This window comes from Megascapheus bottae, chromosome 17, assembly GCF_031878675.1.
Source record: "Megascapheus bottae isolate mThoBot1 chromosome 17, mThoBot2.hap1, whole genome shotgun sequence".
NCBI classification, from domain to species: domain Eukaryota; kingdom Metazoa; phylum Chordata; class Mammalia; order Rodentia; family Geomyidae; genus Megascapheus; species Megascapheus bottae.
This window is the reverse complement of record NC_143525.1, coordinates 37728599-37872170: the sequence shown is the minus strand read 5'-3', so window position 1 is coordinate 37872170 and position 143572 is coordinate 37728599. Positions and strand designations below refer to the sequence as shown.

At 42.2% G+C, this 143572-nt stretch overlaps 3 protein-coding genes and 1 pseudogene across 15 annotated transcripts; 1 reads left to right on the top strand and 3 right to left on the bottom strand.

Moving 5' to 3' along the window:
• Positions 1-10795: 10795 nt before the first annotated feature.
• Positions 10796-11196, bottom strand: LOC150051873 (protein cornichon homolog 4 pseudogene; annotated as a pseudogene).
• A 24774-nt stretch (positions 11197-35970) lies between these two features.
• On the bottom strand, positions 35971-57320 carry Utp18 (UTP18 small subunit processome component). 2 transcript variants are annotated; one of them, XM_090351054.1, is made up of 14 exons: positions 56844-57320; positions 54505-54617; positions 51732-51830; positions 50428-50495; positions 48789-48886; positions 47031-47156; positions 46703-46877; positions 44987-45087; positions 44696-44786; positions 43753-43876; positions 41370-41544; positions 38318-38460; positions 36870-36919; positions 35971-36145 (listed from the first exon to the last, which is right to left on the bottom strand). In XM_090351054.1, exons 1-13 carry the CDS (start codon positions 57189-57191, stop codon positions 36895-36897), a joined length of 1686 nt encoding a protein of 561 aa, XP_090207180.1. In that variant the 5' UTR covers positions 57192-57320; the 3' UTR covers positions 35971-36145; positions 36870-36894. The 2 variants fall into 2 exon arrangements, with proteins under 2 accessions (XP_090207180.1, XP_090207179.1); XM_090351053.1 differs by having other exon boundaries at positions 36851-36919; positions 56844-57319.
• A 302-nt stretch (positions 57321-57622) lies between these two features.
• Positions 57623-113243, top strand: Mbtd1 (mbt domain containing 1). Of its 9 annotated transcripts, XM_090351050.1 has the most exons (19): positions 57748-58014; positions 58753-58821; positions 63454-63552; positions 74134-74336; positions 79779-79918; positions 81308-81422; positions 82460-82542; positions 92565-92682; positions 94376-94510; positions 94870-94958; positions 95118-95352; positions 95963-96018; positions 96333-96437; positions 97882-98029; positions 99232-99314; positions 99565-99799; positions 100255-100332; positions 104905-105081; positions 110071-113243. In XM_090351050.1, exons 4-19 carry the CDS (start codon positions 74183-74185, stop codon positions 110187-110189), a joined length of 2070 nt encoding a protein of 689 aa, XP_090207176.1. In that variant the 5' UTR covers positions 57748-58014; positions 58753-58821; positions 63454-63552; positions 74134-74182; the 3' UTR covers positions 110190-113243. The 9 variants fall into 9 exon arrangements, with proteins under 9 accessions (XP_090207178.1, XP_090207170.1, XP_090207173.1 ...); XM_090351052.1 differs by lacking the exons at positions 57748-58014; positions 58753-58821 and adding an exon at positions 57623-57710 and having other exon boundaries at positions 74138-74336; XM_090351044.1 differs by lacking the exon at positions 58753-58821 and having other exon boundaries at positions 57744-58050; positions 74138-74336; positions 82463-82542.
• Positions 113244-114401: 1158 nt separating this feature from the next.
• Positions 114402-134217, bottom strand: LOC150051870 (nucleoside diphosphate kinase B). 4 transcript variants are annotated; one of them, XM_090351042.1, is made up of 7 exons: positions 132411-132540; positions 128362-128463; positions 125028-125140; positions 119485-119614; positions 118480-118581; positions 115726-115838; positions 114402-114644 (listed from the first exon to the last, which is right to left on the bottom strand). In XM_090351042.1, the coding sequence occupies exons 1-7, from the start codon at positions 132534-132536 to the stop codon at positions 114527-114529; spliced, it is 804 nt and encodes a 267-aa protein (XP_090207168.1). In that variant the 5' UTR covers positions 132537-132540; the 3' UTR covers positions 114402-114526. The 4 variants fall into 4 exon arrangements, with proteins under 4 accessions (XP_090207168.1, XP_090207165.1, XP_090207167.1 ...); XM_090351039.1 differs by lacking the exons at positions 125028-125140; positions 128362-128463; positions 132411-132540 and adding an exon at positions 119872-119974; XM_090351041.1 differs by lacking the exons at positions 114402-114644; positions 115726-115838; positions 118480-118581; positions 119485-119614 and adding exons at positions 123786-124159; positions 133473-133716.
• Positions 134218-143572: the final 9355 nt, after the last annotated feature.

The following is a 143572-nucleotide window of genomic DNA, read 5'->3' as shown; positions in this document are numbered from 1 at the left end:
GGCTTCCTGGTCTGAGGCTTGTCTGGCCTGCTTGAAGCCCTGGGTTTTATTCCTCAGAACCACATAAACAGAAAAAAAGCTAGAAGTGGTGCTGTGGCTCAAGTGGTAGAGTGCTAGCCTTGAGCAAAAGAAGCTCAAGGACAGTGCCCAGGCCCTGAGTTCAAGCCCTGGGACTGTAAAAAAGAAGAAGGAGGAGGAGGAAGAGGAGGAGGAGGAGGAGGAGGAGGAGGAGGAGGAGGAGGAGGAGGAGGAGGAGGGAGAGAAAGAAAAGAAAAGGAAAGAAAGAAAGAAAGAAAGAAAGGAAGGAAGGAAGGAAGAAAGAAAGAAAGAAAGAGACACAAGTGAAGGGTGACAGCTGCCTGTTCTGGACTTGCCTTGTAGCCTCTGCACCTGGAAGGGCCAGTGCCAATTTCTTTCCATGAAGCAGAAGGAATCTACACAAGCCTAGGATAAATTATCCCTCAGGTTACAAATACCCTATTGTCTAGGCTCACTGGCATTCATTCGGTGGCTAGAAACCTTTGTGTCATGTTGTCTTCATGTCTTTCCACCAGAAGACAAATAGACCATGCAGCCTTGTTCTGGAGAAAGCTGTAAATTGCTGAATAGCTTTTGTTCTCCTTTAGTCCCACTTCTGGGGGGTTGGTCAGCAGGAGATAACAGCTTTGCAATCCCATTCCAAAACCCCTTCCTCTGGTGATACACTGAGGAGCCAGCTCAGTAGTTTGGAAACAAGAGCCAGGAGACAAGATGCTCAGTGCTCTTTCAGAGAGGCTGTGTGCTTGTCCATTATTGTGCTTCAATTGCCATCTTGTGGCAGAGACAGAGCAAGGCATCTGATGCAGTTTGCATCCCCAGATTTCCAAATCCCTTGAACAGCCTTCGAAAACCATGTGAATTGATGTTCACAATCAAAGTTGCTTCCTCAAAGTCTTCTTCCTTTGCCTCCCCACCTCCAAAAAAATTACAGTCTCTACTTTTGCTTAGCATCCTGCAAATAACATGTTTAGGGAATTCTATGCAACTCCCTTTTTTAAAATTTCATTCTATAAAAATGACATATACCTATCACTTAAAAATGAAAACACTTCTGTGTCTCTGATCATACAAAATAATATTGATCAAAATGAATTCCAGGAAATGGAAACAATGTCTTTCTTTTTGTCATATTTGTTTAACTGCCTTCGGGGGCAATGGGGGGAGACCCAGAAATGGAGAAGGAATGGATAAACAAATTCAGCAATGGTACTCAGTAAACATTATGTTGAAAATGAACTGCACAACTTGTGGGTGAGCACAAGAGGGGAAAACTGGGAGAGGGAAAAGGAAGGGGTATGTTGTTCCAAATAGAAATATACTCGCTAACAGACTTATGAAATGGTGACCTCTCTCTAAATCACCTTTATAATAATTTCAAAAACGAAAACACCACCAGAGTCAGGAATCATCCCAAATCCAGCCACTGTGAACTAGCCAGTGTTAGTACTTATGTCATCATAGTCCTTAAGGCAAGTCACCCCATGGTGAGGCAGAGAAATGGCATCGTCTGTAGGGTTCAGAGTTTGGGCTCTGGCACCATGGCTACCAGAGTTCCCAAATGGCTCTGTCAGTTCCTAATGTGTGACCTTGGACAAGATGAGTCCATGAGGAAAAACAAGAATAATAGTGATGGCCCTCTGTTAGCATCACTGGGAATAATTCCAGTAAAGATTAAAAGATTGAACAGTAAAGACTGAATCATGCTTGGAACCTGGGAAACGTTCATAACAGGTTGATGAGCAGGCAGAGAGTGACGTGAAATTTTAAGAGAAGGATATTTAATTATGGATGTTAGTTGTTTTTTTAAGTATTCATGAAAAGAATAAGGAGAAGGAATCTATACTTGGGAAGACTGGAAATTGAGTAGCTGAATCTTCCTGGATCCCCAGGTGTGACTGTTGTTTAAGCTGTCTGTTCTCCTCCCCCCCCACCCCAGCACACCACCAGGGAAGCTGCCTGGGTTGTGGCAATTCCTACTCAAGCCATTCCCACTCAGAAAGAACAAGGAATGCTGATAGCCAACCAAGAAGAAGCTGACTTAGGGGATGGGGGGAGGGGGGAGAAATCCATGGGTGCTCAATCGCTCAATCATGTGTGTGTGCTGAGGAGGAGGTGAATGGGTGTTTTGACTAGGAAGCCTGCCCTAGACAACCATACCCAGGAGATGTCACACTGGTCATTCATTCTGGCAGAATTCCTGCTTACTAACAGCAGACATAGTCTGTAGTAAGTCATTCCCTTCCCCCATCCTCACGTCTACCTCCTCTTCTGGGTTAGATATCACTTTGCAATAGGATAGATTGAGACTTGGAAGGATATAGAAATTTAACCTATAGAGCATTTAAGCTGAGCTGAGATTTAAATCCAGAATGCAGGCTATCTAGCCCAAAATCCTTGCAAGTTACCGAAAATAGAAATAAATAATTTAATTATTTGCCTTTTTCTTTAAAAACAAACAACCCCCCCCCCAAAAAAAACACTCTCCACATCTGGCCTCAACTCACATTCAAATCTAGCAAAGTAGTTCCAGAGGCAATTTGCAGTTTGCTTCATCACCATTACATACTTTCATAACCATCATATACAGTTAAAATCCTGGCCATTAAGGGAAAGCTTGAAGCCCTGAGTTCAAGCACTGGAACGACAACAACAACAAAAAAAGATAACACAAACAGCAAAAGAAAAATGTGAAATGGGAATTGAATTATCATTGTTTGATTGAATGAAGTATTCATTGTTTTCTAAGTTAGAGATGAGAAGAGTACTTTCTGATTGCATTTTTATTTTAATTGGGACATTTCTTCTAGAGAGAAGATTTAAGCAATCATTTAGTTTACATTTAACACTTCATTATCCAAACATCAGCCTAGACACTACCAGAGGATCTTCGCAAGAAATAAAAAATAAAATAGAAAACATTCTTGAGTTAACAGCTTTGGATTGTTCTTCTTTTTTCCTACAGATAACTGTGCTAAAATTCATAACAGAAGACATACCAAGAAAAGGCTATTCAAAATTAAGCAATATCCCTATGAGTGAAGTAAAACAATTTTTTTCTTCTAGCCAAAGAATTTCACACTAAAAACTGAACCAGGTGGAGACCCCTAAAACTAAGTGTGTGTGTGTGTGTGTGTGTGTGTGTGTGTGTGTAATGTGTAAATCATATATATATATACTTTAGAGATCATTTTGATGATAATTTTTTGACTTTCTTTTAAGACTGTAAGATGTGAAAAAGTGAAAATTGATCTTCTCATATTAAATTTGATTAATATTGTAAATGTTTTAAAATATGACTTGCTAATACACTACACAGAATAAATGCTACATTACCTTTTTTTAAAAAAGCTCAGCCTAGATCTAGAATTCTCATAAAATTATGTGGGCCAGCTGTTCAATCAGTTGATTGGTTGGTTGATTCATTTCATAAAGGAAAGTCAAACCTCTTCAAAGAGTAACATGTTCCAAAATAATCATCACAGAAAGTCCAGAAAATGCAAGATTTGAGAAAAATTCCTTCCCTCTAGCCTCTTCTCTACAAATTATTGCCAACACAATGACCAAAGCATTAAAATTTTCAGCCATGGGACTTGAACTCAGGGCCTGGTAGGAGTATTTATTTGTAATAGTAGCTAGATTTCAACCAATCACAAGCAGTAAGCTTCAGCCAATCACCAGCAACCAAACAGGGCTAGAGAAACATTTTTTTTCTGCCAAGAGCCATTTTGATATTTATAACATCATTCCCTGGCCATACAAAATTATCAATACAGGCTGATGGTGGTAGCAGCCAACGAAAAGAATACATGCATATCATATCTGTCACGTCACATCACATACAACATGACTTCACAGGCCTCATAAGCTGGATATTGCCCTTCCCTCACATGCCCAAGTAAAGTACATGCCAATCAGATGATTTCTCTACCTTGTTCCGCATTTGGCTTATAAAAAGTTAGTGTTCCCATTGCTAGCCACAGCTGTTTGAAACTCTCATGCCTCTGAGTACTACAATTCATGAATTGTTCCTTGTCCAAAAAATAAAGCTCCACTGAGTTTAAATTGCCCCACTGTTTTTTGTTTTCTAACTAAAGGGACTGCTCCAAGCCAGAGCCAAGCCTTGTTGCTCTCTCAACTGACACTCAACTCTGACACCCTATTTACTACAGGAGAAAGCCAATGGCTCCTTCGTAGCACATAAGGGCTGGCACCATCAGTCACTGGCCACAAGTCTACATCCTCTGACTAAGCTAAGCCCTGGGAGTTAGAAGGAATGATGGGAATAAAAACCAGGGTTCTGGCCCTCCCTTCACTGGATAACTTCTGTTTTTCCAACTCAGATTGCCTAGAACCATATGACCCAAAGGAGTCATAGAGACACAGTGTGGTGTGCACAGAGTGTGAAGATGGAAAATATTGATTCTTGGAATCCAGCTGCATTACAGCCCAATTACATGCATGATCTCAAAAATGGCAATTGCATACATTTGGAGTAAATTAAGCAATTTTTATATCTTAGAGGGAAATTGGAATCATGCTGTAACAAACAGGATATAACAAAAGCAGTGGACTCTCTCCCAAAAATATAAACACCTAATGTTAAAACAATTTGAAAGGGTCTCCAATACTCAATGAAATCTACACATTTCCAAATAGATTTTCTTAGCTACCAAGTTAAGAAAACCCAGAGATGAACCCAATCAAGCTTTTTAGTTTACAATGAAAAAGCCCAAAGGGAAAGGTCCTTACTGTCTCCAACTGAAGTTATATGATCTTGGGTCAAGTTTGCAAACACTTGAGCCTCCATCTCCTCACCTGTGAAATGAAAATCATAGCACCTGTCTCATAGGGTAGATGTAGGGTGAAGGAGACATGAAGTCTCATAAAATAAGCGGAGTGAAGAAGCTGAGGACGTGAGTTGGGGAATGTAATAGCTGCGGCTTGAACTGGAACGCAACTATGTAACAAGTTTTTTTATAAAAGCCATTGTTGGTGGAAATAAAATGTTAAAGCAATATTGGTGAGTTCAACTTAGGAAAGAGGAGCCCCAGAAGCCCCTAGAGGACCAGCAGCACCTTACAGAGGGGAAGGAAGAAGAGGAGAGAGGGAGAAGAGGGGAAGGAGAAGGTGGAGAGAGAAAGGGAAGGAGAAAGATGGGGAGGCTAGAGGTGGAGAAGAGGAGAAGAGGGAGAGGAGAGAAAAGGGACTGGAGAGGAGGAGAGGGAAGGGGAGGGGTGAGTAAGCCCCTGGAGAGGGTTACAGAGGTCCCATCTTAAGGTTACTCATAAGAGCCAGGAATAAATATGAGCATCAGGGACCAGATAATCAAGATAAACAATGGTTCCCACGTCCTTAGCTGGAACCTCAAGCTCAAGACTCAAGAACTACCACGTGGTTAGCCAAGAGAGACCAAGGACCAGTGCTCACCATACTTGATAAATACACCCTCTTCCTTCAATGTTACAGGTCTGATCTCTAGATATGGGGCCTAAAGCCCCAGTCAGTATAAATCTAATTTTCTCTACTCTCTTATACAGACCAGGAAAATACTTTAGAGGAAGAATGATAAATAATAAATTCAAAGATTTAAGATTGAACAAATTTTCTTTAGATCGCGCGTGCGTGTGTGTGTGTGTGTGTGTGTGTGTGTGTGTGTGTATGTTGGTTTGTTTTTGTTTTGGGTTTTTTTTTCTAGTCCTAGGGCTTAAACTCAGAGCCTGAGCACTGTCATTGGGCTTTTTTCCCAAGGCTAAAGCTCTACCGCTTGACCCACAGCACCACTTCCAGCTTTTTTGCATGTATGTGATACTGAGGAATTGAACCTGGGTCTTCCTGCATGCTAGGCAAGCAATCTTAGCATTAGACCAAACTCCCAGCCCAACTTCTTCTCTTTCTTTTTTCTTTCTTTCTTTCTTTTTTTGTCAGTCATGGGGCTTAAACTCTGGGCATGGGCGCTGTCCCTGAGCCTTTGAGCTCAAGGCTACCACCCTACCCCTTGAGCCACAGTGCCACTCCAGTGCTTTATGTTTTAGTGGGTTTTTTCTTCAGATAAATTCTTGTGGTTTGTCCATGGGGTTGTTTTTTGTTGTTTTGTTTTTGCCTATGACTAGCCTAGGACTTTAACTCTCTTACCTCCATCTCCTTTGTAGCTGGGATTACAGACAAGAACTACCATGCTCAATCCTGAATTTTCTTTTTGTTTTCTTTTTTTTGTGGACAGGGGTGTTCATGGGCTTGAACTCTGGGCCTGGGCACAGTCCCTGAGCTCTACTGCTCAAGGCTACCACCATACGTCTGGAGTCACTTCCCATTTTCTAGTGATTAATTCAAGATAAGAGTCTCAAGTTCTTTAGTGCCTGGGCTGGCTTTGAACCACAATCCTCAGATTTCAGCCTCCTGAGTAGCTAGGATTACAGGCGTGAGCCATAGCACCTGGCTTGAATTTTCATTTTCTATGTAAGAGTTTTTGCTTTGGGTTTCTTTTTCCTTTGCCTTCTATGTAAGAGTTTTTACTTCCTACAGGAAGACTTAAGTGGTCATCTCTTAGCCAAGCAGTATAATCACTGCTAATTCAGAGCCATGGCACACAGAGACACAGGTGGAGAGTAGGCTAGAGAAACGGATCCGTTGATGCATAAGTGAACTGGTAGACAAATCCTGTTGAAAAGAGAGAGAACTTTAAGGCCAGTGCAGGAATCAACGCTTCCAGGTAAAAAGAGTGTGGCTGGATCTCACTGAAGTACGCAATGAAGAATATTCACACTACCCAAAGAAACAGCCGCCACAACAAACCCAGTCACCAAACACAAAAGGGAAAACAGAGCAATTATATAGCACAGTAATTAGAGATAGAAGAGAAAACAAAATGGAAAGAGAGACCTATGAAAAAAATCTCAACACCTTCATCTACTACTGGGTTCAAGGTAAAGTTCAAAGCAATCAGCCAGACTCCTAAAAGGAGACCATAGCCACAACAAATCCTGCTGAGGTCACTGGGTCCTTGCCCTGACTCATGGAGGTAGAGTGACCCAGAATCCCCTTCCCTTTCCTTGGAGCAGAGGCCCAGTATGACTTGGGTCCCAAGGACTCATCTCTGCACCTTAACAAGAATACTTCTGGAAACTAGTAAAACAGTTCTACTCCTGCCCAGTAGGGAGGGCATTACCCAGAGGGAAAGAAGCAGCAAGGTCAGGTCTGACTATTCTGCCTTCATTCTAAGAAGAAAGGTCACATCATTGGGCAAGGTCACATCACTGCCTCATGATCGGGAAAATTTGTCCCTAGATTAAAGATGGTCTCTGCAGGGCAGGTCCAGGAAGTTAAATTCAAGGTCTCTGTTTTGTCTGGAGATTACATTGGTCATCTACATGTGAGGCAGAGGATGTGGATGGAAAAGGGATGCTGGGTAGGGTTGTCAGGGAAACAGTACTGGAGGCAGGGAGTATGCACAGATCTCTGAGTCTGCATATGGCAACTGTGTGCTCTTAAATGTGTTACCTCACCTCTCTGAACGCCCACTTCCACATCAACAAAAAGGGACAATAGCACCTAACTTTGGGTTTCAGAGTTGAAAAGGAACTAGCAGAGAGACTTTCTTAAAATCAGGAAAAGTTGTCATCATGATGGCCAGTCCCTGCCTGGCTCCCCACTCTGTACCCCTGAATCTGGCTCTCCTCCCAGCGGAGGCCTCCAAACCAACATGCAAGCTCTGCCTCTCCCTCACTCCCAAAATGAAGGCATTTGCAGACTGAAATTGAGGACCTTGCATCAGTCTCCTTGTTGCTGTCCCCACCCTGATTGGGCTACCCAAGCATCAAAGATGGCCTTTGTCTAGTGTGTTCCTCTAATTTCGTGTGTGTGTGTGTGCGCGCGCACACACATGCATACATGCATGCATGCACACACACCAATAGTTGAACTCAGGACCTTGCCTCTGCCTCTGCTTAGCATTTTTGGCTCAAGTTTGGTGCTCTACCACAGCTCCACCGCTGGCTTTGATAGTTGATTGGAGATAAGAGTCTCACGTACTAGACTGGGAATGTGGCTTAATGATAGAGTGAGCTTGCCTACCATGGATGAACCTCTGGGTTTCATTCCTCAGTACCATATAAACAGAAAAGTCTGGAAGTGGTGCTGTGGGTCAAGTGGTAGGGTGCTGGCCTTGAGCAAACGAAGCTCAGGGATAACTCAGGCCCTGAGTTATCAATTCTGGGGAAAAAAAAAAAAAGAGTCCCACAGACTATTCTGCCCAGGCTGGCTTCAAACTACAATCCACAGATCTCAGCCTCCTAAGTAGCTAGGAGTTCAGGCAAGAGCCACCGGCACCAGACTGTACCTTTAATTCCTTGTTCTCACAAACACTCGATGATCTTACCAAGAGTTTGATGAGAACCTACTGACTCCAGTCCTTTCTGAAACAGAAATTCTTCCTGTCTCTTACTGTTTGTCTTCCAGAGACTAGAGTCTTGAACCAAGCCATGTTTGATGACAGATGTTCTGCTAATTCAGAGATAGACTCCTAAGCAAACAGAATTCTAAGTAACCCCTATGTCAGAGACCCTGTTGCCGAGCTCTGCCCATTTTGACACCTACCGCTTCTTTCCAGCCCTGCCATGACAAGCAATCCCGCCTGCCAGGGATAATCTTCCTACAGGCTCTTTCTCCACTACAACTGTGGATTTGTGGAATACACATAGACTGTACAACCAAACTGCCCTGAACTGCTCCTGTGTGACCTCAGGCAGCCTTCTGCACCCTCCCTGGACCTCATCTACAAAAGGAGGGTAACAACAGCTTCCCGTGGAGAAGATTCCAGGGATGATGTGCAACGTGAACCTAACACGGTTCCAAACACATGGCAGTGTTCCCAAAAGGTCCACTCCCTTTAGCTTCCTCCCAACCCAGATGGCTTGTAACTGGATCCAGAGATATGACAGTGGCCATTACAACAAATTTGTCATTTGGTTCTATCTAGCCAGGTGGCACATGGCAGACATTAATTTTTCACATGAAAAATGGCTCGGCTAATTGAAAAACATCAAAAAGATTGAGGCTTACACAAATGTTCAGCTCTGTTTATTTTTTTTTCTAATTTACTTTTTCAGCAGTCAGTAAGAACTTAATGAGCTCTCATTTATGGCTTCCTGCCTATTTATAGATACCAGCGCCTGGGGTATACTATATATATATATATATATATATATATATATATATAGTATTCACTTTAGGATCCATGGCTAGTAGGAAATAGTTATGATAATCAAGTGAATCCCAGCATTGCTCCTCAAAAACTTAGTTTCCAGGGCTGGGAATGTGGCTTAGTGGTAGAGTACTTGCCTAGTGTGCATGAAGCCCAGGGTTTGATTTCTCAGAACCCATATAAACAGAAAAGGCTGAAAGTGGTGCTGTGGCTCAAGTGATAGAACACTAGCCTTGAGCTCAGAGGTTCAGGGACAATACACAAGCACTGAGTTCAAGCCCCAGGACCAGAAAAAAAAAAAGAAAAAAAAACTTGGGCTGGGAGTTTGGCCTAATATTAGAGTGCTTGCCTAGCATGCATGAAGATCCAGGTTCAATTCTTTGGTACCACATACATAGAAAAAGCCAGAAGTGGTGCTGTGGCTCAAATGGTAGAGCTCTAGCCTTGAGAAAGCCCAAGGTCAGTGCTCAGGCCCTGAGTTCAAGCCCCAGGACTGGCAAAAACAAACAAACAACAACAACAACAAAAAACCTTAGCTTCCATGGTACTCATTTGGATACTGCCTCCACTTATGCTAGGTATTAGTTGAATTCAATTTTCCTTTCCCAGGGACAGAGTTTTCTTATTTTTAATGTTTTTAAATTTTATTTTCCTTTCTATATGCAGGGATTATATTGTACCTGTGGCAAATGGCTTGTTTCACAAATACTGCAGATTATGTGTGGGTATGGATCATTTTATAAACATTCTTGTGTTAACACTTTCTAACAGCCCATAAAATCTCAAACTACAGTAACACATAGGCAAAAAGGGTAAGTTTTTTTTTCTTTTTTTTTTTTTTTTTGGCCCCTTTCTCTTTCTGGCCCCGCCCCCTCCGGCCTGCTCGCTCCGGCCCGGCTAGGCCCCCTTTCTAGCTCAGGCCCCGCTCGCTCCGGCCCCGCTCGCTCCGGTCCTGCTCGCTCCGGCCACCACTCGGTTGGGCTCTGTTCACTTCAGCTCAGCTCGCTTCTTTCGCTCTCTGTCGCCGTCGCAGTCTCGTCTCTGCCACTTCCGGCTTGGTTGTGTATGTGGGATACCAAGGAATCGAACCCGGGTCTTTGTGCATGCTAGTCAAGCACTTTAACCGCTAGGCCAAACTCCCGGGCCCAGTTTTTTTTTCTTTTGTGCACATTAACAGTATTGTTCTGTGGTCTGACTTTTTGGTAGATTTGAAGACAGCCTATCTCATCTACTAAGTGTCCTGTTCGGATGTGTTCTTTATTTCTTTGGCATGCAAGGTTAGCACACATGCCTGCTATACAGACATTACCATTTTTCAATGTACAGATGATATGCTGGAGTTCAGATTAAAGTTGAGAACCAGGAATTTATAAAAACTCAATTTGTGTTTTTCAAATACTTTATATGGTAAAAATACAGAAAAAAAATAATTTTTGTTGCTCTTCAAAGACAAAAATATAGACTGTTGTGGTTATGGTTCTAAAGATGATTTAAGTAGACTAGCTCCTCAACTGTGCACTGTAGTATAGGTTGACTTCAACTATAATTTCTCCAGCCTCAGTCATTGATCAAAGCCAGAATCATATTGTAAAGATACATGAAGAAACAGAGCAAGTAGAAACCAAGCTTAATCACTGCCTTTTCATATGTGACTTTAGCTGCCCTCGGTTGTGTATTTCTGTTGGGTCGAACACTCCCATGTTACCAGTTGGCACCATAATGAACCGATAGATAGATGTTCCAAATGGCAACAGGTAAATTGAGAAGGAAGATGAACCAGTGCAATGAAATAAGCATTAACACAGTGACCAATCAGTTCTGGAGTTTAATTTGGAGCAACATGATCTAGCATTAATGTAATCACATTCTAAATCAGACAATGTAATTATGAAGTAGACGGAAAGGAAGATGAGCGTGCAACAATCAAGGAGTGAGAAGACGAACATGATCGCCTCCATCGGTACAGAGTTTTCTAGCTTGAAAGCTTTCTTATTGCTTCATTTGTATGAGATGAAAACAAGTAGCATTGACTGAGAAAATGCCATGTTCCAGGCACTAAGATGCTCACTTTATGTGGATGATTTCATTTTGTCCCTATCAAAATACCATAAGGAAAGTATCCCCACACAAAGGAGCTGAGATGCAGTGGAAGACTGAAAGTTTGGATTCCAGCCAGGCACTAGTTGTTCACATCTGTAACCTTACTTAGCTACTTGGGAGGCTGAAAATGAAGGGAATCTCAGTTTGAGGCCAGCCCAGGCATGAAACTGCATGAGACCTCTTTTTCAGTTCATAGCTACGTACACTAGCATGCACCTGTCATCCCAAGCTACATGACAGGCAACAGAAAAGCCAAAGCAGAAAAGTCCCTAAGACTTCATTCATCTCTACACAGGGAAAACTGGTCACAGTTACATAAGCTTGTAATCTGAGTAGTGACAAGATGTTTTAAAAAGTAAGCAACCACGTTACAGCAGGAAGCAAGACCTTATCTCAAAAATAAGCAGCACAAAACAGGGCTAGAGGAATGAATCAAGTAGTAGAGTGTCTGCCTAGCAAATGTGAGGCCTTGATTTCAACCCCTAGTGCAAGAAGGAGAAGGAGAAGGAGGAAGAAGAAGAAGAAGGAGGAGGAGGAGGAGGAGGAGGAGGAGGAGGAGGAGCAAGAAGAGAAGAGGAGGAAGCAGAAGAGGAAGAAGCAGAAGAAGAACAAGAAGAGAGGAGGAGGAAGCAGAAGAGGAAGAAGCAGAGGAATAAGAGAAAGATTCTTGAATACTTGTTTGTTAAACACATCATTTGAAATACTATGTAAAAATCAATGTTAAATTCTTTAATTAAAAAAAGAAGAGGAGGAGGAGGAGGAGGAAGATTTGGAGACCTCTCTTTGCATCTGGAGTCCGTATGCTTACCTCTGTGTCCAAACAGCTCTTTTCAGCAAACAGAGCACCAAATGGTGATGTCTTGCCTATAAGAAGGTGAAGAGGTGAGCACAAGGCCAAGTCCTCATGACTTTAAACAAGCCCTTTTTCTCCTCTGCTTCTAAATGTAAAGGTCTGGGGTAAGGTCAGAGATAGAATACAGATACCCTTCCAATGTATGTGAATTAATGCACCTTCTATCTGGCAAATATCATGTAACCCTTTTACTAATTACAATAAAAAAAGAGTATTTCTGTAAAGAGAAAAAAAAAGAATACAGATACCCTTCTTCCACCCCAGTTCAGCCAACAGATACACAACCAGGAGAATTAGTATATGATACTTATTCCCCCAAAAGGTACAACCTTCTGATGAAGTTGGAATGGCAAAGGCAGACTGGAATGAGGCCAAAGTGGAGACCTCCTACTCCCTCTGGAAATCTAAACCATGACTCACAGGTTTGTGAGGATGCTGTACCTGGCTTACATTGGCTCACAATTTCAAAGCTTTCAATTCATCATCAGTTAACTCCTTACCTTTGTACTGTGGCATCACAGAATATCATGCCAGAAGCATGAAATGGAGGAAGCTGTCACCTCACGGTGGCCAGGAAGCAGACAGAGAAACAGAGACAGATCACAGAGACAGAGACAGGGCAGAGGGGGGAGCCAGGATACCAATATCTCCCTTCAAAGGCACATCTCCATTAACCTAAATTCCTCCAGTGGGCGACATCTCCAAAAGTTCCACCATATCCCAACAAAGCAACAAACTAGCAACCAAGTCTTTAACAGTTAAGTCTCTTGTATCACACACTGTGCCCATCAATAAAACAGAACTAAACAAGTCCTCTGATGGATAAAAACAAGAGGAAGAGGGGGAGACCAGAATTTTCATTGCAGCACTTCCCAGAGCAAAAAGCATGAGAGCAAAAGCTCCCACTCTGTGGAACAAGGTGGGTCCTGGAGGGAAGGAGAGACACAGTTCACTAAAATTATTTGTGATATAGAAAGCTGAACTTCAGTGTCAAAAAGCAACATAAATGAATTAGAATAGCTGCCACCACTTTGGCTAGTGAATAGTTTTAAGAAACATGATTGTTCCGGGTACAGATTTGGAGAACCAGAGAGGGAGGTTGATGTTTCTATTTTGATAAACTGAGGCTAATCCTCATAGGATATGGTTTCAATCTTATTCATTTCTGTTTCCCCAGAACCCAGCACAGATGGAGCTTGGCTCAAGGTCAGGCTCAATCAGTATCTGTTGAAACAAATGAAAGAATGAACAGAAGGGCTGTGGCCTGGCATCACCTAGAGACGATAGCTTTCCAGGGCTGCTCTGAGACTTGATTCATAAACCTAACAGTGCTGGAGGGATGTTGGCTCATGTTACATCCATTCATTTTGACTCCCAATCACATAATTAACAGCCAAGGTGGCAGCAGTCTCTATAATAGCCTTTTGGGGGAGATCATAGAAACAGAAATAATTGACTCAAGATCAGTGTGTTACAACTCAATCACATACATAATCATAGACTTCAGGCTCTAAGACTCCATTTGCAAAGTAGCCTGGAACCCGAGGCTTCTGACTTGTATCCTGGACTCCTTTCCTACACCAAAAGACAGGGCAATTCACAGCTTGGGACGCTGTTGGGATTCTAATCGTGCCCAGGGTGAAAGCTTTTAATATGAACTAGGTTTGTCAGTTGCTTCTAAGCTTCCTGTCATCTGATGGGCACTGAATAGCTACCATATCCTTCCTTTCAGTCTCTCTCCATCTCATGATAACAACTCAACCACTGTGGTCATGAAACTAGTAAATAGCAGACCAAGGATGTGGTAGTAAAATATCTTCTGGGCCAAGGTTCAAGCAAAGCTTTTCCAAGGATGCGATGTTCATATTGACCTCTAATGATGGGTAAGCAAGACTGAGCTTCCAGAGCGAATGAGATAGAAGCAGAGAAAGAAAGCAGTGCTTCTTGAGTCCTTGTGTGAGAAAGCCCGTGGTTTCCATCGAACCACTGCCCCTCAAAATACCACTTCATGGGAGAAGTCTTCAGAACAACATTCTGACGTTTTATCAGTGGAGGGGTCAATCCAGGGAAGAGAGGGGGAGGTAAAGAGTTAGGGGGGAGCAGGGAGAAAGGACAGGGAAGAAGTGAGGGGAAAGAAAAGGCTCTCCTGTTTCAACATTCCAAAGTCCTTTTCAGTAGAGCATTCGTGCCCAAGGGGCACTCCATAGAAACAAATTTAGGAAATGCTGTATCCTCCTCTGGACAATTTATATAGCTGGTTAACAGCGCAAACACCTTAAGAAGTCCTGCAATAAAGAACATGAGTTCCCCAACTTATTTGACTACTTTCTCAATCAATATCTGCTTAGCATTCGACAGAACATCAGTCAGGGAAAGACTTCCATAAATTAAGTTTAGCAAGCACATGTGCAGCAGCAGCCTCGACATCAGCCCTAAGGATAGAAAACTCTTTAATAACATACTCTATTGCTACATGTTTTCTATGTGCTCCCATGGTCAAGCCCCAGGCTTAAGGCACCCACCTGCCAGACAAGTAGCAGGTAGAATGAAGCCTCTGTTCACCATGTGATCCCTGGGGGCCGGCGGGGGGCGGGAGGTGGGGGGAAGGTGGAGGAGGCCTGACTGGGGCTGGCTTAACAGAGATTTACTTCCCTGCCATCCTTTGGAATAGATATCCTGCATGATTGAGTCGGGCTTTGTTCAATTCTCAAAGCAATTTGCTAGGAGTGAGAAAGGAGCGCTTAGAAAAGCAAGTTGGTCAGTCCTGGATGATTACTTCTTATTCCAAAACAATTACTATAAAGGTAAAATGGGTTATGTTGCTGTAAAAAAATATGACTCTCCCCAAATAGTAGCACGTGAACTCCCTACCATAGCCACGCAGCCAAGGCCAAGAGCAGGCCAAGCATAAGACCCATGGGAAAAGACACTTCTCCCTTCTTAAAACAAAAGAGGAAAGGCTAGGTAAGGGGAGCATAGAAGATTACTGTGGTATCCAGGAGACAACCCAAAGCCCATGGCTGAGGAGGTGTCAACACTGGCACCGAACCTCCCTCTAACTCTCACCTGGAAGCCAGGGCCACTGAAAAAGAAGACAAGGCAGAATTGGTCAACCTTGCCATCCAGGGCCTTCCCATTGGACAGTCTATTGTAAGAGATTGTCCTGTGTAATCTCTTACACCCCAGCCACTTCTTGTCAGTGGCAATCTCTCCACAAGGTTGAGAGGACTCAGTCTGTTGCCACACATTGCTAAATGTCCACAGGGAATGTAAAGGAGAGGTGATAAACACCCCTGCCTGAAAACTACTATACAGAACCAATATGGACATGAGAGAAAGGTCTCACCAGATCACTGAATCCAATGCATCTCCAAGAAGAAAACCAGAGAGGCCCTCCCACACGGCAAAGGAAAAATATCTTCCCAGGCTGTGGCTGTTGACCCGTTCTGGGAACTGGGCAAGAGTGGCCTTCATCCCTGAACACGGCTACCTGTGACTCACTTCAGAGCCACATACCCAGCCTGCTCTGCCAAAAAGCCAACATGAGGAGTAGAAGCCAACAGATATCAGAGAGCTTCCCCAGCAAGCTAAGCTTTCCCTGCTCTCCTGCCTGGCCTCTGGTATTTCCATGCTGTTTGTAGGAAGGCAAGTAAAAGCATAAGGACGTCTTGTGAGGCTTGAAGAGTGTGGGCAGCCTTCCTCACAACTAAAGATGTTCCTCTAGGCACTCACACAGTGAGAGCAAAAGAGGATATGCTTAGGGAAGGAACACAAAGGCACAATGCCTATTTGCCTTTAACCATATAAAATAATACTTATCTATCCAAATTTTTAAAAATCAGGATGTTCCCTGTTCCCCAGGTGGATTCAGGGATACTTGAGTAGAAGCAACACATCTCAGGAAAGAGCCTTCTGTTAGTGCCCACCCACTGGGGATGACAGAGCAGGAAGCCAAGGAATGCACTGGCCTGGATGGAGTAGGATGGTGTGATAAACTACTAATGTTGGCTCTGATCTAGGTCTCTTCACTTCAGCCACCCAAGTGCACTCTGCCCTAATTGAAGACAATTACCACACAAGGTTGTTATATAAGATTCAAAATGAAATGCATGCGCAAGCCATTTGCAAATCCAGAGCATCAGTGTTCATTGTTTCTGTTCACTCTAGGAGTATCATGAAAATCAGAAAGCAAATCAATTTAAATTTGCTTAAAAGGAGATGGCCAGCAACCAACAGCAGAGAAGACTGGGAATGAATAGCCACTTTGAATATAATGGCTAGGAGTAGCTAAGTAGTAAGAAAACACATGAAGCAGTGTTTCTGTTTAAAGTGATTGTTAAAATTCTTGGATACAGAGACCCCCCCCCCCAAAAAAAAGAAAGCATTTCCCTTTAAAATGTTCCTTTCTGGTTCTTTTTCTTATTTCTGTAGCCCTTTATTCTATTTTTCCCATCCACTTCATTTCCATGGTTGTTGAGGCCTCTGAAGCATCCTTAATTGTCATCACCAATCTCATCCAGAGCCACTGGGAAGCATTTAACTGTTCACAGCCTCATCCCAGTCACTGTTCCGAGAAAATTACCATTGATGGAGGAGGGAGTGAGAGAAGGAGAGATGAAGAGACAGAGAAAGGAAATGAACCGAGGAGGAAGCTGGACTGACCTCTCTGAGGCCTAAATCTGACTCTGCAATTAGGAAGGGAAGCGACCTTGACGGGGACCTAGCATGTGTCAGAGTACCCTTATGCTGGCACCTCACAGAGCTGCTGTGTCTAGTCCTTCCAGCATTGCTAAGAGCAGGCCAGCCTTTTGCAAAGCATGGTCCCTAAGATACAAATCCATTCAGCTCATTCATCCAGTGTTGATAGTGCTTTCACTATATGTCAGACCCTGGCCTAATAATAGAAGCAAATATTTATATAAGACCTATAATTTGCTAGCTACTATTTGATTTCTGTTGATTTAATGATGACAACATAGAAAGAAGATGTTCTCATTATCATCTATTGTTGCAGCTGAGAAGCGATAAGCTACTGTCCAAGTCATACACTTAGTGACAGAAACTCTCAGAATAGCCCCTGCTACCCCTGACTCTTTTTTTTTTTCGTCTGTAGTGGGGCTTGAACCCTGGGCCTAGTCACTGTTCGTGAGCTCTTCAGCTCAAGGCTAGCTCTCTACTCCTTGAGCCACAGTGCCGCTTCCAGTTTTCTGATGGTTAATTGGAGATAAGAATCTTACAGCCTTTAGTGCAAAGACTGGCTTTGAAATGCAATCCTCAGATCTCAGCCTCCTGTGTAGCTAAGATTACAGGCGTAAGCCACCAGGGCCCAGCTCTACCCCCTGACTCTTGATACCTACACTCATGAGGGCAAGTTGGCTCAGTAGCCACTTCTAACCAGTAGAATATGCAGGAAGTGATAGACTGTGACCTTGTGATTAAGCTACATAAGACTGTGGCTTTTATATTGTTGGCTTTAACAGAGCAGACTTCTGTGTTAGAAGGACTCATGTAGCAAGAAATGAAGAGCAGTCTCCATCCAGCCAACAGCCCACAGGGTACTGCATCCCCTAACTTCCACATGAGCTCAGAAGCATACCCTTCCCCACAGAGACTTTAAATGAGATGCAACCCTAACAGACACCTTCACTGAAGCTTTGTGAGAGACACTGAAATGAGGGTGCAGCTCAGATCTCCTGGACTCCAGGTACACAGCAAGTGGGAGACAGTGGATGTACATGGTTTCAATCACCCCGTGTGGTCATTTGTTACACACAAAACTGTGTTACATAAAAACTGTTCCTGTAGATCCTGGGCTATCCCGGCAAACCCTGGCCATAAAGAACATATCCAACGGAATGTCTAACAGAGCCCTGGTATTTCCTAGTAATAAGAATATAGCATCTTGCCGGGAGTTTGGCATAGTGGTAGAGTGCTTGCCTAGCATGCACAAAGACCCGGGTTCGATTCCTCGGTACCACATACATAGAAAAAAGCTGGAAGTGGTGCTGAGGCTCAAGTGGTAGAGCTCTAGCCTTGAGAAAGTTCAAGGACAGTGCTCAGACCCTGAGCCCAAGCCCAGGACTGGCAAAAAAAAAAAGAATATAGCATCTTGCTTATCCTTTAATTGCTTGTAAATTTGATGAAGTTTATAAATATGTGTGTGAACACATGAAGAATGAAGAGATAGGCATTAGCCTTATCTTACAGATGAGGAAACTGAGACTCAGGTTAAATATTGACAGAAGTTATACATAAAGGTGATAAGCCTGAATCTGTGGGTTGCCCCACTAATCAACCATAAGTGGGAAGGACAGACAAAGTGACGTGGTGAGCACAATGGAGATGAGAGGGCAAAAAGAAGTAAACAGGAATGAGGATCATCTGACAGCTCACCATACATTACTGAGACCCCTGCCAGTCACAATGCAGCCAGCTCCACACCAGAAGCCTTCAATGCCCAGCATATGTCACCTGCACTCTGAGAAAGAAATAAGGTTCACCTTCTATAGCCACAACTACAAAATAAAATGCCTGGGGCAAGAAAAGACAGGGAGAAAGGTACAGCCTCCCTTTCCTATATACCTTGCTTTGTTTGGAATAGACAGTTCTGAGATCATACTGCCTACAAATAGCCTAGAGACTGGTACAGGCCAGGTAGCTATGTGCAATTATTCTATGCTTGAAGGAACTCAGTATTCCCACAGAGAATCAACTTGTCCTTCTGAGGGGGCAATGGCAGGAAAGAAAGAAAGAAAGAAAGAAAGAAAGAAAGAAAGAAAGAAAGAAAGAAAGAAAGAAAGAAAGAAAGGCACTGCCGAACAGCTGCTTTGCCCCAACTAGACTGTGAGCCAACACTACACTGTAGCCTAAAAACCTCTTGAAATGGTAACTCTCCTCTCTCTCCCGTTTTCCAGATGACAGTGCTGAGGTTCAAAAAGCATCTGCTTGAAGTAAACAGTGCCAGAGCCAAGTCTTAAACTTGTGTAGGTCTGACTCCGAATCCTGGAATTCACTTACCAGTTGTTTGACGTAGGCAGAAATTTGGTGGAAGCCTTTCCCTATCTCCACCCTTCCCATACAGGTGGTGGAGAAGGGGTGCATAGGACTCTTCCAGATAATTGGCAATATGAGCAGAAGGTCCTAGCTCTTCAGCACATGGAATATTCAGCCCTCCCCATGTTTCCAGAAAAACTTTCCATGTTCTCAGGGTGCTTAGAACAATTCTAAAAGGAAACACTTTACCTAAGCTGGAGATAAATGTAAAAAAGCACTCTCAGGGTTAGGATAAATGTGAGATTCTAGGTTCCTTTTAATCAATGTTCTTAAAAAGGAACTGATAGGAGCTCCACTTCCTAGAATAACAGTGTTTTGTCACCCAGGATGTATCTTAGAAGCTTCATAGCTCAGCCAGAACTAGTGTCCATTCGTGGCCAAGGTTCAGCCTTGCACAAAGCCACAGTTTGATACATCACCGGCATACCAACCTGGGTGGAAGCCACAAACAGCCCTTTGTGGAGACAGGCTATGGAAGCAGATATCTTAGTTAATATTCTGTGGAGCCTCTCAGTACCTTTCATGTGAGCACATGGCTTTTGTAAAACTCTGTCCTCCCTTGATGGATGAGTATCTGTGAATCATTCCATCCATCCACAAAGGAAGATTGCAGAGGACATTTGCATGCAAGGAAATCACTTCCAGTCTTTACCAGGCACCAGGCATACTAATGCTCACTGCACAACACTCCACTTGTAACGTGGGCCCATCCTCACCCTGGCTCTTCCCAGTGTACCTATGGTGAGACACAGTTCACAAGGTGGACTTCAGACATTAAGGCCCTTGTACACAAATATACCATCCATCTATAGCCAAGCCAGGCTCTTACAAGGTCACCCAGGCTTCAAAATACACACCCCTTCTCTGCACCAGGTGGAGAGACAGAGAAAAGGAAAGGAACAAATGCAGACGGGTCCCCTACAGCATGCTTGGGATCCCTCACACAGCCAATCCTTACAGTGATCTGCTAGGCAGCTCTTATCCCATCACTTCTCACATAAGAAGCAACAGCTCAGAGAGATGGAAGAAACAGGGACAAGATCTGAACCGAAGCATGTCTGGTGCCAAAGCCTGGGGTCTTTCCACTATGTCATCTGCATTATATCATGTCTCTCCCCACTCCTTCCTGTCCCACCCCAGTCTAACCCACTCCAAACACTCAAAGATGGTTGTAAAAACACAGGCATGAGGGCTGGGAATGTGGCTTAGTGGTAGAGTGCTTGTGGAACGATTCCACAGTCCCATATAAACAAACGACAACAAAAAAGCCAGAAGTGGCACTATGACTCAAGTGGTAGAGAACTAGCCTTGAGCAAAAGCTCAGGGACAGTGCCCAGGCCCTGAGTTCCAGCCCCAGGACTGGCAAAAAAAAAAAAAAAGCACAGGCAGGAACTGGACTGGTTACCTGGGCTCCAGCTAAGAAAAATGCTGTGTAAAGCAGAATACATGCCCTAGATGAAAGACGGGCTTTGCTAAAGAGAAAACAGGTTTGTTGCCTCTAGCTAGATATCATGCTTGCTTCGTTTTATTGACCCCTATCCGAAAGTGGGTTCAATTCAATTGCCCCTGAGGGTACCTTACCCTTCTACCTATAGGTAGAAGGAGAGAAATTTTCCAGAAAGTAGTGTCCTGAAGTAAGTGCCTTTGACCCAAAGCCAAAATCACAAAAGAACCAAGTGGCCCAAAATAGCTCCTTTTCCTTCTGTTTCTCTTTGCTTGTTCTAAAAGATCCCCAAAAGTTACAATTTCTAGTCTGCTCATTTTTACCTACATAAGAATCAATTTGCTGCACTTTTTTTTTTTAGTCATTTTACACTACACGATCCCCAGTTTTCATTCACCACATCCATTTTAGGGAAGTACTAGAAAAATAACAGAACGTATTTTTTGTATGTATGCTAGTACTGGGGTGTGAACTCAAGGCCTGGCACCGTCCTGTAGCTTTTATGTTCAAAACTTGTATTCTACAGTTCTACTTTCAGCTTTTGGGTAGTGAATTGGAGATAAAGAGGCTTACAGACTTTCCTGTTCAGGCTGGATTGGAAACACAATCCTCAGATCTTAGCCTCCTTTGCAACTAATTATCCCATGCAGTGACTGGCTACTAGAGCACATTTTTAAGATGAACTTCTTTTGGTTTTAAATTGATTCTATTTCTAAGTGTCTACTTTTGGGGGGGGGGTCAGTCATGGGGCTTGTCCCGTAGCTAGGATTGCAGGCGTGAGTCGCCACGCCCAGCCCAAGTGTCTTACTGTTTTAAATTGATTATTGTAGCTTACTACTCATGTTTATTATTATTTTTTTGTTTATATGATATTGAGGAATTGAACCCAGAGCCTCATGCATGCTAGGCAAGCACTCTGCCACTAAGCCACATTCCCAGCCCCAAGAAGGATTTCAAAAATGAGTCTCTGTACTATTACAAGAAACAAGAACTCTCAGCTTGGAGTTTTGCCTTACTCTGTGTTCTCTTGGACCCCTGCCCAGCAGTGAGTCCTTACTCCTTATCCCTTCACAGTAGTGTAGTTACTCATTCCCTAAAATATATTCACTTAGTTATTCATTTAACAAGTTATAGATTGTTTGGTTGCTTAGGAAACACAGTTGTGGAGGAGCAAAAGATAGACACTGTCCTTTTCCTTGTGGAATTGAGGGCCTAGTGGAAGAGAAGAAAATTAATCTATTAATCACAGGCAAAAATGTATAATTAAACAACCATAATAATTGCTCTGAAGAAATAGTACATGATGCTTTGAGAGCAAATAACAGAAGGTCCTGACCTGATTGAAAAAAACAATGTTTGGATTAAGATCTAAAGAATAGGGTGGAAGTGGGGGCTCAGAGATATGATTGAATTTGCATTTCAAAAAGGTCCCCGGAAATAGTGTGAACAAGTTGAGAGTGATGGATGCAAGAGAAAGTGCCCACTTCATGGAATGCCAAGAAAGGCAGGAGGTGAGACAGCACAGAATAGGAAAGGAAATAACTGCCTTCATGTCCACCTTGTGGCTAACAAGGGAGAAAAGAAGGGAGCCAGAAGCCAGGCACTGGTGGCTCACACCTATAAGCCTAGTTACTCAGGAGGCTAAGATCTGAGGATCATGGTTCAAAGCCAGCCCAGGCAGGAAAGTCCCTGAGACTCTTATCTCCAGTGAACCACCAGAATAAACAAAATTAAAAAAAATGTGAGTAGAGCTGTGACTGAAAGTGGTAGAGCACTAGCCTTGAGCAAAAAAAAATGCTCCAGGACAACATTTAGGCCCTGAGTTCAAGCCCCATGACCAACCAAAAAGAAAAAAAGAAAGAAATCAAAAGAAAAACAAAAATAGAATAATAATAATAATAATAATAATAATAATCTAAATGGCCTGAAACAAGCAGTAAGCAGAAATGAGAGGGTTTTGTTTTGTTTTGTTCTGCTTTCTGCGACATCATTCATCATGAAAGGATTTCCTCCAGAAAGAAGATTTACCTCAGAGTTGGAGTTGGCTCAGATGGTAAAGTGTCAGCCAATGAGAAAGTGTTGGACATCATGTTTGAATCCCAGCCTCAGACAATAAAAGAAAGACTTACAGATTCTATAGAAAACACCAAATTTGAATCCTCACCTGGTTGTTGGCTTAGTAAGTGAAGTGGAAAAGGTTAATCTGGGTTTGCTTTCTTTCTTCTGTCAAACAAAAGTCACACCTTCCCCACAGATACACTGTAAGAGGTATAGGGGGTGATTAGGGACCTGCAACCTCATCCAGAGAAGCAACTGATGCACTCAGCTCTCAAAATCTCAGCCCAGGAGAAATTCTCTCATTTCCTTGACTGCATGCATGCATTCATTCATTCATTCACTACTTAATGAGAATTAACTTTTTTGTAGGCATGGTTTTGAATGAAGGATTTATAGAATTTGCCCTATAGCTGGGGCCAGTGACTCACACCTGTAATCTAGCTACTTGGGAGATTGAGATCTGAGCAACACAGATGAAAGTCAATCCAGGCAGGAAAGATCCTGAGACCTTATCTTCACTTCTCCATCAAAAAGCCGAAAGTAGAGCTGTGGCTCAAGTGGTAAAATGGCAGTCTTGAACAAAAAACCCTGAGGAAATGACCAGGTCCTCAATTGAAGCCCTACTCTCCACACCCTTTAAAATGCTCATGGACGGGCCTGGACTTTGGCCTAGTGGTAGAGTGCTTGCTTAGCAATTCCTTGGTACCACATACATAGAAAAAAAGCTGGAAGTGGTGCTGTGGCTCAAGTGGTAGAGCGCTAGCCTTGAGAAAGTCCAAGGACAGTGCTCAGGCCCTGAGTTCAAGCCCCCAGGACTGGCAAAAAAAAAAAAAAGAAGAGGAAGAAGAAGCTCATGGACATTAGAATAATGGATAATGGCTAGGTGAAATAGACAAAAGATCTCTGCTAATACATGTACCTTAAAGTAAGGCAGGAGACTATAAAATGACAATGACATTGAAGGGGAAGACTCAGTAGTCCGGGAGGTTCACAGCAAATATGAACCATGAAGTGGGATGGGACAAATACACTGTCCGTTATCTTCCTGAGATCATGAGCAAGAGACGCTATTGAGAATGGAGACCTTTCTTGTGTCAAACAGAGCAATACTGGCAAAGGGAAAGAATCTTCCTCTTCCGCTCTTCTTCAAGTAGTTTACTGTCAGGTTAGAGAAATTTTCCTCACCACAGAATGAAACATTCTTAGATCAGAAAGAGAGACAGCTCAGTCATGCCTGTTCGTTTGTTTTTTTAGAAGCACGTTTCAGTGAAACCAGCGACCTGGTAACTGGGCTGATATCTTTCTTTTCTTTCTTCCTTCCCCTCTCCCATTTTACCTAAAATGAACAAATACTGATAAATTAGATATTTACAAACCCTGTGCTATTGTATTTGTGTGACAGTTGACATTTTCTACTATTTTTGGAATAAACATACATAAAATAGCCAATCGAGAAAGAAATTAACAGCTATTCAGGTTATAGTCCTGGCATTTATTTTGAAAATATTAAGTATCTTCAAGGAAAATCATTTAAGCGACTGAGAAATCCCTACTAAAATATTTAACGATGTTTGTCCATCCTAAAGTCCTTACAAGGCCATTTCTGACTAGTGACAAGACAGTGTTTGATGTTTCTGAATCCGTGAGTGCTTATATATGTCTAACAAAGTTAGCTACCAATATAGTGTGCATTTATGTCTGAAATCAACTCATCTTTTCCTGCCATTCAGGATAACAGAATCCATTTGAATGGTATTTTACAATCCTCTCCTGTAAAAAATAAAATCTGGAAATAAATATTTGACGTTTTGCTGGCCACAGTGTCTCTGTGGCAACTGTTCAATTCTGTCATGGTGAAACAGAACCAACCATAGATAACTTTTAAGTAAATGAACAAGTCTGTTTCAATAACACTGTATTGAAAGACATAAAAAAACTAAATTTCATATACTCTTTGCATGTTGTAAAATACGTTTTGTTTAAACCATTAAAATGTAAAAGGTAATCTTTGATTGCAAACCAGAAACAGCCAGCAGGCAAATTTAGTGACTGGGCATTGTCTTTGAGCACTTTTGCTCAAGGCTAGCATTCTGCCACCTAAGCCACAGCACTATTTCCAGCTTTTTCTGTGTATGTGGGACCCAGGAATTAAACCCAGGGCTTCATGCATGCTAGACAAGTACTAGGTCACACTCCCAGACCCAGGAAAGATTCTTACACTTCTTGGATCTCCATTTTTTTCCACTCAAAAACAAAAACAGCCACAGGGCTGTGTTAAAGATTAAATAAGCATATATATATCATTTATATATTTATATATTATATGCTTAATACTTATGTATATATACATACATGTTATGTGTGTACACACACACACACATATGTATATGTATATATATATGTATATCAGAAGTTTTGACAAATTCAGAATGGCTGAGTTCAGGAAGGATTTGAGTGAGTGTTCCTTAAATTCCAGTCACTTTCTAATTGCCTTAGTGCTTATATTTTTTCTTTAGCTTATCTCGCCTTGTAACAACTTGTTAAGTATTAAGCATGAGAATGATGCTGCTCAAACAAGAGGAAAACCAGCCCCTTCCTTTAACATAAGCCCTCCCCTAGCCTGACTCTTTTCCTCCCAGTGCAGATACCTATGATAGGCCCTGGAGGGCTGGATCTCAGCTACTATTAACATCAAGGAGAAACTAATAAAGACCACAATTGATTCATCAAGCTGCATGCCATTTCCCTGTGAAGGCATCCCACTAGAGACATGGATCTCAGAAGGGATTTACAGCAGCAGCAAATGTCAGTGGCAATTATATGCATCCCATCTCTCTTAGCAAAGTTGCCGTCCGCTTTTTCCCCTCCACTAAGGTTTATTCATCACAAGCTTCACTGATCATCTCCATGTTAGCTATGGGTTTCATTTTGTGTTCCTCCAGCATGTAGTACCAAACCTGACACATTGTCTGGATGGATGGATGGATGGATGGATGGATGGACAAGTAAATGAATAAAAATTAACAAGCTTCAGGAGCTTCAGGTAGAGTGCTCACCTAGCATGAACGAAGCCCTGGTTTGACTCCTCGGAACCACATACACAGAAAAAGCCGTAGGGGTGCTATTGCTCAAATGGTAGAGCACTAACCTTGAGAAAGCCCAAAGATAGTGCCCAGGCCCTGAGTTCAAGCCTCAGGACTGGTAAAAAAAAAAAAATTAACAAGCAAAGCCGGGCACAGTGGTTCAAGCCTGTAATCCTAGCTACTCAGGAGGCTGAGATCTGAGGATCACAGTTCAAAACCAGCCCGGGCATGAAAGTCCGTGAGACTCTAATCTCCACTTAACCACCAGAAAACCAGAAGTGGCGCTGTGGTTCAGGAGAGGTTGGGTGATAGCCTTGATCTGAAAAGCTCAGGGACAACGCCCAGGCCCAGAATTCCAAGTCCCACAACTGACAAGAAATAAATAAAAAGCTTCCCTGTGGAGTGGGGAAACTAATTTTCTTTATTATTTTAGGATTTTCTTCCTCCAGAATCTTCACTCCAACTCAGGATGATGCTGAGGGACCTCAGAATTTCCCAGCTCCGAAGTTTCCTCGGGGCTGGCTGAGGCCTTCATCAGCGCTCAGTATCTTCTTTGGCAGCTATTCTGCTCCCTAGTCATTCCTTCTCTGGTGTCAATCCCCAGAAATACTCCCTCACAGGTTTCCTGCTCATGAATCCCCATCTCAGAGTCTGCATCCTGAGAACTCTCAGGATAAAAGTTGTCAGCAACACAGATGTTGGACATCCCTAACACACCTGAGTTTGAATCCTGGCATTTCTATTGCCTTGCATTGTGACCTGGAAAGTACCGCCCAATTTTTTCAGAGGCTTCAGCTGCAGGCTTACTGAATTCACCAGGTGGCAGGAGTTAAATGAAATGTTGTTTGAAGCAAACAGCCCAGCACCTGGCATATTAACAGTACTCAAAAATAATGAAGCCCATTGTCAACAGCATTGCATGGTATGAAAAACATGACAAGGCAATTAGACATCAGAGCCCAGCTGGGTAGGCTAACAGGCTGGCCGCAAGAAAGGCAGGTACATTCAGGAAGGTCACCCCACACAAATAAGGACAAACTTATAGTCCTATAGTGTAATGGCGGAAGTACCTTAAACATGCATGAAGAAAGGGCTATATAATGAGTAGTGGGTATTTTAGGAAGAAATCTAGAGTCCAGGTATTTCCTCAGGCAAGTTCTAGAAACCAATGGGGAAATAGGATGTCATCAGCTACTAGAGAGACAAAGGCCATGGTTTTTTGTTTTTTTTTTTTCCAACCACAAGTAATGTTATCCTGGAAGGAGAAAATAGGGCTCTCAGACCTATCTCAGGCTGGGGAGGGGAGGTACTGTCTAGAATGTTGGAGACTCACTGAGAACATACACAGGAATAGTAATTTGCCTTTGTTCAGAGGCTTCACTTTGAAGACAACAGTGCTAAATTATTTTTCTCCTAATACACACAAAAAGAATGTTCCTTGTTAAAGGACTTCTGACATTTCTGTTCTTACTTGGACATCGTAATTGATTTAATGAGTTTAATTTGAATAGTCTCTGATAGGTGGATTGTATAGGAAGAAAACAAAATGTAAACAAGTATTATGAGTTATAAACCTTATCATGCCTTCTAAACCTGTTACATACTGAGCACTGTATTCAGTGTGGGACACACAGAAATGAATTACATGTGATACGTAACCATAGGTACTTAGAGATCAGGGAATATAGGATGCATCCAGAAGCACGAAGGGAGGAAAAGAAAGGAAACCTGGACATCAGAAACTGGACCTCTGAGATAGGTCTGGCTTCACTCTTGAAAGTCAACTTAGCCCTGATGAAGCCCAGACATCCTAAGTTTTTATTTTGTCAATAAAGCAGCACAAAGTATAGTCCAATTCAGAAAACCTATCTTCTAGATTCATTCTAGAACCTAGCAGGTCACTGTAACTCCTCAATATATATTACCTTAACAAGGACCTAGATAAACAAATGCAATCTCTCTCTCTCTCTCTCTCTCTCTCTCTCTCTCTCTCTCTCTCTCTCTCTCTCTCTCTCTCTCTCTCTCTCTCTCTCTCTCTCCTCTCTCTCTCTCTCTCTCTCTCTCTCTCTCTCTCTCTCTCTCTCTCTCTCTCTCTCTCTCTCCCTCCTCCTCCCTCCCCCCTCTCTCGGATAGTATGTCCATACAGACATATGTTAAAATTTTTGCTACCAGGCACCAGTGGTTCATGCCTGTAATTTAGCTACTCAGGAGGCTGAGATCTAAGGATTCAAAGCTAGCCAGGCAAGTATATCTATGAGATTCTTATCTTCCATTAACCACCAAAAAAGCTGGAAGTAGAGGAGGGGCTCCAGTAGTAGAGCACTAGCCTTGAACTTTGGAAAAGTTCAGAGACAGCCCACAGGCTCTGACTTCAAGCCCAAGAACACAGACACACAGACACAGACACAGACACAGACACAGACACAGACACACATACACACACACACACACACACACACACACATATGCAAGTTGTACATGCTCACAAGAGGGATATTCAGAATATCCCTGTCTAACCTGGCATTGGTGGCTCATGCCTATAATCCTAACTACACAGGAGGCTGAGATCTGAGGATCATGGTTTAAAGTCAGCCTAAGCAACAAAATATGTGAGATTCCTATTTCTATTTCCAACAAGCTACTCAGAAAAAGCTGGAAATAAAGCTGTGGCTCAAGAGAAGCAGTGGGACAGCGAAGGAAAGGCTGACAATTTTTAAAAAATGTACTCATTACCTGACTTATGAAATGATAAACCCACTGTGTAACATCTAAATAATACCAATAAAATACATTTTTCAAAATATGAAAGAAAGCCAGGCGCTGGTGGCTCGTGCCTGTAATCCTAGCTACTTGGGAGGCTGAAATCTGAATGTTGCAGTTCAAAGCCAGCCTGAGCACAAAAGTCTGTAAGATTCTTATCTCCAATTAACCACCATAAAGCTGGAAGTAGTGCTGTGGTTCAGGTGGTAGAGCACTAGTCTTGAGCTGAGGACAGGACAGGGCCCAGGCCCAGAGTCCAAGCCCCACCACTGGCAAAAAATAAAATAAAATAAAATGATCAAATGTCCAGGGCATAAAAAAATGAACGAACATATGAAACACTAAATTATCTGACAAAGATTAGAGGAAGTATACAAAACACCTCATGCACTCAGGATGATGTGTAACTGTTTTTGTTCTCTGTAATATTTTGTAAGAAGTTATGTAGATAGCCAATGATGGGACAAGATTTTTTTTAAGATAAACAAAGTAAGTTTATTTGAAAATGAAAGGAAAACTGTGAAAGAAAGTAACAAGATGGAGGAGAAATCTTAGAAAGTAATAGACAAATGGGGTTTCTTTTCTTTTCTTTTGCCAGTAGTAGAGCACTCTCACACTTAAATCACACCTCTCCCTAGTCAGCTTGTTTTACTTGTTAAATGGAGATGGGAGTCTTGTGGACCTCTCTGCTCAAGCTGGTGTTGAACCACCAAAAAACCAGAGTGAGAGCAGTAGTTCAAGTGGTGGAGCGTTAGCCTTGAGCAAAAAAGCCTGAGGACGCGCCCAGACCCTGATTTCAAGCCTTAGGACAGGCCTATTAGAGGTCAGGGGTAGGGTTAGGCAAGACCCTTCACATCTCATTTCTCCAACCACATCAGATAATGGTCATCACTGAGACTCAGAACATAGCCAGTCATCCAGCCTCACAAAAAAAAAAACTAACAACAACAACAAAACCCTTCGGTTCAGAAACTAATTCTCCAGAGGCTAGAAACTAAGAAACTTGCAGCCACACTGTCAATCCATCAAATAGCAAAGAGAATGAAATTCAGTGTTGTTGTTGAGCAAAATGGAATGTTTTGAGCAATAGAATAAAAGCAAGCAGCCCAAGGGCCTTGCCTGAGAAGCTATCTTTTGTACAGAATTCAATAGTGGAGAAACTCATTAGTATCTTTTTAGCAGTATGGTATATATTCAATATGTTCTTATAAACCTATCATTGCTGTGATTTTCAAATGCATAAATAGATGATAGGTTTTATTTCAAGTTGGAGAGGCTCAGAGCTAAGTCCACTCTGTAAATTACTAAGTTACTAAACTGAGAAATTGACACTTCCTATGTGACAGGAACCCGAGAGTCTTCCAAGCACACCAGGGCCTCCTCCTGAGGCCTGCTGGGATGCCTGGCCTTCAGACAACAAGTTTCTGGAGGCTGCAACCAGGCAGAATTCTGACAAAGGGAGTTGAAGCTGGAAGGAGAGAGAATTCGCAGACTTGAAAGTCAGTCAGGCACAATTCCCCAAGGGAAATATCCTTCATTTCACAGGCCACCATGATAGGGGAAGGAGCAGTAGACCCAGAGTCAAGCCACCTGGGGTCCTGACTGCCATTTACTGGCTTTATGACCTCAGATCAAGTCATTTAACATTTCCAAAAAAACAGCCTTCCCAGAGGTATAAAAGGGCTAATAGCACCTGCCCTCCTACCAAGGCTGCAGTAAGGATCAGAGGAGCAAATAATAACAGCTGGTGTCCACTAGAGCTTGCTGTGTGCCAGGGGGTGGGCCACATGCTTTATGCACTGTAATACCCTTGAATTCTCCAGCAGCTCCCTCAAATACCCTCTGGTGTTGCTTATTTTCTACCTGGGAAGAAACTGAGATTTGAAGGGAAGGGGAAGAAGGAAAGAAAGAGGGAAGGAGATGGGGAGGGAGACAGACAGACAGACAGACAGACAGAGGAATGGAGGGAGGGAAGAGAGAGAGAAAGAAAGCCACATACTGGTGGCTCATACCTGTGATCCTAGCTACTAAGGAGGCTGAGATGTGAGAATGGCAGTTCAAAGCCAATCCAGTCAGGAAAGTCCATGAAACTCTTATCTCCAATTAACCACCAGAAAACTAGAAATGGAGCCATGGCTCAAAATGGTAGTGTGCTAGCCTTGTGCAGAAAAGCTTAGGGATAGCACCCAGGACCTAAATTCAAGCCCCATGACAATAACAACCACCCCCCTCCAATAAGAAAGGGAAGAAAGGAATCCATCCACTGTGGGTCTTACAAAAGGGAAGTCCCACATATCATAATTCAGAGCAGCCTTCAGGAGGAATAGAACAAACATGTGCTTCCTCACCAACTACTGCTCATTTTTCCAAACTCACATAAATACAGCTACTTCAGGACATTTGTCAGAAGCCTTCAGACTAGGCTAGCTTGTCAAAGCATTCTGTCTCCTTGCTAGTGGGTGAATTTGCTCAACCTAAGGTAAGTGACTGCCTCAAATCCAGCATGAACAGCAGTGCCTGGCATGGAGAGGCACTCATTTGACATTCACTGATGGACAGGTGGGAGGATAGGTGGATGGACAGGTGGGTGGATGGGCAATCTGAAAACCCAAAGGGCAAACAAGAGGAAGACCTTACATTAGCCCAGGATAGAGGGAGAACATTGGGTAAATAAAAATAACAGTAAATAATCTTACTGTACCTTCTGGGAATTTGATTTCATTTTCCCCATGCAGAGTCCACAGCAGCTTTCTGAAGAGGCAGGGAATTTTATCTCTCTTTAGCTGTCAATGAGAAAATGCATTTGCCAGCTACTGGCTGACTCAAATTTTTATGGTTTATTTTCAACTCATCTATTTTAAAAACTGACTTGAATTTTGCCTCCAGCTACCTACAGTCCCTCTCAACATTCTCTCTTAAACACTTTATAACTTAACCCTAAAACAGTCTCAATTCTAACTATTCTGACCTGCTGTCTGTATAAAGTTTATCAAAAACGCCTCACAGGAGTCATCATTTCCACATTCACACTATATCTCTAAAACAGCTTCTCACATGAAAAAGTAGAACAAAACTCCCATGTATTGAATCAAGGATTTGAATTCACAGTTCAGAACATGTGCTGTTAGCAATTACCCTATACTTTCTTTTTGTCTGTGTGTGCTGATCCTGGGGCTTGAACACAGGGCCTGGGTCCCTGACGTTCAAGGCTAGCACTCTACCACTTGAGTCACAGTTCTACTTCTGCCATGTGCATGCATGTGAGGGTGTGTGTGCGCACACACAGGTTTAATTGGAGATACGAATTTCCTAGACTTTTCTGCCTGGTCTAACTTGGAATCCTGATCCTCAGATTTCAGCCTCCTGAGTAGCTAGGATTATAAGCTTCAGTCACCAGTGCTCATTTTATACTTACTTTTTGTCGGTAATCAAACCAGATTTTCTAAGCTAAATACACATATCTTGCCAGGCAGGCAACCCTAGCTCATCCTTATAATCCTAGCTACTTCAGGAAGCTAAGTTCAAAACCAGCTAGAGCAAAAAAGTCCTGAGACTCTTATCTCCAATTAACCACCAAAAAGTAGGAAGTATTCCTATAGCTCAAGTGGTAGCAAAAGAGCTCAAGGATAGTGCCCAGGCCCAGAGTTGAAGCACCAGGACCAGAACAAAAATAAATAAGTAAATAAATGTATTGTGTATAGAGCAGAGCACTGAGCTAAACACTAGAGGTGCAAAATGGAATAAAATACTAGCAGAAACAAAATAGGGAAATACACATGAAGAATGTAGGGATAGATTTGTGCTTTCCCCAAGGAACTAGTTATAAACTTCTCTTATGGGCAATGTGAATCAAGTTTTATTGTACGTTTCTTCAGAGAAGAGAATCAAAATCACAGCTTGAGCAGAACATTTTTCACTCTTTTGGTTATGAGCAAAATAGTATCTAGTGAGCCAATATCACAAAGAATACAGGTAGTATGCCCATCCAATTTACCACTTAGGACAAAAACTTGGATGATTACTTATTGAATGTTATTAACTGGCAGAAAAATAAAAGGGAAGAAGGAAGCACTGGCAGGAACAAAGGCACAAAGGAAAATAACAGGTAGGTTCAATTCAGAAAGATTACAGGTAGTTCAAGATTTGTGGAGCTCGAGGAAAGAAAGCTGAAGAGATAGGAAGAAGCTGAAATAGAGATGTTCTACCAGGCTAAAGATTTCATCACCATCTTGTACCTGACTGCAGCCATGAGAATTGTAACCATGGCAGCTAACATTCTCTGAGAGCTTGCTTTGTACCAGGTACTGTTCAGACTAATCTTAAAGGCAGCTCTGTTTTCATGCATTTCCTGTAGGGAAACTAAAGTTTGGAAGAGATGAGCTACTGAAGGACTGTGAACAAGAATAGCATGCTGAGTCTTATTTATGTGTATTTAAATAGTTTGAACTCAGGTCCTCACCTCTGCTTGCTCCGGTGATGTTCTACTACCTGAGCCCCAGCTCCACTCTAGCATTTGGCTAGTTAATTGGAGATAGAGTCTCACGACTCCTGCCTCGGCTGTCTTCATACAATTCAACATGTAAACCATGGGCCTTTGGATCTGAAACCTCCTGAGTAGCTAGGATTACAGGTAGGAGCCATCAATGCCAGGCTGGTTTAAAACACATCTCTGTAACCTATCAGAAAATGATTTTCTGATAGAATAGCCCTCATCCTTTTGTCTTCCCTCTGCTTCAAAATAATCAGAGTTGGGAGTAGGGATACAAAGATTTTCATGAGCTGGTAAGAGCTAAAGATAGGCAATGCGTTCTATTATATAGTTCCTCAACTTTCATATGTTTGAAGTTTTCCACAATCAATATGTTTTATTTATTTTTTAATCTCTGCCATGCATGTGGAGATACAATTGGTAAATTTGAAGTAGGAAGAGACCAGAAAGGGTAGATGAGAGCTGAGGGAGAGGCAGTGGAGAAGATAGAAAATGGCTTGTTAGCTGCTGTGTGTGATAACTCTCAAGCTCAGTCAGTCCTGACCACCTTGAAGTGACTGATCGTGGCAAGGGACTGTATATAGGAGTTACCAGTGGAGTCTGAGACAGAGGTGAGAAAGGGATGGAAATAGTCTTTGGCGTAGTGGTGGCTCTTTAATAAGGTACACTAAATGTTTCCCCTTTCTTGTTTATAAATTATCCACACCAGCTAGTGTAAACACATTATGAAGCAAAACTGAGATCTGAGGATCATGGTTCAAAGCCAGCCCAAGCACAAACTCATCTCTAATTATCAACAAGTCTTAGTGGAACTGCAGTTCAACTAGTAGAGCACTAGCTTGAGCAAAAAGAGCCTCAGGGACAGTTCCTAAGCACTGAGTTCAAGCCCCAGGGCCATCATACTACACACACACACACACACACACACACACACACACACACACACACACACACACACACACAGTACCAGGTGCCAAGGATTCATGCCTGTAACCATCTGGAGGTTGAGATGTCAGGAAAGACAGCTCAGACAAGAAGGCCTGAGACTCTTATCTCTAGTTAAGCATCAAAAAGCCCCAAGTGGAGCTGTGGCTCAATTAGTAGAGTATTAAGTAGAAACGCTCAAGGTCCTGAGTTCATTTAATACTCTGCTTCCATCCTTTTCCCTAGAAAGATAAATTACATTCCCAGGGATTGAAAACTACATGCTAAACATGCACATAGGCTTGATGTCCATCGCTGAAACAAATGATCTGGTTGAAACTATAGCTAAAGCCATACATAGCAAAAAGCTACAACCCTGCCTTACTCACTAAAAGTCCAATGCTGCCCTCTAGCAGCCAAACAGAGAAACAGCACAAGTAAGACACTGGTTTCAGGAACTGTAACTTTCAGAATATTTGCTATGACAATGTTACTGAAAAGGAAGATATAGTGGAAGACCCTCCACAATCAGGAGAGCATCGCTCTTAATAAAAACAATGTTCTTCCAGGTCAGGAGCCTGGCCTACTGGTAGAGTGCTTGCTTAGCATGAACAAAGCCCTGGGTTCCATTCCTCTGGTATCACATACACAGAAAAAGGCAGAAGTGGTACTGTGGTTCAAGTGGTAGAGCTCTAGCCTTGAGAAAGCCCAAGGACAGTGCTCAGGCCCCGAGTTCAAGCCCCTAGGACTTGGAAAAAAAAATTCTTCCAGAAAGATGCTGGAAGCAAGTCATGACATTGCATGCTTGTAATACGAGAACTTGGGATGCCAATATGGGTATACTGTTGAACGTATGGCCAGCCTGGGCTCCATGGTGGGACAATGACTCAGCAAGAATTATGAGACTAAGGGGCCAGGAGTTTGGCCTAGTGGTAGAGTGCTTGCCTAGCATGCACGAAGACCAGGGTTCGATTCCTCTGTACCACATACATAGAAAAAAGCCGGAAGTGGTGCTGAGGCTCAAGTGGTAGAACTCCAGCCTTGAGAAAGTCCAAGGACAGTGCTCAGGCCCTGAGCTCAAGTCCCGGACAGGCAAAAAAAAAAAAAAAAAAACAACTATGAGACTAACTTTACAATCCAAACTGAATGAAACCTTAAGTTGACATAATAAACAGAAGGGAGTGGCTAATAATCAGAAGGACTAAACTCAGGGGTTCTGCTTACAAAGCAGGCCTCAAGCCCAGTGCCAGTGGCTCATGCCTGTAATTCTAGCTTCCTAGGAGGCTGTGATCTGAGGATTGTGGTTTAAAGCCTGGAACTGAAGTCAGTGAGATTCTCAATTTATCCACTAGAAAACTGGAAGTGATACAGGCCTCAACTACATTTTCCCTTGGTTGTTCCCACAGTAGGATCTTACTTTAAGCTAAGGCTGGCCTGGGATGCTCCTATTTTGCTTCCCGTATCTGTGTCACTGGGTAACAGGAATGCACTACTGTGCTCAGCCACTGGGCTTCCCCTGTAACTGGGTAACAGGCACTGGGCCATCGTGCCTAGCCATGCATCCCTTTATCCATTTCTCAAGTAACTACCACACCAGGATCTCATGTGCCCCTTCAAGTTAAAATGGCAAGGATATTAGAGAATCAAATCTGAAGTCTCATTTCCATAATCAACTTTATAGGAAGACTTGAAAGCTTAACTCACTCCATGAAGTCTCATTACTCTCACATGAAGTCATAGGACCTCCACAGTGATTCGGAATATCCACTGGTTAATACCCTAAAGCCTAGACAGATCTATGCAAAAAGAGGAAAATATTAATCAGGGTTAATTAGGAAGTATAATTATCTGCCTACGTTGTTTTGGGCTAAAAGACTATCATCTCCAATTTCTCCTGCTTAGTTTTAAAAGATATGCAACCAAGTTGTAGTGTGTGTGTGTGTGTATAAAAAAGACATGCACTTATCATTAAAACTTGCAGTATTTATTAAGACATGATTGTTAAGCAGAACTGGCCCCACAAAAACTTGCAGTGTTTATTAAGACATGATTGTTAACTTAAGCACAGCTGGCCACACAAATATACATCCTGCAAAGTTTCTGAGATGTGCTGGGATAGGTTTTCTCGGTGACTCAACTGGATCTGAGGAAAGAAAAGAAGAAATTATACACCTGATTTATAGCTGCTGATCATCACAAACAAATGTCCTAACATTCCAATTTTGACACAGAATTGCTGGACTGTTTCCCCTCACAATTGTGAGCAACTGCACTGTTCACAATTCCTCCCACCTGTACAAATTACTTTCCCAAACTGAATCTACCCACACTCTTATGATTTTCTTTTTCAGATTCTTCATGAATCTGAATCCACAAGACCAAGTAAACAACTATAATGAACAGGCTAACAGACAAGGTCCATCATTATCAGGTCAAAGATGTAGTCCTATGAGAAGCATGCCCAATACTGGGCCACAAAACAGTCATCCTCACGTGCTACTTCACAGGTAGGCCACGCAGTAATCAATCTCCTAGGAAACAGCTACACAATAATGGAAGGTTTAAGCTCATGCATGCTGTATCTGTAGATTTCTATTTCTGCTAAGCCTATTCTCGTCTATGGATTAAACATGTTCAGTAATTACAATTTTGGTGACAATTACTGAGTGCAGTATTAGAGATCTGACCTCAAAAGAACGGAGGCAGACTGCTGTGACTTGGGTAAGAAATTCCCAAGGATTAGGTCTGGCTAGACAGCTCCTGCTCTACTTCCTTACCACCCCACTCCCCTAACTGAGGATGCAGCAACCTGAGAGTTGAGAAACAAAGCTGAGCTATAATGTGGTACCTCTGCCAAGGGACAGCACCTGTAGCATTTAAAGTAAAATTTTCTTACAAGTCCGAGTAATGGTGCAACCTGAAGAGAAAAAAAAAAGAAGAAGAAAACAAAAACAGTTTTGTTAATCATCCATAGTATGGTCAATCTGATCGTGGACTGGCACTTTGATTAGTCATTTAGAAGTGCCACTTTCTATCATTCTCAGAAGGCAATTAGGTTCAGATTCCTCAATCTGACATTCTGGAGGTTAGTAAGGCCTCAGATTGTAGGAAAAACTATTAAGTTTTCTACAAAGCATCTAATTACGACCTACTCAGCAACACCGAATAGATGTATTATCAACCTAGCTTACTTAATAGCACAGCGATAACAGCTTCATTCTGTAACAATGCTCTGATGCAAACTCTCATGGTTACAGGGACTTTGGAATTTTCTTTTTTGTTCCTCTGAAGTCCTTCCTATCTCAAAAAACACAACTTTGGAAGAGAATCTCTCTGCGTAGTATCTCTGTAAAATCTGTACAGAACAGAACCACTCCAAAACTGACCCAAAATGACTCCAATGGAATCATCTTGGTCTAATTTCCTTTTCAAAGTAGAATTTTAGTCTATATTGTTTGTTGTATTTTCTTTTCACAATTATCTCTTCAAAAACAATTTATATCCTTCTCTTTGTCCTGCAGGTTATCCCAAAAGCATATACACATAAAGTTCTAGTTAACAGGCACAGCCAACCTAAGGGCAGGAAAGGAGAACGTGACTGAAGTCACAGGTTTCCTACACAGACTTTTTAGTTCTCCCTAAAGATCTACCTTGTCAACTATGTCTCTTAGCAACCATGTCAATTAGACTGCTTGTTCCTGTTTTACAGTATGTTGGGTAAAGAAAAGAAACCTAGACAGAGCACATAATTTTGGGATATCTTTGTGGCTAAGATCCTTACTTATACCTGGCTTATACCTGCAAGGAAAGAAACACCTATTTAAAACAAAAGCCCCAGCAGAATAAACAATGACTTAATAGATGGCTAATTTTCACATAAACCACCCAAGAAAGTATCAAAGTGGCTACTTTCTCTCAATTTGACATTCTCAAATGACAGTGTTCTAGGGGGAAAAAAATTATACAAACTTTACACAATAAGGATGTCACTTGTCAGGTGAACTTTTTTCCTAGTGACATTTCATGACAAAAAAAAAATGCAACATTAACTAACATTCTAGAGGGTCCTAAAGCCTCATATCGTAGGCAAACTATTAAGTTTACTCCAAAGCATCAAATTATGATCTAGGAAATACCTAATCACCAACACCAAATCGATGTGTTGTCAACCTAGTTTACTTACTAGCACAGCTAGTCAATGCTCTGATTGTGGAATCTATAAACTGTAAAACTCAAGAATACGCAGTAACTTCACATTTCAAAAGCAGTTTCCTACACATCTGACTTTTAAATTTTAAACATAAATTATACCTACCTATATAACAAGGCTTTGCCTTTCTCATTCCCCAGAGCAAAATATCCACTTCTGGGAGAAAAATCCATGGTTTGGACACGAGAAATAGTCTTCTTTCTTACAACTGGGAAGTTAGAAAATACTGTACAAGAGGGAAGATGAACCTGCAGATCATAAAAAGCATTAAAGTACAAAAGTGGAACTCATCTTTCTTGAATTTTACTTTTCATTCTACATTTTTCTTGGACTATAAGGTTCATTTTAATTGTGGCATACATGGAAGTGCTGTTCTCTAAATACAGCAAAATGTTTCAAAATTAAAATCTGATCTCTTAACATACTATTAAGTAAGGAGGAAGAGAAGGAAAGATGCAGCATCTAGCCTGGTGCCTGGAGATTCAGACATCTGCTAAACAAGTAAGTGAATGAATACACTAAAGTGAAAGTCAATGACAGCATCCATTTAAGTCTGGGCTTATTGCCCAGAGTAAATACCAAAATCAAACTGGGCATTGGTGGTTCAAACCTATTATCTAGCTACTCAGAAGGCTGAGATTTGAGGATTATGGGTCAAAGCCAGCCAGGTCAAGAAAGTCAGTGAGACTTTTTTTTTGGTTGGTTATGAAACTTGAACTCCGGGCCTGGGCATTGTCCCTGAGTGCTTCAGCTAAAGGCTAGTGCTCTACTCTTACCTTTGATCTACTGAAAAATTCTGGAGGTTGGAAGGGAAAAAGAGAATGATGAAAGGTAAAGCACTGATTCAAGATGAATTGTACTCATAAACAGAATGGTAACTCCTTTGTACAACTACTTATTTAACTAAAGTTTAAAAACAAACAAAAAAAGAAATTAAAGTTTAAAAACAAACAAAAAAAGAAATTTAAGTTTAAAAACTACGTTAAGTACAACTAAAATTTTTTTTTAAAAATCTGTAACTTTCTACTACATCTTAGACATGGATATGCTCATTTGAGTTTCCTACTGATACAACAGCTTTGTTTTATATTCACAGCTTTGTGCTGGGATAACAGAACTGTTTGGATCATTATAAGCAATTGCATTTAATGATACCAACATGGTTTCACTGAGGCTTTGTGAAGCTGTTATGCCTGGCTTCTTTCCATTAGATATTATGGTTGACTACCATTTTAAAAATGTGATTTAGCTGCTACTAATGATGTCCTTGTGTGATTTTACCACAATAAAAAAACATAAAGGCTGTCATGATTACTGAAGCAAACTAGGCAGAACTAACTATTGTGCATCTTGCAGAATATATTATGCCAACAGGATACAGATTCCATGGTTTTCTGAAACTATTTACTATCATTAAATTTGCAAAAGGTTAAGTATGTGCCAGAAGAAGAACAGGGATTTTAAAAGCTACCTCAAATTAAGACTCTTCTCATTTATCAAATGAATCATTGAACAAGGAGGCAATAGAATGCAAAAGCTGTATTTTTCAGTCTTCTTTCCTCAGCAGAGTACCTTTCTAAGGAAAATGTTAAACAGAATCCCAACATATCTCTTAGACAGTAACACTACTATATGTAACACAGGCAGGAGCTTCAGCTTCTATTTGTACTAACTGCCAAAAAAAAAAAAAGACTCCTGCTAGTAGTGCAACGAAGAATACAGAATCAGAATAACAATTCTGCCATTTACAAACTGGGGACTTTGGGAAAGTTAATCCTCTAAGGACTATTATTCAACTCAAAACTGTTCTGAAGAGCTCTTGGTAAATAAACAAAATATGATGAAGCTTTGAAGTATGTGAGACTTTTTTGAGTATACAAGGTAACAACTATCTTTGAAAGACTGACAGTACAAACATAACAGCACTATGCAGTATCATTCTTCAAAATTACATGCCATCTGTATATCTAGAATAATTGCTAAGTGAAGAAATTGTTCCTATTTGATAAACAGAGAACTTCACAGATGTTAAGAGTGATATATAATAAATGCTAGTACTGGGCCAAAGAGAGTTAATACAACACTATATCTGGTATCCTCACCAAAGCTTACTTATAAGTATAACCCCTGGATAGTATAAGGGAACATGACTTGCAAATATTTCTATGCTACTTTGCTGCTGACACCTGGCATTTTGGTACATGCATTTTGTCAAATACTAGATATGGGGTACTGCCAGGAACCTCAAATAAAACTCTTCAGCATTAAAATCTCTGTTGAGCTTAGGTATACATGTAATATCTCACTGGCCAGAGGAATGAAACTGATCCTGTGTGAACAAAGATGGCTTGGTAGGTTGCATCTAGTTTCGTCCGGTCTTCACCTCTTCCCTTCACTTGCATCTTTTTGCTTTAATATATTCTTAGCTGTGAATATGGCCATAGAACAAGTTCCAAGTCTTTCCAGGAACTCACAAACCTGAGATGGTCCTGAGGACTCCTCACATAGATATTTAAAAGTACTGTCTAGTTATCTGAATTGAAGTATTTTTTAGGTAAGTAATTTTGAATTTCATTTTATTTTCAAAAATCTAAGTACTTACTACCTTCTCTCCACTAAAACAGGCATTTAAAAACCAGGTAAAGAAACTCCAGATATTGGTAGCTCAAACCTGCAATCCTAGTTATTTGGGAGGCTGGGACTTAAAAGTATCACAGTTCAAAGCCAGCCCAGGCAGAAAAGGCCATGAAACTCCATCTCTAGTTAATCAGCAAAAAGCTTAGCTGCAAGCATGGCTTACGTGGTAGAGTACCAGCCATGAGCTAAATAAAAGTGCAAGGCTAAGTTCAAGCCCTGGGACCAGAAGGGGAATTAGGTGTTGCTCAGGGACAGCGCCAGGCCCAGAGTTCAAGCCACTCTACCACCATCACTAACAACAAAAAATGTTGAGAAAGGATAGCTTAGCTTTCCCAAAAACCTGACAACAGAACTTTGGTAAGTTAATTGTGCCAAAAACTACAATGTTAATGATTTGTACAAAAGTGGAAAAGTGACTACGGTCACTTTTAAAAATAACCCGCTGTTCTACTTTATTGTTGTGACTTCATTCATGTTTTCTGCTTAAAGTTATCGATGACAAAGGGTAAAAGAATATTACCAATCTGACAGCTTCTTTCATTTTTCTTGAGGCGATTGCCAAGATTTCTGTAGTGGGATTGAAGGTCATAGATGTAACACCAGTCACTAGGTTCATTATAGCTTTTATTGGCTTTGGATTAGTTTCCTGGAGACAAGAATCTTGATTGTATATGTTTACCACTCCAGAACTAGAACTAAAAAGACAACAGGAAATGAAATTACTTAAAACAAGTAAAACAGCTTTTACAACCTGTGAACACAAATTTTGACCCACAAACTGGTGTTTGGAAAACCAGCCTATTAAAAGAGAACCAGCAGCTGGACGGCTCATGACAAAACAAATTCTATCAGTCGAATTCCAGTCTTGCAAAGCTCTTAAATAACTCAGCTATGTACAGCTGAAGAAAAGAAAAAAACAAGGAAGCACAGAATCTATTACAGACAATCCTCTGATAAATATCTATTAAATGCCAATTCTATTGCCAGGCAGTATTGTGAGTGCTTAGGACACAATGCTGAACAAGAGATCAGCACCACCATTCTCAGTCACAATGCTTACTGCCTATCATCCTAGTGTGTGAAAGGCAGCTGTCTTTCCCCGTTGACAGCTCCTCCTCTCTTTACTACCTACAGGAATGTACAAAGCAATGGTAAACATCAGTAAAAGTAGGGACCTTAGTTTAACTTATCTGGGAATACTTCAGTCAGTTGTTACAGAAACTGCTTATCTACTTCAAGTTTACTTAACTGCTTACTAGCAATGAATTGTAAAAGCAAATCCTAGTGTTTTAATGTTAGTGAATCACTTTATAAAATCAGTGACAGGCAAGAACTTTATATAATATAAACATTTTTGTCTCAATGTAATGTTATGAACATTTAAAAACATAATTCAGACACTGAAATAAAAGTATTTTAGCCCACTGATATTATAACAAAATATCTGGCCTGGGTAATATATAAATGATAGACATTTATTTCACATACAGTTTGAGGCAGAAAAGTCCAAACTTTGATGTTCTAGCAGTCTAGTGGGGGCTGTTCTGACCTTACAAGATGTCATTATGACATCCTCTCAAGGGAGTAGATGTGACCTCACCCACCAAAAGGAACTGAACCCACTCCCTCAATTCAAGTCCTTTTATAGGAGCCCTAACTATGGCCAACACAAGAACAAAATGTTATTTAATGATCTGAAATTTTCTAACTCTTTTACACATATACATTTTTTCACCTGATTCAAGTAACTACTTCTTAAATAATTAGATGAAGCCTATATGCCTCACATTTATAGTCTGTACTCCAAAGCTTATGCTGAACTCCTGGGGGTATGATGAGGAACTCCTGACTGAAGGGACCAACATGAATCTTACTCTCCACCTTATCAAAACTGCCCCCATCAGAAAAGGACTTCTGAACCAAGAGTAGTCAATCCACCAGCAGGTTACAATTAAAGGGTTCTGTATACAAAGAATTTCCCAAACAGGGAATGGCCATTAATTAGCCAGAACACTATCTCTTATGAACGGGACAAGGAACCACCAGCATGTGGTAATAATGGTAGGAGCTAAAACTGAAACACATGAGAAACAAGATGTAATGAATGAATGGCCTGTCTATCTGTAACCCCAGCAACTCTGGATGCACAAATAAGGTATGTACGAGAAGATGATCAGAGCTTGAGGGCAGTCTAGGCAAAAACTTTGCAAGACCCATCTCAACCAATAAACTCTTGGCATGGTAGCACATACCTATCACCCCAGGTATGCAAGAAGTGTAAATCAAAGATTGTGGTCCAGCGTAGCCTAGACATAAACCTAAGAGTATATTCAAAAATAACTAAAAGCCAGGCACTGGTGGCTTACACCCGTAATCCTAGCTATTCAAGAGGCTAAGATCTGAGATTTGTGGTTTGAAGAAGCCAGCCTAAAAAAAGAAAAGTCTATGAGGCTCAATTCTATACTCTCAGCCCCTCATGGTTTTGTTTTCGTTTTTAGTCAGTTGTGGGACTTGAACTCTGGGCCTGGGCACTGTCCCTGAGCTCTTCAGCTCTACCAATTGAGCCACAGTACTACTTCTGGTTTTTGGGTGGTTAACCGACTCTTGCCTGGGATGGCTTTGAACCACAGCTCAGATGGCAGCCTCCTGAGTAGCTAAATATAGAGAAATAGACAATGATTTAAGGTAGTTTAGCATTTTCTTTCCTAAATATCTGGAAAACATTAACATATTATTAAATAAAATAGAAAAATTATATTCATATAATTTACAAGTATAGAAATTAAATGTTGCATCAAAAAACAACAAAAGTATCCCCTGGGTTCACCAATTTTATATTGGTAAACATAAAACTACCTACAGTATATTCAATTCCTAAAACGTCCTCATGAACCTCTACTTACCCACAAGCAACATACTGTCCATTCCTTGATGTGGCAATGCTTAATCCACATAAATTCCCTTCATCAACGAATCTGTTAAGACACCTCCTGGAGTTCACATCCCAAACATAAACTTCACCATCCCCTGAAGGAAAGATCCAAGTAAGGGCTTTCTTAATTTTGCTTTAAACCTGAAAGTTCAAGTAAATTAACCATGTTTGTAGATAGGCCTTGTTAATAGTACCATGGAGTATACACCACAATTCTCTTGCTTCTAGAAAATGGACTACAAACATTTACTACAGTGCTGAGAGTGAAATCCAAGGCCTACACATGCTAGACAAACATTCTAATGGTTGAGCTACATTCCTATCCCCTAAAAAAATTTCCTATGCACTCACAGAGAGAAAGGACATTTCTTTTTCTTATTTTGCTGGTGGGGGAGCTTGAACTTGAGAGCATGGGCCCTGTCTCTGAGCTCTTCTGATCAAAGGTAGCTCTATACACCTTTGAGCCACAGATCATTTCTGGTTTTCGAAGTCATTTTTAATTAGTGTCCTGCCCAGACCAGCTTTGAACCATGAGCCTCACTCAGATCACAGCCTCCTGAGTGACTAGGATTACAGGCACAAGCCAAGCTAAAAGAAAGGAATTTTCATATATAACTTTGGGAGCTTGGGAGTGTGGCTTAGTGGTAGAATGCTTGTGTAGCAAATAAGAAGCCTTGGGTTCAATTCCTCAGTATCACATACACAGAAAAAGCCCGAAGTGGCACTATGGCTCAAAGTGGTAGAGCACTAGTGAAGAGCTCAGGGACAGCACCCAGGCCCAATCATCAAGCCCCATGACCGAACAACAACAAAAATAACAATATCTCATCTTTTTACTAAAACAAGAAAACTTAAAGTCATTTCTGGTTAAATCTGACAAGACATCCACAGCTTCTCTCTTTTCACTGACTTACCAGAAGAAGTGTATATTTTCTTACTATCTGAAGAGAAGGTGCATGCTGATACTCTTCCATTAATCTTCATACTACCAATCAGTTCCTTGTTCTAAAACAATACATATTATTTACCAAATGTTAGTGGGTTGCTCTCTAGGTTCTAGAAGTCTCTCTTTCTGACCAACTGCCCAAAATTTCTCCCCCATCCCTCTACTATGAAGATTCAAGGGCACACTTAGGGTTCAACACTACTATTACACCAACAACATCCAACTCAAGAAGAATAAGAAGCAACTAGTAATGCTTTACCTTCATTGACAGTAGATGAGAATATCCAGCAATACCATTTAAGAGCAAGAAGGATCCATCTGGGGAGATTTCAAAGCGTCTCACCACTTTTTCTTTCAAACCTATGAAAGGAGATGATCAACTGAAAAAGGTTTAATATGTTTCAACAAAGCTATCACCTAATGACAAATGAGTTTACATTTTAAAATGTCAAAATGTCATGACTGAGCAAAACCCTATGGGGATCACCAAAAATGATCTAAACAAAATGCCTGGTAAGCTTGTTGTAGTTAATATTCATCATTAACAGCTTCAGCTCTTCCATTAGCAAACATACCAACTAATTTCCCAAATCTAATTAGTAATACACTATAAGGATATAGATACATGCTGAACCACAAATACTTCAGACCTACAGAACTATAATTGAAACCCTGCGATTCCCAGATAAATTCATATGCACATCAATATCTGAGAAACCCTGGCTCAAAACACAATTAGATAAAACCAAGAATCTACTAAGAAAGGATCATGAGAGGTACTAGAGAACACAGCGGAGAATGTAAATACTGAAGATAAGCACCATCAATGTTTCTGAAGTTTGCCTTATCCAGTCAATGGCAAGTAGAAATATGGCCATAAAGATCTGCCCTTGTCCTTTTAGAGACACATGTGCAGAGTAACAAAACCACTAGTGAGCTGTGGCTTATGCCAATACTACCTCCCAGTTTTATGGCATTAATCTAGCCAACCTCATTATAATGGCATTGGTTGCCAAAAGAAACTTGAGTGGAACTGGGAGTTTGGCCTCTTGGTAAGAGTGCTTGGATAGCATGCATGAAGACCCAGGTTGATTCCTCAGTACCACATACATAGAAAAGCTCAGAAGAGGTGCTGTGGCTCAAAGGATAGAGCTCTATCCTTGAGAAAGCCCCAGGATAATGCTGAGACCCCAAGTTCAAGCTGTAGGACTGGCCAAAAGAAACAAAAAGAAACATGAGTGAAGTGTTGCTTTAATTTGTGGTAACTTGGGTACAGTAATATAAAAGAACAGGTAAGGTAGAGAGCAAATAAATATTTTTTTACATTATTTTACTCTTTAAAAGACACAAAGCTGGCTCATGCCTATAATCCTACTCAAGAGGCTGAGATCTGCAAATCGCTGTTTGAAGCCAGCCAGGGCAGATAAATCCTAAGACTCTTATCTCCAATAAAGTACCCAGAAAATGCCAGAAGTGGAACAGTAGCTCAAGTGGTAGAACACTAGCTCAGAGACAACAATCAGGTGCTAGGCTTAAGCCCCAGGACCAGCCCCCGCCCCCCAAAAATAGAACTTCAAAAGAAGCACCATATTTCAAGTGTAAATAAAAATTACACTAAAGCAGAAAAATAGAGGCTATTGGATTCCTATGAATCAATGAAGTGATTCAATGTGTCTAGGAGCTAAAATTCAGGTCATCTAGCTCCATAGTTTGTTTTATCTTGCTGCCTCAATTGCTAACTTTAAAACCAAGAATCTACAACTGCATTCCAGGGTGATATATTTGGAAATTATGATCATGCTGTCAATGCTTAAGGAAAAATGTCAGTTTATTACCTTCATTCAAATATATTATCTCAACAAAATGACAGTTTCCAAATATAACTTTACACTTATATGATTCCTCCGAAGTGAAAAATTATTCATAATTATTGTTAAAATGAACTCAGCCTGTGTGAGTTCAACAGAAACTTTACCTCTCACTTGGTGCACAGGAATTAACTTTCCAGCTATCATATCAAAGACATAAATAATTTTGCTGTGAATACTCGTAGCTAAGATCTCTTCTCCACTTGCAGTAAAACAAGCCTTATAGATTGGAAACCTTTCCAAATAGACACTCTGGATTTTAGGATTTGTTTTGCCATCAATCTGAAACAAAAGTACAAAATATTCCTTTTGGTTTTGTCTACTATAGGTTAGTAGTGAAACTTCTCATGCTATAAGCCTTCACTTAAAAACACATACCTGATATACATCACCCTGACCAAAAAAACACAAAAAACAAAAAACAAAAGCACATACCTGAAAGAGTGAAATAGAATTATCTAACCCAGCAACCATCATCAGCGGAACCAGAGGATGGAACTGAACTGAGGAGATCCGAGCATCGGTAGGCCGTTCAGCATTAGCATGCTGGCAGTTCTTCATCTGTAGAAAAATAAAACAAAAATTTTAAATTTAATCAGCTCAAATAATGTAGACTGTAGGGGAACAAACATGGTTACAATGGAAAAGAACTGGAATGATAGCCAAAAGCTACAACTGTGGCACCAACTACTAATCTCTTTACTAAAGAATACATGTTTACCACCTCTCCAATCAAGGGATTAATAATCAAGATAGATCCTTCTATTAAGGGAGGAATATGAAATGCTTCCCCAGAGATGCATGTGTCCCCGCAGTGGTGGTGCTGAAAACTATAGGAGGTAGGGCCCAGCTAGAGGAAGTATGTTACTGAGAACAAATCCGTGGGAATAAATTTTGCCCTGGTTTGCTTCTCTCCTTCTTCCTCCTCTCCCCTTCTTCCCTTCCTACTACCATTACATGATCAACTTTACTCCTCCATGTTCTCCAAAGTCTGTGAAATCCCATCTCTGGTTAATCAGCAAAAGCAAGGCCAGACATATGGCTCAAATAGTGGAGCGCCAGCCATGAGTAAGCCAGCCAAGGAAGGATGAGAGAAGCATTTTTTATACATTTGCTTGGAACCAGAAGTTGTTTATATGAACTATATTTTCAATGGAGGTGAATTCACTCTATGAAGAGCTGAATGAGCTGTGTTCTCCCAGCAATCTAAAACATGCCTTTTTATAGAGGGAAAAAAATATTAATTTGATATATAATTAAAGCACTGTGCTGTGCAGGCATTTAATTACAATACCCAGATACAAAATTAAAATGTAAATAGCATAAGCCACTTCAAAATAAATACTAAAGTCCTACCTGAACAGAGACTAAGCTGGTCATTAGCAGTGCTTAAAGAATGGACAGGCCAAGCCGGGTGCGGTACCTCACACCTGTAATTCTAGCTACTCAGGAGGCTGAGATCTGAGGATCAAGGTTCAAAAAGCCAGTCTGGGCACAAAAGGACCTGAGACTCTTATCTCCAATAAACCACTAGAAAACAGTAGAGCTTGGCTCAAGGGTAGGGTGGTAGCCTTGAGATGAAGAGCTCAGGGACAGTGCCCAGGCCCAGGGGTAGGGCAGTAGTCTTGAGCTGAAGAGCGTAGGGACAGTGCCTAGGCCAGAGTTCAAGACCCATGATCCACAAAAAAAAAAGGACCCAGCCTGTTTAAGAAACAAAATATTTGTATGGCTCTAGTAGAGAATAGAGTAAGTTAAAGGAAATGAAGCTAAGTATGTGGGCAGAAGACATGCAAGGCTCTTGTAGACTATGACAGGAATTCACAGCCTTTTAAAAGGCAATGAAAAGTGGCTTGATCAAGTCTTGGCTACTGTATAAAGAATGGTTTAGAGTGAGGCAAAGTTAAGTACAAAGGGCAACCACAGAACAACCATACTACATGGGCCAGGGAGATGACAGCAATATGGTCAGGGTGCTACCAATGGAAATGCAAAGAGATATACAAAGGAAACGAAGCATGATTCCTAGAATTGCTGGGGACATACCTCATGATCTCTTTTCATTTTTGGGGGGGAAAGCTAAAATATTTACCAAATTAAAATGACAGCAAGCACATTTAATCCCATACATATCAGAAATCCATACATACTGTGAAGCAAAAGTACTTGGTAGGTCCTAACTTCACTAACTCTCACCTTCAAGATTCCTCTTGGAAGAGAAGTTGATGTGGATATGAAATTCCCAGTTCTCTGCAACAGATCATCTTCATCCTCTTCATCATCTTCACTTTCATCTAAGTCCGGGTAAACCACAAAGCTAACATTAGAATCAGAGTCCTTTTCCTTATCTCAAACCACTCTATTTCCAACTGCAATTTCCCTCCTGGCCTTATAAACTCAACAATCTTTTTAAGTTCCAACTGGTAAAAGCAAAACAGCAGAACACATTTTAAAGGAAAGACAGTGACATAAAAATCAAAGTTTGGGGCTGGGAGTTTGGCCTAGTGGTAGAGTGCCTGCCTAGCATGCACAAAGACCCAGGTTCGATTCCTTGGTACCACATACATAGAAAAAGCCAGAAGTGGTGCGGTGGCTCAGGGTAGAACACTAGCCTTGAGGAAAGCCCAAGGACAAGGCTCAGGCCCTGAGTTCAAGCCCCTGACTGGGAAAAAAAAAAAAAAAAAAAAAATCAAAGTTTGCCTTGGAAATAAAGACTAACATAGAGACGGCTGACTGAAGATGAAGTGAAACACATAAGCTTAAATAAAGGCAGCAATTTCATTTAGAAAGAGCAACTCATAGTTATGTCAAAATTAGCAACAGGAAGAACAGAGCTAGCGTAACAATGCACATGCAAAAGAGTTAAAAAGAGATCAGTTGCTTGAAAGATCAGTCAGCAAAACGGTATAATCCAACTTCAGAAAGCTAACAAGGCTTCTTGTGCCCTAGATACGACTGATGATGCTATAAAGATTTTAAACCCTCCTGCAGCTAAGAAGGCCAAAACCAGCACTGTACAGCCCTCTAAGCTAACTGACAGAGGTATGGTAAACTGCCAAGCTTTCAATCTGGGCCACAACTGCTATAAGTAGGATTACCAGTAAAGTTAAAGAAAAATCTATTTGGGGACAGGAAGGGAGGGTTGAAATATTAGAGGCAGAGTGTAGAAAACCTTTTACCTGCCTAAGAGTCATTTGAATGTAATTTCATTTGTGAGTCAACCAAAATTATCAATAAAGGCAGACAACCATGGGCAGTTGACAAAAGCACACTTGTCTATTTCATCTTGTACCAGATTAATGAGCCTCCTCTGGCCACCCGGCAGATATTCCTCATCTCTGCCCTACACTATTAAAAAAAAAAAAGTATTTCTTGCCCCGGGTATGGTGGGATACAGTGGCTCACGTCTGTAATCCTAGCTACTCGGAGGCAGCCGAGATCTGAGGATCATGGTTCAAAGCCACATGGACATAAAACATAAAAGGATCTGAGACTCTTATCTCCAATTAACCTCTAGAAAACAGGAAGTGGGGCTTGGCTCTAAGGGTAGGGTGGTAGCCTTGAGCTGAAGTGCACACGGACAATGCCCAGGCCCAGGGGTAGGGGCAGTAGCCTTGAGCTGAAGAGGTCAGGGACAGCACCCAGGACAAGCTCAAGCCCTAGGACCCCCACACACAAAAAAGTACTTCTTTCTGAAATGTTAATACTTCAAAATCCAAGATATAAGTAAAACAACAACAAAGGACCTCTGGAAATACTAGGTTTTAATGAGAGTAAGAAAACTCCAATCCTAACAGAATAGGTAAAGACAGTAAAGCTAAAGCTATCAACTCACCATCTGAAGACAGTTTGTGCTTACTAGTCTCTGTCCATTCAGGTACTCCTCCCATAGCATGCTCAAATCTAAACAAAAATATTAAGAAAGCAATGCTGTGGTCATCTTCATGGCCACAGACACCAACATATAAAATATATAAGTGCTCTTGAGGGTAAGTATAAAATTTCTACCAGTCATTACCTTTATGAACAAAAGATTTCTTATTCATATAGAACACCAAGTCGCCTACATTGGGAACTTTCATGAAACTTTACTCATCTGAATCTTGGCTACAGAACATCTAGGCACAAATTCGCTGTTTAAGACTAAGTAAAGAAGTCTCTGAAGTTGGGTGCTGGTGCCTCAAGCCTATATTCCTGAGATCTGAAAATTGCACTTCAAAGCCAGCCTGGGCACTAAAATCTGTGAGACTCATCTCTAATTAACCACCAGAAAACCGAAGTGGTTCATGGTAGAGAGCTAGCCTTGAGCTGAAGAGCTCAGAGGCAGCTCCCAAAGCCAGAGTTCAAGCCCCATGACTGACCAAAAAAAAAAAAAAAAAAAAAAATCTTTTGGGGGTTAAAAACTAATGCCAGAGTACATCCAATTCATGGTAGATTAATGAGAATATATAAAACTTCACTATTTTGAATAAAACAAGCTTTAACAGAAGCACAACAGCTGTTATAAAAGTAGCTAGAAGAGAGCAGAGTCATATTTCACTAACTCAGAAGTACAAACTAGCCAGGTACCAGTGGCTCCTAACTATAATCCTAGCTGTTCAACTAGCTACCATGTGAGGACTGAGGTTCAAAGAGATTCCAAGACAGCTCAAGCAGAAAGTGTCTGATACTCAATTTAAAGTAACCTGCCAACTGGACAAAATTTACAGTAGATCACTAGCCTTTGCACAGTAAAGCCCAATGAGAGCATGAGACCATGATTCAAACGCACAACGATACAAAATTATTTGTAAAATCACACCAAACACAGTCCACTAGCTATAAACTACTAGGAAAGTGAACAAAATACATGAAACAATTATTTACAGTTTGGACAACAGGCACTGGTACACTCAGCCCTACACTACCCAGAATATTTCCCAACAATATTGACTCTATGTGCTTCTATTTCTTTTTTGTTTTGTTTTTTTAATTTTCTTTGAGTACAAAACAGCTCAAGGAGAATCAGGGGGATGCGGTGAGGCCTAGACTTGGAACCATCAAAAAGATGCTATGGTGCTATGGCCAAAGACAAGAGAAAACAAAGATAAACTGCTGGTTATAGACCTCCTAGTAAATCCGGAGGAAAGTGACACTTACTCTTCTCTGAGTCTTTTCTGAAGCTTAGCTTTTGAGCATTTAATTTCTGTAGTATTTTTCATCATATTTTTCCGAAACCGATTGTTCTTCATGTCAACCCTGTAAAATACAGAAGAGCAAAATTTAAGTAATTTTAAAGAATCATCATAAATTGATATTGCCTTTAGTATTTTCCTAAGCATTTAATGGAACATAGATTAAGAGTGTAAAGAGACTGAGGTACAGATCAGGTGGTACAGCACCTGCCTAATGTTCAGGAGGCCCTAAGTTTAAACTTTAGTACCACGAAAAAAAGTTTAAAACTTGTAAAATACAGAATATTTCATATGAATATTCCCTATTCATTTTCCTTTGGGTTCTCTGGTTTTTCAGATCATACGGTTTAACATTTAGAGCCAATATTTCAGGACACTCATCATAACTTACCTAGAAATATTCTCCAAAATAAATGCCAGGTAAGAATAAGAGTGAAAGGCCGGGAGTTTGGCCTAGTGGTAGAGTGCTTGCCTAGCATGCACGAAGACCCGGGTTCAATTCCTCGGTACCACATACATAGAAAAAAGCTGGAAGTGGTGCTGAGGCTCAAGTGGTAGAGTGCTAGCCTTGAGAAAGTCCAAGGACAGTGCTCAGGCCCTGAGCCCAAGCCCAGGACTGGCAAAAAAAAAAAAAAAAAAAAAGAATAAGAGTAAAATACACAAAAAAGCAAACCTTAAAATGCCATGAAGAAAAAATCTGCACTAAGGTTGTCTATTTGATAAAGGACACTCACCTGTTAAAAACAAGTTATTAAAGATAATATAAAAGCTGGCTGCCAGTGGCCCAAACCTGTAATCCTAGCTACTCAGGAAGCTGAGGATCATAATTCAAAGACAGACCGAGGCAGGAAAATTCATGAGACTTATCCCTAGAAAACTACTCAGAAAAGGCCAGAAGTGGTACTGATATGGTATTGTAGCTCAAGTGATAAAGCTCTCAGGGACAGTGCACAGGATCTGAGTTCAAGTCTCAGGACAGGCAAAAAAAAAAAAAAAAAAAAAAAAAGACACTAAAAATTAAAACAGTAAAAAGCTGGGTGCTAATGGCTCATGCCTATATTTCTTGCTTTTTTTTTTTTTTTTTACTGTTTTTCTTTAAACTTTAAATTTTTGGTATGTTTTTTTCCCAAGGTTTGAAAACAGCCATGTAAAAATGTCTTATCTCCATATAACCACCAAAAGGCTGGAATGGAGCTGACTGTAAAGACTGCCAGCTTCCATGAAAAAAATCTTACGAAATGTTGCCTGGTCAAGAGTTCAAGTATAGGGCAGGGAATTTCTTTTACACAGAAATGCTTACAAAGGGCCTGGAGTTTAGCCTAGTGGTTAAAGTGCTTACCTAGCATGCACGAAGACCCGGGTTCGATTCCTCGGTACCACATACATAGAAAAAAGCCAGAAGTGGTGCTGAGGCTCAAGTGGTAGAGCTCTAGCCTTGAGAAAATCCAAGGACAGTGCTCAGGCCCCGAGCTCAAGCCCAGGACTGGCAAAATAAAATAAAATAAATAAAATAAAAAAAGATTCATATATAATAAAAAAAAAAAAGGAAATGCTTACAAAATAACTTCAGGTAGAAAATGCCAAAATAGCATACAGTACACACTAGTCTGTAAAAGTATCTCTTGTGTGTGCAAGTATTCTTTTAAGCCTTCAGTAAGTTTTAGGTATTATATGCTAAAAAATTCTACATGCACTACCTTAATCCAAATAGCCTGCTATTATTAGTTATTTTACAAATTTAAAAAGGATGGATTTCAGGCCAGGAGTATGGCCTGGTGATAGAGCTTACCTAGCATGCACGAAGCCCCGGGTTGGATTCCTCAGTACCATATATACAGAAAAACCCAGAAGTGGTGAGTTGGCTCAAGTGGTAGAACCCTAGCCTTGAGAAAGCCCAAGGACAGCTCTCAAGCCCTGAGTTCAAGCCCCAGGACTGGCAAAAAAAAAAAAAAAGATGGATTTCAAGCTTATCCATGCTCAGTTAGGAATTGGTCAATTAAAGAAACAAGCTCATGGGGCTGGTAATCTGGCTTTGTAGTAAAGCACTTACCTAGTACACATGAAGCTCTAGGGTCAATTCCTCAGTACCATATAAACAAAAAAAACCCAGAAATCAAGACAGTGCCCAGGCCCCAAGTTCAAGCCCCAGGACTAGCAAAAAAAAAAAAAAAAAAAAAAAGAGGGAAGTTCAGTACTAAGTCTAATCAGTGTTCTTTTAAAATCTATTATAAGCCAGGTGCCAGTGGCTCATGCCTGCAATCCTCACTACTCAGGAGGCTGAGATCTGAGGATTGTACTTCAAAGTCAGCCTGGGCAAGAAAAGCTCATGATACTCTTTTCTCCAACTAACCACCAGAAGACTGGAAGTGGCTCGGTAGCTCAAGAAGTAGACAATAGTCTTGAGGTGAAGAGCTCAAGGCCAACACCTAGGCCCAGAGTTCAAGCCCCACCAACAATAACAAAGAAAGCTAGTGTACATTGTACAGAAAAGACCAGATAGGCCAAATGTGGTTCAGTGGTAGAATGCAACTCTAGCAATCCAGATAGGGAGAAACCTGTACCAAATGTAAACAGTTGCTCTCCCTCAGCATGGGATTATGAACAACCTTTTCAACATTTTTTTAGAAATAATTTTATCACCTGCTGTCATTTCTCATCTTGATTCCCAAGTTCCATTTCATTACTGAATCATTCATGGGAAAGTGACTATATGGATTCTAGAAGGAAGAGCAACTTACATTTCTTCATCTTCATCTTCATCATCCACCCATACTGGCTTCTTCTGAGAGGAAAAATTATCATGTGCTTCATTCTCCTCTTCAGAATCATCTGAGGTTCCACCATGTCGGGCCTATAGAAGACAAAACACATTCAATGGGCCAGGAGTTTGTCCTAGTGGAAGAATGTTTGCCTACCATGCACGAAGACCCAGGTTCAATTCCTCAGTACCACATACATAGAAAAAAGTCAGAAGTGGTGCTGTGGCTCAAGTGTAAAGCTCTAGCCATGAGAAAGCCCAAGGGCAGTGCTCAGGCCTAATTCAAGCCCCAGAACTGGCAAACACACGCAAACACAAACACACACACATATTGAAGCTCAGTTTTTCCTATGCTGTAGTTGCACATCCCCTTCATCTTTCAAAGACTTGTAGAATGCATGTTTTTATGGCTCTCTGATAAAATAACACAAAATGGCCAGGGGCAGTGACTCACACCTGTAAATCCTAGCTACTCAGGAGGCTGAGATCTGAGGATTGCAGTTCAAAACCAGCCCAAACACTAAAAAGTCCAAGATACTCTTTATCCCCAATTAATCAACAGAAAACTGGAAGTGGTGCTGTGACTTCAGGGCTAGAGGGGTAGTCTTAAGCTGAAGAACTCAGGAAAATGGCCCAGGCCAAGGGGTAGGGTGGTAGCCTTGAGCTGAAGGGAAGAGCTCAGCGACAGTGCCCATGCCCAGAGTTCAAGTCCTACCACCTACCAAAAAACCCTGCAAAATGTTAAAACAGCAATTGTGAGAGACAGCAGCAGAAAATGGGTAAAGCACAGGTGGAAGATGAGGCAAAATGAAGCCATCAGAGAGAAATTCAAACCACTAAAAGGAAAATACTACTGGACAAGAACAAATACAAAAATAGGAAGAAAAAGAGAAGACAAACAACAAAACCACAAAAATTGCAGTACCCAAAGCAGATTAGGAAGCCTGGCATAAATGGCTCATGCCTGTAATCCTAGCTGCTCAGAAGGCTGAGATATGAGGTTCACAGTTCAAAGCCAGCTTGGGCATGAAAGTCCTTCAGAATCTTATCTCCAATTAGACACCAGAAAATGAAGTGGCATTAGCCTTGAGCTGAGAGCTCAGCGACAGTGTCTAGGCCCTGAGTTCAAGGACTGGCAATAAATAAATAACAAGAATACAACCAGACCCCATGGCTCACGCCTGTAATCCTAGCTACTCAGGAGGCTGAGATCTGAGGATCAAGATTCAAAGCCAGCCCGGGCTGGCTCTAGAAAACCGGAAGTGGTGCTAGGCCTCTAGGGTAGGGTTGTAGCCTTGAGCTGAAAGAGCTCAGGGGCAGTGCCTGGGCTGAGGTCAAGCCCCATGACCTACGAAAAAAGCAAAAATATTAAGAAAAAAAAGTGTGAAAAAACTGAAATCGGGGGGCCGGGAGTTTGGCCTAGTGGTAGAGTGCTTGCCTAGCATGCATGAAGACCCAGGTTCAATTCCTCGGTACCACATACATAGAAAAAAGTCGGAAATGGTGTTGAGGCTCAAGTGGTAGAGCTTGAGAAAGTCCTTCAAGGGCAGTGCTCAGGCCCTGAGCTTAAGCCCAGGACTGGCAATAAAATAAATTAAAATCAGGGCCAGGACCGTGGCCTAGTGGCAGAGTGCTTGCCTATTAAGCACGAAGACCCAGGTTCGATTCCTCCGTACCACATACACACCAAAAAGCTGGAAGTGGTGCTATGGCTCCAGTGGTAGAGCTCTGGCCTTGAGGAAAGTCCAAGACAGGGCTCAGGCCCTGAGCTCAAGGCCCACGACTGGCCAAAGATAGAAAACAAAAACCCTAAGATCGTCGTCAAAAGTTGGTGTATAACCGAGATCCCGTAGGGTGGGGAGGAGGGGAGGGTGGTTTAGGAGACCGTCAAACTGCAGATTCCCAGGCCTCCGTGTCTCGGAAGTGATTCCGTCGACAAACGCGGAGCTCGGGAAGCCCCGTGAGGTGATCGATCCGACCGCTACTCGGGGGTCCACCGGGGAGCGGACGGCCACACCCAGGGGGTCGGACCTCTCCGGGGAGGGGAATGGCGGGCCTCCACGCCCTTCCCAACCCGCACTGGGTGCAGCCGACGGAGAGAGTGCGTGCGATGGAGGCCCCCACCCGCGGCGCCCCGCGTCCTCGGGCTCCCCGCGTCTCCGGGCTCCCCCACTCACTCCCGTTCACCCCACGCATACACAGAACACCAGAGCGTTCGCCGCCGCCGGCCACCAGGCTCCGCCCCCCCCGGGGCCTCACCGCCCACCGCGCGCCCCGCCGGAACGCGCCGGGGTCCCCGCCTCCCCCCACCCCACTCACCTGCGAGCCCCGCAGACGCCGCAGCAGCGCGTCCTCATCTTCCTCCGCGTCGCCGAAGACCAGCTCCTCCAGGCACCGCTCCTCGGCCGGTACGTCCTCTTCTAAGGTCCGGCGGTTGAGCTGCCGGAGCTGCCGCTCCGCCTCCTGCTCCGCCGCCGCCGCCGCGCGGGCCCTCGCCAAGACCTCCCCGGACGGAAGTGGGGGCCGGGATGGAAAAGCGGCATCCTTCCGGGACAGCCTGCCCTTCTGCGATCTGGCTCTCCCAGAGGGCTTCTTACGAATCGTTCGGTGCAACCTGACGCGGTCACTCCAGTGGGGTATTCTACGGGATCTCCGTGCGGGCCGCATCGTGGGGGTCACGGGAGGGAAGACACGCAGGCGCACACGTGGAGCCGCCGCCGCGCACGCGCCGTGGCGTCACGCCTGCCGCAGCCGCCGCCGGAACCCTGCGGAGCAGGAAGGAGAAGCCAGCGCAGCCTCCCTCCACGTGACCGATAGTCCTCGCCCCGCCCCCTCCTGCGTCACTCCCACTCCGGCCGCCAGCCCCGCCCTCCGTGTGGGAGTTCCTCCGGGAGAGCCAACCTTTCCCCCGTGTGTGGGGAGGAGACGGGGTGTGAAGCGGCGTGACTTGGAGTGGGAAAATTCTTCCGTGGCCACCTCGCCGACGTTAGCCTGTGGAAAGGAGCGCGAGAAAGAGCGAGGAGTGACGAAAGGGACTGAAAGGAACGCCCGTGTGTCTCCTGAGTGCATTACCCCCCCCCCCCCGGCGTGACACAAGCCCGCCTCCCTTCTCCCTCCCTTCGCCTTGGTACGGTCCGGAGAGTACGGCGCCCGCCGAGGGTCCCACGCTGGAGAAGCCGGAGGAGGGTACGGGGGGAAGTGGGCCAATCGGGGAGCGGGTCACGGCGCAGGCGCGCTGGGGAGGGAGGGCTATGCTAATGTTGTTGATATCCTGGGGCCACCCGAGTTGAAGGGGGGGGAAATCCGGGGGCTGCCGCAGCCGCCGCGGGTCTGGGCCCAACCGGGGGGGGGGTAGGCCCCCCTTGTGGTCGCCGCCGCCGTCCGGGGGAGAGGTGACGGGTCCCCAGCGCTGGGAAGGGGGCCGCCGCGGGCTCGGGGAGCACCGACAACCCCTACCCATGAGGCCCTGATGGAAAACACAAAGGATCGGGTGAGAGCCGAGCGCGGCGGCCGCTTTGTGTGCCAGGTGCTGTGGGGGGGGTGTGTGTGAGTGGGGGGGGACGCCTGCAGCTCCCCCACACCCCCCTCCAGGAACCACCCCCGCGGCTCCCTGACCCCCGCCCCCGGGCCCGCTTCTCCCTCCCACGCCCCCTCCACCTCCGGGGCTCCCCTCCCCCTGCCGGCCGTTAAACGTTCAGGGGTTCCCCTCCCCCTCGGTCCCACTCCGGTCCCGGGGTTCTTTCTCCCCACTCTCTTGAGGGGAGGGCAGGGGGGGGTGGAAAGAAAGAAAAAATTTAAAAAAAAAACATGGTGAAGAAAGTTTCTTCCGCCCCTCTCCCCCTCCCCTCCCCTCCGCCTGTGGAGAAAGGTTGAATCCGTGACTTTTCCTTTTTTAGCCGCCTGGGGTGGGAGAGTGGCGTCCTGGCTTCCCGGAGGGGGGGGTGGGGGGGCGCCGGAGGGGGGCGGCGTGCGCCGCGGCGGTGCTCCGCTCGGGGAAGCTGCTCCGGGGGCGGGGGCGCCGTGCCGCGAGACATTTGCACGTGGAGGTGGAAATACGAAAGGGGGCGGGGTGGGCACGTGTGGGAGGGAGGGGGAGGGGGACATAGGGGGAGCCGCCGCCGCCGCCGCGGAGGGCCCGCCGGGTCGCCGGGATTTCCACGTCGGTGGGCCGTCCGAGGACCGTGGCGTCCCCCCCCCCCCCGGTGACATCCAAATCCTAACGTTTCAGAGTCGGAAGAGCCGTTAGAGGTCACCCAAAGCGGCCGTCCCCCCCCTCCTCCGCAGCTCCTGACAAGGGGTAGGTAGCCCGGCCTCTTCCCCCCGCCCCGCGCTCGCTGCTGGGTAGGAAAGCCCCTTCCCTGGTTCCCACGGTCGCTTTAAGTTTGCCTGCCCGCATTAGACCCTGGAAAGTCTTCATTCATGCCCTGGTTTTGGTGTGTGTGTGTGTTTTTCACTTCTCAATTTTTTTTTTCCTCCTCCTCACATCCTCTTCACCCACCCACTGCTCATTGGCCTATATTTTGTGTGCCAGGAAAGAACAGCAGGGAAGTGGAGGAAGGGGGAAGGACTTCTGAAACTTTTTTTTTTTTTCCCCCTTTATTTTTGTGGGGCTGGGTAATTTCAAGTGTTCCCGCTTACATGTGTGAATACCGTTTGGTACTGTTCTGCCAGATACTGGGGAATTTCGATATGTTGTTGTCTTTTTTTTCCCCCCTCTTGGTGGTACACCTTTCTTTCATGAAATGAGAAATTTCGAGTCCTCTCTGTACTTCTGTCACATAGGATATTTGCTTGTTGCTGAAGTCACCTTCCCTAGGGAAGCCTAAAATTGCCTTTGGTGGGAATAGTACTGAAGCTCATAGAACCAGCACCTGGTTGAAAAGGATAATTAAAATTACTATTTCCAATATGTTTGACTTACTCCCTATAAAGGACACTTCCCTTCTAAGGCTCTTTTTCCCAACTGCTTTTCCATTTTCTATGTTTTTAACTTCTTTAAAACTTCATGCCATGCTCTTTATACTATAATCCTCTCTAACGTAGTATATATCAGTATTTATTACTGGGTAGTTTGTTTTTAAATACATTTGCCACTCTGCTTTTCTTAATTAGTGTAACCCTTCGTTTGGTGCACCAAATGGTATAAAGACTATTGGGGACACATGTTTTTCTGGGAGTCAAAACAATGCACCTGGCCTAAAAGCCAAGTAATAAGTTTTATTTTAAATTGTCTGTTACGGATTACTTTAAATTACCTGTTTAAAACATTGGTGCTGGGCCAGGTGGCTCACACCTGTAATCCTAGCTACTTAGGAGGCTGAAATGTAAGGATCAAGGTTCAAATCCAGCCCAGGCACAAGAGGTACTGAGACTGTTACCTCCAATTAACCTCTAGAAAACGAGAAGTGGGACTTGGCTCAAGGGTGGGGCCGTAGCCTTGACTTGAAGAGCTCAGAGACAGCACCCAGGTCGAGTTTAAACCCATGACCCACCAAAAAAAAAAGACATTTGAGAGCATTTTTTTCCTCCATTTCTTATGACTGTTGCTTTACTCTTGTGTGCTTAAACATACTTTTATTTCATTTACCTCAACACCAAAGAGTATTTAGAAAAATAGCTGTGTTTTGTTTCCCTTGCACTACCATCTCTGAATAACAAGTAGCTTCTATTTATATAGAAGCCCATACTCAAAGCTGTGAAAACCTTGCAAATTATGGTAGAATCTATCCTGAATAAGTGCTCATAGCTTAACTGTGCCATGGTTTTAAACTTTATGAAAACTTTATTTCTTCTAAATCTAGTCACTAGAATTTAATATGGGATGTAAAAAAAATTAATGGAGCTATATAGTGGTGTCTTTAAAGTTTTAATTTGTAGGGAATTCAAGTTAATTTCCTGCCAACTTTAAACCTCCACTGTCATGACATAAGTTGATTGACTTTGGAAACATTTGCGTTCTAAACATACTAGACAGGAACAACTGGTTTTATTTTTAAAGAGGACATTGCTGTATATTTTATGGCTGGTTATACTCCCTTCTAATCTCTTAATTATTTTGAAAATTGAAATGAAACATATGATTGTGTTTTAAAATATACTGTAGTGCTAAAAAAAAAAAAAAAGTGGGGCAGGGAGAGGGTAGGGAGTTTAGCCTAGTGATGGAGTGCTTGCCTAGCATGCATGAAGACCCAGGTTCGACTTCTCAGTACCATATACATAGAAAAAGCTGGAAATGGTTCTGTGGCTCAAATGGTAGAGTGCTAGCCTTGAGGAAAAAGCCCAAGGACAGTGCTCAATCCCCAAGACTGGCAGGAAAAAAAAGGCAGGGGGGGGGGGAGGGGGGGAGAGGCCTAAGTAGGCTGAGATATAAGAATCCACATGAGAAAAGCCTTGTCTCAGATTAACCTCAGGAACCTGGACACCTAGCTTTGTTTTAAGTGATGGAGTACTGGCAACAACAACGCAAAAAGGTGTGAGTGGGGGAGGTCGATTGTAGTTTGTAAGTGAAAACAACATACTAATTTCATCCATCTTAAACTTAGGTCAGCTACTAAATTACTAAAAGCCAAGAGTACTCAGCTAAATGACCACATTCTAAAATTAGAAGATCTGCTTTCCTTCAATTGCTCCTTGTTTCCCTCATTTTTGTCTTTAAGAGACCTGTTATGTAAGATTTAGCCATTTACACTTATATTCAAAGTAATGATTTCAAATGCATGAGATGGAAACAGGAAAATAGAAGAAAATGGACTTAAGATAGTCAGTCTTCCTACACCTGGATATCCCTGTCCAGAGTATCTCTTGGTTTTATATAAAAGTATGTAGATCTTAGATATTTTTTTCATAAACTGTTAGTATTAGGGTTTAAATTCAGTGTATTTTGCTTCATAGCAGGCACTCTACTGCTGATTCAGTCAGCATTGTCCAATAGAATTTTTTTTTTTTACTATGATGGAAATTTCCCCTATCTGCTGTCTCCATAGTAGCCACAAGCAAGCTATGAGTGGTTTTTGAATACTTAAAATGTAGCTAGTGGAGTAACTCGTTTTGGTTTTGTTTTGTTTTTTTAAATTGGTCATGGGGCTTGAATTCTGGGCCTGGGCACTGTCCCTGAGCTCTTCAGCTCAAGGCTACCACTCTACTCCTTTGAGCCACAGCATCACTTCCAGTTTTCTAATGGTCATTGGAGATAAGAGTCTCCAGGGACTTAAGTGCTTGGACTAACTTTAAACCTCCATCCTCAGATCTCAGCCTCCTGAGTAGCCAGGGTTACAGTCATGAGCCACACCACCCAGCTTGGGTTTTTTTTTTTTCCCCCTTTGATGTCAATTTTAATAGCCGCATCTCCCTGATTGGACATACAGGTGTGCAGCAGTATTTTCTAAACATAGCAAAACGCTGGACTTGGAGGAGACTTTAGTTAAAAGTAATTTTTTCTGGGCCAGGAGTTTGGTTTAGTGGTAGAGTGCTTGCCTAGCATGCACCACATACATAGAAAAAAAAAGCTGGAAGTGGGACAAAGTTGGCAAACTAGTTGGCCTCCAGCTCTGGGTGTGCCATCTCTGACTTTACATTTGTTATGTAATGTCGGAGCTTCTGGTCTCCTTATCTAAACTATTGAATGAGAACCAGCCCTTCCTCATGAGGTTTGTATCAACCTCCTCTCTTATAGTAATGGCTGACATATAAAATGAACTGCTCTATAGATGTTTGTATCGTCCCCAAATAATCTTTTCTCCTTTCTAACTATATTAATTCCTATGTTTATTGTGACTTTGCATATATTAGTCGCTAGTTTACTAAAGCATTTATAATCTAATTATTCGGCCCCAATTTGCAATCTAGTTGTAGAGAAAGCATAGTAAGTATAATCTTTTGTGTATCTAGTATTTAGTATGAAGATTTTAATATACTGCTCAATAAATTTTGAAAACTTTTATATTATTTTTAGCCTTTAAAATTTAAATTCATTATTGTTATATTCCCAATATTCTCCTTGTATACATGCAGATGGTGAAGTTAATTTTAATATCCTGTAGTTATTAGTGATCAGTATCTTTTGAGTAACTTGTTGAATATGTACATGCAGGCTTTGTACTTACTAGACAGATGTTCCACACTTGAGTCATGCTTATGCTCTTTTTTGCTTTCACTGTTTCTCTTGTCTTTATGCCTGTGCTGGCCTAGACCTAATAACAGGTGTGTACCACCACATTTGCTTTTGACTTGGTTGAGATGGGGTTGTGTACTTATTGCCTGAGTGGCCTTAGACTGCTATCCTCTCCATCTCTGCTTCCCATGTAGCTAGGACTACAAGTGTCAGGCACCATATTGAGCTAATATTTTTAAAACATAAATATACTGGGAGCATAGCTCAGTGGAAAAGTGCTTGCCTACCATCTATAAGATTGTGATTATCCCCAGCGCCAAATTTTTAAAAATATAACAAGAGAGCATAAACATTTTATATAGATGTTTTTAGATTGTATCAGATCTATATGATGCTGAATAACCTGTTTAATTTGAATTCTGTTATTTTTGTTAAAATTGTTTTTGGTTTGGGCTAAAGGTGTATGTAGCTATATGTGCTTAGCATGCATGAATTCCTGATATACCCCCCCCAAAAAATAAAAGATCACGGTTATCACATTTTTTAAATGACTGCTATTAATAATGACCTTTCAGATCTTGTAGGCTAGTTTAATTTGAATTCTGTTATTTTTGTTAAAGTTGTTTTTGGTTTGGGCTAAAGGTGTATGTAGCTGTATGTGCTTAGCATGCATGAATTCCTGATATACCCCCCCCCAAAAATAAAAGATCACGGTTATCACATTTTTTAAATGACTGCTATTAATAATGACCTTTCAGATCTTGTAGGCTATCGTGTGGTTCATATTTAATTTTGACAAAGTCATCTATTTTTAATTAGCTTTTCAGGTTCATACTTACGGACTCATGCCTTTCTTCTGAAGAACTGAAAGTCCATTCATGTGAACTATTTTATTTTATCAGACATCCTTCCTGTGTGGTAAGTTATATTTTCCTTATTTAGAAAAAAGGGAAACTGAGACCAAGTAGTTGTTGAATCTGAAGTCATAAGAGAACCAGAAATTTGACCCCAAGAGGGTAGAAAGGACTAGGAAAGAGAGCTTTAGAGGTTAAGTGACTAAACTAGATGTATGTACATGTGAATTTGAAAAAGAAATTGGACAACAAGAAGTAGAAACTTAGACTTATAAGTAGCCAGATTCTGCTTTCATCCTGGTAAGAGGCTTGCAAGAACTAACTAGCTCCTTACCTCTAAGTCTAGGCATAAAATTTTTTCTTAATTCCTATTTTCAGTTTTGTGATCGCATACATAATGACATTCAAGTGTAAGGTTCAAAAAAAAAAAATACTTTCCCATGTCTCTCATTCTGTCCTGCCTAGACTTTTTTTTTTGTCCAGCTTATCTACACACTATACCCACCCCTGACTTAGTAGCTGCCAGTCTTCAGCTTGTTTAGGTATCCCAGTGCTTATGTTCTGATTACCCTTACATAGTAGTCTAAAGCCTCATCACACCTCAGTGATCACAAAGACATATCACAAAATAGTGGTTGTTTTTTTTATCATAGAATGCTTTGTGAGAATTCATTCGTATAAGTTACTACATGTCTATAAGTCTAGCAGTTAGGAAACTGAGGCAGGAAAATCAAGTCTGAGACCAACCTGGGCTATCTTTTTATTTTTTTTTTGGTGGGTCATGGAGCTTGAACTCGGCCTGGGCACTGTCCCTGAGCTCTTCAGCTCAAGGCTAGCGCCCTACCCTTGAACCAAGCCCCACTTCTGTTTTCTGGAGGTTAATTGGAGATAAGAGTCTCAGGTCCTTTTGTACCCTACCTGGCTTTGACTCTTGATCCTCAGATCTCAGCCTCCTGAGTAGCTAGGATTACAGGCATGAGCCACCATGCCCCGCTTCATATTTTTATCAAATATGAAGTGAAAAGACTAGGGCTGGCTAGTGCTTCACATTTCTCTTCTTTGATACTTTGGAGGCTGAAATCTGAGGATGATAGTTCAAAACCACCCTGGGCAGTAAAGTCCCTGAGGCTCTTTAACTCCAGTTAACAAAAAACTCAGTGGCTAGTCCATACCAGACTTGAGGACTTCATGACTGTTTACAGTCAAAACACAGATAAAACTGGGCATGATGTTGGATATCTCTAATCTCACCACTCGGGAGAGAAGGAAAGGAGGATCCCAAGTTGAAGGCTAGCTTGAGCTATATAATAAAACTCTTGTCTCAAAAAAAGAAAAAATGATGTAAAAACATTCTGTACGCTGGGCCCTGGTGGCATGGCATGTGCCTATAATTCTAGCTACTCTGGAGAGCTAAGGATCTTGGTTTGAAGCCAGGCAGGAAGGTCCTTGAGACTCTTATCTCCAATTAACCTCCAGAAAACAGGATGTGGCACTGTGGTTTAAAGTAGTGGACTAGATCTAGCCTTGAACCAAAGAGCTCAGAGGCAGCCCCTAGGCCTTGAATTCAAGTCCCACAGCTGACAGCAACACCACCACCACCACCCCTCCGCCACCAAAAAAAAGTATATTTATATGCAATATACACTTGCCTTCATGTATGAAATAAATGAATTTTTATTAAAACTTGATTTGTTCAAATATTGCAGAATCAGAAACTGCCAGCAATTTCAGATAAAGGATATTCAGCCAGCATGATAAGATCCAGTGATCACACTTTTGGAAATAACACCTCTAGAAGAATTGAAATACTTCTTTGCCAAAGCATTGTTTATAAGGAATCTTAACCTCTATGTGCAAAAGCTGATTGAACTCTGGGAGGAAGGGAGAGATTGATTAGGAAAGTAATAATGGACATATTTTTTCTTTTTTCTTTTGCCAGTCCTGGGGCTTGAACTCAGAGCCTGGGCACTGGGAAATGCTCCACCACTTGAGCCACAACACTACTTCCAGCTTTTTCTGTTTCTGTGTACATGGTAACCAAGGAATTGAACCCAGGGCTTCATACATACTAGGCAAATACTCTGCTGCAGGACCAAACTTCTGGCCCCTGTGATGGACATTTCTATAGCAACTGAGAAGTTTATATAAACAATATAATAGTAAATATTGCAAATACAAGTCTTTGATACATGTTCAAAAGTATTCCTTGGTTTTTAAAAGATAAACTATTAGATGGCTCCAGTGGTTCAAATACATAATTCTAGCTACTCTGGAGACTGAAATATGAGGATTACAGTTCAAAGCCAGCACAAGCTAAAGTCTGAGAGACTCATCTCCAACTAAACACTAAAAAAAGCTGACGTGAGCTGGGTGCCTGTGGTTCATGCCTATAGCTACTCAGGAGGCTGAGATCTGAGGATCACTGTTCAAAGCTCACCTGGGCAGGAAAGTCCATGAGATGCTTATCTCCAATTACCAGAAAACCAGAAGTGGTGCTGTGGCTTAAGTGGTAGAGCACTAGTGTCGAGCTGAAGAGCTCAGGGACAGTGCCCAGGCCCAGAGTTCAAGCCCCACAATACACACACACACACACACAAAATTAGCAATCTAGCAAAACCAATCTGGCACAAGAACAAGCTGAACAATACGGTCTAGGTGTATATATAGTAAACTATACTCTCTTGTTTTATATAAATATACTTAGCAAGGTTTGCTCAACAGTAAAATTACCCAGCATTGGATTTCTTAGAACATGTGTCTGTTACCGAGTAGCATAACTGTAGGATAAAGTCCAGAAATGGTCACAACTACATGCAGAAAACAAATACTTAGGAAATTTCACAAGTAAAATTTCACGTAAGAGGTAAAGATGGACAGTAAAGAATACTGCAACAAGAAGATAGCCATTTGGGAAAGGATGATACTAGAAATAGTCTTCATTTGGGAAAGAATGATATTAGAAATATTCTCATGCTGGGCACAGTGGCTCATGCCTGTAATCCTAGCTATTCAGGAGGCTGAGTATCAAGGTTCAAAGCCAACCCAGGCACAAAAGGACCTGAGACTCTTACTCCAGTTAACCACTAGAAAAACCGGAAGTGGGGCTTGGCTCAAGGGTAGGGCGGTAGCCTTGAGCTGAAGAGCTCTGGGACAGCACCCAGGCCCAGTTCAAGCTCCATGACCCCCCCCCCCCAAAAAAAAAGAAATATTCTTATTATATATAAGAATAAAATTTGAATGGATCTAAAATTTTAAAGCAAAACTATACCATCATTTAAGGAAAAATTTACTAGCCTGACTAAACACTGAGATTATCTTGGGGATTTTAATACCATCTCTTCACTAAAAGAACTTAAATTTCTTGGAAAATAAATTAATTTTAGGCTGGAGTACTGTGGATGAGTATGGCACACTGATAATCCAGTAAATGGGTAAATAGGTAAAGGGAGGGACAGGATTTTCTGCTGACTGGGATATTGCTGGAGTTGGGAAATCATTTTTGGAGTCATTGTGGTATGTTTGGTTTGATGCAAGAGTTATTACATCTTAAAGTTAGTAGTAAATGTGATTTCAGTTATGAAACCATTTCCGTGTTTTTAGTTATGTCCCCAAAATTGTTTATTACAAAGAAATATGATACCTTACAGTTAAAACAAAAAAAAGCCTAGACTTTTTTTTTGCTTTTGTTTAGCAAACCTGGCTTGAACTCAGGGCCTGAGCTCTGTCCTTAGGCTTTCTCAGGGTTAGAGCTCTACCACTTGAGCCACAGCACCACTTCCAGCTTTCTTCTGTGTATGTGGTTCTGAGGAACCACAGGCCAAACTCCCAGCCCCCCAAACAGACTTTGATTAACCAAAACTGAAATTGCAAATGAGAGACATACAGGCATCATGTATCACTGAATTCTGGATTCTGTGGACACGGTATCACTATACAGTATTAAAGAAATGTATAACTTGAATCTTATCAGGAAATAACCAATGAACTCCAAATTTAAAAAAAAAAAAACAAACAAACACCTATTGAAAGGAGGACGCTAAAATGATAAATACAGCATGTGACCCTGGACTGGGATGAGAATTGTGATTGTCATTATTGAGTCAATGTGATTATGAATGGTAAATTAGAGAAAATTGCCATGTTTGTTTTTTGGAACAGACTCACTGCCATTGTTTAAGATTGTTCACTGAGTGCTGAGAATGTGGCTTAGTTGGAAGAGTGCTTGTCTGGCATGCATGAAGCCCTGGGTTTGATTCCTCAGTACCACATAAACAGAAAATGCCAGAAGTGGTGTAGTGACTTGAGTGGTAGACTGCTAGCCTTAAGCAAAAGTTTAGTGGTAGACTGCTGGCCTTGAGCAAAAGAAGTTCAGGGAGGGCCGGGAGTTTGGCCTAGTGGTTAAAGTGCTTGCCTAGCATGCATGAAGACCCGGGTTCGATTCCTCGGTACCACATACATAGAAAAAAGCCGGAAGTGGTGCTGAGGCTCAAGTGGTAGAGCTCTAGCCTTGAGAAAGTCCAAGGACAGTGCTCAGGCCCTGAGCTCAAGCCCAGGACTGACAAAAAAAACAAAAAAAAAGTTCAGGGACAGTGCCCATTCCCTGAGTTCAAGCCCCAGGACTGGCAAAAAGAGAGATAAAAGGATTGCTTACTGATAAATATTGGGAATGCTGGACTAGAAAATAATTGTATAAGAATCCTCATTTGATGGTAGTTATGGAGTAAAAATTTCATTATTGGAAATTTTGTGTAGTCCAAGTCCATAAATAGCTTAAAAATACTGTGCGGTGGAGACATCAGATTATACCTAGACCAGGTCATCAAAATTAGCATCACCACTTAAGACAGGTGGAGGCAGCCATTATGTTTCTGAATTCAAAACCCTGAGAATGACACAGCATTTATTATGTATTCAGCATTAATTATGCCTCAATCTGATGAGAAAACCACACACCCAAAATGAAATTTGAATTTCCAAGGAAATGGGATTCTGTGGAAAATCATATAGATTTATTGTCTCCTTCATGTGGGCTGCTCTTGTTTGTTGCCTTCTTGCAAGGAGAATACGGAAAGAGGTTAAGAATTACTTTACAATGGAAACATCAGACAAAGACCACATAAAATAGATCAAAGTGAACAACAGGTAAGTCATATTGATAATGTTGTCCTTGATGACATATAATACAAATGGTATGTAACTAAAGCCTATCATGTCCCTCTCAGAGACCACCTCAGTCTTGATAGTAAAGTACCACACAAATCTCAATTAGTGGCTGCCTCCTGAAAACACAGCTACTCTAGAGGCTGACGTCTAAGGATCATGGTTCAAAGTCAGCTTGAGTAGATAAATCTCAGAGACTTTACCTCCAGTTAGCCAGCAAAAATCTGGAAGTGGACTTGTGGCTCAAGTGGTTGAAGTTCCAACCATGAATGGAAAAAGCAAAGCAAAAGCACAGGCCCCCAGTTCAAGCCTCAGTACCAACACGAAAAAAAGGAGCAGTCAGCAGCATATCTAACCACTACTCAAAACTGTCAAGGCTATCAAAAGAAGGAAAGCCTGAGCAATGGTCAGAAAGCAAGAGGAGCTTTATTAGAACATTTACCACAGTTGTCATTTTATCTTGGAATGAAAATGAAGGAAACCTGAGTAAAGTATAGATGCTAATTTGTTAATGCTGGTTCATTGGTGGTAACAAAACATTACTAAGTTGTTAATAGAAGTTTTGAGAACTGACATTGAGTTTTTCTGTAAGTCTATAACAAATAGTATTCTTTTTAAGGGAATGGACCACATTCTCCACATTCTTTTTTTCTTTTAGTTTTTTTTTTTGTCATGGGGCTTGAACTCTGGGCCTGGGTGCTATCCCTGAGCTCTTCAGCTCAGGGCTACCACCCTACCTTTTGAGCCATTAACAATGTTGCTGAGTGCAGTGGCTCATGGCTGTAACTAGCTACTCAGGAGGCTGAGATCTCAGAGATCAAGGTTCAAAGCCAGCCTGGCACCAAAGGATCTGAGATGCTTACCTCCAGTTAACATCTAGAAAACGGGAAGTGGAGCTTGGCGTAAGAGTGGTAGCCTTGAGCTGAAGAGCTCAGAGATAATGCCCAGGCTGAGTTCAAGCCCCATGACCCACAAAATAAAAACTAGCAATGTTAATGAAAAATTCCTATTAGTCTCTGTGCCTTCTAAGCCTGCTATCTAGCTATAATGATGGGACATCACTTTATCCATCATGGCTATAGAAATTCTCTTTACCTCTAACCTGTGTTAGATCATTTAGTTCCTAAATCAACCATATGCCTTTTTCTTGGTTACTTTTATGTGCATGGAAACACATTATGCGATTTCTTGAAAAAACAAGAATGTGGGAACTAAGGGGTTTTTTTTTTTGAGATTTGACATATCTGAAAATGTTCTACTGTTACATAATTCGTTAATAATTTAAACAGGCATTGGTTTGTAAAAATGATTTATTAAAATTACTGTATTTTTTTTGACAGTACTCATTTTTATTTTGCTTTTGTGCCAGTCCTGAGGCTTGAACTCAGGGTCTGGGCACTGTCCCTGAGCTGCATTTGCTCAAGACTAGCACTTTATCACTAAGTCACATAGCCAGCCCACCAAAATGTTTTGTTTTGGTTTTGCCAGTTGTGGGGCTTGAATTCAGGGCCTATGTAGGTGGTGCTGAGGAAGCAAACCTGAGCCACTAGTACCTGGCTTGGTTATTAAATCTATTAGCATGGAGTCATTGGTAATATACTATCCATTTAGTTTTAATGTCTGTAGAGAGGTAATATCTGGTGATAATCACTTTTTCATATTTAAAACTTTGTGTCATTTTTCCTTCCTCCAATTTGAGGTTGGTGTGAAGGTTAACTTGACTGATTTGAGAATTGACTAGAGCACATCTCTGGGAGTGACATCTGTGAGGACATTTCCAGGTGATTAGGTCCAGCTTCGTCCAGCCATTTATTTCTCCATTTTGAATCAGACCTAATTCCCACACCCCGTTTTCTAGAGGTTAATTGGAGATGAGTCTCAGGTTCTTTTGTGGCCTGGCTGGCTTTGAACCTTGATCCTCCCTCAGATCTCACCCTCCTGAGTAGCTAGGATTACCTGCGTGAGCCACCGTGCCCAGCTGACTATTTTCCGTGCCCAGCTGACTATTATTTTTTTTTAATATGCCGTTCCTTGTTTTTCAGTGACATTTTCAATTCCTCTCAAATGATTGATATACTTTATTTCTGGCATTTCTACTGCTTGAAGTATTGGTCGTCCTTATCCTGTTCTGCTGATACTTGCCTATAGTAGATTTTGTGTGTGTATGATAGTTGATTATGCACTCATGATAAAACCTGGGAAAGCTGAAAATCCTGGTGATTTGGGATTGCTTCTGTGGCCTTGGAGCACTAGTAGTCTGCAACCACTTTAATTTCTTGCTCAGGAGATTTTTCTGATCATAAAGGGCAGGTAAATTACCCCCTCAGACTTAGTTATGAGTGCAGGCCCATGATTACAAAATTCTAGGACTTCTCTCCACCTGGAATGTACACAGAAAAGACTCCCATGTAGGTCCCCTTTTCTTGTAGTCAGGATTTTCTCCCATTAACCCTCTCCTAAAAGTTGCAGGCTCCTTTAGGAACTTTAGTCTGATGCAGGTATTTCCTGTAAGTTCCTTCAGCCAGACACCAGTGTCTCATGCCTATAATCCTAGCTACTCAGGAGGCTAAGGTATGAGGAAAGCTAGTCCAAGCAGGAATGACAATGAGACTTTTATCTCCAATTAGCCACAAAAAGCCAAAAGTAGAGCTGTGACTTAACTGGTACAGTGCTAGCCTTCAGCATAAAAGCCCAGGACCATTTTGCCCAGGCCCTGAGCTCAAACCTCAAGATGGGTCAAAACAAGGAAAAAAGAAAGATTCCCTTGTAGTAAGTGGATGGTAAATTTTTACACAGGTCAAATCAATTGCAGTTCACATCTACATAATTCACTAGTAGATCCTAGTGTAAAAGATGCAGCACTCAGTTTTCCAAAAACTTAGTAAATATATAAGGATATTCATAATAGATACTGTAGTGTATCCCAGGCTTGTTCCCTATGTGTTACACAGTGATCTTGTTTGTTCTAGGATCATAGAAAAGGTCAAGAGCATTTGTCAACATCAGTCATTCAAGCAAAATGGAGGGTGGGGGAGGGGATATACCATTAGTTCTCCTTTAATCATAATATTCAAACACATATTAAGATTCCTAATGACCTTGAAGTATAGAAATTTTCCTAGAAGTGTTTGACCATGGTACTGTAAAAATATTAAAAACTTGCAATAGTTGCACCTAAGCTGTTTGTAATTAGTTGAAATTTCAAGTTTCTTTTCTCTGAAAGTAGGCTGAAAATACAACCTTCTGTGTTGACATTTAAGGATCAGCCTTAGTTGCTTAACCAAGTTGCATGTATAGTAGACAGGCTGTATGGAAACTGTGGCTTTATAAGGCCACATGGAATCTCAGAAGTCGTTGCTGTATGAATCTAATAGAACCATGACTGTTATGTGTGAAGGACAGGCACTGTGGAAGTGGTTCATCAGATCTTCCTGCTGCCCTCAGGAAGAATTTTCATACCCAAGCTGGCCACTACAGTTTCCTCTGACCTCACTATAGCACTCGAATGGGCACAAACGTCCTGGCCTTTCAATGTGCCAAGGCTGTTTAGGGTTAGTCTTGATTTTTCCTTTGCCTAGAATATTCCCACAGTAGATATTTAAGTTATCCTCAGGGTCTTACCTCACTGAGACTGAAGTCAGCACTGAGTCTCAAATGCCAACTCCAGTTATTCTGATTCGCATGACCTTGCTTGGAGAGGTGGTGTCTGCTCTGTACACCACTGTCTTTAGCCTTCAATGACTGCAACACACAAATGTGTTGTAGGTATCTAGCAGCATAGATGCATGACAGAAATGTGGTGGGCCCATAAGTAATTACTGAATGTCAAGGAAAAAAATTCACAGGTATATTCAGTGGCAAATCTGCCACCTTTAAAATTTTTATTAACACTGACTTTTACATCATACTTCAAATGTTGTTTAACCAACAAATATTCATGAAGGGAATATCTATGCAATCACTGGCACATAGATTTTTGAACGTAATTAAAATTAAGCTGAGGGTTTGTATGTCATCGGTACATATCAATCTATATAATATAACATATCTATAGAGTATATATATCCACCATAGATTTTTTTCTACTTAGTCATGTTTATATCTCCAAGACCATGTCTATAACCTTGAGTGCCCGATATTGAGTCATTGCTCTTGTATTGTTTGGATCTAATATCCACGTATCTTGTAAACCATGATGCATCTTTTGTTCCTTTAGTCTTACCTCAACATGATTCGCTCTAGCTTCATCCACTTCCCAGCAAATGCCATTGTATGTCTGTTGGCTGTGTAGATTTCCATTGTGATATGCCCAGTTTTTTATTGTTTGAGATTGAGTCCCATGAACATTTTACCCAGGCAGCTCTTGAATCACAATCCTGCAGATCCAGATCTCAAACTCCTAAGTAGCTAGGATTATAGCTAAAATCTTCTCTAAAATTTAAAAAATTGTCCCATCTTTTTAGAGTTAAGAATGAACATTTGGGGTTTTTTGATGCTGGTCTATGGCTTGACCTCAAGGCCTGGGTGCTATTTCTGAGCTTTTTGCACTGAAAGCTATTACTCTACCATTGATCCATAGCTCCACTTGTGGCTTTTTGGTGGCTCTTTAAAATTGGAGGTAAGTCTCATGGTCTTTTCTACCCACAGTGGCTGAACTGTGATCCTCAGATCTTAACCTCTAAGTAACTAGGAATACATGTGTGAGCTACTGGCTCCTCACAAGAAGATTATTTTTTCGTATCATGGGGCTTGAACTTATGGCCTGGGTGCTAGCCCTGAGTTCTTTTGCCCAAGACTAGCTAAGTCTTCCACTTGTAGCCACAGCACCATTTCCAAGAATGATCTTTTTCAAAAAACATCTGTTTTCTGGATGCTACCTTTTCAGAGCTAAAAGGCAACTTAAATCATCTATTTGTACATGCTACTTGATAGACTTCTGGGCCACATTCACATTTAGTATGCTTCCTATCACTCCTAAGTTTTACTAGCTAATTTGTGTTTTATAGAGGACTGGGTTTTCCCACAAATGTGTAGCTCTTCAGTATAAAAGTAAGTGATCGTGGCTGGGAGTTTGGCCTAATACTAGAGTGCCTGCCTAGATGCACAAACACCCGGGTTCCATTCCTCAGTCCCACATACATAGAAAAAAAGCCAGAAATGGTGCTGTGGCTCAAGTGGTAGACCTCTAACCTTGAGAAAGACCTGATAAATAAATAAGTGATCATGGGGCCAGGAGTTTGGACTAGTGGTAGAGTGCTTGTCTAAAATGCACAAAGATCTAGATTTGATTCCTCAGTACCACATACATAGAAAAGCTGGAAGTAGTATTGTGGCTCAATACTTTGAGGAATTGGCTAGAGGGGGGGAGTGATCAAGTGGTTTTCATTTATCAAAAAATCTCATTTCCCAGAATTTGGGGTAAGGTCTTTGAAAGGGGATTGTATGTGAGTACTGTGTCATGGTCCTGGTTTCTTCTACTTGTAAGACAGAGCATTCTTCACAACAACCCAGAAGGGAAGGCAGATTCATCCGGGATGTTTGACGGCTATGACAGCTGCAGTGAGGACACAAGTAGCAGCTCTAGTTCTGAGGAGAGTGAAGAAGAAGTTGCTCCTCTCCCTTCTAGTCTCCCAATTATCAAAAACAATGGACAGGTCTACACGTATCCAGATGGTAAATCTGGCATGGGTGAGTATTCGTAGTTTTCATGTGTTACAAAACTGTAACACCTGCAGTCCTAGCTACTTAGGAGGCTGAGATCTGAGTTCAAAGCCAGCCCAGGAACTAAAGATCGTGGGAAGTGGTACTGTGGCTCAAGGGGTAGGGCGGTAGCCTTGAGCAGAAGAGCTCAGGGACAATGCCCAGGCCCAGAGTTCAAGCCCTATGACCAACAACAACACAAACGACAACATTAAGGGATTGTTTTCATCTCATTTCTTCTGTCACTTCCTTTCCTGAGAATTCTTGTTTTGTTTGGCAATATTGGAATGTGAATTCAGAGCCTCCTCTTATTAGATAGGCAGTTCTGCCTTTTCAGCCACATTTCCAATCCTTTCTTGCTTTAATATCCAAGTAGTCCTTCCCCCCAAGAGACTTTTACAAGGGCTGACCACCCACTGCAATCTTCTAGGCTTTAGCCTCCTAAGTAGCTGTAACCGTAGGCATGTACCACCATATCCAACTTATTGACTGAAATGAAAGTTTGCTAACTTTCTGCCCAAGTCACCCTTGAACCTCCATTCTCCCATTTCTCCAAACATGCCCAGCTATGGAATTCCAAATAAGTAAAACAGAGACCTTGAAATTTATAGTATAAGTCGGGCACTGTGGCTCATGACTACAATCCTAGCTACTCAGGAGCCTGAGATCTGAGATCAAGGTTCAAAGCCAGCCTGGGCACAAAAGGACCTGAGACTTATGTCCAATAAACCTCTAGAAAACAGCAAGTGGGGCTTGGCTCAAGGGTAAGGTGGTAGCCTTGAGCTGAAGAGCTCAGAGACAGTGCCCAGGCCAGAGTTCAAGTCCCATAACCAACACACACACCAAAAGAATTAGGCTTTTTATCTCAAAAGGCTGACATTTAAGGAGTACTACTAGAAGCTGGCCCCAGTAGAAAAGCCCTAGGACTTTTTATCTCCAAGTAAAAACAAAAAAAAAGTGGAAGTAGAACTGTGTATTGCTCCTCTATTTGTAGAGTGCTAGCCTTGAGCACAAAAGCTTGAGGAGAGTACCCTAGCCCCAGCACTGGCCAAAAAAAAGGCTGTTGAGGCCGGGAGTTTGGCTTAATAGTAGAGTGCTTGCCTAACATGCACAAAGACCTGGTTTCGATTCCTTGGTACTACATATATAGAAAAGCCTGGAATGGTGCTGTGGCAGAGTGCTAGCCTTGAGGGAAAAGACCAAGGACAGTGCTCAAGCCCTGAGTTCAAGCCCCAAAATTGGAAAAGAAAACCAAACAAAAAGGCTATTGAGAAGCTGAAGGTGCACATGAATTCGATAAATAAGAATCCTTGTGTAACCAAAGTGTGATAAATGTTCAAGATAGATCTTTCATTAGGACAGTTCCTCAAAAGTTTTCTTTTTCAACACTTCCAGTGATAAGTCAAACTTAGAAAACCATTTTTGTTTCTATAGTGTCTCCAATAGAACGTTCTTTATCTTGAGCCAAAGTTGCCTTGTTTTGATTGGCTTTTGGCTTTAATGTTAAGCCCTCATAAGAGCTCAGGGTATGGCTTAGTGGTAAGGCACTTAGCCAGCCAGCATGCACAAGTCTCCTTGGTTCCATCCCCCAGCGCTCCAGAAAATAAGTACAAGTGAAAAAAATGTCAGTATCAGCCTTATGAAAAAGATGACAGTTCTCAAACTTAATAAAGCTGCAAGACTGTAATCTTAGTTATAGTGACTGATAACACTGGAGACCTTACTCTAGTGTCTCTGGAACACATCAGAGAGCCTGAGATAGGCCAGCAAATTTTCAACGTCATTGCCCACTTTCATCTGGGAATTCTCATAATACTGTATTATAATGACATAACTGTCCTCCTAACTGACCTGACACTGCACACTTGTACGACTAGAATGTTCCTCAAGCTTCGAGGGCAAATAGCTCAGCCTGGCAGTCTTGTTCAGGATGCTATGTTTTCATTCAGACTACTAACGTTCAAATAACTGATTTTTCTTTTGATCTTTAACAAATTAAAAAATCCAATCTTGTGCTTTTCCAATAGACTATTTTGTGGGGGGCTTTTTGAGGGGGGAGAGGTTTTTTGTTATTGTTGATATTGGTATTGTTTTGGTGCTATTACTGGATATTTTTTGGTCAGTTGTGTGGCTTGAAATCGGGGCCTGGGAGCTGTCTTAAGTTCTTTTTGTTCAAGGCTAGTGCTCTGTCACTAAACCATAGCTCCACTTCTTGTGGCTAATTGGAGATTATAGTGTAGGGACTTTTCTGCCTAGGCTGGCTTCAAACCATGATCATCATTGATCTCAGTCTTCTGAGATGACAGAATTACAGCGGCATGAGCCACCAGTACCCAGCAGGTACTGTATCTTGAATTTAGGGCCTGTGCTCTCACTTGGCTTTTTTAGCTCAAGGCTGGTACGCTGCCACTTGAGTCACATTTCCACTCCCAGCTTATAACAGATAAGAGTCTCAAGGACTTTTCTACCTGGGCTGACATTGGAGCCCAATCCTTAGCTCTCAACCTCCTGAGTAGCTAGAGTAACAGGCATGAACCATCTGTGCCCAGCTTTCCAGTGGAACTGTAGGAATTAGAAATGAGAGTTTGGAAGATTTATCTGCTTACGCTTTCATTCGTGTTCTACAGCCTTCTCGGTAGCTTGGATTATAGGCATAGGCAACCAGTGCCCACTTCAGGGTCTTAAAAAGTTTTAAGTGTTAATTCTGTCATCTAATGTTGAATGCTAATGTCAGCTAATCATCCAATGTTACATCATTTACAGATTTGGTAATCCAATATTGGTAGACTCTAGCTTTTGATTTAAAAGTTCATTAAACTTTGTGTACTACCGAGTTATACAGACCACATAAAACAACTATATTTAGCAAGGAGTATAAGGCCAGCATTTGATAAGCTAAAGCAGGAGGATCCAGTCTTGGCTACATAGCAAGAACTTGTCTCAGAAACTACAAAAATTACAAGATTTACTAGAGTGTTATAGGTCTGGTACTTTATGCCTATAATCCTAGCTACTCAAGATCTTTGAATCTCAGCTCAAAGCTAGGCTTGGCAGAAAATTCCCTAAGACTCTTACCTCCAACTAATCAGTAAAAAGTTGAAAGTGGAGGGTGGCTCAAGTGGTAGATTGCTGACCTTGACAGAGCCAAGAGGTGGCATGAAGACCTGAGTTTAAGCCTTAGTCTACACACAAGAAAAAAAAAAAAAATTCACTAGAGTTAGGAGTGGTGGGACACATCTATAATGCTTTAATTCTAGAGGTTAGAGTAGAAGAACCTCAAGTTAATGACCAGTCTGGACTACCTAATGGGACCCTGTCTACAAAAAGTAAAATAAAAAGACCCTGTATGTGAAGTCACCATCATGCCAGTTAAAACCTATCTAGGAAATTAAGGCAATGCAGCTTCATGGTAGTAGAGTACTTGCTTTGTATGGGCAAGGCCTTGGATTAAATCCTTAACATCACACACAGAAAAAGCCTACCTAGGTATCTTTTATTCCAACTAAAACTTCATGTTTTAGTTGGAAGAGTTAGATGCAAAGTTTTACTAAATACATTCATTGCTGTTAATAGATTTTCTTGCCATAGTTTGGTTATACCATGTTCTAATAACCTTACCACAAAAGCTCTATCGATTCTGTATGTGCTAGCTTCTGTTTCAGATCCTAAGGGAAAGAGATGAACCACACAGAATAAGGCCCTATCCTCCTGCCTGATAAAATTATATCTTATTTAGCTGAATTGTTTTTTGGGTTTGGTTTTTTTTTGTTTTTTTGTTTTGTTTTGTTTTGTTTTTTGCCAGTCCTGCACTTGAGCTCAGGGCTGAAGCACTGTCCTTGGACTTTCTCAAGGCTAGAGCTCTACCCTTGAGCCTCAGCACCACTTTCAGCTTTTTTCTACGTATGTGGTACTGAGGAATCGAACCTGGATCTTCATGCATGCTAGGCAAGTACTCTACCACTAAGCCAAACTCCCAGCCACCCTGAATTGTACTTTTACATACAAAACTCTTGGCAAGGATTCATAAATCCCTTTGGGATTATATTTTTAATCTTATGTGGTTATGGCCTTTTATATCTAGAGTTTTTACAAGATATTCATTTTTCCTCTGTTACATACCTTAGATTGATCCCTATAATGTATTAGCCCTTTTTTCAGTGATAGCCTATATATTTGTAAGTACTACTTACTACAGGTCCCCTCAGTTTTAACTATTATGGTTAAGATATTAACTCATCTAATTGCCAGATTACTTTCTATGTATGTTTTTAACTTGATTATGTAATTGTCCTTTCAGATATTGTCTTGTTATGTAATAGTTGTTAGGGGTTATGCTGTTCATCAGCATCACTGTTCACAGCTCTTTCCTCAAACATTGTACTTACCACATCTTTCCTGTCTCCTGGGCATGACTTAAAAGAATCCTTATGTTACCCTAAGATTTTTCTAAATGTTAGCTCTTAAGCTTTTATAGTATTTAAATACTTTATTGCAGTTTTATTAATCCTCAATTATACTGTACTTCATCTTTTGTTTATAATTTTTTCAAAGCCTGGAAGTCATACATATGATAATGTCTATGTTAGTGACTTCTATTTGGTTGTTTGGCTTTTAACCTTTGGTTGGTTTGGTTCAAGCTAGCACTTGACTTCTGGACCTCAGTGCTGGGATTACCAAATCTAAACATACTCCTCCACCCACACTTACTGCTCCTTCCACTGGGTTTGAACTCAAGGCTTCAGGCTTGCTTGCTGTGCCTAGTACATTTATCATTTCATCCATGCCTCCAAAGTGGCTTCTTGCTGCTTGTGGTGATTAAATCTTGCAGAGTTTTCTGTCTGAGCTGGATTTGAACTAGCAGCCCCCTTGATTAGACAGGTGAAAGCCACTAGCATCCTTAATCCTTTTGTGTGTGTGCACACGTGTGTGTGTCGGTAGTGGACTTTGAACTCAGGGCCTCCTATTCTTAGATTTTTTTCTGATCAAAACTAGCACTCTCCTGCTCAAGCCATACTTCCATTTCTGTTTTTTTGCTGGTAAATCAGAGAAAAGAGTCCCACGGATTTGTCTACCTCAGCTTACTTTGAACTGTGATCCTTAGATTTCAGCTTCCTAAGGTAGCTAGAATTATAGGCATTAGCTAACCAGACCTGGCCCTTTCTTTAAAGCCTTACACTTCAGCTATTGTCCTTAGAGCTCCTCACTGTGAACTTATATTACTCTTTTCTCTTAACTCTTTTGTATAATTTTCTATCATTTGTATTAAATACATATATATATATATATATATATATAGTACAAATTTTCAGGGCAGATTAGTAAAAACACCTAGGTGGAGAAATTACTAAAACAATAACTAAAATTTGTTATTTGATAAAATTGGATATTATTACATAATCATAACACCCATGTTTTTATTTTATTCGTTAGCCACCTGTGAGATGTGTGGGATGGTTGGTGTACGAGATGCTTTTTATTCTAAAACAAAACGTTTCTGCAGCGTTTCGTGTTCAAGAAGTTACTCGTCAAACTCCAAGAAGGCAAGCATTTTGGCCAGACTTCAGGTAACGGTACAGAAACCTTCTTATTCTTTATATCTGTTGTTTCTACAGCGTTTCACCATTTATCAGTCATTGTGATTCACTGTGCTTCACCTCAGCCCACCTGGCCAGTCATTGCATGTCTTACATTTTTAGTAAATGTGTAAATTCCATTTTTATAAAATTGAATAAATATTTTAAATGGACAAGGCATGATATCTGAAATGAAGCATAGATTGTTTCTATAAATAAAGTAAAAATATTTTACCATATTCTAAATAAATATAAATACAACAAACACCTTCTTAAATACCAAAAATGAAGCCATTTTCTCCCTCATCATCTTTCACATTAATATCAAGAATCTTTGAACCTTTCTGGTGGAAGTAGGCTCTGATATATTTTTCTAGCATCCCTGCTCTCTAATTTGTTGTTGTTGTTGGGCATTTCCTTGGAGGGGGAATGGTGAGGAGTGTGTTACTTTTTGTGTGTTTGGTGCTGAGCAGACCCAGACCCTTGGCATACTAGGCAAGAGCAACTTTGTACTTTTGAGTACAGTCCATTTGATTTGACCAAGCGTGTTTGGTTAATCTCACTAACCTTTTGAAAACCTTAATAGAGCAGAATGAATCATTATCAAGAGTTCTTAAGTTTGTTAGTGCGACATAATGATTGGAGTTTTGACTGTTTGATTCAAATATTCCTGTTGTACCATATAAACTTCTTCAAGGTACTACATAATTGATTTCTGTGATATCTTTTGTTGAATGGTCACATTTTCCCCTTTTCTCATTTAATTTACTGTGATCATTACATAGCATGGAAAGGGTTTTTAAATCGCCCAAATTACGGAAATACATCACTTAGATGTATTTCTATATTTCAGATAGACAATACCTAAAGATCCTGAGCAGTGGTCTGTACCCAAATGGATGGCAGTTTGTCACACTGTGAATTTGGCCATGATCATTTTGTCATTGATCTTTTGCGTTAGCACTAAAGGTATAAACCTCAGTCACTTGCTCTCTGAACATAATTAAATTATCTTCTCTTACCATATAAATAGTAATGCTTGGCAACTTGCATGAGTGAATAACACTGGTTCTGTCTATTGTAAGAAGAAGTCAAATATCCACCACAAGCCTATATTTTAACATTTATGGGATATAATTTTTTATTAACACATTAATTTGCATATTGCTGTTTTAGTCTTGTGCCAGCTCTGCTGCCCATATTAGATATCTATGTTATAGCAGAACTCCAGAAAAAGTATCTCATGTTAAAATTCCTTGTATGTTGTCTCTGCTTTAATAATTTTCTAAACCCTTGATATTTACTTAAGCAGAATGAGTAGTATGCAAAATATTGGTGGTGGGGAGATGAAAAAGAATCCTATTTACTTAACTCTTCTTGTTTCAGGGTAAGCCTCCAACAAAGAAAGCAAAAGTTCTTCAGAAACAACCTTTAGTTGCTAAACTAGCTGCTTATGCTCAGTATCAAGCTACCTTGCAAAATCAAGCAAAGACAAAAGCAGGTAATACTGGATAATAGAACAAGTGAAATATCTAATAATGACTTACCTGCTTTTAAATAATATTTCAAACTCTATGTTTTAACGGCACTACTTGTATATTCTATCAGCCACACTATGACTAGGCTTCGTGGAGGTGGTTTTGGTTTCCATAAATTAGTCTAAAAGGGAATAATTGCATACACAAATTCCATGTTAGTAACAATCTCCTTAATACTGTCTCTTTACTGGCTTTATGACTTGCTTTTTATGTACTGCTAACTCTGCTATGGATGGTAGGGGGAGCATTTAGCAACCATCAAAGTGATTGAAGAGAAGGAAGTAGGACCATTTCTAATAGAAGATTCTTTTCTTTGGGGGGAGGGGGGAGCCGAGAGTGAGAGAGAAAGAGCCAGAGGAGAGAGAAAGAGAGAGAGAGAACTGCAGTTTGTTTGCAAACACAGGTTAGGCATCCCTAATTTTATAAAATACCTGAAGTCTAGGTTTTGGCTATAGCTTAATGGTATAATGCTTCCCTAGCATTTATATAGCCCAGCACTGCAAAAAGGGAAAAAAATAATAACAAAGTTACCTGATGTTGGGTGCCAGTTGCTCATGCCTGTCCTTCTAACTGCTCGAGAGACTGAGATCTCAGGATTGTGGTTCCACACCAGCCTAGGCAGGAAAGTTCTGGAGACTCTGTCTCCAGTTAACAAAGCCAGAAGTTGAGAATAGGGTTCAATAGTGTTGAATGAACAAGCCAACTAAGAACTGAAAGATTAAACACAGGTTCCAGAAAAAAATATGAAAGCCAAGATTTGAAGCTTCATGCACACCTGTAAAGTTTGTGCAAATTTTTAGATTTCTAAACATCTCTGCTCCCAAGTATTTCAGAGAAATGCTTCACCTGTAGCTAAAAGTTCATGTTATTTAGCCATTATTTGCAGAAAAATGAAAACTCACTTAACGAGATAAGTTCATTTTGTGTCCTTCAAGTTTTAACAATGACAACCTCCTTATAAACAAAAGGATTGAGAATTATATCTATTTTTTTTCCCCAGCAGTCTCCCTGGAAAGCTTCAGCTGGGGTAACTACATCAATAGCAATAGCTTTATAGCAGCTCCAGTTACCTGTTTTAAACATGTAAGTATGGAATTTCTCACCTTATTTTTTAGATGCATAGTTACCATTTAAATCCATTTTCAGTAACTCCTGTCTCATCCTTACAAGGTATTCATTTATATCTTAAAATGAAAATGCTTTTTTTTATTAGTTTTTAAAATTAATAGCTAAGAACAACTTCTATTCTTTTACAAGTAAAACATTCTGTAAAGAAATTACAACTTGATGGTTGGGGACATACCTCAGTGGTACAAAGAGTACTTGCCTAGAATATCTAAAACCTTTATTTCTAGCACTGTTAAAAAAGAAAAGAAAATTGCAATTTGAGATGATTGCTTAAAAATTAAAATTAAGTTGGACTATATAAAGTTGCCAAGTTTTTATGTATCAAAAGTATTTGTATTCTGATGATAACATGGCTCAATCTCCTACAAACTACTTAGCATACATGGTATATAATACAAAGCCAGTAATTCGGAAATAGAAATTTTCAGGGCCAGGAGTTTGGCCTAGTGATAGACTGCTTACTTAGCATGCACAAAGACCTGGGTTTGATTCCTCTGTACCACATACATACAAAAAGCCAGAAGTGGTGCAGTAGCTCAAGTGGTAGAGCTCTATCCTTGAGAAAGCCCTCGACAATGCTCAGGCCCTGAGTTCAAGCCCCAAGACTGGCCAAAAAAAAGAAAAGGAATTTTTCATCTAGTTTCATCTTGCCAAAAGTAAAATCAGAGGGGAAAAAAAAAATTCATTCTTAGTGATGAAAGTTTGGTGAGCTGAAATAAGTGATCTGTCATTAAAAGTGATCTGTCGTTTTTCAGGATATCTGAAGTAATTCAGAATTATGTCAAAAATATATCTAATGACAAGTACTTTTGTTTTGACTATGTGATTAATTCTCTGCAACCTTTTGTAAATTGACTAGAAGTTAGAAGTAAATTCACTTTTAAAGATTTTGTTGGTTACTAGACCTGCATAAGCATAAACAATTGAGCCTAGCATGGTAGCTCACACCTATAATCCTAGTTACTCAGGAGGCTAAAATCTGAGGATAACAGTTCAAAGCCAGCCCAGACACTAAAGACATGCAACACACTAAGGACCTAAACATTTTGAAAATATTGTCTCTTTACAGTTCTCTGTTCTTTTTTGTGAGAGAGCTGTTACTACTTCTTTTTTTTTTTTTGGGGGGGGGGGCGTAGGTTGTGGGGCTTCAACTCTGAGCCTAGGCACTGTCCCTGAGCTCTTCAGCTAAAGGCTACCACCCTACCCCTTGAGCCACAGTGCCACTTCCTCTTTTCTAGTGGTTAACTGAAGATAAGAGTATGGACTTTAGTGCCTGGGCTGGCTTTGAACCACAATCCTCAGATCTCAGCTTCCTGAGTCTAGGATTGTAGGCATGAGCCACCACGCCTGGCTGTTACTACTATTTTTTTTAAAACAGATTAAAAACCTGACTTTGGGCTGAGAGTGAGGCCGAGTGGGAGTGTGCTAGCCTACCATTCATGAAGCCCTGGGTTCGATTCCTTGGTACCACATAACACAGAAAAGGCTGGAAATGGTGCTATGGCTCAAGTGATAAAAGTGCCAGCTTTGAGAAAGTGGCCAGGCCCTGAGTTCAAGCCCCAGGACTGACAAACAATAAAAACTGTAAGGGGACTTGGAAGGATAAATAGTAAACTAGAAGTTGTGATTATGTGCAGAGGGGAGTTAGAGTAGTAGGATTGGAAATGATAAAGAAATTTGGCCATTTGCAGGGAATTGTTTTGTTTGGTTAGTTGGTCTTTAGTAGTCTGCTGGGCATAGGCACTACCCCTGAGCTCTTCAGCTCTACAACTTTGAGCCACAGCACCACTTCCAGTTTTCTGGTGGTTAATTGGAGGTAAGAGTCTCAGACTTTCTCTCCTGCCTGGGCTGGCTTTGAACAACGATCCTCAGATCTGAGTCTCCTAAGTAGCAAGGATTATAGGTATGAGCCACCACACCATCTTGTTTGGGAGTTTTTTAATAAAGATTAGTCATGATTTTTAAGTTTCAATTTTAAATGTTATCTGGACTTTTATTCTATTCCTCTTAGCTTTGCTGCCTTCTTATCAAATAAGAAAAGCTCATATTGATAATTCCTAAATATGTCTTAGTATACTGAATTTGCTTTGTTACCTTAAATCATCATCTTCATTCAAAGCCATTGGTTTAAGAAGCCAGATACCCCACTAACTCTATTTTGTGCTTTAGAGTGATTTCTTTATGCTTCTTTGTCAGTAAACAAGAGTTAATGTTCGTGGTTTTGGCTTTAGGAAATACGTTAACGGGAACTACTGTTAAAAGTCCCTGCCTGAGAGGCCAGGAATTTGGCCTAGTGGTAGAGTGCTTGCTTAGCATGCACAAAGTTCTAGATTCAATTCCTCGGTACCACATATATAGAAAAAGCCAGAAGTGGTACTATGGCTCAAGTGGCAGAGTGCTAGCCTTGAGAAAGCCCACGGACAGTGCTCAGGCTCTGAGTACAAGTCCCAGGACTGGCAAAAAAAAGTCCCTGCCTGAATTAATATTAACTCAAGTAAACTGATGTCTGCTCTAACCCTGGTTCCTCTAGATTTCTACATCTATGATCTTGCCACTCAAGCACTGGGTGGGAGCCTTTCCCTGTTCCTAGAGGATTCTTTTATAAACAAAATGTACAGATACACACAACATACGCAGTGTGTAATGCAGAACTAAAGCTATTGTGATTGAAACAGGAATTGGTGAGATAATGTCAGAGGCCTGGACTGCCTACTTCTTGAATATAACCCAATCTCTTCTGTAGTAAAGATCCCAAATATTTTCTCTTTGTCAATATATTATTGTGATTAGTACTAAAATTATTAAACACCGCCATAGATATTGTCTTTTCATCAAGTTTTTTGGAAGAAAGTTTTTGAAAAATAAATCCTGGGGCCAGAAGTTTGGCCTAGTGGTAGAGTGCTTGCCTAGCATACATGAAGACCCAGGTTCAATTCCTCGGTACCACATACATAGAAAAAGCCAGAAGTGCTGAGGCTCAAGGGCTAGAGCTCTAGCCTTGAGAAAGTCCAAGGACAGTGCTCTGGCCCTGAGCTCAAGCCCAGGACTGGCAAAACAAGAGAAAAAGAAATCCTAACTCTAGTTCCTTTTTGATAATTGCTGTAACTAAGCATAGTGAGTAGTTACTAAATACAAAAATCTTAATGGAAATTGAATCTCCATTGTCCTTTAACTTGAATGTATCTCCTTCAGAATCTGTATGTTATGGTTATGTTTCTCTGGGTGGTCACTTTGCAGATCTTTTAAACAGCAGAATTCCCTTATTCCCTAATAAAACATGATTCAGACCTCAGAACACAGCCATGGTAAGAAGAAATGAACTGGTTGTTCCAGCAAGGCAAAGCAGTACTGCCAGAGTCTTGCTCTTTGACCCTTGACATCCTTTCTTAGTAAACCACCAGTTGCAATAATACCATTTAGATAATACAGTTAGGTAATACCACTTTTAATTAATCTTTAAGTCTGTGAAGGTAACTTTTAAATCTAGTTCACCTAGTGCATTTCATGAAATGAAGAAATAGGGCTAGGAATGTGCCTTTGTGGTAGTGCTTGCCTTAGCATGCATGAAGCCTTGGGTTCAATTCCTTAATACTATATAAACAGAAAAGGCCTGGGTTGGGATGTAGCTCAGTGGCAAAGCGCTTGCCTCGCAAGTGCAATGTCTTGGGTTTGATCTCCAGTGCCAAAAAAAAGAAAAGACAAGAGAAAAAGCCTGAAGTGAAGTGGCACTGTGTCTCAAGTGGCAAAGGGCAAGCCTTGAGCAAAAGAAGCTCACGAGGAAGTGGCACTGTTGCTCAAGGGGTAGAGCGAAAGCCTTGAGCTGAAGAGCTCAAGCCCCACAACCAACACAAAAGGAAAAAAAAGAAAGCAGATCACAGGTAGCACCCAGGCCCTGAATTCAAGCCCTAGGACTGGCAGGGGAAAAGAAAAGAAAAAGAAATAATCTTTTAAACATTGTTCCTAAAAGCAGCATGTATAGATATAAACTGAAAAAAAAAATCTCTAAACTATTATTCTAATACCATGCCTCACTTACGAACATTGTACATATTCATGAAACTCAGATTATTTCTTTTTATTAGTTCTTTGGTTTGTATGGGGGATGAAGTGGGAGTCTTACATATCCCAGGCTGTCCTAGAACTCAAGATCCTCCCTCAGCCTCCTCAGTACTGGGATTACAGGCAGGCACTGCCATGCTAGTCCAAAAAAAAAATTTTTTTTGAGATAAGAGAGCGTCTCTTTAATTGATATGGATTCCAAATATTTGGCTATAAACATTTAACATTGTAAAGACTACAGTCTTTGAAATTGAAACATCCCTTCCTGTTGTTCCCCTTACAAAACCAAGCAAAACATTTATTTCCAAGATATTACAGCATAAGCCAGAAGGTATACTAAATATAAAATGTACCTAGCTAAACTTGCTTTTACATATATTCACAGGTCTAAGGTACCTGAATTTACACTCTTAAAACTTGTTGGTACTGCTAAAACTAAAATGTAATCATTCTTTTCTTCTCCCTTGTACTTTTTTTTTTTTTTTCCCCATTTCGGTTGTGGGGCTTGACCTCTGGACCTGGGCACTATCCTGAACTTTTCAGCTCAAGTCTAGCACCCTACCTCTTGAGCCACAGCGCCGCCGCCTCTTTTCTAGTGGTTAATTGGAGATAAAAGTCTCAGGAACTTTAGTGCCTGGGCTGACTTTGAACAGTGGGTGATCCTCAGATCTCAGTCTCCTGAGTAGCTAGGATTATAGGCGTGAGCTACTTGTGCCTGGCTTCTCCTTTAAAAAACAACAACAACAACAACAACAAAAAGTTTTACTATATGGTGGAGGCTGAATTTGAATTTCTTGAGTAACCCAGGCTGGCTTAGAATTTCTCATCCTCCTGACTCAGCTTCTGATTATGCTATGAGTTAGGACCCGAGTTTATTGTGCTTCTTTACATTGCCTCCATGTGTTTACCTTAACTAATATATTCTAATTTTGTTCCTAACCTAAATGTCTGCTTTTTTGAAAGGATTAATTTATTTCTTTGCAACATATGTCATCCATACTTTTTAGGTTTTAAAACGGGACAAAAAAGGCTTTCTGTTTGCATATGTGCATCTTTGTTAGTAATGTTTTTTTAACTAAAATTACTTCTATTTCTCCATATTCTTGGCTCTGTTGAAAACTGGAGTTTGATAATATGATTTTATGTCCATTGTAACTATATATGGAATCTTCAGTTCTGCATCTAAGATTGCAGAATTTGTTTCAAATGGAAATTGTGCAATGCTCCATCTAAATTACTGTGAATATTGTTACGAAATAGATTCTCCTGTAGGAACGCATTGAGCTGTTATATGAAAATCACCTGTGTTAAATTTTAAAGAAATTGTCATTTTAACAAATTTTAACTGAGCAGGGTCACAGACCACAATCGCAGCACTTGGGGGACAGAGGCAAGAGTTCATGGTAAACCTGCATTACATTGTGAGAGTCTCTGAGCAAAAAGTTCAATAGGCAAAATGCACATTTTGCTAGATGTTGATAGCTCAAGCCTGTGATCCTAGGAGCTCCTCAGGAAGCTGAGGTCTGAAGAACTGCAGTATAGAGCCTAGTCAAGCAGAAAAGTCTGTGAGGGTCCATCAACAAAATATCCATCAATTTAAAAAAGGACACAAGGCATCTATACTAGCTACTCAAGAGGCTGAGGTCTCAGGTTTGTGGTTTGAAGTCAGCTGGCTCATGCAGAAAAGTCTATGTGAGACTCTTACCTCCAATAAACTACTCAAAAAACCAGAATTGTCACTGTGGCTCAAGTGGTACAACACTTGACCTGGGCAAAAGAAGCTCAGAGATGGTGCCTGAGTGCAGTTTAAGCCCCAGGACCAGCAAAAAAAAAAAAAAAAAATTGGAAGTGGTACCAAGGCTCTAGGTGGTAAAGTACTAGCCTTGAGCAAAAAAGCTCAAGGACAGTGCCCAGGCCTAAGTTCAAACCCTACAAATGACAAAAGAAGAAAAAGCCAGGTGCCAGTGGCCCACACCTATAGTCCTAGCTACTCAGAAGGCTGAAATCTGACAATCCTGTTTCAAAGCCAGCCTGGGCAGGAAAATCCATGAAAATCCAAACCAAAAAGCCTTAATCATTTATCTAAACAGCTCATTTTTCTTCGGTGCTCTAACTCTTTATTACTCACATATCTACTACCAGCCCCAAAAAACAGACTCTGATGTCTGCTTGAAAAGTGAGTGGATTTACTTGAAAGAATGGGAAATTTTTTTCTTAAATCTATTTCTGCTACTTGCTGATTCCAGTGAGCAGTATATAGGAATCCTAATCTTTTTCTAGGTACATTTGTTTGTGGGGGCATGTTTGTTGTTAGGGGAGGGGCGTTTAATTTGATTTTTTTGTTTTTGTTGGCACTGGAAATTCAATGCCTCGTGCTTGCTAGGCTGGCACTCTACCACTTTTGAGTCATGCCACTGGCTCTTTTTGCTTTAGTTATTTTTCAAGTAGCAGTTTGCATTTATTCCTGGGGCATCCTGAAATCCCAATCCTCCTATCTACATTATTTAGCTAGGATAACAAGTGTACCACTATGTCTGACTGTTGGTAGAGTATCCCAAAGGTTGACTTGGAACTACTATCTTTCCATCTTAATCTTTCAAGAAGCTAGAATTCTAGGCGTGAGCCACCACATGTGGATTCTAGGTAACTTTTTTTTATAACATTTTCTCTTTCATCTTTCTCCCAAGGTACATTTTGGCAATCATACCTGTTACTCTTAAGATTTTTTTTTAATACTGGCTTTTTACATACTTGCTATATTATGGGGATGAATTATTCCTTTGTTTCCTATGTACAGCTTCAGGCCCAGCCTCTGCTCACTCATGCAGTTCGTTAATAGTTATCAAAAGCTATAAATTGACAGCATAGTGAAGAAAAATCTTTTATCTCTCTCCTAAACATTGTTCCCACAACAGCCTCAATACCAGCTGTCTGGTCTATGCAACTATTTGGAAATGTTCTTATAGTGCAGAAAGTAAGTCCTCCTGCCCCCAACTCATGTTGGGCCCCTCAGCCCTTCAGCATTTGGATTTGGCCATGTCCTGCAGGACCTGATGACAGCTTACCTTGCAGGGAAGGAGAGTCGCTCCCAGATAGCTCTCACAAGAGGCCCTGAAGCAGGAAGTGGTGGAGCAGATCTTCCTTGTTTGGGAAGAGCCTGAGGTGGACCTCGCCTCCTGAGTCTGGAAGGTAAATTTGTTGTTACCTGTAAATGATGGTTCTGCTAGTTCATGCTATGCCAATCCAGACTTTCAGAGGTGTCCCTCCTGCCAGCAAGAGAAGACGGATGACTTGGATGAAGATGGCTGTGAAGCCCCTGGGTCATTTAGTCTTCTACATTTATGAATACTCATTTTCAACAAAAGGGCAGAAATATCTATAAAATCACCTTATTTCAACACATTGAGCACATACTATACTGTAACTGGTGCTCTTGTTGATGTATTTCTTTAATTATTTTCTTAGAGTGAACCATATGGATTGGTTTAAGAGGGCCTAGCAGAACCACAACCTTACAGGCAAGAACAAATGTCACTTTCTGCTACTTTCTCCTATACCAATCCAGACTGTAGGGACCAAAACAAGATCTCCCACTCAAGTGAACATTAAGAGAGCATATTGACATGTTGTTTCTTTAATGAAATGTGACTGAAAATGGTCCCCAAACAAATGCTAAGACTTTAAAAAAAGAATGTCAGATTATTTTATCTAGCTCACAAAGGAGTCCTATGTGCCAAATTTTCCAAGCACTATATCCACCTCATCCCTAGTGGCAGTGTAACCATGCCTCTTCTCAATGAAAAATATATCCAGATTGGGCTGTCAAGCAAAGAGGAATGGGTGCCTTACTTCAATTCAATGTAATTTTGTACATGCATGTAGCTGCATCTATATATTCAAATTGATCTTCATAGAAATGAACATAAGGTTTTCTTACTAATGTATGTTAGCTTAGTCTTTTACCTATATTCGTTGAAGCCACCTCTTTTCGCTTATATCTGCTGGCAATAGGGATGGCCTTGTAGTCTAGAATGATATAGGGAAGATAGCAGAACCTGAGGGGTCCACTCTTCAAATTTACAAAAGAAAGGTAGTATAAAAGGGGTTGTGGTGGTGGTGGTGGTGGTTTTATTTTTGTTTTTACACGACTTGAAGAGTTACGTGTGTGTTCTCTCTCACAATCACTAATAGTTGAGATAGGGCATGTCTGAGGTTACTGAGGTATATTCAGTGCTTACTGCATAAACAGTAGCTACTGGTTAGTTCTACCTAGTTTCTAGACTTAAATTCTGAGTTGAAAATTACTTGGCATTGTCTTCCTTTCCTTTAGAAATTGCATAAATCATTGAAAGGATAGGAGATAAATGTTGTTTCACAAGAACTGCCTGTTCTATAACTACCCACCAAGGTATAAGGGACTGGAAGATGGCTATTTCCTATAACTCTTGATTGTCTGTTTGCTTATCATGGAGCTTTGATGGCTATTTTGATTTTTCTGATTTTATTCATATTATTAGGTCTTTTATGAGCTTAATTCATCTTTTATTTATGGCCAAGAATTGATTACCCCAGATCACCAAGACTTTTCAGTATTTTCAATCTTCATGTATATACCTAAATTCACTTAATTTGCTTCTACATAAAGTCCAGATAATTTTGAATTATCTTTCCATTTAAGGGCCAAAATATAAAAGGGGTAATTTGGGAACATGTATATTTTGGAAATTCCCCTTGTGATGCTTGTACAGTCAGACCCCCCTCCCCCCACTTAACCAATTGATGTGAAGGCTACTAGTTACTGATTGATTATAGTAAAAACTGATTCTAGCAATTCCTACCTGAGAAATGTTGAAGTAAATGATTAGCCAGGCGCCAGTGGCTCACACCTGTAATCCTAGCTACTCAGGAGGCTGAGATCTGAGGATCACTGTTCAAAGCTAGCCCAGGCACTAAAATCTGTAAGATTTCTTCCACCAGAAAACTGGAAGTGGTACTGTGGCTCAGGTGGTAGAGTGCTAGCCTTGAGCTGAAGAGCTCAGGGACAGAGCCCAGGCCCAGAGTTCAAGTCTCATGACCAACCCCCCCCCATATATATATACATATATATGTATATATGTAAATATCACCAGGCGCTGGTGGCACTCCTGTAATCAATCCTAGCTATTCAAGCTGAGATCTGAGGATTGTGGTTCAAAAACCAGCCCAACTAGGACAGTATGGAAGGCTCTTATCTCCAATTATAACTACAAGAAAACTGGACGTGGTACTGTGGCTCAAAGTGGTAGAGTGGTAGACTTGAGCAAAAGAATGCTCAGGGACAGTGTCTAGGCCCTAAATTCAAGCCTCATGACTGACAGAAGAAAAAAAATTATTTAACTTTCTACCCTGGTACTCAACCTTACACATGTCTTCACTTACCTAGTGCTTTTCCTCATGTCTGTTGAATTAACACCATATGTATAGTCTATGAATTTAACTGAAATTGAAATTGTAAGTTGTATTTCTTCTCTTCTTGTTGGAAACATCATTGCTAATTGAAATTACTTTTCTGCTGTTTGCCCACATCTTGAAGCTTAGGCAAAATGCCGACTACTTTCTCACTTCAGCTTTATCGTGCAGTCTGTTGAATTTGTAATTCAGCTTTTAGAAAAATGGTTTTTTACATCTTAGACTGAGTCTATTGAATTTTGAATTTGACATAGTTCTAATATATGAAATTCTGTCTTTCTCTTAAGTATGATTTTTGACTTTGGTTTTTTCCAAATAGTCTGTACAAGGGAAAAGAGCAGTTATAAATTTAGAGAAAAATAGAGTAAAAAAGGTTTTTGCCTTAATGTTCTTGATTATAATACTTAATTTGGATTATATTTAGGCTGTATGTTAATAAGACAATAATTTAATGATTTCTTGTATGACAGGCACCTATGGGGACCTGCTGGGGAGATATATCAGAAAATGTGAGAGTAGAAGTTCCCAATACAGACTGCAGCCTGCCTACCAAAGTCTTCTGGATTGCTGGAATTATAAAACTAGCAGGTGAAAGCATGCATGGTGATTTCCTGGAAATACCAATAGTTAAACTTCTGTAAAAGAGCATGTTTATAAATACTGCATGCATTGTCAAATGATATATATGTCATATATATAATACATTTTTGCTATGTCTAATTGCATGTCTTTTAATTCATTTTTGCCACTCCACTTTTTATGGAGGCAAGCTTCATGTTAATCATTCACTCAAGTTTACCAACAATTAGCAAACTACTAGTAAGTTCTACAAATTACCAAATTTTAAAACTTACTGTAAAGTTTTATCATAGACATTAATGCAAGAAAATGCTAATAACTGAACTTGGTGTCTTGCCAGAAATTTAAATGTATTACCTTGTTTTATTCCACTAAAGGCCTTATGTACTAAACCCTAACCTATGATTGGAGGCATGGTTCAAACGAGAGTAGTCACTTACCTATTAGCGCAATGCTCAAAGTTTAATCCCCAATACTGTTTGGTTTTAACCTGAGATTTGTTAAATTATAAACAGTGCATATGCATTTTTTCTCTAGGAAATAAAAGCCTCTTATATGCCTAGGACATGGAATGATATCAGATATGTTTATTTGTAGTCATTGAACTTTATTTTTTACCAGGGTTCTGGGGACTGTCATTGAACTTTTACTTAGTAATTTCTGATCTGATTTCCAAATAAGAAAAATTTAGTTTCTCAAAGTAGCTATATCCAGATTATTATCTAAGAGTAGTTAGCTATCTAATCAGCTGGATAATTTCTTTGAAATATATTTAAATTTGGTTTCTGACCCCTACAGGATTATGCTAATACCAAAACCTTCGCTCTGGGTACCACTTTCTCATGACTATAATTCTACCTACTCGGGAGGCTGAGGTCTGTGGATTCTGATTTCTAAGCCTGTCCTTGCAAAGAAATCAGAGAGACTCTCATCTCAATCAGCCAAAAGTTAAACTAGACGTAGAGATGTGGCCTAAGTTGTACAGCACCAGCCATGAGTAAAAATGCTAAGCCTAGCCAGGTGCAGTGGCTCACGCATGTCATCCTAGCTACTGAGGAGGCTGAGATCTGAGGATCTCGAGCAGGGACACTAAAGTCTGAGTCTGGATACTAAAATCCATAAGACTCTTTATCTCCAGTTAACCACTGGAAAATGGGAAGTGGGGCTGTGGCTCAAAGGATAAGGCAATATCTTTGAGCTGATGGACTCAAGGATAGCACCCAGGCCCAGAGTTAAAGCCCCCATGACCCACAAAAAAAAGTTCACCTGAATGATCAGTGTTTCTCAAAGTTTGATCCACTAGTGGCTCATACTTGTAACTCTAGCTGCTCAAGAGATTTCAAAGCCAGAACAGGCAGTAAAGTCTGAGAGACTCTTATGTCCTGTCAACCATCCGAAACAGTCAGAAGTAGAGCTGTGACTCAAGGGATAGAGCTCTGAACACAAAGAAAGCTGAGGGACAGCACCTAACTCCTGAGCTCAAGCCCAAGGACTGGTATAATTAAAAAAAAAAAAAAAGTTTGGTGCATGGAGACTTAATATAAATGGAAATTTTTAATATGAATGGAAATTCTCAGCCTGGAATGGGGCTACCCCCTGTCACTCTGTAACAAGCTCTGCAGAGGCATACTAATGATTGACAACCACTTCTCCTTTTTTGGTTTTCTGTTTTCTTATTTAGTGATTGATTTGTTGGTTTTAGGTTACAATGCCCTTTTAAGATATGAAGGATTTGAAAATGATTCCGGTCTAGACTTCTGGTGCAATATATGTGGTTCTGATATCCATCCAGTTGGTTGGTGTGCAGCCAGTGGAAAACCTCTTGTTCCTCCTAGAAGTAAGTGGTTTATTCACTCATATTGTGACTTGAAACATATCTCACACGAGCCGAGAGTATGGCCTAGGTAGAGTGCTTGCCTAGCATGCATGAAGCCCCAGGTTCAATTCCTTGGTACCACATATATAGAAAAAGCCTGAAGTGGTGCTGTTGCTTAAGTGGGAGAGTATTAGCCTTGAGAAAAGCTCAAGGACAATGCCCAAGCCCTGGGTTCAAGCTCAGGACTGGCCCCCCAAAAAAACAGAAGAAACATTTTCACACATAATAACCTTAAGGTAATAGACATTAAAGTAATATTTTAACAAATTTTTAAATACTTCTTTCTGCTAAAGCATAATTGGTTATTTCTTTTATTTTAGCTATTCAACATAAGTATACAAACTGGAAAGCTTTCCTTGTAAAAAGACTTACTGGTGCCAAAACACTTCCTCCTGATTTCTCACAAAAGGTAAAAGCAAGATCTTACAAAGGATTAACGAACTGTTAAGGAATTATAATTTCATAAACTGTGTGATCTGTGTTAAATATTGACTACATTAGGTGTTAAAATTATTTGAAAAACCATTATCATGAATTTCAAACAGGTTTTGTCTGCTTGAATTTAAAGGTTTCAGAGAGTATGCAGTATCCTTTCAAACCTTACATGAGAGTAGAAGTGGTTGACAAGAGGCATTTATGTCGAACGCGGGTAGCAGTGGTGGAGAATATAATTGGAGGTAGACTGAGGCTAGTGTACGAAGAGAGCGAAGACAGGACAGATGACTTCTGGTGCCATATGCACAGCCCCTTAATCCATCACATCGGCTGGTCTCGAAGCATAGGTCATCGTTTCAAAAGATCTGGTAAGCAGCTACCACAAAACTTCATATTGAGAGTATCCAAAAGGATGAACTTTACTGTTTATCTATTTTTCTCAGAGGAACTAACATTTGAGTTGTTCAGGCTGCTAATTCTACCTTAATAAGGAAAAGTTCACACTATATTAGTGTCCCTTGATGTTCCCTTGTGTTCAGTTTACAAATAATGCACTTTTCTGTGGGAGGCCCTGTATTGGGTCTCTAGCACCACAAACTAGTAACAGCAATGATTTTAGTCACATAGCAATTATTTTCATTTTCTTACCTGGTCCATTTGAATGACACAGAGATAAGATTCCACTTAAAGTAGAAAGATCAGGCATAGCTTGGTTTGATTTTATATACATTAAAACATACTTCTAAACTGGTAATGACCAATTGTAGAATTTTCAGCATTATAAATAGCTGATGTATATTTAATAGCATATGCACATGTCAACCAGTACTTATTTATTCAACATGAGTATAGAAGGCATGTCTTTTTGCCATGTTTTAAAGCATTAGATTCCTTGTGAGTTTGAAGCCTTCAAAAAGAAATGTGGTTTTTGGTCTTCTCACAAATGCTGACAGATTAGTATGTAACTTTTCCTTGTAGATATTACAAAGAAACAGGATGGACATTTTGATACACCACCACATTTATTTGCTAAGGTAAGAAGTTTTTATAAGAACCCTCATATATAAATTATAAGTTTGAAAGAGGGTTGTGGGTTTGTTCCTAAAATTACAGAAGTCACAATTGCATATGTTTACTAAAAAAGGATTAGGACCTTATAGTTCATAGCTGTTATTAATCTGTATAATTATTTTTTAATTATATTTGATCCTCTGTTCTCTAGTAGAAGTTTGAGTTTCAATATTAGGTAGGTAGGAATAGGCATCTAGTAGATTATTTCAAGTTGGTAAAATTTTAATTACTAAAATCACATTTATGACAGTTCATGTGCTTTCATATAATTCTGTAGGTAAAAGAAGTAGACCAGAGTGGAGAATGGTTCAAGGAAGGAATGAAATTAGAAGCTATAGACCCATTAAATCTTTCTACAATATGTGTTGCAACCATTAGAAAGGTAAGAAGATATGTATTAAAATACAGAAATAAGATTATAGGAGTTTTATTAAGCAAATAGAATTATAGGACTATTTAATTTAAAAAATGAGGTTGCATAACGTGTTTATTTTGACAAAATATGTATGGATGTTCTAGGAAGAAAGTTACTACAAGTTTCTAAATAAATTTGAATTCTCTTTTCAGATCTCTTTGGGAAAGCAGGGGCATTATAGCACTGTTTTATTTCTTTTTTTTTTTTTTTCCCCTGCCAGTCCTGGGGCGTGAACTCCAAACTCCAGGCCTAGGCACTGCCCTTGATCCTGAGCTTCTGTTTTTGGAAGGGGTTTTGTGTTTGTTTTTCAGTCGTAGGGCTTGAACTCTGGGACTGGGCACTGTCCAAGCTCTACCACTTGAGCCATAGCCCCAGTTCCAGTTTTGTGGTGATTAAGTGGAAATAAGAGTCTCACAGGCTGGGCATGATGGATCACACCTGTAATCCGGGCTACTCAGGAGGCTGAGATTTGAGGATCAGGGTTCAAAGCCAGCTTGGGCACTAAGGTCCATGAGACTCTTACCTCCAATTAACCACCAATAAATGGGAGTGATGCTGTGGGTCAAGGTGTAGGGTGGTAGCCTTGAGATGAAGAGCTCAGGGATAGCACCCAGGCCCAGAGTTCAAGCCCCATAACCGACAAAAGAAATAAAATAGGGCCTGAAGTTTGGCCTAGCGGTAGCGTGCTTACCTGGCATGCTCAAAGACTTCGGTTTGATGCCTTGGCACTACATACACAGAAAAAGCTGGAAGTGGTGCTGTGGCTCAAGTAGTAAAGCTCTAGCCTTGAGAAAGCCCAAGGACAGTGCTCAGGCCCTGAGCTCGTGTCCAGGGCTGGCAAAAAAAAAAAAAAAATCATAATTAAAATAAAATGAAAAGCATTTCTACCACATAGTGACTCACACCTATAATCCTCGCAACTGAGAACATTGAGATCTGAGAATCTAGATTGAAAGCCAGCCCAGACAGTAAATTGTGTGAGACTTTATCTCCAATTAACCACCCAAAGACTGGAAGTAGAGATCTGGCTTACATGGTGCAGCACTGGCCTTGAGCACAAAATGTTAGGGATAACATCCATCACCTGAGTTCAAATCCCAGGACCAGCACTAAAAAATGAGAGAGAGGGGAGCACGGGGAGGACTAGGACTGTGGCCTAGTGGTAGAGTGCTTGCGTAGCATGCATGAAGCCCTGGGTTGGATTTCTGGGCACTAAACACAGAAAAGGCTGGGGTTGGTACTGTAGCTCAAGTGGAATAGTACTAGCCTTGAGAAAACCCAAGAGCTGTACCCAGGCCCTGAGTTCAAGCCCCATGCCTGTCAAAAAAGGAAAGCATTTCTCAAGAGTATTGAGGTTTTTTCTAATAATAGAATCTAACTTCAAGTACTTCGGATTCTCCTAATTTATAAGGTGCTGGCTGATGGATTCCTGATGATCGGGATCGATGGCTCAGAAGCAGCAGATGGATCTGACTGGTTCTGTTATCATGCAACCTCTCCTTCTATTTTCCCTGTTGGTTTCTGTGAAATTAATATGATTGAACTTACTCCACCAAGAGGTACATCTTGTGTAAACTCTGGGTCTTTATCCTGGCTATCTTCTTACATGGTATATCTTCATTTTCAAAACAGCTTGACATTTTCTTTTCCTGTACTTAAGGAGCATGTATGTACATGTAGATTAAACAAACACATACCAAATCTGTCGAGTCCTATGAAAACACCAAGTACTGTACCAGCTAGCTGTAGTAAGCTGTATTTGTATGGAATTTCTTTGCTGAGCATCTGGCAATATTCAGGAAGATTCAGTATTCTCAAACCAAACTGCAGGGATCGCAGCTACCTTTATTGACACTTGGCTTTTGAGGGAAAGAACTTTACCTTTCTATATTACCATGTTGTGGCTTTTTAAAAAGCCTTTTTTTTTTTTTTTAATCATCTGTTAAAAGAAATTCTCATGGCCTAACTAGTGATTTTTCTAAGTCAGTGTCTTAAGATTTTTTCTTTTTTCTTTTCTTTTTTTTTTTTTTTTTTTTTTTTGCCAGTCCTGGGCTTGGGCTCAGGGCCTGAGTACTGTCCTTGGGTTTTCTCAAGGCCAGCACTCTACCACTTAAGCCATAGCACCACTACTGGCTTTTTTCTATGTATGTGGTACCGAGGAATCAAACCCGGGTCCTCATGCATGCTAGGCAAGCACTCTACCTCTAGACCAAACTCCCGGCCCCTAAGATTTTTTCTTTAATGTGCAGTATAGTAAAAATAAAAGTTTTGCTAAAATAGTAATTACTTATCTAGTTTTCTTTCTCAAAGCAAAAAGAAAGTAGGAAAAACTATAAATGAAACATGTTACATTCTAGGTTGTTTTAAAGCAAAGAATTGGAAAGCCAGTCTTTGGCAGAGATGAATCAGTGGTAGAGCTCTTACATAGTATGCATAAGGTTCTGGGTTTGATCCCAGCACCACAGAAGCAAGCTGAGATCAAAGCCAGCCCCGACATAAAAGTCCCTGAGACTCATCTCCAATTAACCACCAAAAAACTGGAGCTGTGGCTCAAAGTGGTAGAGCACTAGCCTTGAGCTGAACTGCTCAGGGACAGTGCCTAGGCCCAGAGTTCAAGCAACACAACCCAACAGGAAAAAAGAAAAAAAAATATAGAACCTGAAGTATAACTAAGGCATTAGGTGGCTGACCTATCTTTTTATTTGCACTTTAATATCATGTTAACTTTAAATAAACTATTACACTGATGTTGTTTTTTTAGGTTACACAAAACTTCCTTTTAAATGGTTTGACTACCTCAGGGAAACTGGCTCCATTGCAGCACCAGTAAAACTATTTAATAAGGTAAATTTAAAGGGTGGCACAACAGTCATGACATAAATGATAAATGTAAATCATGGCTTATCTAAATGTCTTTGCCTTATATGCAAATATTTAGCAATAAAACAAGATACAGGATCTTTTTTGCATGATTCCAAAAATCACTAGGGACTTGGGGTTTATATTGTATTTGGCTACATTGCTTTTCTTGGTGGTAGTAGATTTGTGAGTTCTTGCTTCCACTGGTGCTAATGTCTTGCTTCTCTTGCATCAGGATGTTCCAAATCACGGATTTCGTGTAGGCATGAAGTTAGAAGCTGTGGATCTCATGGAGCCACGTCTAATATGTGTAGCCACAGTTACTCGAATTATTCATCGTCTCTTGAGAATACATTTTGATGGATGGGAAGAAGAGTATGACCAGTGGGTAGACTGTGAGTCTCCTGACCTCTATCCTGTAGGGTGGTGTCAATTAACTGGATATCAGCTACAGCCTCCAGCATCACAGTGTAAGTTGGTATACAGAAAAGGTGCCCTTTAGTAAAAATCAACAAATCTCTAGAGGACTATCTTACATAAACCATCTTGTAAGCTCGCAGAATGAGAATAGACCTGTGTCTGACTGGTTGTCAGGTAAGACAGTAAGACAACAGAATCAAAACCAGACTATATGTAGGGATGGCAATGTGAAGTCAGTGGTCAGTGCCGTAGCAACACCACAGTCACCAAATAAAACGAGACTCATTATAATCACTAGCTAAAAATACATTACTGTACAGTAAATGATATTGAGTACATAATGGAATCTCTCTGATACTGTATTTAGCTTTATAGTTTTATTGGAACAAATGTATTTTCAAAGGATCATGTATTCTGATATGCATAATCTTCAGAAGTTGTTTTAAGTTATAACTACACTTGTAAGCAATTGTGTGCGGTACCAACTTTCCCTTTTATTTTTCAGCATCAAGAGAAAGCCAATCAGCTTCATCGAAACAGAAGAAAAAAGCTAAGTCCCAGCAATACAAAGGACATAAGAAAAGTGGGTCACCACGTGGTGTTTACATATATTTTCTAACTGTTAACCAATGGGGGTCACAGTGGTCTTCCACAGAAAATTCTATCCCTGTGAGATCTCATGCTTGTTTTATTACATATTATGCTTAAAGGTGCAGTATGCCATAAAAGGCAAACCTTCTATTAATAAACAATTGACAGGAGCAATGATACCATGGAACTTAAAAGTATAAGTAGTGAAAAATAGAGCTTACTAATTCTTGCAGTAATTAATATGTAAACCTTCAGAAAATCAGTCATTTTTGTTTTGTTTGGGGGTCTTTTGTGCTTTTTTTATTTTATTTTTTTTACTTTTTATTTTATAAAACCAAAAAAAGCAGATACTTGATGGTTGCACAGATTTGGACCCTCATAAACTATTCTTCTTACAAACCTCTTTCTAGAATGACTCTTGTAAGAAATTTAGGTTGACAGATTTCCAGATTTTTCCAGATGTGCTCTCTGTACTGTATTTTATCTTGCAGTGATCCATTATTGGCATTTATTAGCCATAGCAATGTAACTATATTTGATCATTTTAAGTAAAGGCTTTACAGTAGAAAGCCACAGGTTTGTTATTGGAACTTGTCATAGAATATTGCACTCTGAGTTGAATTCGTAGTAAAACATAACTTCAGGATTAAAACTAAAAAACCAAAGTGACATGGAGTATGTTCAGTAAGTCTAGCTCATTAACCAAGGGATGACTGGTAGAAAAATTAAGTGTATTCTATTTTTATCTTCCTGATGAGCTTATTTTTTAAGTCTTCTCAAACTCCACTAGTTAGTAGTGCGTTGAAAACCTAGTTCCCTCCCAGCATGAAGCCCTAGCCAGCTTCACGCTAGTGACTTCCCAAGTAGAAAAACTGCTGTCTCCTCCCTTGTCTTCTATGGACAGAGCTTACGCAAACACACACTCAGTGTTCATTTTTTCCCCACTTGCTACTGAGAAGGACTGATTTTTGCCAAAAAGAAGTTTAGAATATTGCCAGAGCAGACAAATGAAGCTGCACTTGAGCTCAGCTGAAGTGCTTAGGATCCGTTCCCATTGCAATTTCCTGTCTGAGGATGAACAGTGTGAGCAGTAGCCTTCTGTACAGTGGATCAGCAGGCTGGTTTAACCTGTTTTATGACTTTGTTGGACAAGAATTTGGTTTCTAAGATATGAAATTAAGGATGTACGTTTTAAACTATTTTCAGCTAATGGATTAGGGACATTGGAAGAAATGTGTAGTTGATTAACCAAGTAAGAATGTCAGTATTGCTTAAGATAGGAATTAAGGTTAAAGTCCATTTTTAGTGCTATAATATGACTGTGTAGGCACACATATACATACATATATATATGTGTGTGTGTGTATATGTATGTGTGTGTGTGTGTGTATATACATATATTTTTTTTTCTTTTTTTTTTTTTTTTTTGCCACCAGTCATAGGGCTTGAATTTGGGGCCTGAACAATGTCCTTGAACACTTTTTGCTCGAGGATAGTACTCTGTCACTTGAGCCACAGCACTTCTAGCCTTTTCTGTTTATATGGTGCCAAAGACTCAAACTCAGGGCTTCGTGCATGCTAGGCAAGCACAATATCATTAGGCTACACAACTGGCCCTAGAATTTATTTGATTGATTGATTGCCAATCCCAGGACTTGAACTCGGAGCCTGGGTACTGTCCCTGAACAATTTTTGTTCAAGAGTCTTGCCACTTGAGCCACAGCGCCACTTCCAGGTTTTTCTGAGTATATGGTACTGAGGCATAATGGAATCCTGGGCTTCATGCATGCTAGACGATCACTTTACCAATAGGCTATGCTCCCAACCCTAGAATATATTTCTGAAGTGACATTTTAATTGCTCTTAATAATAAAAATATCATCTCTCATGCCTTTTAAGTTTTTCTTTGGACATAGAAATACAAATCCACAGCTGGGCAGGGTGGCTCAACGCCTGTAATCTTAGCTACTCAGGAGGCTGAGATCTGTGGATCAAGGTTCAAAGCCAGGCCGGGAGTTTGGCCGAGTAGTTGAGTGCTTGCCTAGCATGCACGAAGACCTCGGTTCAATTCCTCGGTACCACATACCTAGAAAAAAGCTAGAAGTGGTGATGAGGCTCAAGTGGTAGAGCTCTAGCCTTGAGAAAGTCCAAGGACAGTGCTCAGGCCCTGAGCTCCAGCCCAGGACTGGCAAAAAAAAAAAGGTTCAAAGCCAGCCTCAGTACTGACCTGAGACTCTTTATCTCCAATTAATCACTAGAAAATGGGAAGTAGGGTTATGGCTCAAGGAGTAGGGCAGTAGCCTTGAGCTGTAGAGTTCAGGGACAGTGTCCAGGCCCAGAGTTCAAATCCTATGACCCCCCAAAAAAACCAAAAAACTTTGGTTCAAAAGATAACAGAACTTGTGTTTTCAAAACCTAAGCCAGAGCCAGACCCGGTGGCTCATGCTTGTAATCCTAGCTACTCAAGAGGCTGAGATCTGAGGATCTCAGTTCAAAGCCAGCCTGGGCACTAAAGAACATGAGACTCATCTCCAGTTAACCACTGAAAACCAAAAGTGGCACTGTGGCTCAAGGGGTAGGGCAGTAGCCTTGAGCTCAGGGACAGTACCCAGGCACAGAGTTAAAGCCCCAGGACCAACGTGGGAGGGGGGGCGGGGGACAAAAACATAAGCCTGGGGGCTGGGAGTTTGGCCTAAGGGTAGAGTGCTTGCCTAGCATGTATGAAGACCCAGATTGGATTCCTCAGTACCACATACATGGGAAAATGTGGAAGTGGTGTTGTGTCCCAAGTAGTAGAGCTCTACCTTGAGAAAGTCCAAGGACAGTTTTCAGACCCTAAGTTCAAGCCCCAGAACTGGCAAAAAAAAAAAAACAAAAACCTAAGCCATCCCTGCAGCATAAAGACCAGCAGATGGGTTACACACCTTGCATTTGTCTTCGAGTTTGCTGGTAAAATTTTTTGTTCTGGCTTTGTTGTTTCATCTTTTTTATCTCTTTAGTCTTTTTGTACTTAAAGTTTGTCAGAATGTTGTTTAGTGGTGCTAGTCTTTTTATAGAGACAGATATTCGTTGGTTTCCTAGCTTGGTGAGTAATGAGCTGAGAGTGTGTGCCATAAAGGGACAGCTGTTAGCTGGACTATTCAATCTCAAAAGTCTCTTTCTGTCAAGGCATAGTAATTATGGAGCAGCAAAAGCAGCAGTAATTTCCATTTTAAATTTCACCATTTTCAGAGGCTACTGTGAGTACTTTTGAGTTGAAGCTGTCTCCTTTTTTACCTCTTTCAGGATGCTGGAAAGAATCTTGAGCAGTCACTGTGCATGATTTTGGCAATTGAGAGTTGAGTGAGTGCTCGCTGTAGGAGTACTGCTGGCTTAGATTATCTTTTAGTTCTGATTTTCTGAAATTGAAATGTTCACTTTTATCTGTGCTGTTGCATACTTTGGAGAAAGACAATTTGAAGTTGCAAGTATGTGTACATATTCCTCAATTTACAACTTGTTCACTGTGCTTAGTGAGTGGTTCAGTATTTTGGAAGTTCAAACTACATTTTAGGCTGGTGAAAACAATGTGTTAAATCCTCAAAGGCTTATGGTTATTTATGAGCCTGTAACCAAAGGGTGTGAATTTATTTCAAAAGAAATTAGATTAAGGACTTGCAGCCAAAAGCCGTAAGTTGTGTATAAGAATTAAAAGTATTTTGGGAAAAGATATGTTGCTAACTAAAAGTTAGGGGAGAACCATGTTTATCAATAATGTCCTGCCACTCAGTTGATATGTCTGAATTTTGACTTACTGTGATTTGTCCCTAATGGCCAGTGTTCAGGCAGTGGATGCTACCTTAAAAGGAATATTTTAAGTCAGGCTCTAGTATACTTGTAATCCTAACTGTTCAGGAGGCTGAGATCTGAGGATCACAGTTCAAAACCAACCTAGGCAAGAGAATCTGGGAGAAGTTTATCCAGTAAAACAAAAAACAATTAAAAAAAAAAAAAAAACACTAAAATGGAGCTATGGCTCAAGTGTCAGAGTGCTAGCCTTGAGCAAAAGAAGCTCAGGGACAGTGCCCAGACCTCAGGACCAGGTAGGTAGATGGATGGATGGATGAATTGATGGATTGCAAGCCCTGAGTTCAAGCCCCAAGACCAGAACAAGGAAACAAGAGTACTTGAAGACATCTCAAGCAAGACAGGCGTGCAGCTCAGCACAGAGTACCACTAGCATGCATAAAGCCCCGTCCCCAGCGCTGAAGACAAAATTAAAACCTCTGTCTTCCACTGGCTTTTTATCCTATTTCAAGCTGAAATTCTGACAGACATTAGCCAGCTTTTAGTTCATTTTGCTTTGTTTTGTTTGAAATTCATTTGAGAGACATCAGGGCTGTTTGAGAAAGTAGAAACAGTCTCATTCCCAACACACACCCGTTTTCAGGCATAGTCCTGGGCGTGGTCAGTTCTCTTTGCCAAAGAGTATCTGTCCTATGCAACCAGCCTTCCTAGTTATACGATGCACTTTTCTTACCACGCACAAAAGTCAAAGCTTACTTTAGTCTGACTTGATGTCTAGAGAGGAAGATGCCAGTTGGGAAGAAGCCTGTCAGTTTGTCGAGCGGGGTGCGGAGGAGCTTCTCTGGTGACGAAGAGTTGACTCCTCCTCCATATGGAACCCTGCCAGCCCAGACAGCCCCTGAGGCCTTCCCACCTCCCAGCACTAGCCGAGAGTTCAGGCCCAGCCTCAAAACAGGTAACTAGTCATGAGCACCTCCGGTGTTTCAGAGGGCATCGTGCTGGGCAGGGTGGTGGGAGACAAAGCATGGTCTGGTGCACTGGCTCACTGCACTTTATTTTCTTTTTCCTAAAAACAATTCATTCTCACTGGTCCTGATAGTCACTTCACTAAGACATATCATCTCAGGAAAGCGCTTCTTGTTGTTAGAAAACTCTGAGCTTCAACTCAACTTAGGATGAAATTAGCATTTCAGCTTATAGAATTGTGAAGCAACATCTATTTCACGTTTTCTTTGAAATGGTTAAATATATGTCACAATTCTTGTGAAGCTTCTGTCTGCTTGATCAGACCAAAGTGAGGCTTCCTTCATAACATTCCATAACATCTCATTCATAGAAGGGCTGTGTTTTGAGTTCTGGAGAAATTTGGTCTGATAGTAACATCACCTTGCTCTTGGGTAACTGTCATACATAAAGGAATACAGTGCCTCTGTAAACTTGATGTTGAATTTGAGTGAAATGTATTTCCATAATTTCATGTTCCTATATGTGTAGCGATTAAATGACATTGAGTTTGAGCTTCATGCATAAGGCCAGGGAGCTACATTGTAAGACATTGGAAGGATTTTTTCCTTTGTAATTGCTAAGAAGAGAAGTGGCATCATTGTCAGGAAGGCTTCACTTTCATAGGGTAAACTAGGCTTCACTCATAAGGTGAGTCTAGATCCTCTTCAAAGCCAAAGTTGTATGTTTGACTTGAACTCTGGGCCTAGGCGCTGTCCCTGAGCTCTTCAGCTCAATGCTTATGCTCTACCACTTGAGTCACATTGCCACTTCCCATTTTCTGGTAGTTAATTGGAGATAAAAGTCTCATGCACAGACTGGCTTGGAAGCGCAGTCCTCAGATCTCAGCCTCCTAAGTGGCTAGGATTATAGGCGTGAGCCACTGGCACCCAGCTTTCACTTGTTTTTAAACTAATTTTTACTCTGATCAGCATTCTCACAATGTCTTTTTATAGGATTTAGTGCCTAGCAACTGTTTTCTCTCTCTTCCTTCTGTTAACTAATACTTTTACGCTTAGAGCCATTAGCTTTTTCTCTTTGGATTTTTTTCGAGGACGGAGAGGTTGACCCTCCTGAGATGGCTACTCACAATCTGAGAGAGAGAAGCCATCTTGCTCCTTACAAGTCCTGTTTTTCTGAAGATCACTCTAATATCGTTATGTTAGAGAAAATTATATTCTCTACACGAGAACAGATTAGTATTATAAACTCAAAGTTATATGCTCTTTAATGGAAACCTTTCAAAATGTTATCTAAAAAGCATTCCAGTTTCTTACACTTGCTGTTTATGAGATAGACTTTCTTTACCTAATTATAGATATTGTGAGTTCTGAAATTTGAATTTTTGTTGGCTTTTCAATATATTGTCTTTAAACAGGTTGAATTTTAGAAGCAGGTGTTATATTTTGTGAGAGTCTCATTCATGGAAAAACCATTGCTTCTGGGATTGCAAAACCCCATGCTTAATGGAAACCATGAGACTGCACTATGACTTCTTTTCCTGTAGTGTCTTCTGAGCTGAGGGTACATCTTGAGGCATGTGGGATGCTTTTCCTCTGGTGACACTATAGGGGATTGCCTTACTACTTAATTACGTGAAAGCTACATTGATTAACTGTTGAGTTTATTGTTTAAGAGCTTTGTACCTAGGAAAATGTCATAGCCATTAATTTGTCTTCTGAGACGTTAGTGATTAGTGTCAACAAAGTGACCTCAGTAAAATCAGAGCTAAGAAAGTGCCATCCATCATTCATTTAGAATAAGGCCTGGAAAGGAAAATGATTAGTGTGAACAAACATACCAGGCAGGCTTTCTTCTGGGCTCCATGGAAACAATGGGACATTGCATTAAAACATTCCACATCTGAGTGAATGTTTCACCTTTATCTTGAATGATTCTTTTATGCACATCATTTCCATATTTTCACATGACTAGAATTCATGAAATTTTAATTTTAGATATTGAAAATGCTTGTAGCTCCAGGATGGGCTATAAAAACTCAGCTTATCTTTCTACATTTTAGAAAACATCCATTTGAATGAAACATGTTTGATCTTGAAGCATGGTAATCCCATCCATTTAGCCATCTGATCATCATGTAATTAGATACTGTTTTAACCAACCTTTTATTGTGGGTACTGCACCTTTAATGAAATTTGGGTTTTCTGTTCCCTGTGTCTTGTTTCTATAGTATTGTTAAATTGTCACTAACACCTAATGCATGTTGGTTAGATTTGAAAGATAACTATTACACACTTGGTATTGTTCTCTGTAATAACATTTTTATTAAGCAGTTTTTTGGTGGTGGTGGTGGTGGTGGTGGTGGTGGTGGTGTATTAAGAAAACAGCTTTAGGGGCCGGGAGTTTGGCCTAGTGGTTAAAGTGCTTGCCTAGCATGCACGAAGACCCAGGTTCAATTCCTCGGTACCACATACATAGAAAAAAAGCCAGAAGTAGTGCTGAGGCTCAAGTGGTAGAGCTCTAGCCTTGAGAAAGTCCAAGGACAGTGCTCAGGCCCTGAGCTCAAGCCCAGGACTGGCAAAAAATAAATAAATAAATAAATAAATAAAATAAAATTATTTAAAAAAAAAAAAAAAACAGCTTTACTTGCTAATTTCCATTGACTTGATTGGCACTTTGTTATTATACACCAAATGTATTCACTTTTCTATCTGGTTTATTCTTTTTCACCAAAAGTACCAAAACAGAAATAAATGGTTCTCTCCCAAAAGATTATTCTTTAAACATTTTGGGGGTTGTTTTGTTTCTTAGAATTTGTTTTTATGCCTTTAACTGGGGCTTGAACTCAGGGCCTTATGCTCTCACTTTGTTTCTTAAACCACACCGCAGCTTCCAGCTTTTTGGTGGCTAATTGGTTAACTGGAGATACCAATCTCTGATTTACCCATCTAAGTGGGCTTTGGACATCAGTCCTTTGATCTCATTCTCCTGAGTAGCTAGGCTTGTTAGATGTAAGCCACCATCACCAGACCCTGTGTATTTTGAGGGTTTTTTGTTGTTATTGTTGTTTATTTTGGTGCCAGCCTTTGGGCTTGAACTTGGGGCCTAGATGCCAACTGAACTTTTTTGCTCAAGGTTAGAGCTCTTGAGTCATAGCACCACTTCTGGCTGATGTTAGTTAATTAGATATAAATCTCACAGCCTTTCCTGCTACAGCGGCTTCTAACCAGTATTCTGGGATCTCAGACAACTGAATACCTAGGATTACAGATTACAGGTGTGAGCCACCGGCACTGCCTAGAGGTCGTTATTTTTAAAAATCATTTTCTACAACTAAAATCGGGAAATGGGAGCTAAAAGTATAAGTCAGCAGTAGAACTCTGGGTAATTGCATTGAGGGATGATAACAATACAAGAGAAGCTTATCAAAGGAGATAGGAGGGCTGGGAATGTCTCCTTACCTAGAAGGCTGTCAGATAAGAACTCTTGACAAGCAATGAACAGTACTGTCAGTATTGGAAACAGCAATTTTACATTAGTCATTTTGCACATTGCTAATGTCAATGAACCCCACCCCCAGTTCTGCTACCACTTGAGGCACACATCCCAGCCCTTTGGTTTGTAGTTTGCTGCTGCTGCCTTTTCTTTTTATTCCCCCAGTACTGGAGTTTGAACTCTGGGCTTTAAGATCTCTAAGGAAGTGATCTAACACTTCCAGGCCTGTATTTTGCTTCTGAGGTACAGTGTATTGTTAACTTTGACCCTGCTGACACAATCCGCCAGCCTCCGCCTCCCAAGGAGATAGGTTTACAGGTATGCATCACTGTGCATAGCTAAACTTCGTATTTTAAGTAAAACAATCCAATTACAATTGTAAGAGTTTAATATTAGTTTTTATAAGTATATTAGTATAACTTAGTGATTTCATGTCTGGTTTTTTTTTAAATAATGAGATTTTTGTTTTTTTCTGAAGGAAGTCTTTTGTTTGCGTGGTTTCTCATTTATGATTTTGTCTTGGTTTTGAGACAGGATCTTGCTTATGTAGCTCAGATAGGACTGAAATTTAAGGTCCTCCTACCTCAGACGTCTAAGGGCTAACATTACAGGCATGTGTCACCATGCCAGCCCTATCTTTTTAATAGATATCCTCAGTTGGGAACTATCTCAGTGGTAGAGCACTTTGCCTTGAATGTGTGAGGCCCTGGGTTGGAGCCCAAGCACTACAAAAATTTAAATGCTGGTGCTCCTTAGGGATGATAAGATTAAGGTCAAATTGCTTGTGTAATTTTTACATATTTTGTTTCAGAAACACCGAAAAAATACATCATTTCTTTAGGCATTGACATAAAAGTGGGGCTGGGAATGTGGCTTAGTGGCAGTGTTTGCCTAGCATTCATAAAACCCTGGTTCAGTTCTGCAGTACCACATACACAGAAAAAACTGGAAGGGTGTTGGGGCTCAAGTGGTAGAGTGCTAGCCTTCAGCAAAAGAAGCTCAGGGACAGTGCCCTGGCCCTGAGTTCAAACCCCACAACCAAAAACAAAAACAGACATAAAAGTGAATGCTGAATCATAAGAAAATTCCTAATTATTTTTCAGTTAATGAACTCTTACTTTGTCAAGTGTGCAATGTTATTTCTTCTCAGAATATTCCTTAGTTACCAATATAGTTTGAAAATTAAAATTAGAGCTACGAGTGTAGCCTAGTATTGCGATTTTTGCCTAGCATACCCAAGGTTCTGGATTCCTTCCCGGCAAAGGTTTGATTGTATTTGGTTAATTCATTGCTCATACCTAGTCATACAGGCTAGGCAACACTCCACCACTGAGCTATATCCCTCGCCCCACAGGATTCTGCTTTAAGATCTGTTGAAGAAATGAAGTCTTACTAGTTAAGTTATAAAGTGGATAGCATGAAGACTAAAGGCAGAGTGGCTATTCTGAGTCTGGTAACATCCCTTACATTTCTCTCTCCCACACAGTGACTACGCTGCAACTGAAGGAGGAATTGCTGGATGGTGAGGACTATAACTTCCTCCAAGGAGCATCTGATCAGGAAAGCAATGGTTCTGCCAACTTCTACATCAAACAAGAGCCGTGAATGAGGTGGCTCCCAAACCTGAGGGCGGGAGGGGGAATGTTTTACACAGGACTGATTTATAATCAATCTAGCTGTACAGCAGGCTATTCTACTGGGACATTTTGCTAAACACAGAAAATTTCAGTTCCAGATTTTTCAGGTGGGTGGGGAAACTATTTTAGTGGGGGGGGGGATTTTTCAATTTATAAAGATGGACAATTTTTGTGTTGTATTTGAAGCTTTTGAAAGAATTTTGTAATATTTTCCAAGTTTGGATTTATGTGCATTGTTAACAAGAACTGAAATTCTAACTTTTTTGGTAAGACTAAAGTTTAGGTAGCAGGATTGAAGGAAATGATTTACGAAGGAGATTGTTGTAAATGCAAATGAACTGTCATTACAAATGAACCTTCTTGGTACCTGTTGGGAGATTTTTGGATTTCAGAAGTTAGGCCAGTCACATCTCCAGTTTCCTTTGCTGCAGAAATATGCAACTGAACCCTCAAAGAGGCTCCTCCCCGCGTTTATACAGAAGTGGTCATTTATTCTGCTCATTGGTGTTTTATTACAGCCCATTTTAAATGTACAGAAGTTTTTCATTCTGCAAAAATTAATTTGGAGTTCTGTATGAAACTGGAAGAACTCTGGATACTTTTAATGTTCTCTTTTAAGTAGAAAAGAAGTAAAATTATCCTAACACTAAAATGTTAAACTGGAATGGTTGACAAGTCCGTATGTTGAGGGGGTGGGAAATGCAGTATTGTCCTGAGTTTACTTTGTTTTCTTTGCTAACAAACCCCACATGAGGGATTCCAGTGGGCCCTCTGCCCATTTCCCTCCATCTGGAGATAGCAACTTGGTACAGCCATACCCCAATACAAACGTCTGCATTACCAGGAGAATCATTCAGAGGTGATCAAAGCCAGTAGAGGTAGATTTCACAATCATTCCAACTCCCCTTTTAACTATCCCTGAATTTGTTAGTAAACTGATCTGAAAGAGAATTTTGTTTTCTTAATTCCGTATATTTATATATATATGTGTATTCTTTCATTGTAGTCAGAATTTCTTTTAACCATATAACTGATTTGGACCATTTTGAACATTCCCTATTTTAAAATTCACTTGGCATCCTTTAAAAGTAGGATAAAAGGGTAAATTGGTGAAAAGTTTGCTCTCTGTATTTTCTAACCTTCTACCGAGTTGTGACTGAATGAGAGCGTGCTAGCGTTTACCAGTAAGGTTCATAAACTATAAACTCTCAGGAATTCATTGCATCTGTTGTCAGAGTGCTCGGGGTCTTAGCCTGGCCTCTTCAGAGTGGTAGTGCTGACCGTCTCCTCTGGAAAACAGGCAGGGCTAATTAGAAATTAATCGAAATGATTAACCTCTGCAGTCCTTCAGCCTATTTAAAGAATGCTTTAAACAACATGTTAATGGAAAGCCCCAGGAGACCACTTTAGGTAAGATTTTTGTTTGAGTTTTAAAATGCATAGAAACATTAAAAAAACCAGCAATTTAATTTTCTAAAATATTGCTCTACTTTTGGGAATAATAGCATTGGTAATACGCACAGGTTTACCTCATTCTATGCAAGAGGGGTTAATAACATATGTAAGGTTTTGTAGTAGCTACTGGAAGTAAATTGTGTTACTTTATAGTGTAAGAATGTATGGAATCACATGTCACCATTTCCTAATACTGACTCTGGGGGCATAAATGCAGATCACATCAACGCAGGTTGATTCTCACGTGTCAAATATATGTGAATTCAGCTATCAGATTACTGGATATTTATCTTGAACAACATTGCTGAGAGGGACGTACTGTAAATGTGACATCCTCACACTTCGCAGATCTTTAACTTTGAAGAATCTTCCTATGAGCTTAAAGCCTAGAAGAGGTCCAAGGCAAAGGTGACAGCAGTCTTTAGTCTCAGGCTCAGCAGATTAGCCCCAGGACTCTGGTCCCTTGGTACAGGTCAAGTGTAACTGCGGGTACCTTGGGGTGGAGACTGGAGGGCGCTGCTTTTCCCAGGGCGGCGTGGTCCAGAGCCCGCCTGTCCCACTAATAGTTCTGTGAAATGCTCATTTGTAGCCAGGTTCAACAGCCGAGGCTCTGAGTGTTCTAGAATCTCCTGGCCACTTGGGAAGTGTTTCTTATCTCCATCCAGTGACCAACAATTTAAGGCTTGGTAAGGACTTCCTTCATATAGTCTAAACCCAGCCCGAAGCCCGGAGCCCTCTTCTTTGTTCAGATTCTCACTCCTGCTGCTTATGTCAAGGAAATAAGTTCCTGCAGAGGAGATTTATGTCGTAGCCATACTCCAGTCGTACAACTCAGTAGTCCCATTCTCTTACGGTTCAAATGTACTGCTGACCTTGAGTTTGTATTTTTTGTTTGTTTGTTTCCTTTCCTGTTTGGGTTACTTGGGAACTTTTGTTAGTTTAAACTTTAACCTTTTCTCCTTGCTGTGTATGAGGAAAGCTAAAGCTGTTATCAACTTCTTACTCTACGGATACTAACACGGGTTTTCAGTGTTTGTTTGTTTTTATTATTATTAATTTTGCGTGATGTGAATCCCCCTCCCATCAATATTTGTATTATGGTGCTATATATTTGGTAATGATCCTTTAATATTGGGAAGGGATTTTAAAAATACTGTGATTAAACTGGGTTTCTTCCTTTGATTTTCGTATTTTAAATAAAGCCACAGTCATTTATACAATAGAAAGCATCTGTCCCTGGGCAAATCTTTTGAGGACAGAGGTCAAAGTAAACTGCATTAAGGTTTTTACATCATTTCTGTATGTATTTGATATATAGATCAATATCTGTACAAATTAATCTTTTATTTTCTGGTAACGTGATTACTGAGAAAGTATTTGAAACTTTCTCACGAAGTGTATATAATGGCGTGAAAAATTCCTTTGGAGAAATTTATGTTTCCTTCATTTTTACCAAATTGCAAACTCAGCATGGATGTGAAAAGCATTAAAATTATAACTTTGTGTACAAGATGAAAATAATTCACTAAATTTGCCCTTTTTTACACAAAATAAAATGTTAAAGTTAGGTGTGTTTGAGCAAGTTAATTGATGTTTCAGCTGGGGGGGGGGGGCTCTTCCTTCTGGGACCCTGTGATGTGATAGGTGCTGGGAGTGGGGGAAATTTCTTATTGGCTAGCAGGGACAGTAAGATATGGAGACATGATGGAGACAGTGGAGATTGGATTGGTACTGGGATTTTACAGGCAAGAAGGGAAATGGCTGGCCAAACTGTAAATGAGCAATGTCCTTGAACACTTTTTGCTCAAAGCTAGCACTTTACCACTTTTGAGCCACAGCTCCACTTAGGGTTTTTTTTGTTGTTGGTGGTGATGGTGGTCATGGGGCTTGAACTCTGGGTCTGGGCGCTATCTGAGCTCAACTCAAGGCCATGGCCCCACCACTGGGCCTGAGTGTTATCCTGGAATTATTCACCTCAAGGCTACTGCCCTACCCCTAAGATCCACAGCCCTGCTTCCCATTTTCTAGTGATTAGAGATAAGATCTCAAAGGGACTTTTTTGCCCAGACTGGCTTCAAACCAAGATCCTCAGACTTCGGCCTACTGAGTAGCTAGGACTGCAAGTATAGGCCACCAGTGCCCAGCGTTTACCATAAAATTTCTAGGCTATCTACTCCTAAAAAACAGTACACTAAATACATTGGAGTCAGGCACAAGTGGCTTACTCCTATAATTCTCAGAGGTTGAGATTGTAGGGCGAGGGTTTGGAGCTAGCCTAGGCAGAGAAATCTGGAACTCATCTCCAGACAGAAATGAGTGGTAGAACAGCAGCCATGAATTCAAGCCCCAATGTAATAAACCAGATAATAACCTTGGCTTCCATGGCTGTGGGACTAACCTATGGAGCAGGTGTGGACTAGACCGGTGAACGGCGTGGTTTTTTAAATGGTAATTACAATGGTAGGTACTATCCCTATTTCACCTGTCTTCAGACTTCCACAAATGTAAATCTGGAACATTTGACTAGTATTTGTCTATACTCGTATCCAACTCCTACAAACCCTTAAACACACACAGCCAGAGGCACACCTCGCCCTTCTCCCTACTTTTCCTGAGTCTTCAACTACACCCACATTTGGAGAAAGAAATGATTCCTCAGGTAATGCCACTACACCAGGGAAACAAAGTGACTTCTCAGCATCAAATGAGCACAGGACTCTGTACCCCTAGTTCCAAAGGCTTTATTGGTAAATATGCTTTAGAAAAGTTCCATCATGTCAGTAAAATGGAGAGCTGGGTCCAGACACTCAGGTATTGCTAAGTGACCATGATCCCCTGCTGTGTGCACTTCTATTCATAGATCCAGTCATGAGCACAAGACTTATAATCAACCAATTCTTCAGGCTTAAACCATAAGCTGATTTCCTTTTCAGCACTTTTGACTGAGTCACTGCCGTGAATGATGTTCCTAAGAAACAGAACAGTTACTGGTTACCGTGTGTATTTAATGGGTTATAGCAAAGGAAGCCTTGCCCCAAAGTGTTTTAAAACAAATTATGAGCCTAGAAAGATGCTTAGTTTAAGCCCCTTTCTTATGTCTGAATGTCATCAGTGTTTTGATGTGACTACATTGTACACTGGAGAGGAAACCAAAGGGTTAGATATCACAACCCTGGATGCCGGGGAGGGGTGGGGGGGCCTGCAAAGCTAGAACCCATCCTTCCCCACAATTAAGTACCTGCTGTATCACATAGTTTCCTTGGGCAAAGGCCTAGGTAGGATTTTAAGTAACTTGGGAAACAGCTATTTATGAAAGCTTTTATGTAATGCTAATTAGCAACTGAAGTTCAAATTATCCTTTTTAAATGGGGATGTATACAAAACATTCTCTAGAGATGGGAGCTATTCAGACTGAGATCTGAGGATCATGGTTCAAAGCCTACTGATGCAGAAAACTCTGAGACTCTTATCTCCACTAAACTACCAAAAAGAAAGCCAGAAGGAAGCTGTGGCTCATTAAGTAAAAGAAGCTCAGGCACTGAGTTCAAGCCACAGGACCCGCACCAAAAAAAAAAAATGTTCTGGGGCCAGGAGTTTGGCCTAGTGGTAGAATGCTTGCCTGGCCTGCACAAAGACCCGAGTTCAATTCCTCCGTACCACATACATAGAAAAAAGCCAGAAGTAGTGGTATGGCTCAAGTGGTATAGTTTTAGCCTTGAGAAAGTCCAAGGACAGTGCTCAGGCCATGAGCTCAAGCCCAGGACTGGCAAAAAAATTAAAAAAAAAAAAGTTCTGTCCCAGTTTTTATTAGCATCTATAGTGCGGAGTTGTTTCACTGTATTTCTACACACAAGGTACCCAAATCAAAAGTCACCTCCCACTCTTTCCTCTTCCTCAAGTTTCAACAGCTTCCACTCTTGTACCTGCACACATGTATATTAAATACTCTGACCACATTCACTCCCATTCACCCACCCAGTGTCAAAATGTTCTTGGTTCCATTTAAATTCAGTTCATTCAAATAGCCCACCCCCACCCCCGGAACTCACCTGCCAACTTGAATGCAGAAGTCCCCTCGAATGGTGCCTGGCTTAGAATCTGCTGGATTGGTTTCTCCAAGCATCACTCGGCCGGTCTTCACCACATTCAGCCCCTCCCAGACCTTGACCAGAGGGAAGAAGGAATTACTGAAATAGATCTGCCTTCCCACCTAACAGCAGTCACCAAAGAGATCATCTAGATACTGTCACATAAGCCCACAAATATTGTAGAGGCCTCTAAGGGGAGGATGTGTGTGTGTGTGTGTGTGTGTGTGTGTGTGTGTGTGTGTGTGTGTGTGTGTGTGTGTGGAATAAGGAAGATGTACACAACTTGAAGTTTCCAATCTACCTTCAGTGGAAAACAAACCAGGACTAAAGGATTGCTGGTAGGAAGAGGCACTGTGGCTCAAGTGGTAAAGCGCTATCCTTGAACTGAAGAGCTCAGGGACAGTATCCAGGCCCAGAGTTCAAGTCCCATGACCCACCCCCCCCCAAAAAAAATGGCTAGTAAACACTATGACAGATGGGTATGTGGATGACAAGGACCCCAAAAGACAAGGACAGCAAGAGTGACATAAAAGGGAAAGTACTCCAGAGAAGAACACAAGAAAGACACGGGATTAGAAAATTGTCCTTCAAGAGATTTCGCTGTCTTCAGATTACACCCTCAAGAGTTACTCCCAACAGAACATGTAAGCCTTCTAGAAGATTCTTTGTGGAGAACTTTTGCTTCAGGTATCACATAATTGGTGTTTTTATCTTTGTCCTGGAGTTTGAACTCAACAGCTTTGCACTTTCAGCTGGCACTCTACCATCTGGGCCAAGCTGAGCTTTTTGCTAATTGGAGACAGAGTCCCTAAAACTATTCTGTTCCAGATGCTAGGGTTGGTTTGTTCATTTGTTTATGTGGTACTGATAAATCAAATCCAGGGCTTCATCCATGTTAGTCAAGCAACCCTACCACTAAGCCATATTCCTAACCCCTTGTTTCTGGTTTTCTTTTTGTTTGGACAGTCCTGGAGCTTGAACTGAGAGGGCCAGGCACTATTCCTGAGCTTTTGTGCTCAAGGATAGCACCCTACCACCTGAGCCACAGCTCCACCTCCAGCTTCTCTGGTGTTAATTGGAGCTGAGTCTCCCAGGCTTTTCAGACTCTCCTGCCCTGGCTGGTTTCAAACCAAAATCCTCAGACCTAAGTATCCTGTGCAGTTTAGGATTACAGGTATGAGCTACAGCTAGTTTCGAACCTCAATCATCTATGTCACAGTCTCATGAGAAGCTAGGGTTACAAACATGAGACTGGCACCTGGTACATTCGAATTTTCCATGAGAAATATCTGAAGTGCATTTATTTGTTTTTGGTGGTACTGGAGTTTGAGCTTTACTGCTAGAAGTAACACCCCTAGACCTAGCACTATAGTCAAAAACACCTATCAGAAGGAGGGAAGGAATGACATTATCCAAAGAGAAATGTACTCATTACCTGACTTGTGTAACTTGTAACCCCTTCCCCGTTCATCACCTTTATAATAAATTATTAAACAGGGGCCGGGAGTTTAGCCTAGTGGTAGAGTGCTTGCCTAGCATGCATGAAGACCTGGGTTTGATTCCTCGGTACCACATACATAGCAAAAAGCCAGAAGTGGTGCTGTGGCTCAAGTGGTAGAACCCTAGCCTTGAGAAAATCCAGGGACCGTGCTCAGACCCTGAGCCCAAGCCCAGGACTTGCAAAAAAAAAAAAAAAAATCTATTAAACAGGAAATTTAGCAGCTTTTTGTCTTTTTTTTTTTTTTTTTTTGCCAGTCCTTGGCCATGAACTCAGGGCCTGAGCACTGTCCTTGGACTTTCTCAAGGCTAGAGCTCTACCACTTGAGCCTCAGCACCACTTCCAGCTTTTTTCTATGTATGTGGTACCGAGGAATCGAACCCGGGTCTTCATGCATGCTAGGCAAGCACTTTAACCACTAGGCCAAATTCCCGGCCCCAGCTTTTTGTCTTTAAGGCAGAAGAAATTGACCCAGATGGTCAATCTGGGTCCTTTTTTCTAAGATCTTGGTTTCTGTAGCTTACCTTAGTACAGAGGAACTTATTCTACAGCCCTAGGCATGCAAGTCAAAGCTAGCAAAGCAAGTACCCCATACCTCCTCCTGCTCAGCCCTTAGCCCTTTTTGCTAAACTCTGATTCCACTTTTAACCCCTCCCAAGCTTCAGTTTAACCAAACACCAGCAGGCTCTATCTGCAAAGCAGAATTTAGGCTGGTAACCATGAGGAAGGGGGTTAGTATAAGAACAGACCACACAGCAAGAAGGCTTGGGGATTCATCCAAGTTCAAGGCCAGGATGAGCAAAAGAGCAAGGTCCCGGTCCTTCATGGATTAGTTGGTAAAACTAATATTCTAATTAATTAAAATAATGTTCATACCGGGCATGGTGGCTCACGCCAGTAATCCTAGCTACTCAGGAGGCTGAGATCTGAAGATCAAGGTTCAAAGCCAGCCTGGGCACAAAAGGACTTGAGACCAATAAACCTCTAAAAAAACGGAAGGTGGTAGCCTTGAGCTCAGGGACAGCGCCCAGGCCCAAAGGTAGGGCAGTAGCCTGAGCTGAAGAGCTCAGGGATAGCGCCCAGGCCAAGACTCAAGACATACAATAAATTAATTAAAATGTTCATAAGTTATAGCATAAAAAGACAAAAACACTCAGCCACAGAGCCATTTCCCGGGTTCCTCTCAGCTGTCTCCCATCCTTTTCCCCAGCACTCACCATGGCTACCACGGGTCCGGAGTTCATATATTTCACCAGCCCGGGGAAGAAGGGACGGTCCTTCAGGTCAATGTAGTGTTGCTTCAGGTGTTCCTCGGAGGCCTGACATTCAGAGGGTCCCATCAGGAGACCAAATGGAAAGGCTCCGATGTGGCTCCAACCCCTCTTCCCAAGTCCACACGGCAGGTTTTACCAGACACCCACCGGTCTAGTATTTCTGCCTACTCGTGAGGCACATATTGTTAAAATCCAGATCAAATCATGATGCCATGCTAACGGGGGGGAGGGGGGGGGCTGCTGTGATCATAAAAATGTCCCTGCGCTGCCAATGATTTGCTAATCCTCAGCAGAGGATCTCGACTTCGGGAACCGAAGGGTGGCGGCAGAGGACGGATATGCCCGATCGAGAGACCACATCAGAGCCCTCGGGCCTCCTCAAGCCTCCTCCCCCTTTGGGACCACATCCTTTTCACTGGGGGGACCTCATGTACATCCCAGTACTTAGGTGCTTACCCCTTGAAAGGGTCGTGGCTTGGATCTGAACCCCACATGAAAGATGGAAACTACAGTCAGTGCACCCCCACCCCCACCCCACCACCACACGTGCCCAATGCAGAGACACCCAGCACCTCAAACCTCCATCCTCGCCAAGTTTCAAGGCTGCTTCGTAACCCCAGGGCGGCGCGCCCCATCCCGTGCCCGCGCAGGCCCACGTGGGCCGGAAGGAAACCCAGGCTCCTCTCCACTCCCGGCTGCGCCCCCGCCCCGCGCCCCACCCGGGCCGGCCAGATGCCCGGGCAGACCCAGGTGCCGGCCCCGGGCAGCAGTCACCTTCCCAAGGGCACCGGCTCCTCCCGGGCCTGGAGCGGGCGCGGGGACACCGGGAACCGGCCCCGGGGTTCTCGGGAAGGAGAGACGCGGGCCGGCCGCTGCCCAACAGCTGCTGGGAGGACAAAGCGCCGGCCAGCCGGCGGGGGGCGGGGGCGGGGGCGGGGGGCGCGTTACCCGCAGGAACTTCATGGCCACCAGGCGGAATCCCTTCTGCTCGAAGCGCTTGATGATCTCGCCCACCAGGCCTCGCTGCACGCCGTCGGGCTTGATGGCGATGAAGGTCCGCTCCGCGTTGGCCATGGCTCTGCGGGGCCAGAGGTGCGGTCAGGGCGGCCGGCCGGGGACACAGGGTCCCGGGTCCAGGAAGCCACGTGGGCGTCGGCCCGGCCTCCGCCACCACCCGGCCGGGGACACGTGGCTGCCCGGCCGCGGCCGCCCCGCCCGGCCGCCAGCCGGAGAGGGGACGCGGAGAGGGTGGGGGAAAGACCCAGAGAGGGCAGCGGGACGGTGGGGAGGGCGCGAAGGGGGGCGAGGGGCCCAGAGAGGGCGCCCCGGCCTTACCGGAAAGCTGGGGGACCCGGACGCAGCGGCGGCGGCGGCGGCGAGAGGACGGAGACGGAGCGCGACCACCGGGAGGAGGGGCGAAGGGTGGGGCCGCCCACGACTGGTCGACCAACCCCGGAGGCCCAGCGCCCCGCAGGCCGGCGCTCGGTCCCCGCCCAGCGGCCCCGCGTGCCCGCCTCCCCTGGCAGAACCAAAGAGGGTTCCCAGCAGGAAGTGATCTGTGGAAAGACGCACGGACACACACTCGCGCACAGTGGGGCCCTCCCTCAGCTCTGACACCCCAAAGTCCTTCCATATGTTCCACCACCCTTAAAATCCAGCCGTCCGTCTCTCTCCTCGGTGTGGGCCCTTAGTAGAGCGCCCCCGCCTTTCCCTTCCAAACGGGCAATCAACTTCTCCACTGCGGCCTGGGCCCCAACAGAATCTCCCTGCGCCCCCGCCTCCACTTACACTCCCCTGGCCATGGAATGGCGCGCGACAGCTCGTGGGAGGGTAGCCCTTGTTGTCTGCCCATCCCCTGGCTAACCTGTCTCCTCCATCCAGCCTCTTCCTGTCCCTGACGGCTGGCCTTGAGCCTCCCTGTTCCCATCCAGGGATGGAGGTCCCAGCGCACCCAGCACTACCATGAGCTAAGTTATTCAGCTCACGCTGGGCCAGACCTGGGACAAGATTATTCTAGATTCTTCTAGAAGTTAGGCCTATTGATTTGCAGACTCTGCCTAAACCCTGTCTACTTTGCACAAAAACTAACCTCTCTGTACGTCCTCACCCCCAAACCTCTACTTCCACTTTTTTGGGGGGTGGGGGTGGGGGGAGGGGTGATGAGGCTTGAACTCCGGGCCTGGGCACTGTCCCTGAGCTCTTCAGCTCAAGGTTATAGCCCTATCCCTAGGCCTGGGTGTTGTTCCTGAGCTCTTTAGCTCAGGCTACCACCCTACCCCTGAACCACAGCCCCACTTCTCCTGGCAGGCTTGTCCAAGCTGGAGCCTTGAACATTCCGAGGCATTAATTAACAGTGTTTGTGGCCCAGGCCCTGAGCCAAAATTCCTTAAACCCACCTGTAAATATTCCACATTCTGACCAATTAAATACCATCTACCCAGGTAGACAGAACATACCTTTCCTTTCACCGGCTCTCAAGGATGGCCTGCCACTTTGTACGTGCTCCTAATAAACTATTTAGACTGCTTTTTCCCTTAGAATCCCAACAAGCCCTATCTTGGAGTAGCTTAAATTCCATTGTGAGATTTCACTGCCACATTTGGAGTGACTCCAATCCATTTGATCAAAAGAAAACCTTTCCTGATGTGTGTGTCTCTGTGTGTGTGTGTGTGTGTGTGTGTGTGTGTGTGTGTGTGGTGTGTGTGTGTACTATGGCCTGAACTCAAGAACTGTGTGTTGTCCCTTAGCTTTTATGCCCAACACTGGTGCTGTACTAGTTGAGCCACACCTCTATTTCTGGATATTTTGGAATTTGCTGGAAATAAGAGTCTCACACAGACTTTTCTGCCTGAGCTGGCTTTTATTTATTTATATTTATTTTTTTTATTTTTATTTATTTATTTATTTATTTATTTTTGCCAGTCCTTGGCTTGAGCTCAGAGCCTGATCACTGTCCTTGGACTTTCTCAAGGCTAGAGCTCTTCCACTTGAGCCTCAGCACCACTTCTGGCTTTTTTCTATGTATGTGGTACCGAGGAATTGAACCTGGGTCTTTGTGCATGCTAGGCAAGCACTCTACCCCTAGGCCAAACTCCTGGCCTGAGCTGGCTTTTAATCTCCCATCTCTGATCTCAGCATCCAGTCACTACTAGTATAAGAATGAGCCACTAGCCCTGGCTTCTGGTGTCTCGAATAGTAAGCCTTCCTATGTGGGTCTTGGGAAGCCGCTGGACTTACACCATTCCCCAGTGACTCTGGCACCCCACTGACCACCTGTGCCTAACCAAGTGGGTGTAGTCCAGACCTTGCCTGCCACATTCATTGACTTTCTCAAACCTGGTTGTAGAACATGAACCCAGGACACACTCTGGGCCTCAATCTGAAGCACACTTCCTCTGGATTTTGTTTTTTGCTTCCAAAGGATTTGGAAGCTTCAGTGGACATTTCCCTGTCCAGTGCACCGCACTTTGCCCCTTAGTGGGGTTTACTAATACCTGCAGTACAGAGTTCCAACCCTCACTTTGCACTGCTCCTTTCCTTTCTAGACATTGTTCTAACTAGGAAAGCTGAAACCCTTTATCTTACCACACACATTCATTCCCCAAGGGTCTTGATACTCCCTTCCCACTCTAAAATACCCCGTGCTATTTGTAACAGACATGCATCACACCCCAAGCTGCCCTGTCTGGACAGACCTTCCAAGAAGCCCCTTCCCTCTGTTGTCTCTAGCAACTACAAAAATGCCAAGAAGGGAGGTGGGGATTTAGCTCAGTGGGAAGAACACTTGCCTAGCAAGTGCAAAGCCCTGAGTCCAGGCCTCAGCTCTGCAGGAAAAGAAAAGAAAACCTGCTAAAGTTTATAGCAAACATTAGTTGCTCCAAGCTCACATCTATAATCCTAGCTACTCAGGAGACTGAAATCTGAGGACTGCAGTTCAAAACCAGCCTGGGCAGAAAAGTCCATGCAACTCTTATCTCAGAAAAAGACAGAAGTGGGCCTGCAGTTCAAGTGGTAGAGCACTAGCTTTGAGCAAAAGTTCAGGGACAACTACCAAGCCCTGAGTATAAGCTTCAGGACCAGGGCGTTGGTGGGGGGGTGGGGAGGGAATTAGTTGCTTCCCCTATCCCTCCTCCAGTATTTACTCTCCCTTCTAGGTAAAATTTAAGAATTTTATCTACATACAAGGTTACCCAAATAAAGATAGACAGTTTCTGTTTTGTTAGTAATGCAGCCTTGTGACTAAGTCAGTTCTGGCCAGTGGAATATGAGGGCAAACAGATATTATAAATCCAGAGTTTTACTTTTTTTTTTTTTTTTTTTTTTTGCCAGTCCTGGGTTTCAGCTCAGGGCCTGAACACTGACCTTGGACTTTCTCAAGGCTAGAGCTCTACCCCTTGAGCTTCAGCACCACTTCCAGCTTTTTTTCTATGTATGTGGTACCGAGGAATCGAACCCGGGTCTTCATGCATGCTAGGCAAGCACTCTACCACTAGGCCAAACTCCAGGCCCCCAGAGTTTTACTTTCTTGTTTGGATTCTTCTGCCATAGTTTCCCGAGTGCTACGATTTGCACAGGGTCTTACTTTTGGCCTAAGCTAGCCTGGACTGCAATCTTCCTATTTACACTACCCTACCACAGCTGGCGTGTGAGGTTCCTACCACTGTACTCCGCTTTTTCCATGGAGATGTGGGCTTAGTAAATTTTTGGCAGGGGTAGCCTTGAACTACAATCCTGATCCCCCAGTCCAGAGCAACTAGGATTACCACGCTGGCTTCTACACTCTCTTTCTCTTGTTTTCTTTTTTTTTTTGACCAGTTGTGGGACATGAACTCAGGGCCTAGGCACTGTCCGTGGACACTTTGCTCAAGGTTAGCACTCTGCCACTTGAAGCACAGCACCACTTCTGGCTTTTTCTGTGTCTGTGGTATTGAGGAATTAAACCCAGGGCTTTGTACATGCTAGGCAAGCAAGCACTCTACCACTAGGCCACACTCCCAGCCTAGACTCTCTTAAACATGACCCTCCCGTCTCCACCCTATTGGTGTTAGGCTCAGAGGTGTACAACACCTCTGCTCTATCTTTTACTTCTGAAGGACCTTCTGTGTCAAGGAGTCTTTACAACCTAGCAGAGATTCTCCACAGGTACTTGTTAATTGACTCAGTGCCGAAAGTAGATGGGATGGACGCAGGGGGAAAAGAATCAGGCAAAAATTAACTACATATATGTACATATAAATAATTGACACACTCACTTAGTATAAAGGAAATAAGTAATGCAAAGCAACACAGCAGTATAAAGTAACACACACATCAACTATTCCTACATAGAGATGAAACATTTTAATCCAGTGGCAGCATTTAACACTGTACAGGGAGCACTCTGCCTCGAGAACATTCCTCTAGGTTGTAAGGAAGTTCCAGAAATAACTGAATTTGCTAGTGGGGTCCCTTGCCCATGGGAATGGGGAGGGAGTGGACAGGAAAAGCATCCTAGCCTGTCCCCTGTCACTCATAGATCCAGTCCTGTGCACAGCTCTTGTAATCCACCAGTTCCTCAGGCCGAAACCACAAGCTGATCTCCTTCTCTGCACTCTCCACGGAATCGCTGCCATGAATGATGTTCCTGGGTGGGGGAGAGAGGACTGTGTTACTAAGACCAGGATTAACTGCCAAGGAGTGCCCTGGAAAGCCAAAGGTCTGTGCTCTTGAGATCACATCAGAAGAAAAACCCACATGGCAAAACCCGTGGAAAGATGGATACAAGTTGTGAGAGCTTTCAGGGAGAACTGTGGCCAGGTTCTGCACTCACCAGACACAGCCTCAGTGGAAAAAATCATCTCAAAGTCCACAGGAGGAAGACAATGCACCGACTTAAAATGGGCCTGCCAATGGGACCACATTCATTTCCAGCCTCAGAAACACAAATTCTTGTGGTGATTCATTTAGCTGTTAGAAAAGAATGGGAAAACACACACACACACACACACACTCACACACACACACACACACATCTTGCCAGCTACCAGAGGATCGAGCCTATAATCCACCTGCTCAGGAGGCTCTGATTTGAGGATCATGGTTCAAAGCCAGCCCAGGCAGAAAAGTCTCTGTGAGACTCCTGCCTCCACTCAAAAAGTAGGAGTGGCACTGTGGTTCAAAGTGGTAGAGTGCTAGCCTGGAGCAAAAGAGCTCAGAGACAGTGCCCAGGCTGCACAACAGAAAAAAAAAAAAAAAAAAGCAAAATCCACCAAATCTGCCTGTTGACAGTGGTTCACACTTAAAATCATAGCTACTCAGGAGGCTGAGATCTGAGGATAATGGTTCAAAGGGAGAAAAGTCAGTGAGATTTTCAAGCACCAAAAAGGCCAGAAATGGAGCTATGGAGCAAGAGCTAGAAAGCTAGTTTTGAGCAGAAGGAAAAAAAAAAAAAAAAAAGAAAGGAAAGACCCTGAGGGACAATGCCCAGGCCCTAAGTTCAAGCTCAATCTCACCTGCCAACATGGATGCAGAAGTCTCCACGGATGGTGCCTGGCTTGGAATCTGCAGGGTTGGTCTCTCCAAGCATCACTCGGCCTGTCTTTACCACATTCAGACCCTCCCAGACCTCCGAGGACAAAAGAAGACATAGTCAAGAAAGAAAAACAATCTCAATAGAAAATCTGGCAACTACTGGAAAATTAACTTCAGTGGATGAGTACCTACCTACCTACCTAGTGCAAAGATCTGAGTTCAAACGCCTTATCTACCAAAATTACTTTTTTTTTTTGCCAGTCCTGGGCTTGAGCTCAGGGCTTGAGCACTGTCCTTGGACTTTCTCAAGGCTAGCACTCTACCACTTGAGCCTCAGCACCACTTCCGGCTTTTTGCTATGTATGTGGGGTACCAAGGATCGAACCCGGGGTCTTCATGCATACTAGGCAAGCACTCTACCACTAGGTCAAACTCCCAGCCCCTGGACACATCTTTAGAGCTTCTACTTATTCCAGCATGGGGGATACTAGTCTCTCTGCCCTCTCTCTTGTCTGTCTAAAATCCATTCTCCCCATAGCATCCACAGTAGCCATTACAGAATGTTAAAGGAAGTGTGAAACCTCCCACAGTGTCCTAGCACTCATGATGGCCCCCTGCCTGTGCCCCAAACCTACCTCACCCCATCTTCTCTTCTACTTGCCCGATTTCAGCTATGCCAACCATCTTCAAAAAAAGCCATCTCCAGTCAGGGAACAGTGGCTCAATCATAAAATCTTAAGCTATTCGGGAGATTTGAGGATCCTGGTTCAAAGCCAGCCCAGGTTGGAAAGTTCTCAAGGTTCTATCTCTAGTTGAATCAGCTGAAAAACTGGACTGGAGGTATGACTCAAGTGGTAGAGCATCGGCTGTGAGTGAAAAAGTCAAGCAAGAGCACAAGACCTTGAGTTCAAGCAGCCCTGGTACCATCCCATACATACACATACACATGTGCACATGTGCGCACACACACACACACACACACACAACACAATAATAAACAAATAAACTTTTAGAAGCAGCAGCAGCCAACCTCCCTTACATGTTGTGCTGCATACTATAGTTCTAGCACTAAGAGCAGAAGCAGGAGGGTCAAGAGTTCAGTCATTCTGGTCTACATAATTAAACCCTGTCTCAAAAACACCAAAACCAAAGGGGCCAGGTGTGGTGACACACCCTATTATTCCACACTATAATATACACACTGTAATCCCAACCACTCAACAAGCAGAAGTAGAAGGATTGCTACTGGAGGCAAGCCATGGCAAAAATACATGACTTGAACTGAGGAGTACTGGCTCACGTGGTACAGAAATTGCCTAGCAAGCCAGGGTCCCTGACTTCAATCACCACAACACTGCCAAGCCTCTCCAACGTGGCTCCTCTGTATCAGTTGTTTTATTGCTTGGGAATGTTCCTTACTGATATTTTATATATGGCAGGGTTGTCCTTGTCATTGAGGCATTAGTTTGAAAATCATACTCCTAAAACATATAATTTACAGTTGTCATGCAGCCAGGCATCGTGGCTCATGCCTGTAATACTTGCTACTCAAGAGGCTGAGACCTGGAAGATTAAGCTTTAAGTCACCCTGAGCTGAAAGTCTCTGAGAGTTCATCTTCAATTAACTAGAAAAATACCAGGATCACGAGGCATGGTGGCTCACGCTACACAGAGGATGAGATCTGAGGATCAAGGTTCAAAGCCAGTCCAAACACTAAAAAGTCCCCGAGACTCTTATCTCCAATTAATCACCAGAAAACCTGAAATGGCACTGTGACTCCAGGGGTAGGGCAGTAGCCTTGAGCTGAAGAGCTCAGAGACAACACCCAGGCCCAGAGTTCAAGTCTCCCCCAAAAGAAAAATACCAGAATAGAGGTATGGCTCAAGTGGTATAGCGACAACTATGAGCAAGAAAACATATCCAAAGCATCAGGCCCTGAATTCAAGGTCTAGGACGAGTACTGAATGACTGAGTAACTCAGTTAGCTCGTCAGCCTGTTTCATTTTTGGTGGTATCACTTAGCACTATTTAATAAATACTTCATAACTCCTTTATTATCACCTCCACCCCCTTTAAAAGATTAAACAAGGTCTGAGAATGTATCCTAGAGGTAGACCAGTGCCCTAGAATGTGGAAGATCTGGGACAAATCCTCAGCCTATACACACCAAAAAAAGGCAGCCAAGAAAACTATGAAAATCTAATACTCTTTTCTGTCTCATTCATGACTGTGTCATCAGTATCAAAAAGAGTGGTTGGCACAAATATAAGAAGAAATGCTAGCTGGGGCCAGTGGTTCACACCTGTAATCCTAGCTACTCAGGAGGCTGGAATCTAAGGACTGTAATTTGAAGCCAGCTCTGGCTTCCTCATGACTCTTTTGCTGGCTTTGAACCTCGAACTTCAGATCTCAGCCTCCTAAGGAGCTAGGTGTTAGCCACCGCACCCAGCCATAAGACTGTACCTCCAATTAACCACCAAACAACTAGAAGCAGAGCTGTGGTTCAATGTTCTACAGTGCTAGCCTTGAGCAAAAGAGCCCAGGGACTGCATCTAAGTCCTGAGTTTAAGCCCTGAAAAAAAATTAAAAATAGAAAATATATTTTAGGGGCCAGGAGTTTGGCCTAGTGGTACAGTCCTTGCCTAGCATACACAAAGACCCTGGTTGGATTTCTCGTTAGCATGTACATAGAAAAAAAGCAGGAAGTGGTGCTGAGGCTCAAGTGGTAGAGCTCTAGCCTTGAGAAAGGCCAAGGACAGTGCTCAGGCCCTAAGCTCAAGCTCAGGACTGGCAATATATATATATATATATATATATATATATATATATATATATATATATATATATTTTTTTTTTTTTTTTTTTTTTTAAAGAAGGAGAGCCAGGAGCGTAGCCTAGTGGTAGAGTGCTCACCTAGTATGCACAAAGACCAGGGTTCGACTCCTCAGCACCACATACACAGAAAAAGCTGGAAGTGGTGCTGTGGCTCAAGTAGCAGCATACTAGCTTTGAGCAAAAGTGCCAAAAAATAGTGCTCAGGCCTTGAGTTCAAGCCCCAAGAATAGTTTAAAAAAAAAGGGGGGGGGAGAAAGAAGAAGCAGCAGAAGCAGCAGCAGCAGCAGCAGCAATGGATCCTTGGATAAATATTCTCTTCTAACCATGGGTCTTCAGCCCAGACAACTGACTCCTACCATAACTGTTCAATCCCACCAATCCAATTCCTTTGCAGCAATGAGGATCTGACATGAGACACAGGAAACGTAACACTCAGCAACAGTCATTCTCAACAATCTCCCCCACTCAATCCCACTCACCATGGCAACCACTGGCCCTGAGTGCATGTACTTCACCAGGCCTGGAAAGAATGGACGGTCCTTCAGGTCAATGTAGTGTTCCTTGAGAAGATCTTCAGAAGCCTATTTCACAGGGCAACAGATGAGGACTGGGAGCAAAGTGTCTATAAACCAGCAATGTAATTATCCCCTCATTCATCCTGCTATCCAGAATATAATATAATATAATTTGTGTTACAGCCCAATTTTCCCTTCACACTACCAGAGGGCAGGGTTTCTGCAGTTTTCAACCAAAATTTCCCCTGCTTGCCCTTGATGAGTCTGAATAAAATGATGTTGGAACTGAATCCAACCATTGCATGTGACACAGGGAACTTAGCAGTACAATGAATTTCTTTCTTTTTTTTTTTTTTTGGCTAGTCCTGGACTTGAGCTCAGGGCCTGAGCACTGTCCTTGGACTTTCTCAAGGCTAGAGCTCTACCACTTGAGCCTCAGCACCACTTCCGGCTTTTTTCTATGTATGTGGTACCAAAGAATCGAACCCGGGTTTCCATGCATGCTAGGCAAGCACTTTAACCACTAGGCCAAACTCCTGGCCCAGTACAATGAATTTCTATTCCAGGGCAAACTCCAACTCAAACACCAAAGGGAACCTTAGGCATTTGGTCAGCAGCAGTGTGAATCAGGATAGCTCCTGGAAATGCTTCACATTTATTCAGAGGATATAGGTGCCATGTGGTAATTCCAACAGGTATCTAAACCATTCCAGAGTATGTGATAGCTAACAATGAACACTTCTGCACAAGAATGAGTCAGAACCTCACCCAGCAAGGACGGCATGTGGGAACAAATCACACTAGCTGACGGGGAAGCCATCTGCTTAGTCCCTGTTGATCTATGCTCTACCCTTCCACAGCATCTACTCTTGCTAAGGGTCTAGCACGGCCCCCCCAAGTTTTTCTGATTCTGCAGAACTGCATCCTACAAGGCATACTGAACACTTTAGATATTTGCTATTAAAACTCCAAATTCAGAACCCCCTATCACTCAATCACTGGGATTTCAACTTTGCCAAATAAAATTGTATGGTAGGGAACCACTCTTCACCCTGTCTCTTTCTTTTTTTTTTTTTTTTTGCCAGTCCTGGGCTTGAGCTCAGGGCCTGAGCACTGTCCTTGGACTTTCTCAAGGCTAGCGCTCTACCACTTGAGCCTCAGCACCACTTCCGGCTTTTTTCTATGTATGTGGTACCGAGGAATCGAACCTGGGTCTTCATGCATGCTAGGCAAGCACTTTAACCACTAGGCCAAACTCCCGGCCCACACCCTGTCTCTTTCTATTCAAAGAAAGGCTTATAGAGGTAGTCTCCTAATGCTTACTGACTTGACCTTCTCTGACCAACATACTCTTTTAATTCTATTCATTGCTTCCAATTATCTTTAGCCTACAAAAGAGATTACAGACTGTTGTAGGATGGAGAAAGTACATACTTCAATTTTTTCTTGTTTCCTAGATCCTTAACAGGTTTTTTTCCCTCCCTCCGTTCCTTCTTTCCTTTCTCTCCCTCCCTCCTTCCTTTGTCCTGGGACTTGAACTCAGGGCCAGGGACTGTCTCTGAGCTTCTTTTCCTAGTGCTCTATCACTTGAGCCACAGTGCCACTTTCAGACTTTTCTGTTTATGTGGTACTGAGGAATTGAACCCAGGGATTCATGCATGGTAGGCAAGCATTCTACCACTGAGCGACATTCCCAGCCACCTTAACAGATTTAAATTACCCTTCGGAGTCAAGGCAAATAGCTTTCCTTCCATTCTTCATGGAATCCTTAGCTTTCCTCAGACAACACAAAGGAAAAATGTCTTTACTTAAGGGTAAGAGAAAGCCAGGTTAAAATCCTAGCTGCAGCACTGACTGTAAGCCAGTAGGCACAGCACCAAACCTCTGTAAGCCTGTTTCCTCACTGCCAACAACCATGGGAATAGGATGAAGTACCCCCCTGACCCATCGTGAAAGCCAACTACCTAACTGACTCATTCCTAAAGATGGAACTACGGCTCAAGTGGTAGAACACCAACCTTGAGTAAAATTATCAGCTGAAAACATGAAGCTCTTAAGTTCAAGCTCCAGTTCCACCACACACCAAAAAAAAGAAAAATAAGAAATAATTCCTTTCATTTTACTTTCAAAACCTAATTTAAATATGCAAACCTAGCCATGCACTGATGGCTTACACCTGTAATCCTACCTACTCAGGAGGCTGAGATCTGAGGATCCCAGTTCAAAGCCAGCCTGGACACCAAAGTCTGGAAGACTCTTCTCTCCAATTAACCACCAGAAAACCAGGAATGGTGCTGGGGCTCAAAGTGGTAGAGTGCTAGCCTTGAACTGAAGAGCTCAGGAACAACACCCCAGCCTAGTGTTCAAGCCCTAGGACCACCACCAACAGCAAAAACAACTACAAAGGAGGGTCCAAAACTGATTCACTTAGTGGGAAAAATACTGTTTGCAAATTTAAGAATATGAATTCTTATCTTGGATTTGTTTGAAAGAGGGTTCTTAGCCACCAGATTTTTGCATTTATTCAAATACTGCTTTGTATGCACCTGGCAGCTGTGTCTGCATTCCTGCAGTTATGACAGGAGCCCTGCCAAGGGCAAAACCAGTCTTCCCCCATCACCCAATGGTACCTGACCCATGATAGACACTAAGCAGGTAGTAACTGGTGATTTAAAATGTTTCCTGCTTGAGCCGGGAGTTTGGCCTAGTGGTAGAGTGCTTGCCTAGCATGCACGAAGACCTGGGTTCAATTTCTCAGTACCACATACAAAGAAAAAAGCCAGAAGTCGTGCTGAGGCTCAAGTGGTAGAGCTCTAGCCTTGAGAAAGTCCAAGGACAGTGCTCAGGCCCTGAGCTCAAGCCCAGGACTGGCAAAAAAAAAAAAAAAAAAAAAAAAGTATATATAAATCACAAAATATAAAAAGTATTTCCTTCTGGGAGTTTAGCCTAGTGGTAGAGTGCTTGTCTAGCATGCACAAAGACCCGGGTTCGATTCCTCGGTGCCACATATGTAAAGCTGGAAGTGGTACTAAGGCTCAAGTGATAGAGCTCTAGCCTTGAGAAAGTCCAAGGACAGTGCTCAGGCACTGAGCTCAAGCCCAGGACTGGCAAATAAAAAAAAAAAAAAAAAAAAAGAAAAGAAGGGGCCCGGGAGTTTGGCCTAGCGGTTAAAGTGCTTGACTAGCATGCACAAAGACCCGGGTTCGATTCCTTGGTATCCCACATACACAACCAAGCCGGAAGTGGCAGAGACGAGACGAGACGGCGACAGAGAGCGAAAGAAGCGAGCTGAGCTGAAGTGAACAGAGTGGTGGCCGAGCGAGCGGGGCCGGAGCGAGCAGGACCGGAGCGAGCGAGCCGAGCCAGAGCCAGCGAGGCCGGAGCGAGAAGGGGCCGGAGCGAGCAGAGCCAGGAGCAAGCGAGAGCTGGCCGGGCCGGAGCGAGCGAGCGAGCGAGCGGGGCCAGAGCAAGCCAGGAGCAGGGCCGGGCCGGAGCGAGCGGGGCCAAGAGCAAGCTGGAGCGAGCCGGGCGGAAGCAAGCGGGGCCAGAGCGAGCGGGGCCTGAGCTAGAAAGAGGGCCTAGCAAAAAAGAAGAGAAATAAGTGTGAACCACCAGCACCTTGCCAGAATAAAAACATTATTATTATTAAAAAAAAAAAAGTTTCCTGCTTGAATACTCCTGCTTCAAAGGGCTGGGAGTTCAGGAGCAGGGGTGGGGGTTTTCAGAAATCATCTGCATAGGAAACTAGGGATCAGGAGCTCAAACACATCCTGAGCTGAGTCAGAAATCACAGGGTTGCATAATGTGTGGGGTTCTTCACTGCTAAGGGTAAATGATAGACTATTCTTGGAAGTCCAAAATAACTTGGTTTGTTCCCAAGATTCAGCAAACATGCTTAGTCACTGAGGAGCTTTCAGGTTTTAAGACACCTTACTACAGAGAAGTCAAAAAAGAAAGGCAAACTGAGAAATTAATGAACAGGACAAAGGAATCAAAATTGGAAGTCCACTCACCTGCATAAACTTCAAACCAACAAGATGGAATCCCTTCTGCTCAAAACGCTTCATGATTTCCCCCACAAGACCCCGCTGGACCCCATCAGGCTTGATAGCAATGAAGGTGCGCTCTGTGCAGGCCATGGTCCTGGGGGCAAGTAGAGGGATCAACCAGCACTGACACTCCCATTCACAGCATCATCCTTCCCAAGCACATCACCCCCAAAGCTGGCTTAAAACTGTCCTGCCTACCCCAAGTCTCTCTATTAAAACCCCTGTTCCTCTCCAGCCCGTTTGTATATGAAATAATGTCCAAGGGGGGGGACTGTCATTTCTATCCCATTTGATTTAGTAAATTTCTTCAGTACTGTGATGGAATAAAGAGATGTTTAAAAAAAAAAAAGTCAGGGCGGGGGGCTGGGAGTGTGGTCTAATGGTAGTACGCTAGCCTGTCATGCTCGAAGCCCTGGGTTCGATTCCCCATACCTACATACGCAGAAAAGGCTGGACGTGGCACTGTGGTTCTGGTTCTAGCCTTGAGCAGAAAGTGTCCAAGGCCAGTGTCTACGCCCTGAGTTCAAGCCCCAGGACTGGCAGGACTGGCAAAGACATCCTCTTTCTCAATAATCCGGGTTGGGAAAAACAGCACTGATGTATTTTTACTAATGTCGAAGTGACATCTGCTATCAGGCAGTTAAGAAATAGTGTGACCAGCCGGGAGTTTGGCCTAGTGGTAGAGTGCTTGCCTAGCATGCATGAAGACCCGGGTTCGATTCCTTGGTACCACATACATAGGAAAAAGCTGAAGTGGTGCTGAGGCTCAAGTGGTAGAGCTCTAGCCTTGAGAAAGTTCAGGGACAGTGCTCAGGCCCTGAGCTCAAGCCCAGGACTGGCAAAAAAAGAAAGAAATAGTGTGACCTTCTCTGGTATTAGGACTGGAAGCGTTTTTTCAGCGACTATTCAGGACCTCCCCCTTTTATATTGCAAGTGAAGAGCAAAGAGGACACCCCTCTCCTTGAAACAATGTTGGGGGGCTTGCCACACCCCAACCGGCTCTTTCTTCTTGAGGTCACCACTTACAACAGCACTTAAAGGCTGTCTTCCAACTTGCTGGTTTCGTGTCTGCCGTCAGCCCTGTCTGGGGCCGCACACCAGGCTGGTTTACTTCCAGCCCAGCAGTCAACAAGAGCCACCTCCTCCTTCCCCTCCCCGAAAGCCTTCAATGTCGGTCCTTCCAAGAAACAGAGAAAGGGCCCGACGACCAGCCGGAGCCCCTCCGATGGCACTCGGGGCGAGCACGGTCTCCCCGGAGTGACCCGGAGCTGACGCGCCACCCTCCCAGGCGCCCTCCACCCGGACGGCTCGCAGCGCCGGCCTCCGTTCGGCGAGCACAGCCGGCGGCGAGCACACCCCGCGGCGAGCACACCCCGCGGCGAGCACACCCCGCGGCGAGCACAGCCGGCGGCGAGCACAGCCGGCGGCGAGCACACCCCGCGGCGAGCACACCCCGCGGCGAGCACACCCCGCGGCGAGCACACCCCGCGGCGAGCACAGCCGGCGGCGAGCACAGCCGGCGGCGAGCACACCCCGCGGCGAGCACACCCCGCGGGGCCACCTCTGGACGGAGCGCCGGGCTGGGAGGGGGAGTCAGGCGCCGTCCCCGCGCAGGGCGGCCCGATGGGGAAGGCTGCGGGGACCAAGGGCAGCCCACGTGGCCGGGGGAGGCGCGGGCGAGTCTGCGGCGGTCCTTCCCGCCCGTCCGGGCCCCGATCCCCGCTCACGCGTTCAGCCGCCGGGGCTTTAACTCGGGCCGCGGCCGTCGATCCCGGAACGACTGTGCGCGGGCCAAACGCCGCCCCCCCTTCCCGGGGACGTCTTTCTGGGGAGCAACCTCCCGGGCTGCACTTCCGGCGCCGGGCCTCAAGCGCTTCCGCCCGGCTGCCATGTTCTGTGTGGGGCTGGTTCTCTCCCCGAAAAGCTCTGAGTCACTTCCTGCGTTCGGAGCCGGCCAGCCTGCCGAGCGGGGGCGCTCGCAGCTCGCGGGAAGACCGGAGGAGACCTGGTCCCTCGGGTTGGTGAACGAGGGCTGCTGTGTGCTGTGTCCTGGGGAGAAAGCTGTGTTCTCCTGTCCGGGGCTTCTGGTGGGGTTGAGAGAAGGAGCAAATAAAATGAACGAATTGGCATGTAAATGCGGTGAAGAAGAAACTGAACGGGAGGGAGATAAGCGTGGCGGGAATCCCTCTGGGGAAACGATCGTGAACGCTGGGTCACCAGAGAACTATCCAGGAATTGGGGCGGGGGGGGGCACTGAGTGGTAAATATGGCAGTAGGCGGGCTGAGGTGCATAAACTCAGTAGGAAAGCCTTTGCCCTACCTGGGTGTGGGGGCTGCATGTCTGCAACCCCAGCATTCAGCAAGTGGACGCTCAGGAGGATCGCCTACCAACGTGTTACACAATATCACTCCACACGAGCTGGGGCTCCTAGTTCTAATCCTAGTCACTCAGAAGGCTGAGATCTCAGGATCTTGAAGCCAGCTGGAGCAGGAAAGTCCAAGAGACTCCAGTTAACCAGCAAAAAGCCAGAACGTGGAACTATGGTGCAAATGGTAGAGTGCTACCCTTCATGGAGAAAGCTCAGGGACAGCGCCTAAGCCCAGAGTTTCAAGCTCCAGCATAGGCAAAGAAAAGGGGATCATTCAAAATAGATTGCATAACTAAAGGTAAGGCTATTAAACTTTTTCTTAGTGTAGTTAAAAAATTCTCAAGCCCTAGGTTAGAAGCAGTGAAGTTTTAGACTTGATGCCGAAAGCACAGAGTACATGACTCAAGTGCTAGAGCAACTGCCTCGCAAGGGCAGCACTTCAAATTTATTTTATTTTTATTTTTTTTTTGCCAGTACTGGCTTGGGCTCAGGGCCTGAGCACTGTCCTTGGACTTTTTTAAGGCTTAGCACTCTACCACTTGAGCCTCAGCACCACTTCCAGCTTTTTTCTATGTATGTGGTACCGGGGAATCGAACCCTGGTCTTCGTGCATGCTAGGCAAGAACTCTACCACTAGGCCAAACTCCTGGCCCCAGCGCTTAGAATTTAAACCTATGTATCACCACCACCACCACCATTGGGGGGCAAGGGGAAAGTAAGGATACCAAAAGCATAACCCAAAAAAGGGAAAAGTTGAAATCAGATCTGACTTAAATTAGAAATTTGCTCTGAGAAAAATCCTGTGAAGAAAACAACAGAAAATTCAAATGGAAAAAAAAACAAAAACACCACATGTAGTTGACTCCTTACCCAAACTAAACTCAAAACTAAAATATGGGGCCACAATTAGCCTAGTGGTAGAGTGCTTGCCTAGCATGCACAAAGCCCTAGGTTCCATTCCCCAGTACAACATACACTGCAAGTGGTGCTGTGGCTCAAGTGGTAGAGTGCTAGCCTTGAGAATGGCCAAGGACAGTGTTCAGGCCCTGAGTTTAAGCCCCAGGACTGACCAAAAAAAATATCTTTAAAAAAATCTATATGTGTGTATAAATGTGTATAGTATCCAATAACAAAAGAGAGAGCTGGGAATGTGGCCTAGTGGTAGAGTGCTTGCCTAGCATACATGAAGCCCTGGGTTCAATTCCTCAGTAACACATAAACAGAAAAAGCCAGATGTGTCGGGGTCCTTTGTCCCCGGTCCCTCTCGACTAGTAGGAGGGATGGGGAAAAATATGCCCCGACCGGTACGAGCCTCGAGAGGAAAGGACCCACTGACCTCCCGCACTCAGCCTTCCTTCTCCCGAGCACAAACAGAGATGCCATGCACCTTCATCAAGGCAGGAAAATCTCTCTATTCCCCAAATCCTTCCTCCTTGTATTCGGTGCTGTAGCCTATCAGCACAACAAGTGGGCAGGACAAAGAGGTCCACATGTTTACCTCTACTACAGGTCTCAGCAGAAAGTTATTAGACATGGGCTTACTCCACCCCCAAAAAGATGTGGTGCTGTGGCTCAAGTACTAGAGTGCTACCCTTGAGCAAAAAGAAGCTCAGGGATAGTGTCCTGAGTTCAAGCCTAGGACTCGAAAAAAAAAAAGTTGTTTTTGTTTTTGTTTTTGTTTTTTGTGGGTTATGGGGCTTGAGCTTGGCCTGTCCCTGAACTCTTCAAGTCAAGGCTACTGCCCTACCCTTAAGCTAAGCCCACTTCCCATTTTCTAGAGCTTAATTGGAGATAAGAGTCTCAGGTCCTTTTGTGCCCAGGCTGGCTTTGAACCTTGATCCTCATATCTCAGTCTCCTGAGTAGCTAGGATTACAGGTGTGAGCTACCACATCTGGCCAAAAAAAGAAAGTTCTTTTTGAGTTTTTTTTTTAATTCATGTTACAGAGAAACAAACCAAATAATAAGAACTGATGTATTCAAGAGTACACTGGTACACGGGGAAAGCTATGATTATAGACCTTCATAAGTATAGCTGCCATTTAGAGGGGAGATTAAACAGGGAGAGGTCAAAAGCCAAAAAGCCAAATAGGAGGCGACTGGCATCATCAACAATCAAAGCTAGAAATACCAAGTCTCCTGGACTAAAGTGGTCAAAGGAGTATACTTATGAAAGACTGCCTAAGATCAACTGACAAGATGGGAAAGTTGATTGGATATGAAGCAATGGTTATACAGGCAATCTATTATAGTAATGAAAGGGCTGAAGAACAGGAGTATGTTTTCAAAACACATGGGTGTGGCTGTTGGCTCAGTCACTTTTTAGTTTTGTGACCTTGGGCAAGTTATTCAACATCTCTAAGCGTCGATTTCTATAGCTGCTAAATGCTAAAATCACTGTGAAGATTATATAAAGTAAGCCAATAAAAATCTAATAGCGTCTATCACACGGTAAATAATAACTAGTTTTTTCTTTTATTAGTAGATATGGGTAACAAAATTCCAAACCCTGGAAATAATACTAACAGAAATGGTGAAGACCTGAGAGAGCCAGCTAGAATATCGGGAGTTTGATATGTCACTAATGGAGAACGATGCAAAGAAAAAGAATGAAGCCATCAATTGGATTTAAGAACCTGAGGACAGGGGACCGGGAGTTTGTCCTAGTGGTAGAGTGCTTGCCTAGCATGCATGAAGACCCGGGTTCGATTCCTTGGTACCCCACATACATAGCAAAAAGCTGAAGTGGTGCTGAGGCTCAAGTGGTAGAGTGCTAGCCTTGAGAAAATCCAAGGACAGTGCTCAAGCCCTGAGCACAAGCCCAGGACTGGCAAAAAAAAAAAAAAAAAGAACCCGAGGACATACATACAGGAGTTATCTGCATATAGGTGATCTGTAGCCTTACAAATTACTTTAAAAGGGATAACAGTTACTCTTCATTTGTTACACAAAAATTTCTTTTTTTTTTCTTTTTTGCCAGTCCTGGGGCTTGAACTCAGGGCCTGAATACTGTCCTTGGGCTTTTTCCTCAAGGCTAGTGCTCTACCACTTGAGTCACAGCACAACGTCCAGCTTTTCTTTTTTCTTTTTTTTTTTTTTTTTGGCCCCCTTCTTTCTCTCTTTTTTCTGGCCCCGCTCGCTCCGGCCCCGCTCGCTCTGGCCCCTTCTCGCTCCGGCCCCTTCTCGCTCTGGCCTCGCTGGCTCTGGCTCGGCTCGCTCCCGCACGCTCCGGCCCCGCTCGCTCCGGCCCCGCTCGCTCCGGCCCCGCTCGCTCTGGCCACCACTCGGTTGGGCTCCGCTTGCTCGCCTCCGCTCTCTGTCGCTTGTTGCAGTCTCGTCTCTGTCACTTCTGGCTTGGTTGTGTCTTGTCTCTGCCACTTCCGGCTTGGTTGTGCATGTGGGATACCGAGGAATCGAACCCGGGTCCTTGTGCATGCTAGGCAAGCACTTTAACCGCTAGGCCAAACTCCCGGGCCCAACGTCCAGCTTTTCTACGTATGTGGTACTGAGAAATCAAACCTGGGTCTTCATGCATGCTAGACAAGCACCCTACTACTAGGCCAAACTCCAGGCACAAAAATTTGTAATACCCTACATTTATCAAAGTTGCTCTGTGCTGGTCACAGAGTACTTCACTTATATTAACTTAATTAGGTTTACGGCTATAAATATAAATAGTGCTTATTAAATAGTGCTGTTGGCTTGGAAGTGTAACTCAGTGGAACAGCAATTGTCTAGTATCTATAAAGTTCTGGGTTATTCTGATCAAAATATAATACTTGCAGATCCAACATAATATGGTGATCGCCAGGCGCTAGTGACTCACACCTGTAATCCTAGCTGCTCAGGTAGCTTAAGATCTGAGAGTGAGGGTTCAAAGCCAACTTAGGTAGGAAAGCCCATGAGGTTTCTTTTTTGTTGTGGTCGTGGGGCTTGAACTCTGAGCCTGGGCGCTGTCCCTGAGCTCTTCAGCTCCAAGCTACTGCCTTACCCCTTGAGCCACACCACCACTTCCGGTTTTTTAGTGGTTAATTGGAGATAAGAGTCTTAACATCTTTGGTGTCCAGCTCGCTTTAGGCTCGCTTTAAACATCGATCCTCAGATCTCAGCCTTCTGAGTAGCTAGGATTACAGGTGTGAGCCACCACGTCCTGCTTCCATGAGGTTCTTATCTCCAATTAACTAACAAAAAGCCAGAAACTGCACTCCAGCTCAAAGTGTTAGAGCACTAACCTTGAGCATGAAAACGCAGGGAAAGCACCCCGGCCCTGAGTTCAAGCCTCAGGACTAACACTTTAAAAATAAATAAAAGGGGCTGGGAGTTTGGCCTAGTGGTAGAGTGCTTGCCTAGCATGCACGAAGACCGGGTTTAATTCCTCAGTACCACATACATAGGAAAAAGCCAGAAGTGGTGCTGAGGCTCAAGTGGTAGAGCTCTAGCCTTGAGAAAGTCTAAGGACAGTGCTCAGGCCCTGAGCTCAAGCCCAGGACTGGCAAAATAAATAAATAAATAAATAAATAAATAATGCCAAGTACCAGTGACACATGCCTGTAATCCTAGCTACTCACAGAAAACCAGAAGTTGTGTTGTGGCTCAAGTGGCAGATTGCTAGCCTTGCACTGAAAAGCTCAAGGAAAACACCCAGGCAAAGAGTTCAAGCCCCATGTCCAAAAAATAAAGTAGCCAGGCACAGTGGCTCATGCTACTCAGGAGACTGAGATCTGAGGATCATGGTGCAAAGCTAGCCTGGGCACTAAAAAGTCTGTGAGACTGTCATCTCCAATTAATCATCAGAAAACTGGAAGTGGGGCTGTTGCTCAAGGGATAGAGTGTTAGCCTTGAGCTGAAGAGCTCAGGGTCACACACAGGCCCAGAGTTCAAGTTCCACGACGCCACCAAAAAAAAAAAAAAAAGGAAGAAGCAGCTCAGGGACAGTGCCCAGGCCCTAAGTTCAAATCCCAGGATTGGCATAAATAAAATAAATTAAATAAATCTTATTGTCCTCAGTTTTCAAATCAAGAAACTGAGGCTCACCAAGGGAGAGTAACTTGGCCACACTAGAAGAGATGGAGTCAGGATTTCAAGCAAATCTGCTTGAAAGAGGCCAAAATATGGGCCGTTAGCCACCTGCATTGATTCATGAGCCTTTCATCCTGGGTCTCACTTCTGGAGGGAATCATTATGGGTGGCAAATAAATCATTATGACAGACAAGAAGGTGACATAATTGTTTTTAAATTCAATTTGAGATGAACAAGCCAGAGAGGCCTAATACTGCACAAAGAATGAAATTGATTCAGGACGTGACCATCCTGTTATGAATGATTTAAGGAGCCAGAACAAGTAATGCATTATGCCCATGCAGGAGAAACAGAAAGGCACCTTGGGAGGCAGGGCAAGGGCTGAACATTTATAACACTAATTGAGAATGAACCCTCAGGGAATCTTCACTGCCCTAGTCGAGAATAAAGTGTAAACCTCCTACCTTCTACTCTAGAGATAAGCTATAAATCATGCGGCAGGGTCATTTGGGTGACATACAGGTCATATGTTTCTGCTTCCTCAGTAGCCCTCAGTGCCTGGTTCCTGACAGAGGGAGACAGTGAGCTTTTAAGGAAATCTGCATTATTTGCTGATTGGAGGGAGGAGTGGTAAGTAACTATCATGTACTCTGATGCCATAACCAGATATGGTTTTCAATCCTATTTTACAGATGGGAAAACTGAAATGTAAGGTTAAATATGGGCTGGAGGTATGACTCAAGTGGTATGGCCCCTCACTAGCCAAAGTCTTTCATACAAACTCCAGTACTACCAAGATTAGTGGTACATACCTGTAATCCGGGCTACTCAGAGGCACAGGTAGAAGTATTTAAGTCTAAGGTCAATTGCCAGCAAAAGACATGAAAGCCTGTCTGAAAGCTAACCCAAAGCAAAAAGGGCTAGGTGTGTGGTACTGCATTAAAAAACACAACATTGCCAGAGCATTCAACTGAACAACAAAATAAGATAAAATATTCTATTTTTTAAAAAAAAAAGCTGGACATCAGTTGCTCATATCTGTAATCCTAGCTACTCAGGAGGCTGCACTCTGAGGACTACAATTCAAAGCAAGCCCAGGAAGAAAACCCCATAAGACTCATTCCCAATTAACCACCCAAAATCCAGAAGTGGAGATACAGCTCAAGTGGTACAAGGCTAGCCTTGAGCATAAAAACACAGAACCAACACGCAGACCCTGAGTTCAAGCCCCAGCAACCAGCACAAAAAAATAATGAAATAAATAAATAAGCATGGTGCCAGTGGCTCACACTTTTAATTCTAGTCAGGAGCCTGAGATCTGAGGATTTTGGTATGTCCAATTAACTACCAAAAACCAAAAGTATAGCTGTGCCTCAAGTGGTAGAGCACTAGCCTTGAGAAAGCCTAAGGACAGTACTCAGGTCCTGGGGCTTAATGGCAAAAATAATAATAATAATAATAATAATAAATTAAAAACACACAAAAAAACTTTTCAACCACGTAAAATCAGCAAAAGAGCCAACATTCCTCCAGTTCCAGTGAGCTACACCTTTGCAGTAACCCTAGGATCCTTATTCTTTCCAAGATATGGCAATATGGCTGTGCCTTTTTTTTTTTTTTGCCAGTCCTGGGCTTGAGCTCAGGGCCTGAGCACTGTCCCTGGACTTTCTCAAAGCTACCGCTCTACCACTTGAGTATCAGTACCACTTCTGCCTTTTTTTTTTTTGTTTTCTATGTATGTGGTACTGAGGAACTGAATCCCGGTCTTCGTGCATACTAGGCAAGCACTCTACCACTAGGCCAAACTCCCAGCCGGCTGTGCCATTTTAATTACAGGTCTAAGTGTACCACAATGATGCAAAGAATTATAGTTTGAGTCAAAAAGATCATGAGTTTGAGGACAGTCTTTATGTCCCTGTCCTAACAAAACAAAGCAAACAGAAAACCATAGATAAGGGGCCAGAGTTTGGCATAGTGGTAGAGTGCTTGCCTAGCATACATGAAGACCTGGGCTCGATCCCTCAGTACCACATACATAGAAAAAGCCAGAAGTGGTGCTGTGGCTCAAATGACAGAGCGCTTGCCTTGAGGAAAGCCCAAGGACAGTGTTCAGATCCTGAATTCAAGCCCCATGACTGGCAAAAAGAAAAAATAACTATAGATAAAAGAATCTGCAGGGGGCCAGGATTTTGGCCTAGTGGTAGAGTGCTTGCCTAGTATGCACAAAATGCCTTTTTCTCATTAATATATACTATAATATGTCCTCTCCTTTCCTAGGCTAGTTACAAATGATCCACTCATACCTTGGACTTTACCCTTCCATCTCTAACCCACTAATTATAGATTAATCCAATTTCTGCTCTTTGGAGTGTTTCATGTCTGTTAGATGACAGACCTCTGTTTTTTAAGATAAAAGCCAGTTGAAAAAATCCCCCAGAAGCAGGTCCAACAGGGATTCCTTTTCCATTATCTCCCTTGAACAATGTCATATAGTCTGGATGGGAAAAGGACCCAGTGAATTCTGACAGAAATGAGTCTTTTCCTCTATACTGAGCACATTCTGATCCAAATGAACATTGGCATCAGGCTTTGTCAGGAATTTTTGTTTCTTGCTTGTTTTGGAAATTTGGGGAGATAGTGGTAGTGGTGGGGATTTAACCCAGGGCTCTGTGCATGCTAAATAAGGGCTCTATCACTGAGCTACATCTATACTCACATATTTTTAATTAAAAATACTATAAAATCAGCATTTTATTTTTGTCAGTCCTGGGGCTTGAACTCAGGGCCTAAGCACTGTCCTTGGGCTTTCCTCAAGGTTAGAGTTCTACCATTTGAGCCACAGCAACATTTCTGGCTTTTTCTGTGTATGTAGTACCGAGGAATCAAACCCTGATCTTCATGCTTGCTAGGCAAGCACTTTACCATTAGGCCAAACTCCCCAGCCCAGCATTTTCTTTTCTGTTTATTTTTTTCTAGTCCTGGGGCTTGAACTCAAGGCCTGGGCACTATCCCTAACCTTTCTCAAGACTAGAAATCTACCACTTGAGACACAGCACCATTTCTGGCTTTTTTGTGCACATGGAACCAAGGAATCAAACCCAGGGCTTTGTGCATGCTAGGCAAGCACTCTACCACTAAGCCATGCTCCTAGCTCTTTTTTCTTGTTTTTGAGTGAAGGTCTTGCAATTTAGCTGACTCAGGCCTTGAATTCATCGTCTTCTTTCCTCAGGATCCAGGTGCCAGGATTACAAGCATGCACCACCATGCCGAACTGAAGAGGTCTTATTTTGTGGTGTATTTGTGTGTGTGCACTAGGGCCTTCACTGTTCCTTAGCTTCTTCTCTCAAGTCTGGGGCTCTGCAACTTGAGCCACACCTCCAGGTCTGGGTTTTTTCTAGTTAGAGGAAGATGAGAGTATCAGTGATTTTTTTTTTTTCTGCCCAAGCTGGCTTGGAACCATGATTTTCAGATCTCAGCCTCCTAAGTAGTTAGGATTACAGCTATGAGCCACTGACACCTGGAGGAAAAAGTACTTATAGTGAGAAACAATATATACTTCTCATACCATTAGATGCAATCTCTCTGGTCTTATTTTGTGACACTCTATTTGGAGACATCTCATAAACTTTAAAGGCTGGTATTCAATAGGGAAATTATGTCCTGTTACTTCAAACTATCTTCTCACTTCAAGGCTCCAATGTCCTGTCTAATATTTCTTCAGAACATATTTGGGCTCTAA

Coding starts and splice junctions, on each gene's coding strand:
- Utp18 (XM_090351054.1), bottom strand. CDS start 57,191: ATGCGGCCCGCACGGAGATCCCGTAGAATACCCCACTGGAGTGACCGC. Junction 48,887..50,427: donor GCACAAACTGTCTTCAGATG/GTGAGTTGATAG, acceptor ACCCGGACTTAG/ATGAAAGTGAAGATGATGAA. Junction 45,088..46,702: donor TCCTGTGCACCAAGTGAGAG/GTAAAGTTTCTG, acceptor CTCCTTTCATAG/GTTTGAAAGAAAAAGTGGTG.
- Mbtd1 (XM_090351043.1), top strand. CDS start 57,994: ATGGAAAACACAAAGGATCGGGTGAGAGCCGAGCGCGGCGGCCGCTTT. Junction 79,919..81,307: donor TGGCCAGACTTCAGGTAACG/GTACAGAAACCT, acceptor TTCTTGTTTCAG/GGTAAGCCTCCAACAAAGAA. Junction 99,800..100,254: donor ACAGCCTCCAGCATCACAGT/GTAAGTTGGTAT, acceptor TTTATTTTTCAG/CATCAAGAGAAAGCCAATCA.
- LOC150051870 (XM_090351042.1), bottom strand. CDS start 132,536: ATGGCCTGCACAGAGCGCACCTTCATTGCTATCAAGCCTGATGGGGTC. Junction 119,615..125,027: donor TTCTGCATCCATGTTGGCAG/GTGAGATTGAGC, acceptor CTGGCCCCGCAG/AGCCATGGCCAACGCGGAGC. Junction 115,839..118,479: donor CCGGACCCGTGGTAGCCATG/GTGAGTGCTGGG, acceptor CCTCTGGTCAAG/GTCTGGGAGGGGCTGAATGT.